Source organism: Micropterus salmoides, unplaced genomic scaffold, assembly GCF_014851395.1.
Source record: "Micropterus salmoides isolate LMB-PRFRI ecotype aquatic unplaced genomic scaffold, ASM1485139v1 Ms_hic_scaffold_17, whole genome shotgun sequence".
Taxonomy (NCBI): domain Eukaryota; kingdom Metazoa; phylum Chordata; class Actinopteri; order Centrarchiformes; family Centrarchidae; genus Micropterus; species Micropterus salmoides.
This window is the reverse complement of record NW_024040817.1, coordinates 24,592,365-24,736,543: the sequence shown is the minus strand read 5'-3', so window position 1 is coordinate 24,736,543 and position 144,179 is coordinate 24,592,365. Positions and strand designations below refer to the sequence as shown.

Genomic DNA, 144,179 nt, shown 5'->3' with positions numbered 1-144,179 from the left:
GATGGCTGTGACGTATACTGCCTGAGGTCATGATGAGGAAAAATAGATATAAATAACAATGGACATTAGATTTTATTTTTTTTTAGTAATATTTTCATAATTGACCATTTGCTAAACCCCTTCCAAAAACATAAATTGTCCAATCATGCGCTGTTCTATTCTACTGGGTTAGCAGAAGGTTACACTCCAGATACCCACCCAAACTCATTATCAAAGATAGCTTTACGTTCATTAAACACATCCTAGTCCTTACCCCCCAAAAACGTTACTCTTGTGATGTTAAAAGTTAAACATGGTGTTTGAAAATATGATATATGATGAAAATAGGATGTGAAATATGAACATGTGTGTAAGCTAAGCAGCTAAACAGGCTAGCTACAAGCTCTACACAGCAATACCAGTCTGTTTCTTTATGTCTTGTACATGGATCATAAATTGGTGAGGATGCTAACTTTTTGCCTGGGACATGTTGCTTTACCTCAGTCTTTCTGCATATTACGCAAAGTGCATATTTAGGACCCATTTACAGGTTTCTTGTTTTAGAACAACGTCTTGAACAACTTTTAACTGTGGAAGAAAAAACCTTCAACTGGGCTAGATGTATTGAGGTCCTGCTTCAACAAACACTCACACTCAACACACACTCAAATAGAGTTCAATACAATATAGATTTACTGAGTTTCTCTTATATTTTCAAAATATGCTCCTCCTGACTTGTTGTTTGGGATTATTTCTATTGGTCCATAATCAATTCCCAATGCTATTATGCTTTTACCCACTTGATGGCGCCATTATACAAGGAAACTTCTTGCTGGAGACACAAAAACATGATTACTTCAAAGGCTTCATTTGGAGCATTCACTGTCCTTGGACAGGATAAGATAAGGCTGATTTTGAGAAGATAAACTCTTTGCTCGCTCGCAGTAACATTTTCTTTATTTCACTAGGTTTCTTTAGGACTGGAGGTCCGAGCAAATAGATACAGCTCTTGGTAAAGGTGTTTTCTCTGTATTTTAATAGGAGTTTATCACCAAAGTTCCCGGGCTCTGTACAGTGAAATGACCTTAGTTCTATGCCTTTCTTCATGTGCTGCTCTTTGATCATAAATGTGTTGCTTTTATGGAGTAAAATGTACATACATCATGATGCAATGCAATAAATGAGCACACTGTGACCTTTGGTAAAACACATCTAGGATATAAAATAGATCACAAGTAAATATTTTCCAGCATTTTGCTAGCATTTTGACTGACAAAATCAATGGTCTCTGGAGACCTGCTTTTATCCACCAATAGCCACCAACTGTTTTGAGATAGCCTTTGAATTTCAAGTAGGATAGTAAATCTACCCCAGGTAGGTTTGTAAATGTACTTCCAGAGGTGGACAGTATTTAAATGAAATGTTTATCAAATACATATTTGATTACGTTTGAGTATTTTCTAAATTGTATTTAATGGGGCAGAACAAAAGAAGATGTCATTTGTAACAAAATACTTTTAAGAGATTGTATTTGTGCATGAAATACTTAAAATACATTATGTAATATGTATGTAATGTCAATTTATTCTCAACTAAGACATTTTTAATTTGACTAAATGCAGGTAAATCTGAACTGATTGACAGAAACCGTCCAGCATGCACCCATGAATTCCTGACCCCCCAGCTCCACGATACCCCGATTGGCCACTTCAGATCTATGATGTGGGAACTTAGCAGAGCTCATCTTTCCAATGTTGGGCAGTTAGGATCAGACCCCATATTGGGGCTCCTAAATGCCTAAAATGTAATAATAAAACTAAAAATAAAACTTTGCATAGAACCTATAAATTAATGTTTATATTTGAATTAAACACATTTTCTCACACCAGCATTTTGTATTTTTTGATTAATAATTTGTAATTTGTAACCAGATACTTTTTAATGTTTTTGTGCCCATCTCTGTGTCCTTAATTAGAATGGAAAGTTTGACATATAGCAACAGTAACTAAGGTAGGCTTATCGAATGGTCAGTCAGCTGAATGCTCAACAAACCTTGCCTGAAGTGCTGATGCCCCTTATGCAGCACATAGCGATAACTGTCCAGGCAGCCAACAGGCAGGCTACCATGGGCCAGTGGATTCCCCCAGACTCAGCTATTGAGGCCGAACTATTCAGAGTCACTCGGTAAAAGTAGTAATCCACAGTGGAGCTCCTTTGACACTCTGGTACAAACCCTGAAAGGGCAAGAAATATGTATAAACAAAGATTCAGGTGGGATGCTTTGGTGTGCATGTGCTGGTCATATAATTAGAATATCATCAAAAAGTTGATTTATTTCAGTAATTCCATTCAAAAACTGAAACTTGGATATTATATTCATTCATCACACACAGACTGATATATATTTTAAATGTTTATTTCATTTAATTGTGATGATATAAAACTGACAACTAATGAAAACCCCAAATTCAGTATCTCCGAAAATTTGAATATTACTTAAGACCAATACAAAAAAAGGATTTTTAGAAATGTTGGCCAACTGAAAAGTATGAACATGAAAAGTATGAGCATGTACAGCACTCAATACTTAGTTGGGGCTCCTTTTGCCTGAATTACTGCAGCAATGCGGCGTGGCATGGAGTCGATCAGTCTGTGGCACTGCTCAGGTGTTATGAGAGCCCAGGTTGCTCTGATAGTGGCCTTCAGCTCTTCTGCATTGTTGGGTTTGGCGTATCGCATCTTCCTCTTCACAATACCCCATAGATTTTCTATAGGGTTAAGGTCAGGCGAGTTTGCTGGCCAATTAAGAACAGGGATACCATGGTCCTTAAACCAGGTACTGGTAGCTTTGGTACTGTGTGCAGGTGCCAAGTCCTGTTGGAAAATTAAATCTGCATCTCCATAAAGTTGGTCAGCAGCAGGAAGCATGAAGTGCTCTAAAACTTCCTGGTACACGGCTACGTTGACCTTGGACCTCAGGAAACACAGTGGACCAACACCAGCAGATGACATGGGACCCCAAACCATCACTGACTGTGGAAACTTTACCCTGGACTTCAAGCAACGTGGATTCTGTGCCTCTCCTCTTTTCCTCCAGACTCTGGGACCTTGATTTCCAAAGGAAATGCAAAATTTATTTTCATCAGAGAACATAACTTTGGACCACTCAGCAGCAGTCCAGTCCTTTTTGTCTTTAGCCCAGGCGAGACGCTTCTGACGCTGTGTCTTTTTCAAGAGTGGCTTGACACAAGGAATGCGACAGCTGAAACCCATGTCTTGCATACGTCTGTACGTGGTGGTTCTTGAAGCACTGACTCCAGCTGCAGTCCACTCTTTGTGAATCTCCCCCACATTTTTGAATGGGTTTTGTTTCACAATCCTCTCCAGGGTGCGGTTCCCTATTGCTTGTACACTTTTTTCTGCCACATCTTTTCCTTCCCTTTGCCTCTCTATTAATCTGCTTGGACACAGAGCTCTGTGAACAGCCAGCCTCTTTAGCAATGATCTTTTGTGTCTTGCCCTCCTTGTGCAAGGTGTCAATGGTCGTCTTTTGGACAGCTGTCAAGTCAGCAGTCTTCCCCATGATTGTGCAGCCTACAGAACTAGACTGAGAGACCATTTAAAGGCCTTTGCAGGTGTTTTGAGTTAATTAGCTGATTAGAGTGCGGGACCAGGTGTCTTCAATATTGAACCTTTTCACAATATTCTAATTTTCTGAGATACTGATTTTGGGGTTTACATTAGTTGTCAGTTATAATCATCAAAATTAAAAGGAATGAACACTTGAAATATATTAGTCTGTGTGGAATGAATGTATACATTATACAAGTTTCACTTTTTGAATGGAATTACTGAAATATATCAACTTTTTGATATTCTAATTATATGACCAGCACCTGTATATGTGTGGTCTGAAAATGAGTGTACATATGTGCAAATACCTGTCCCATTGTCATTGAGAGGACACTGGGTCCAGGGCAGTGGGTCTTGAAAGGAATTGAAGAGATACCACATGATCCAGGCTATTAAGGTGTTGTAGTACAGTCCAACCAAAAAGGACACGAGCATGGAGGCAATGCCTGAGGAACAGCATCATTATCTGTGACATCACATTTACAGGAAGCCAGATACTGGCTGATAACGTATGTGTTGCTGTTGCAGTGCCAGTTTTTTTTCTTTTGCTTTGTTCCACAGCCTTTTTTTAACTTACCAACACCAGTCAGATAAGGGCTGATGGCCCTCCACACTCCCACACTGCCTTTCCTGAGACGCTGGCCAATGGCAAACTCCAGCAGCAGGAGAGGCATTCCTTCCAGCACCAGCAGGATCAGGTAGGGAATCAAAAAGGCACCTGGAAAATGCACAGGACAAAGAGAGGCATTCTCATCTCCTTGGGTGCAAAGTAAGTTTTGACTATAAAGACAACACAGGTTTCCTCTTTTCTTTGGGGTTGTAGTATAATTGCAGTGCTTTTCAGCAATGCTAGTGACATGGCCCACCACGTTTGTCCAGAATTAAATATTTCAACAACAATCTGAGGGGTTGCCATCACATTTTGAACAAACATGCATGCATCACAGATGATAAATCCTGAAAAATGTGGTGACCCCCCTTGACATCTCAACTTCCATCATCATCAGGTTTAAATTTTAGTTTGTCCAGTAATTTAGTTAATGACCAACTACCCGTAAAACTTCTGCGGCTATATTTTGGGTGTTGTGCTTATTGTTAAAATTGCTAATCTAAGATGTTGAACATGGTAAACATTATACCTGCTAATTATCAGCATATTAGTATAGTTAGTTCATCAGGCCAGATTAAGTAAGAGTTGACTTGAAGAGGCATTGAATTGATTAAATAGAGGACTGTGACTCATTTCACTATTCAGCTCTCTCGATTTCAGGGTTTTATGCTGGTGTAAGTAGATTTGCGTCGTAGACGACAGCACGACATGGGCTGTAAGGATGTCGGCAGGGTTGAAATACAGCAAGTACTGCACATAAAAGGTCTATTAAAAAACCTTGCTGATCACAGTAATTAAGAGCAAATAGGTTAGGTATTAACTACGGTCAACACTTAAAGGTTATTACAGGTGTCATTAACAGATCATGCAATCCATCTGTATTGTTACATTACTGTGACTGATGTATGGGGTTGAGCTGAAGGTAATAAGTCACAGAAATACAAACGATTATATTTTCAAAATTTACATGCCTTTGAATCTGTCCCATCCATAATGTATCAATCAGCCGCATTACAAAAGAATAACAATTGCCCACTTCACACAGACACATGTGGAAAAGCACACACATAATGTATGTATGAATGTATAGCATTCAGTTTCAACTTAACCTGAGGGTCTCTGAATGTAGCTTGTATGTCATGCCAAAAGTTAATTATTTCTTTAAGACGTCTTAGTCTTGAGAATCATTAATATAACTTGATGGTGATTTATCGCCCCTCACTTGTAGCTGTGAATGAGTCATATATTTAACTTTACTTTTAGCCTTAGGTACAAAGGACCAGTGATTTTATTTAAAGTAAAAAGGTAAATAAAAATTCCCAAAAGATCACAATAAATTTACTCCGGGGTACCTCAAGCACACTTAAATCTTTTAAACACTTTTTTGACAACAAAACCACTGATGTCCATTTATCCTTTTTGTCTTAGCTTACCTCCTCCATGACTTTGACACAAGTAAGGGAATCGCCACACGTTACCAAGCCCAATGCAGAAGCCTACACAGGTCAGGATGTACTGGGCTTTGTTGTCCCACTTGGGCCTGTCACCAGCCTCCTCCTTTGCCATCCTCTCCAGATCCTCATGGTTAGGGATCCGGCGGTCCAGTCCGGGGTTAGGAAATACAAGTCTCATGACGACCACGTGTATACCAATGAATTCCTACATAAGAGCACTCATGGACGTTGAAGTTTATGATCTCTTACTGCAAGCTAGAGATTAGTCAGTACACACTCTGTACTTTTGTCTTTATATAGCCATTCAGTCATTCAATGTAATAATTAAACATCAAATGTAAAAAATTTCATGACCAAGCCTATTAAAATCATTTGAAGACTTTTTCACACGAAGTTCAAGATGCCTGATCCAGTCAAAGCTGGTCAATCTGGTCTAGGCATAACCAGTGATTTTCACAGTCATTTAAAGTAGCCTACTAAATATTACTGAATTGTACTTTAACAGTGTGAACACAGTAGACAGTGTCTCCTATTCGTGCCCTGGTGGGCAGTAGGCCACTATGGCCCCCCCTGGCACCTCAGTATGCCTCCAAATTCGGGCAGTTTTCGGTTCGCCTGAAATACATCGGCAACGGAGATCCCCCCTACACGCGAGTATGTTGTTGAGTTTTTCTGTTTGAGTCTGTCTGGATTAACGTTACTGACGTGTACTCATTTATAGCCTTACCCAACAAAAGAGACTTTGAGCTGTGCTTTTTCCCACTGTAAAAAATGTTTGTAGAATTTGGGGTAAAAAACTGTCAAATAGCAACAGTAAAAGACCATAAAATTCAAAATAGTATTTTACCGTAGTATATACAGTGAATAACCCTAAATCAAGAAACAGTACATTACTGTAATTGTCACTGTCATAATATGTCGAAAAAACACACGTTTTTATTGTTAAAATATAATATTTTGGTAAAATTAATGGGGAAATACCGTAATGCCATAAGCAAGTAATAACCTTAAAATAAACGGTATCATTCTGTCTAAATTACAGATTTAGCTGATGTGTACAAATGTAAATAGCAACAGAAAAAGACCATAAAATTCAAAATGGTGTTTCACCGTAGTAGATACAGTGAATTACCCTAAATCAAGTAACAGTACATTACTGTAATTGTCACTGTCAGAATACGTTGAAAAAACACACGTTTTTATTGATAAAATATAATATTTTGGTAAAATTAATGGGAAAATACCGTAAAGCCATAAGCAAGTAATAACCTTAAAATAAACGGTATCATTCTGTATAAATTACAGCTTTAGCTGATGTGTACAAATGTAAATAGCAACAGTAAAAGACCGTAAAATTCAAAATGGTGTTTCACCGTAGTAGATACAGTGAATTACCCTAAATCAAGAAACAGTACATTACTGTAATTGTCACTGTCGTAATACGTTGAAAAAACACACGTTTTTATTGTTAAAATATAATATTTTGGTAAAATTAATGGGGAAATACCGTAATGCCATAAGCAAGTAATAACCTTAAAATAAACGGTATCATTCTGTCTAAATTACAGATTTAGCTGATGTGTACAAATGTAAATAGCAACAGTAAAAGACCATAAAATTCAAAATGGTATTTCACCGTAGTAGATACAGTGAATAACCCTAAATCAAGAAACAGTACATTACTGTAATTGTCACTGTCATAATACGTTGAAAAAACACACGTTTTTATTGTTAAAATATAATATTTTGGTAAAATTAATGTTAGAATACCGTAAATAAATGTATCATTCTGTCAAAATTACAGATTTAACTGATGTGTACATTTAAATTTACAGTATGAAACCTTTCAGCATTCGGCAAACACATACCGTCATTCCTATGGAAATAAGATGTTAAAAATATGGAATAGGTGTTTATTATTATTATGTTTATTAAATGTTGATTTTAAGGTAAAACATATTATGTTAAAATAGCTGTAGAAATTATGTTAAACACATGACTTTTGGGTTTGTGGTCTTTCTAATTTTGTATTTTTAAAGGTATAGAGTTTTACGACAAACTGCGACTTTCTTGGCTTAAAATATCTTTTATTTGTCGCCCCCCATTTTTCTTCAGCACTGAGCTGTCTAAAGAGCATAAGATTTACAGTCAGAAGAAGAGAAGAACGATGTCTTCTAGCAAGTTGCCAGAGCGGGCGGTGACATGGGCTTCGTCCTCCCGGGGGACCTCCATCCCCGATGTGGGGTGCCTCAGACTGGGGCACACAGACCGATCACGCTGCCCAATCTGTGCCCTTCTTTCCCCTGAAGAGAGGCAGCGCTGGGAGGATAATTTTGCCTCTCTTGCTACCCAGGACAAGGAGGTGTGGTGGTCCACCCACACTCTCTAGGACGAAGCCCTCGACCTGCTGACCTCCTGAAGAGTGGGAGTGTGATGACTCCACTTCTTCCCTTCACGGGTCTCCAAGTTGCTCCCCGCTTCCCCCAATCCAACCTCGAGTGAAACTGGCCTCGACGTTGCTATGTTGTCACGACGAGCCAGGTCATCGTTGAGCTAACAGGATGCCAACATCAGGCTAACGTCGAGCTAACAGGAAGCTAACGTGTAGCTGACAAGCCGTATGCCCCTGGATCAGCCGACCAGGCAAACCCCCGTGTTTCGACGTTGCTCCACATTAGCTGCGGCTAACGTCACTAAGCAACCAGATTACTTGCTGCTGGCCGACCCTCATCGCTCAGAGCTAACAACTGGTAAGCGATGGTTCGGGACTGTGTTGTAATCTTGCTCCTTGTGTGGAAGTTGTTGAACAAACGCTGTCTGTGCCTGTCTCAGTCGACTCAGCCACACAAGCTAACATTCCCCACACTGTGTGAGCCAGCTGCCGTTAGCCAGGTGGCTACTTTGCAGCTTGAGCTCAAGCAACAAGCAGTACACTCTTTGTTCACAGTCAGAGGTCCCCTCACACGCCCCTCCTCACAGAAACTGTGAATGAGCCCACGAGAGCCTACAGTTCGTGTGGACAGAAAACATACACACCTTGTACACATTGGTGGTTGTGCGCATGCGGGTTGCAGGGGACTGGATGGCTCATTATGTGGCTCTGGGCCAGTGGGTCTGTGCTTGGTGGTACCGTATGGGCCAGTGCGCCGTTGACTCATTCCTTCTTCGCCTCTAATGCAAGAGGGCGAAGCCTATACAAAATAGAACGGTAATACTGTAACTCCAGATTCTATGAGTAGGCTATAGGTGCAGCCCTCTAAGTTGAAGGCCTCACTGGACCTTGGTTACAGTACAGAACTACCATTTTCCATTGACTGTAGGCCTATATAAAATTTGGTTGGCGAGTTGTGGTTAATAAGGTGCGCAAGGTAATAAAACTGTTTTCCCCCCATGCTATAATTGTTTCATCATTTTCAAAATTGATTAAAACAACATAAAAAACACCAAAGGCTTACATGTGGCTCACCAAAATAATGAAAATATACACAGTTATGAAAATGTGCACATTATAATTAATAATAGTTACTATGCTATTTGAAGAAAAAAAAACTATATATATTTTGCACCTGGTGAGCGCTCCCCACAACAACTCATAATATTGTATGCTTATTTTAAAATGAATGTTAATGAGCTGAGAAAGGCAGAGAGAGAGAGAATGAACACAACTTTTACTGTTTTATTTGCTTATTTAATGAAATGTATGAAATTAATTCTTCTGAAATTTATATGTAGCTTTGTCAATATTGCAGTCATACATTTTGCAAATAAAGCTGAAATTTAATTGAATTGAATTGAGTTTGTAGGGGAGAGAGAGACGTTAATGTTAAGGAACTGATTTAAAAAAGGCAGAGAGAGAGAGAGAGAGAGAGAGAGGGAGACGTTAGCAGTTAGCGCCATTTCTACGCGTCCAGCATTCATTGCGCTTGTGGGATTAACGTTACTTTTTGAATGAATAACGTCTGACTGTGGATCCTGGAGAGGAAGAATTCCGTCGTGAGGTGAGCACATTTTTAAAGTTTAAAAGCTTTCTTGAAAGTTTGTTTGGTTTTGTATTTATGTGATAATGTTACCTTATGTTAATGTTGGCTAACTTTAGGTCAGGTTAGAGTAAACCTGACCGTGGGCTGTTTCTACAACGGTTTAATTCAAGGTGTCCATTCTGCAGTTTTGTGTTGCACTTGCAAAAACGATGTTTACTCATTTGTAAAGTTAAGTTAACGTTAAGTTAGCTAACGTTAGTTATTTAATGGTAACACCCCGGAGGAAATATCCAGTTGTAACGTAATTTTTGTGGCAAGTCAATTAAAAATGGTTATGTGCTTTTCTGTAAACTGTAAAGGTAAACGTTATGTGAACGGCAGTGTCAATATAACGATATAAAGATAACGTTAACTTAAACGTTCACATGGGGGAGCATATTAAGTTACCACCCACATGTCACAGACACAGATCTTGCAGACAGCGGTATAAGTGACTGAATTTATAATCTGCTTCTCAGTCATTATCTATTCCAACTCAATCAGATGACTTTGGCCCTCAAGTTTATGAAGCCGGTAAGTTAGAGACAGGCGTAAGTATAGGAATGTGATGTGGATATGTCTGATAATTTCAGTGAGCTTGTTCTTAACTGCTTATAAATGACCTTATCAGATGAGGACATCGCGAAGGTTTGGGAGTCTGTCAAGGGATTTTATCGGTTTTCTGCATGTCTTCAGGCACAATGAGGACAGCATACTCAAGAAACAGTAGAAAGAGCATAGAATGAGGAGCAAAGGGCCCATACTGGAATCTAACCTTGGCTGCTGCAGCACATATTCTACCAGGTGAGCCACATGGGTAGCCCAGCTCCTGTCTTCTTTCCATATTCTTTCTTTCAGGTCAGAAAGTCACATAAACAAAAAATATATAAATAATTAACAAAGAAACAGAAAGAAAAAACTTACTAAAAACAAAATATTAGCGTTTCGTTGTTTTTGGTCTTTTCAATAGAAGATCACTACATAATAAATATTTTATTCTCAGTGATTTTTATTATCTAACAGAATATACTGTAGATGTTTTTTTCCTTTTGGAGACTTGCCACAAACCAACACATTACTGATGTTGGTTTCATTACTCCTGATGTTGCTTTCTCCACCCACTTTCCTGAGTATCCTGAGGTCCACAGGCTGTGATGGGGCATTGCAGCTATTTATAAAAACCACCGGGGTTCTGTATTTTTTACTGCTAGTTTTTTTTTGTAGATTTCAACAGTTTGTTGTTGTGGTTCCTCTAACTACATAGCCAAACACTAAAATAATTTAATCTTCTCCTCAGCATGATGCAGCTGGAGAATGCAACTTTGCACAAATACGGGATGGCCAGCACTGAGATTTGTCGTAAGCTTTATCAGAACGCAGCTTCAGTGAGTAAATATAGTTTATATGCTTCTGAACTGGTACTGCCCTAAAATGTTTGTTTGTTAAATACTTAAATGTTCGCATCAATAATTGTGTCCTTTATTTATCTTCTACCCTGTCATTGTGATTTGGATGTGTCAAATTTCCATCTTATTTCAGACAAAACATAGGCCCCTATGACTGACAATGACTGAATGTGTTCTTTCTGATCAACATCTGAGCTCGGAACATCACATTACTAACATTGTCTTATTTTTAGCAGTTGTACTGAATATGGGTTTGAAAATGAATATTACCACACACTTTCACTGCATTGTGTTTCTAGGAGGCCTTTAGTGATCTTTGTATTTAAGAAACCTAATACACACAGTCCAGATTGTATTACGCTGGACGCAGCCGCCAGGAGACCCAATACTCGTTGAAAGTGTTTTATAGTGATGGCGTGGCCTAACTTCACCCCTTTCACGGCAGCCAATATGGTGTCGACACGTGCCGGAGACAATTGTGCCCGCATCTTTGTGGAATCCTACCCCTAGGAATGTAGTCCGTTGTGTGGGCGCCAGCACACTCTTCTTTGCGTTGAGCTGGAGGGGAGAAAAGACTTCCCTACCCCGGTCTTCAGGACCTCTTCCCTGAGCTCCGTCGGGACTGGATGACGGTCCTCAAGGTGGATAGAGCACAGACTAAGTAAAGCAGTATGAACACAAAGTGTAAAGTGTTTTGGTTGTTTGATAGGTTACATCATTAATAAGCTGGCATACAGCGCACCTGCCGCCGTGATAACAGATCACAGGTGGAAGAATACAGAAAAAAGAGGAGTTCTATGTCTTTTGGGCAAGTTTTAAAACATACTGCTAATGGAGAAAGTGATATTTCATTGAATTTACTCAAAAAAATCTATTTTGGGAAAGTACTGTTATTAGGGCATGAAATGACCTATAACAAGATATGAGATTTTATTCATATTGCACAGCCCTAATTCCTAATCATGTTTACTTAATCATTGTAAAGTTTTACATGTAATCTCTAGTAGGGCTGAACAATTTTGGAAAGTAATCTAATTGCAATTGTTTTTTTTTAACAAGATTGCGGTTTAATATGCGATTCATTTTTAAACACTGTACCTCCTGTATTATTCAAAACGGACAAGCAGTAACATCTTTCTGTATCCCAGTAAGCAAACAAAAAATACTTAGTTTGAGGTTCAGTTCAAAAGTTGGCCAACGAAAATAAAACTAAGTGACGGCCCTCATGTTTAATAGACAAGCTCAGTAATTCACTAAAGTTTCTGTAGTGTCAGCTTCTGTCAAGGTTAAGGCCACTGTACAAAAACAAGTCAAGGTACAGGTTAACGTGTGAAGTTGATGCTTCGTCTGCAGACTGATTTAGTCTTGGGTGTCATGTGACCAGAGTGTAATTGCAGCCTCAATTAGAAAATCTCGTTTTATCACATCGGGATAATATTGCAAATGCAATTAATCGTTCAGCCCTAATCTCTGTTTAGGTGCTGGTTAGCTCACCTGGTGGAGCATGTGCACTATGTACAAGGCTGAAGTCAGCAAAGGGCAGCAGCCTGGGTTCAGTTTCAGCCAGCTTCCCTTTGCTGCAGTCATCCTCTTTCTCTCACATTTCCAGTCTCTCGTTAGCTGGTCTGTGAAATAAAGGCTTTTTTAAAAAGTAGGAATGTATTGATGTGAATCAGAACTTGTTGATTTCTGTATTCAAGCGAATGTGATATTAAATTTGTATGTGAACTTCAGTTGCAGAAAAGAAAACAACATATTGATATGTATTGCATATATCATCATTTGCAGATCTTTTTGTTTTTGGTTGGCTGGTTACTGGTTTGATTGCTTGAATGGAAGAAAATTTTAAAGTTAAATGCATTCATTTGGTGCAAAATTAAGAGGTTATCTATGAAGAACTTTGCATTCTTGTAAACACTGTTGTGCTCTAGTAAACTATTTGATCCTAAACACATTGCAGAGCTATAAATGGTGATGAAACAGCAACAAAAGTCAACAAATTGTATTTAATGTTTTTCCAGCAACCCTAAAAAAAAATCAGAAAATAGAATAAGTAATTTCCCTAACATTTTATTGTTTTTTTTTTGTTTTGTTTTTTTACTTTTATGGACACATGTAATATGTTTTATGCTTTGTGTGAATATGATCCAATTAATCTTATTTCCATACTGTATAGACACCTTATTTTGTAAAACGGACGTTGTCACATGTGTATCCACGCGCTAAATTCATCAAGCCGACCCAATTTGATATGTAGCCTGCAGAGAGCTGTTATCCGTAGTTCAAGTACACAAAATGACAAATTAACATGTAATGACTTGTAGGTTAACGCTCCGTTGCTGAAGCACTTCAGTGTTAGTTGATGTTGGACAAAACTGCGACACAGTGTCTGTTCAGCTTGCGCCACTATCCCACGTTTTCCTCTAGTTTTGTTTGTTTCTGTAAAACATGCCCTCTGCCCGCTCTAATTAGTGAGTAGGACTGTAACAAGAGGCACATGGCGCTAGTGATTGGCGAGCAGGTCTTTCATACAAGGATGACAATGGAATGAATTTGTAACTGCATGACTGTTTAAAACGGGTCAGATGTTCTCTGTAATTATACATTTTAATCGCCGTCTTCACGATAAGCTAATCGCGTTCCTTCAAAACGCAATTTCGATTAGAAAACAATGAATTGTTCAGCCCTAGTTCTCATATCGCGTAACATGAAGACTGCACAGCCTCTCTTCAGGTCAGTATCTCCAACATACTGCAATGATAGGATAAAATCGCTAACACTGCCTGTCAGCTCGCACTGGTTCGTTTTAGTGGTTTTCCATAAAGGCTTGAATACGTGTGCACTCCACACGGGTGCAGCTAGCTTAATTGCCTTCTCACTAACGAGTGACAGAAAGAGACCATTAAAACAGACCGTTAATGTTACCGTCACCGACAGATGCCAGTGTGTGTGAGCATGCAAGCTTACAGCAGCGCTCCGCAGCGTCCACAAAACACAACGTTAGAGGTCTGTAATGTTATTATGAGATGTGTGAAAATATTTTTGGTTCATTTTGAAACTTAACAAATTAGACTGTGGTCTCGTTAATTAATGGGAAACACAGGTGTATTACGTTGCAAGTCGACAGAGGTGAAACAAATGCTGCTGATGGCTTAGTGCAAAAATGTTTGTTTTGCCATGAGACAAATTTCTTATACAAGTGACCTAGTGACCTGGTAAAACGATTCCAGAGGGTTGGTTTTTTCCATTTAGAATTCATTGCTTCATATACTATATGGACACATGCTGTTTTCCCATCTCATCACTGCTTTGTGAGTATGCTGACAAGTTACTGGATCAGTTCAATCTGTTTTTAAAGAATGTGTAAATTTAAAAACAGTTTCTTAAAGTAATCAATAAAAGTCTGTACCTTGGTTTACAATGGGCTTTAATTATTATGTACTTTGCTGTTTACCATAAGCAATTGAATATAATATCTGTGGCAACCAACTGTAATGCCTTATGTATTGTACCATATTGTTTTACTTACTTTTTTTAATGAAGTTCTGGCAAACACAGCTACCAGTAATTTACTGTAAAGTTGAACTTATTGCAATAAATTCCGTAAACAGGTTTACAAGATGTGTTTTTTTCATAGTAATTTGCTGTAAACAAAGTTACAGTTATCAACTTTAGAATTTACAGTTGCCAAAAAAGCATACCGTAATGTGTTAAACATTGTCACTGTATTTTTTTACGGTGAAGTTCTGGCAACCACAGCTGCCAGTAATTTACTGTTAAGTTGAACATTTTAGCATAAATACCCTAAACAGATTTACTATATATGGGTTTTTTTCATAGTAATTTAACATAAACAACGTTACAGTTGTCTACTGTAATATTTATGGTTGCCAAAATGCATACCGTAATGTCTTATACATTGTCACTGTATTTTTTACGGTGAAGTTCTGGCAACCACAGCTGACAGTAATTTACCGTAAACAAACAACAGTTATGAACTGTAATATTTACAGTTGCCAAAAAAGCATACTGTAATGTATTATACATTGTCACTGTATTTTTTACGGTGAAGTTCTGGCAACAGCACACAGCTGCTGGCATTTTACCGTAAAAACAACAGAATTTTTTTTACAGTGCAGGAGGCGCCTCTACGGTGTTTCCTGGAAGCTCAAGCCTCTAAAAATGGAGATCCAAAATGGAAGGACTGGTCCATTGAGTCCTCCATTCAAATGGATATCACAAACATAGTGAAATTCTAGACTGGGAGAGTCCCGGACCATGACATAGATCTGTATCTAAGCAGATTTTGTGAAATCTTGCATTCATATAAACCAGTGGACAAGTTTGGTATATGGTATAGTGTTCGCAGATATAAAGTAAAGATGCGTAAAGATGCAAACGGACACACATCACAATTCCCCAACTCCATCTCCCTTGGCCCTTACAACGGGAGAATAATCTACTCCGGTCAATCCATCAGCTGCCTCATATGTCATTCCACCGACCATCAGGTAAAGCAGTGCCCCTCCGTAAAGTGCTGGAAATGTACCTCCGGGGATAACCCAACCCCACGTTATCCCCCACGTTATCCTGGGGTTGGGTTCTTTCACACCCTCCTTTTTTTTTGCGTGTGATAGGGGGTGGTGTGGCTCTTTCTTTCTATAAAGGAGCACCTGCCCCCAGATTTCCCACACGGGTAGCCAATCACCTCTAAGGGGGCATGACCATACGCAGCTCCAATCTCTCTCTCTCTCACACACACACACACGTAACCCCGGTGACACTCCCCCCGACCAATGGGTTCTAGTCCCGAGAACCCCTTGCCTTTCACTCATCTCTATATCTAGCTGGGGGCTGTCCCTTGCTAGCCCTTTGTGAGCAACGGGGTACTACCTCGGGGTTAGCTGGTGCTACAGTACCTCCCGGAATAACCCAACCCCACGTTATCCCCCACGTTATCCTGGGGTTGGGTTCTTTCACACCCTCCTTTTTTTTTGCGTGTGATAGGGGGTGGTGTGGCTCTTTCTGCACCCATATATATCACACAGATCTCTAATCAAGTGGGACTCAAAATTTGCACCTTGATCTGAGTGAATAGTCTCTGGGCAACCAAAAGGCTGTATCACAAATGGTCCCACAGGGCCCGGGCTGTCGACAGTGCAGTCTGGTCGGGGGTAGCAATGGCCCACGCATACTTAGTGAACAAGTCTGTTGCAACCAGCACTTGTTGGTACCGTTCAGTTGGGAAGTTCACTGCCAAAAAGTCTGTGGCCAGGATATGCATCGGGACCAGTGGGGCCTTACCTTCAGGCCGAGTCTTGCGAAGTACACACTAAATAAAACAGGAACCTTACCTCTTTCTGAAAGAGATGACACTTCTCAGGGCGAAGTTTCAAGCCATAGCACTCGAGAGACTGAAACACAGCTTCCAAGTGACTAAAGTGGGTGGCAAAATCTGCCGAGAAGATGATCACATTGTCAAGACAAACGCTGACTCTGATAACTGGCCACCTAGACACCGCTGCATCAACCTTTGGATTGTAGCTGGAGCATTACACAGGCCAAAAAGGCATTCTCTCAAACTGGAATAACCCGAGAGGTGTGGTAAATGCAGTTTTTTCCTTGTCTGTTTCTTCTACTTCAACCTGCCAATAACCACTCGCCAGATCTAATGCGGAATACCACTCAGCTTTGGTCAAGCTAGTTAGGGAGTCTTCGACACGTGGCAGGGGGAAAGCATCTTTGTGTGTTATGCTGTTGAGTTTACGATAATCTACACAAAACCACCAGGCACCACACTTCTTTTGAACCAACACTATAGGTGCTGCCCACAGACTACAACTCTCTCTGATGACTCCCTTCTCCAACATCCTTTTGCAGCAAACTGCGCACTTCCCTATACAATGTAGGGGGTACTGTCCTAAATCTCTCCCTAATGGGGGCTGCATCACCTGTTGGAATGTGATGTTTGATATTATCTGTGCGGCCATAATCCTCATCATTTGCCGAAAACACATGCTGCCACTTACCTAGAAATTGTTGAAGCTGCTGCTGCTGTCCTTCACTCAGCTGATCACTATGGGGTATCCCGGCCACAATCCTGTGCTGACCCCTGGCGGGTGCAATATCGCTTGATGTGCCCTACTTCTCCGCAGTGATTACAGAGGGGACGGCCATCTTTGCTCCACTGAAATCTGGGATAACTTACAGGGGGTCTCATCACCTGCCTCGGCTGTGCCAGACTACCGGAATAAGCCCTGGGCCGGTGAGGATTTTCAGAGACACTCAGTCTAGCATTCAAGGTCCTCATCTCTTCTAGCAGTGTTTTTGTATTATCAGCTAATTGTTCTCTGACCTCCTTAAGGATCTCTTCTTTGAGTTCCTGTTTCCAGTCTTTTACCTTTGCTGAGGTGTCCAACACCGGCCGCTCAACGTGACAGACAGGTACTGACCAACGTTCCTCTTGGTCCTCCTCCAGGGCCGGTGCCTCGCCTTTGACAGCATCAAAAGAAAGTTTGGGATAATTTCTGACCTGACGCCGTAAATCTTGTCGAATACGCCTCGCTTGTAATCCGATGACAAACTGGTCCCGGAGGATGAGGTCCCCATGCCTCAAGCTGTCGTCTCTCTGCCGCAGTCGAGGATCTCAGCGACTGGTCCGGTCCCTGCTTGCAATTAAAAAACTGAGCTCTCAGTGCAGCCACTGGAGTCACATCTCCATACAACCCATTCAGGTAAGTAAATATCTTCCCAGGTGTGTTTCTATCAGCCTGCTCCAAGGTCAATACTTCCCTCCTTGCAATCCCATCTAAAAACCCCAACACATAGTCTGCTTTCTGTAAGTCATTTAGTGGCTGGAAGTTCAACATCATCTCTATCTGGGGCCTCCACTCCCCCAACTTAACACTAGAGCCCTCCCCGCTAAATCTCTGCAGCCATGGCATCCACATTACAAAAGGCATTGTGGGGACTTGGGGCCCTGCGGCCGGTCCCGGTACTGGTTCGTCACCAAGCATGTTGAACGGTAGCAGCTAGCTCAACCCAAGCAGATCCTGCCGACAACGCCAAGTGTGACCGCCGCCGCGCGGCTGTTCGCTCGCGGGTCGGCTAGTTAAAAGAAACAATTAAAACTTAATTTGGGTAAGGTTCTTCTGGGGAACGGGCAGCACCGAAACAACATGAGGCTCAGACCAGTACAGTTTATAAAACCAATGCCAGTGTCTATTAAAAAATAGAAAACAATGAAGCACAAAAATAATTCATAATAAAAACTCTCTCTCACACACACACACACACGTCACCCCGGTGACAAGTGCTGCTTTTTAAAAGCAGAGAATACGGAGGTTTAGCTGCCGTAGATCTGGGTATCCGCCTCACGATAGCTTTTGTAAAAAATGTTTCCACAGCCATCTCCAGGAACGCTCTCTGGCTGGGTGATCCTGTCAAATGGCATAACAGATGAGGCAGGGCCAGACAGGGTCCCTACTACAACTTAATTTACTGGAATTTTATTGCACAACACCAGCACTTACAGATAGACTGGGTGGGTTTTAGCAGCAAACATATTTTCATAAAAATTAACGATTTTAAATATGGGGGTTTTATTCATTACGCGGTTGGCGATGGGGTCTCTGAAGTTACTTTCAGAGAGCCTTCGGGATGCCTGGTGGCTCATGTCAGTCAGTAGACTCCCAGTAAGAGCGGTGGTGTCCTGGTGTTGCTTTGTTAAAACAAAAGAATGTCCAATGAGACATTGTGAGGAGGACAAGACACAGCAGTACCTCCTGATGGACTGCTATAGAACTCAGGAGGTCTGGAACATTTTAGATGGTCTTGGCCTCTCTTTCATACGTAATTATAGATCTGTTACATATGGACTTCTTGAAGAAATCATGCCCACAAAGAAAAAAGAACTATTTTAACTGGTCAGCATCGTTTGCCAAAAACTTTGGAAAACTAGATGCGCCATGAGTATACACCAGACTATCATAGACAGCGACATGGTCGTGAGGCAGATTCTGACCGAACTCCGCAGAAGGAGAACTTTGGACAAGACACAGTCTCTCCCCTGGAGCTCACTGGATTTACGAGGGAAAGAGCCCCCCCGAGCAGCGACACTGAGCACTTTAGCACCTGGCACTTTCTACTGTTGGGTAAGCACTTTATTAATGTATAGGTTGTGTTTTAATCATTTTGTGTTTGGTTGAATAATTGTGTGTGATATGTAGACTATTTAGATGTGTATTTTTGGAATTGCTCTGTACTCTGTCATGTTTGAAAATAAATAAAGATCCTTAAAAAAAAAAAAATTAAAAGCAGGCCAATCCTTGTCATACAGAGGTGACAAGCTATTGGACTGAAAAGTTTTTTTATTTTGAAAGGTCTATTCAAAATCACCATATGTCAGTGTGAAGACAGGAAATTAAACTGGCGATAAAATGGCTCCATAAAAAAGTTTAACCTTGTGATATTCCACATGATTTATTTTAATAGCATATATAATTTAAATATTAACCACTTAATTTTGCAACTGGTGAGAGGATTATTAACAGGTCACAACTTTTCAGCTTATGGCAGTATAAGTGCAGTACTATATGTAATATACACAAAACATAAAATCTTTACAATAGCCCCCCCAATATCACAGAAAACAAAATTGGACTAAAAAGCACTGATGCCATAAATGTATTTCACTTCTTGCATTAAAACTCAAGACATACTCACAGTCCTATGTTTAAAGGTTTAACAAGAAATAGCTCCTCCACTGAATACTATTTACAAAATATTAAAAATCCTATTCTGTATACTAGACACATGCATGTAGTAAACTTGCAATAATAAGAGAATACACATATTTGTGCATGGCATAAAGAGTGGAAACAGAAGGAAGCAGTTAGCCTGGCTTAACCTGGCTCTTTGTTTTTTGTACAGATTAAAGAAATATTATTATATCATTATTATTATTATTATTATAAAAACAGATATTACGTGTTAGCTGGTAGGTGGATTTTGTTACCTTTAAACATAGCTAGCAGCTAACCGCTGGCTGTAGCTTCATATTGAGAGCACAGACTTTAGAGTACTATCAATCTTCTCATCAAACGCTCCACAAGAAAGCAAATAAGAGCATTTCCCAAAATTGTCTTTGATAGAACATACTCTTAAATGTAAAAAATAATGACACAGCAGCCAACTAATATTACAATAGTCCAAAAAGCAATAACAATTACCCTCTCACCGAAACAGCATTATTTCACAGAAAATATTTCCTTTTTTTTTTCAACTTTTTTACAGATAAAAATCAGTAGTCACCTGTGTGGTCACTGTACAGGGCATGATGAACGAATAAGTCATGTCATAATATACAAACAACAATAAAAAAGCCCGCATTCATTAACTATTTAAAGAAAACGCTATCTAAAACTTCATTTTGTCATTCATTTGGATTTTGGCAGAGATAGTGTCCACTGTATTGTCACTGTAGTCCTTCTGCTTGCAGCATTTACTGTGAATGAATTTGAAGAGGGCGAACAGTGGGATGGATAAACTGGGAACTCCAGCCAGGATGAAGATGATGACATAGATCCAGGGAGGGAATGGACGGGCTTCGAGGGTGGGGAAGCTCTCCTACGACCAATCAGGGAAAATGTTACAATGTTACAGCACACAATGCGGCAGATGGTTTGTTTTATAACCATCATCAATGATAAGAAAAAGCATTCAGTGGTGAATTTGTCGTAGTCAATTTTTACCACCATCAAAAATAGAAAAAATTAAGAAATCTCATCTACAAAGGTCATAATGCTTAAACAATTGGGATTAGCACACTTACCGCATTCTGGTCCCAGACCAAATAGGTGAGACTCTTGGTGATTTGGGTTACAAAGTAGAAAACCAAGATGACAACCATAATGAGTGGACTAACCACCCTCCATGTCACCTGCCAGAAAATATTGGGCTTGTGGCCGATCATAAATTCAATGTCCTTGTTAAACCTGTTTGGAAGCAGTAAGAGTGAGACATAATGTCAGCTGAGTGCCTATGAAAAGAGCCATAAAAGATGACCTTGTACTTTTATTAGACACAGTGAATGATGCAGCATGTGTGTGTTCTGCTCTGCCCTGGCCTTCAAGGAAATGCAATTCCACTCTGTTACTTTAGTCTGCAAACTAACCTTGTGTCCTAACATATAAACGGGGGAAAGAGAAAGAGTCTACAGCCACGCTAGCAGCTTTCTGACTGTATAATCGTGCTTTTACCTAAATGCTAATGTCAGCATGCTAATATGCTCTCATTGACAATGCTAACATAATGTGACCAGATTTATAAAATGAAAACCGGGGGCATTTCCAGTTCTACGGTCATTGTGTCATTAAAATATTCACTGTTATTATCTATGAAATAAAAAAAGGGGACCATTGCGGTTTCACATATTTTGACCATGGTAACTAGGCTGACTGATAAAATTGGGTACTACCAGCCTATTCAATCCTCCAAAGTTGGTCATTTGTTTTCCAGGTTAAATATTTTGATGACCACAAAAACCTCAGCTGCAATTTCCTCTGCTGTTTCTCCTTTCAATTCATCAAAATCAAGCAGTTTTGTCTCAACAGTAATAATTTAATATCTGACTACTATTGGCAGCAGCTTTACATGTCGGTTTTTCCCCAGTCTCTCATTTGATATTTGCTTGCTCCTCCGGAAGTCATTCTTGTCATGTGGGCCATCTCAAAGCTCATATTTCTGTTTCAAGGATCAAGCAGCTAGACAGGATCTCTTAAGAGCCATGAGCAGCCTTCATTAGCCGACATGCCCCCTTACTGGATGTCAGTTATTGATTAGAAGCTGCAGCTTTGTGGACTCATCAGATACATCGCAACATCACTGGACTTTTCACTGGAGTGCTGATTAAACTTAAGTGTATCACTCAAGTTTTATACTTGATTTGATTCAACATCTACTTAAAAATGTATTCATTGTAGGTCTGAACAATAAAAGGACCACAAACAACAATCTTCATTTATTAGAATTATTGGTAACACTTTCTATGAAGTTCATAGAAGTTTCATTGATATAATGACTTATGCATACATTTATATCACGATATAATGCGCCCATAAGACATTATAACAATTGCTATAATCACTTACAAAGATGCATTAGGCGCTATAGCAAAGTTCATAACGTATTATGACCTTTTGATTTAATGTTTTATAACTAATAGTAATACCAGTTTATGTCAATGTGCACCAAGACTCTCCGACCATGTTCCAAAGTACATTATAACCATCGACTCTGCCTGGTTATAAATACACTTCAGTCCATTTAGACCGTTTAGAATTAGAGATATAAAATGTAATAATGTTATATAGCATGTCTTTGTTTGTTTTAAGTAAAGTGTTAAAATATCTATCCCTGTATAATATATTACAGGTGGATATAATACCATATGACAAATTATAAGACCTTATAACACGTAATTGTTTGCTTTACGTAAGGTGAAATACATTTTGCGCAGGATTTTAACACTTTACTTAAAGCAAACAAAGACATGCTATATAACTTTAAACATTACTATAAGCTATTATTCCATTTTATGTCTCTAATTCTAAATTATGACTGAAGTGTATTTATAACGAGGCAGAGTCGGTGGTTATAATGTACTATGGAACATGGTCGGAGATTCTTGGCGCACATTGATTGATAAAGTGGTATTACTATTAGTTATAAAACATTAAATCAAAAGGTCATAATACGTTAATAAAACTTTGCTATAGCGCCTAATGCATGTTTGTAAGTGATTATAGCAATTGTTATATTGTCTTATGGACGCATTATATCCTTATAAATGTATGCATAAGTCATTATTACGATGACCTTCATAGAAAGTGTTACTGAATTATTTTTCATTTTATGATTTGTTATTTCTCCCATTACCTTTTTTTGTGGAGACAATTAAAGTCAGAGAGAGTCAGAGTCTGTCTGTCAGGAATTATCAGCTTCACGTGATTGAATGGACTTGTTGAAAAGGTGTTTCTTGCTAAGCATTGGGTTTGATATGAGTTATATCATTTAAATTTTCCTGAAACATTTAACCTAATAAATAACTTTTGAGGTTCAAAAGACACCATGACCATATCAGAGTTCATCACATCAGAGATCTTCAATAACAAAATCCACAATGTTTTGGCTAAAACTAGCATGAGCAAGTAGTTCGTAGAAGAAGAATAGTGATATGCTGCCTGGTCGGGAATCTTAATATGGCGAGGGCATGACCAGCCCTAATCTGCCTCTGACATTTCTCATTCAGTCCTCACTGAAAGAACATTAAGTTTTTGCTGTTCTGCTGTCTTCGGCAAATTAGCTTGAATTTGTTAAGCTGTAATCCTTTCTTCTAAATGCAGTCAATTTGTTCACAGTAGCCTATAGCTAGTAACCTATGTAGTAAACTGTGGAGGGTGAGAAGAAACATTTACATTAAGTAAAACATTTGTTATGTTTATAACCACCAGCACCTGTCTGGTTCATTTGACTAAACCTGTTCCATTTGGTGTTGTTATGTTGAGTCAAGGCTATGTTGAGGGCTATTGTTGATTGGACTGCTAGCTGCGTCTTCTTCATTTGCTAAAGTAGTTGGCGCATCTCAGTGTCTTACAATTTCACTGGACCAGCTATGTGGGATCCTACACCACCTCTTCAACCTAAGCCTGAGCCAGGAGAAAGTTCCTGTGTTTTGGAAGGCATTCTGCCTCGTTCCGGTACCAAATAATTCCTCTCCATCTGCCCTCAACGATTATAGACCAGCTGTATTAACATCCCACATGATGAAAGTCCCGGAGAGACTGTACTTGGGTCATCTTAGACCTCAGGTGACCACCTCCCTAAACCCACTGTGGTTTGCCTACTGCCCGAGGTGGGTGTCGAGGATGCCATCATCTACATGGTCCAGCGAGCCCACTCTCACTTAGACAAGGCTGGTATCATGTTCTTTGATTTCTCTATTGGTTTTAACGCAATCCAGCCTATACTACTCTGGGAGACGCCCTAAAAGACGCAGGTAGATACCTCCACAACCTCCTAGTTAATTGACTATCTGACAGATAGACCACAGTTTGTGCGACTGAGGTGATGTGTGTCTGAATAGGTGGTTAGCAGCACAGGAAGCACCACAGTGGACTGCAGTACAACTCTGAGTCCAGATGACTCTTTTTTGGGGGGGGTTCAGGGGAGGACCAGAACTAATTTCCACACCATTTATCCATGGAGAAGAGGTGGGGGTGGTGGAGGCTTGACAACAGATTGGACTGGACTGGACACTGAGGCTGTCTACAGGAAGGGACAGCGCAGACTCTACTTCTTGAGCAAGCTTAGGTCCTTTACTGTGTGCTGCAAGATGTTGCACATTTTACCATTCTGTACAGTTTTCCTTTCAGCCATCTGTTGGGGCAGCAGCCTTAGAGCCAGTGACACAAAGAAGCCCTGGAGCCTCTAGAGTTGTTGCAAAACTGCTCAAAATGATGGACTGCACCTTGCATCCTCTGCTCAAACTACTAGTTGACAATAAAGTCTCTTCATTCGGAGACTCCTTCAGATCCACAGTAAATAGGACTGCTACAGGAAGTCATTCCTTCCGACTGCAATTAAATATACAATGACTCCCCACTGGGCTGGGAAAGGAGAGCTTTTTCTGATTTACAGTCACAGTGCACATTCTACACTCGTTGTCGTCATTATTTTATGTAAACCGCTGCTCCTGCTCCTTCAGGGATGGACAAAGTATCTGTCTATCTGTCTGTCTGTCTGTTTTTAACGCAGAGTTAAAAATGGGTAAATTTTGTGGACACAGATGCAATGGAAAACGGGGATGTCTGGTCACGCTGTGCTAACATGTTATTTAGCAGGTATAATGTTGTGTACCATATTAGTTTAGCATGTTTACATTTGCTAATTAGCACTACACACAAAGCTGCTTGCGTGGCAAAAAAGCAATTACCTTGGAAACTTAATAATCTGGATCCTGGATGGACTCACCTATCTATGCCATAGATGTAGATTACAGAGATCATTTCACAAAATCCAATGATCAGAAGGGGAATAGAGCCAGCAAAGTTGTCAAAAAGAGCTAGCCAGTAGTTTCCAGAGCGCAGGGAAAATATGAGCCCCAAACCCAAAGAGATTAAGCAAGTAATGCCTGGAAAAACAATATAAAAAAGCGTTACTCTCATTTGTCTAGATCAATTATACTAAACCTGACATGAAAATATATTTTATGTTTAATATGAAATTTAGAAAATTACCACAGAAAACTTCTTTGGGCCAAGTTCGGGGCAACAGTTTGAGGTCCTGCAAAGGAACCACCACTCCCTCAATGTTGCCAAACATAGTCGAGAGGCCGAGGCAGAAGAGCATGACAAAGAAAAGGACAGCCCAGAGGGGAGAAATAGGCATCTTGATGATTGCTTCTGTGAACACGATGAAGGCCAGACCTGTTCCCTCGACTCCCTAAATGGATTAAACACCAGTTGTTTCAGCCATTGACCCACTTGTCAGAGAGACTAATACTAGCTAAATTGTTATCAATTAATAACAATGGTAAAATATTCAAATGGTATCTACTGACCTGACTGAGTAAAACCTGCATGTCACAGGTCTGTAGTTGCAATTCTTGTATGATATCTGGATTTGTTTGGTTGAGGTGGGTCAGAACTTCATTATAGTTGCTTTCTGTGATGTTGTTTTCAGGATAGTTGAAGGCGTTCATCAGCTTCAAGATGTTGCTGCAAAAAAAGCAGAGACATTTTGATATCATGGAATCCCAAATACTTATTATTTTTTTTTGGACAATTTGAAACTCACTCTCCCGTGCAGTCATCAAATTTTTGTGTGGCCCTAAAGCCAATGATGGAGTAGATAACCGTTGCAGAGTATACTGAGGTGCAGCCATTGATGATAGCAATGAGAACAGCATCCTGCTCACAGTTGTTGCTACAAAGAAATTGTTATCTTGTGAGGAAAACTGTTCAAAAGATGGTGCATTGTAATACATTAAATAACACACATTGTAATCAGTTTAGGCAGTTACTCACTGAATAGAGTTGTAACTGGAGAAAGAGATGAGACCTCCAAAAGCCAAGGAGAAGGAGTAGAAAACTTGAGCACCTGCATCCAACCAGGTTGTTGGATTCATTAACTCATTGACCTAAAAGAGAATATAAAAAGTAGAATTTTAATGTACATAGGTCTGATCTTCCAGGACACACAACAGAACGAGACGAGGAGTTAATCGTTAATTTACACACACTGAATATTACCCATTTGATTTCTCAATGTCTGAAATGGTCGGATCATTAGTGAAAATCTATCATAGTTTCATTCAGAATTTGTTGGCAGTGTTTAAACTTTCATTATTAGCTTTTATCTATTGTGTGATGAAGATTTACACCTAAATAATTCTTTAATTCATATGCAATTTTCTTTTCTCCCATAGGTCATAAGGTCATAGGTCTTATTTATTTTTTCCAGCATCCTTTGCACTATGCTCCATCACATTGTGTACATGTGTACATGTATACATGTATGTGTATGTGTACCTGTATATCATATCCACCTTCTGATTCTGATTCTGATTCTGTTGTTAGCGTTACTGCAGTAACTGTAGCTTCAGTTGCTAACGTTAGTTACATTACTTGCTGTGCCATTGTTAACCTTATAGCATGGTATTTGTCATGGAATTGGATTTCTCCAGAATTGCATACCCCAACATCAATGGACACATAAGAGTGGCATAGATCTTCTTGTCTATCTCACGGTAAGAAAGAAGTTGTTGCACTATTGCTTTAAACAATTTGCGCTATATTAATTTAACTGACACTTGTTGGTTGATGTGTTTCATCAGTGCTTACATCTGGTGTGAAGAGGTACTTGATTCCTTCTACAGAGCCTTTCAGAGTCAGTCCTCTAATGAGGAAGATAGTGAGGACCAGGTAAGGCAGAGTGGATGTGATGTACACAGCCTGAGAAATGAGAGAATAACAAAATCAGCCAATAGATATACTTGTATATTTGAACACACGTATGCTCTAAAGTAGTCATCCCTCCCACATTAGATTACTCAGATGTAATGTGACTTTCAGACCTTTCCAGTGGTCTCAATGCCCCGGATGCAACAGACATAGAGCAGAGTCCAGGCAGCTACCAGGCAAAGCACAATCCACCACTGCATATCTCCTGAATCATCAATAGCTGTGGAAGTATTCAGAGTCTCTCTGTACCAGAAGTAGTCAACAGTGCTGCTCCGAGCACACTCCTCCACTAGACCTACGTTGGACAGATAAGGCGATCGCAAAAGGCAAACTTAGGATCATAAACAGGATGTCAGGAACCTTGTAAAGAATTGTTACCACAGACCTTACAGCAGATGTGGGTTTATTGGAGCCTATCTGACTGCCATCTTGATATCTTTGAAAGCATACCTGTCTTATTAGCATTGAGAGGACATTGGCTCCAAGGCAGAGGATCCTGAAAGGAGTTGAACAGATACCACATGATCCAAGCCATGATGGTGTTGTAGTACATGCCCACCAAAAATGAAACAAACATGGAAGCAATACCTGTAACAAAATGAAACAATTAGTCTTGGGGTAATACTTTTTTTAAACTAAAAGAGTGAGAGTCCATGGTCATGCTAGCGGCTTTGTCGGGCTGTACATAAATGCTAACTTTACCATGCTTACATGTGCACAATGGCAACACTGACATGCTGATGTAAAGCAGTTGTAATGTTCATAATTTTCACCATTTTAGTTTAGTATGTTAGCATGCTAATATTTGCTAATTAGCACTAAACACAAAGTGCAGCTGATGCTGATGGGAATGCCATTAGTTTTGCAGGTATTTGGTAAAAAAGCAAAGTCTTGGGCAGAGTGAAATTTTGACTACTAGACACACTAGATGAACATTTAAGGTGTCACCAAATGGTACTTATTCATCATGTGGGGGACATGCATGCTGTACAAAAGTTAATGGCAATTCATCCTGTTGTTGAGACATTTCACATAAAACCACAAAAGTGAACTTCATGGTAGCGCTAGAGGAAAAGTAAGTGGATGTCAAAGTCAGTATAAGATTCATCCTCTGGGCATCATGAATGTCTGTAAAATGTTCCATGTGAATCCATCCCATACTTTAGATATTTCATTAGGGACCAAAGTAGTGGACCAACCAACAGAATTACATTATTACTATCCCTGGAGCCATGCTACTAGCATGGCTAAGATGGCTAAAAACCTACACAACCTAATGTACGTGCATTTTTTTTAACCCACCAACTCCCATCAGGTGCGGATTGATTGAGCTCCACACTCCCACACTACCCTTCCTCAGGCGCTGACCGATTGCAAACTCCAGGTGCAGCAGTGGGATTCCCTCCAGGACCACCAGGATAAGGAATGGGATCATAAACGCTCCTAGGAACATTCACATTATAAAAATGAGTTAACAATATGGTCAGTGATTGACTTTAATCAGCACTTAGGTAAATAAAGGTAAATAAAAATTCCAGCAGAGGACTTCATTCGCAAAACTGTTCCCATAAGGATGCCCATAAACTGTAAAAAGCATGGTACATGTTTTATTACCTAGACTTGGTAGTGGTTAAATAGACTTTCACATTTACTTTACATGGCGTCTAAGAAAGAAAGTAAAGAAAAATCAATCAATTGGCAGTTGGTGTTAATAAAAATGTCTGTTTAAGCATATCCTTTTGATTTACTGATTGATTTGAAACTTTTAAGGTCTTTTAAGGCCTTGTTTTTTATTTTCAAGCTTTGTAAAGAGCAAATTATGTCGGGAAAAAATGTGTACTAAGACAGGACTACCACAAATACTGTATCTCTGCAGTCTAGTAACCTCTTACAACACTTTTAACCATACACTAAAGTTCTTGATTTGAATTCCTCATTCTTGAATGAATTAATCCAATCAAATGTGTCAGTTTAAGTGTTATATCTGCAATAATTGGACTTAATTATGGATGTTATGTATAATTTTATTTTAATAGATTTGGTAGACTGACTGAGATTTGGAAAAGTCCTCCTCAGCTACTGAAAACAGACACATTTAGATACTTTGATAATTCACACTGTGAGAGAACAACCAGTGACGTTTGTGTTTCTGTTTCGACATTGCTCATTTTCTGCCAGCTCTTAGTTTTTTATGCCTTTTTGAAAGAATTCAAAGAGAGAACACTCAGTTTCATCCTACCTCCTCCATGGCTTTGACACAGGTAAGGGAACCTCCAGACATTGCCAAGACCCACACAGAAGCCCACACAGGTGAGCAGATACTGGGCTTTGTTGTCCCATTTGGGCCTGTCCCCTGCCTCCTCCTTCTCCATCCTCTCCAAGTCCCCATGAGAAGGGATCCGGTCATCTAGATGTGGGTTTGGTAACTTCAGCTTCATGATGGCTTCTTGTAGACTTTACTGGTCCTTTCTCATCCAATCTGCTCTGTCTCGGTGGACTGTGCCTCTCTGAGTCCTTTACCCTTAATGTGTCTCCTGGGAAGGGGAAATGAGGTTGTTATCAGTAGCTCATTACAGCTGGTGTTGTATTATGTGATCTCAGCAAGTTTGAGCAACCTGCGCAACCTTCTTGATAATGGTTAATGCATCACATGGTGTGCCATCACGAACATCATAGCTTGATGGTATAATGTGATATGATGACGCTTTTATTCAGCATGTCAAACGACTTGTGTTGCTTACTTACTATATCGCTGCTCTTAAAACTTGATTTTACTGATGGCCAACAAGCATATCCGAAGCATTAAAAGGTGGCAATAACTACAGTTTTTGTGTCAGTTTGTTGTTGTTTGTTTGACAGAAGGAAGGAAACATTCTACAGTCAGAGGGAACACCCATCATAGCTTATCTTAACTTTAAAGTTACACCTTCTCCAGTTCTTGAGAAATCAGATTGTTTATTGCACAGGGATGTACAAGCATATAATTTCAATCTGTACAGACCATGTCCTCTCAAAATTGAAATAAAAATTTTGAACCATGCATTGGTTGAGGTTAATGTTTAGCACAATCATGAAAAAGTCACAGACAAAAGGAAGTGATTTTTCTTTTTCACGTTTCATGGTATGTTTTTTTCTGCAGTCTAATTGTTAAGCAATTTAGAGTGCATATAAACCTTATCAGTGTACCTGTCTAATACAATTATTAACCAAAGAATGCTGGTATCTGCATTTACAGAGTGGTGTATATTGACTTGAAATCTATCTGGTCATATCCAGGGTTATATTTAGGACCTGTGTGTGTGAGTCACTACTGTTAACCTTGTAGAGATACGGATCAACCACCAAAACGTAGTGGTTCAGTAGATATGTGGAGCCATGTTTGTCTAACTGAAATCTTTAGCAATTTCTTTACATGAAAATGAAGAGTTATCCTTTGTGATACAAATCTGAGTTTTGCATTATTAACTATAATGAACTATAATGTAATTTTCTAATGTTAAACTCAGATAAAATGTCAAAAAGTCATTGGACTGGATCCAAGCACCTCCATGACACATTATCTAAAGATAACGATATATAAGATAGTTAATCTGGATCGCCCTGGCCTCCAGCGCCACTGTGAGGAATCTCTGGGTTATTTTTGATCCTTTAACTCTCACATTAAGCAAACTTCAAGGACCACCTTTTCTCACCTATGTAATATTGTCTATCATCTAACATCTTGTCTAAAAATTATGCAGAAAAACTAGTCCATACTTTTGTTACTTCTAGGCTGGATTACTGCAATTCCAATGCAGGGTTACTTGTGGTTCCTAGAGTCTCCAAAAGTAGACTTGGAGCAAGAGCTTTCAGCTATCAAGCTCCTCTCCTGTGGAACCAGGTTTCAGTTTGGGTACAGGAGGCAGACACCATCTCCACATTTAAGAGTAGGCTTAAGACTTTCCTCTTTGATAAAGCTTATAGTTAGGGCTGGCTCAGGTCCTGAACCATCCCCTAGTTATGCTGCTATAGGCCTAGACTATCGGGGGATTTCCCACGATGCAGAGTTCCTCTCTCCTCTACTTTCTCTCTGAACCTCATCCCATTAATGCATGTTCATAACTTGACTTCTTCCCTTTCCTGAAGTCTTGTGCTTTGTCGTCCCTCTCCTCTCTACTCCTATCACTTTCTGCAGGTTTTTCTGGCTCTGGAGCTGTGGAGTCTGGATCTGTGGCTGCGAGTTGCGTACTGTCTCCATGTTCTTGCTCGACACCCTTTGCTACAACTGTTCTTTCCAGTCCTATTGTTATTATTATTATTGTCATTCACATTGAAGGTTTGCTATATCAACTTGAAAAGTGATGATATGTCAGTGTTGTATTTAACACTCATTTTCTGCTGCCCAAATAGTGGCCAAAAAAAAGAATTTTTGCAGGTAAGACAAGAACGAATTATAGAACGAAAAAAACCCATCAATTTCACATGTTGTTATTTCCAAGTAATTTCTTTTTTTTATTGCATTAACATAGTTAGAGTTATAGAAAAAGTTTCATGTGGAAACAATGACAACAACAAACTACTCCACAGGTCATTTAATAACATACAGGGACATACAGTGAACCCAGAACAGAAACCTTGTAGTTGCCTTAGTATATTTCAAAGTTGAGTATATAAACTAACTAATGTATTTGTGTAGGTTTTAATTAACAGTGACCCCACAATGAAATTGTTTTGTGAGTCAGTTCTTAACGTCCTAAAATCTGTTGATCAGATTTAACTCAAGCAAGTAGGTGTGAAACAGAAAGTAAGTGTTTTGCATTGCTTACTTATCTTTTCACCAAAAATACAATAATAATCTTATAGAATATTCATAATGATTCAGCATATTTGAATATACAAACCATATTTCTGCATCTAGAGGGAAATGTGACTTCATCAAGTAGCCCACTCCAATTTGTTGTTGTCATTTATTGTTTTGCTGCAGCAGCATCTTTGGAATAATTTATACAAAGCAAATCCGGGGATCAAAAGACTGGGAACTCCCGCCAGAATGAAGATAATAATGTTGATCCAGGTGGGATAGATTAGTGTCTCCAACACTGGAAAGTTTGCCTATAAACATGACAAGAAAAAGATGAAAACACATTAAAAAAAAATATGATCATTAGCAGCATAGTAGCTAACGATGGTTGTGAAACATACCGAGCTTGGATTCCAGGTGATGTATGTAAGTTTGGCGCTGACTTTGGTGGCAAAGTAAAACACAAAAATGACCAAGACAATCAAAGGGCTGACCACTCTCCACATGGCCTGCCAGAAGATGTTGGGTTTGTGTCCAATCATGAATTCAATATCTTTGTTAAACCTGTCACAGAAAAGAGATATGAATCGGGACTCAAAAGTTATGGATTTCATGGTTTGGTTGATGTTTGGTCTCTGGTTCAAGATGTCTTAACCACTTACCTATCCATTCCATATATGTAGGCTACAGCGGTCATCTCACAGAAGGCGATAATGAGTAGAGGGATGGAGCCAGCATAGCTGTCAAAGAGTGCTAACCAGTAATTACCCGACCGCAGAGCAAAGATGAGCGCGATCACAAAGGATGAGAGGCATACAATTCCTAAATTCCCAAACAACACAAAATACCTTATTTACAATCTCAGTCCACTGTAGAAATGTATGTACTGTCAGCATATTGGGTCCCCTAGGTCTGTTCCGTCATTTACCTGTGAGCACTTCTTTAGGACACTTCTTAGGAAAGATGTTTAGGTCCTGCAGAGGAACCACAACTCCCTCTATACTTCCAAACATGGTGGAAAGCCCGAGACAGAAGAGCATGATGAAAAATAGGACAGACCAGAGGGGAGAAATGGGCATCTTTGTGATGGCCTCTGTGAACACAATAAAGGCCAGACCTGTTCCCTCCACTCCCTGGAAAACAAGTGCACAATCAGCTGCAACACTTAGTGGACGGAGAGGAAAACAAACATTTTGATAATTAATAAAATCATCATACATCACTCAGAAAAGTCCTCAGGTTGCAGGTGCTGAGGCCCAGCCCCTGAATGATCTCGGGCCCTGCCACCGTACTGTTGAGGTTTTGCAGCGCTTCATCATAGTTGCTCTCTGTGATGTTCCCCTCAGTTAGATCAAATGCATTCAGCAGCATCATGATGTTTCTGAAACAGGAAGGTTAGGAACTAAGTACCTTAAAAATGGTTCACTGTTTTATCACTGTGAGAAAACTAATATTTAGCTTGGAAATCCTTCAAACTGTCCTTGATTTACTAAAACAAACTGATGTAATTGCCCATGCACATACTCATTCAGGCAGGCATCAAACTGCTCTGTTGCCCGGAAGCCGATGATGGAGTAGATAACAGTGGCAGAATAGACAGAAGTACATCCATTAATAATGGCGATGATAACAGCATCTTGCTCACAATTGTTACTGGAGAGAAAACAAAAGAATAGCTTTATCATACATTTCTGCAAAGTAAATAATTCCCACCCCCCCGGTCTAGACCTGGTCTGCATACTACTTGCTCTATAAAAGTGCAATGAGATAACTTCTGTTATGAGTTGGTGCTATTTACATTTTTTTACTTAATTTATTTTTCATAGAAAATGCTATAAAATAGAATATGAAATATTGTGAAATATTAGATGAAATATATAGTGTATGTACCTCATTGCATGTTATTCTGTTTATCTCCGCTCATAAGATTAGGTGCCACGTAGACTCAATATGTGCAGTGATCTACAGTACATACTTACTGAACAGGGTTGTAGCTGGAGAATGAGATAAGACCTCCAAAGGCCAGGGAAAAGGAGTAGAACACCTGGGCTCCTGCATCCAACCACGTTGATGGGTTCATCAACTCATCTAGCTAGAAATAGATATATTAGATAATATCATCAGCAGAGTGTTATGTCTGTCATGCTAATGGTAGGGAGAAAGTCATTAAAGGAGACATATTATGCGTTTCCATATTTTATGACTTTTCTACAATGTTGTCATGTCAGATATTCATGTTAAGCATGGCCAAAGTCTCAAATAATGAGTTAAAGGTATTAAAAAGAAATCCCTGTGAGCCAAAACATCAGATTTCCTCATGTTCTGAATGTTCTGTTTTGAACTGCTTTTTCTACCAACTGCTCCGTTCTACAACACAGGAGCTAGAGGAGCCGTATATGGTCATTTGCTCCGCACAGCTACACTCAGTCTGTCTGTACCGCCCAGCGATAACAACAGCATGGTAACCAAGAGGGAAGCTTCCGGTTAGAGAACTGATGCGAACACATCACATGAAGTCCCTTTAACCTGGAATATATTGAACGGACAGCAGGGGGCAAATTCTTCTGGTTGCAAAAAGAAGTCCGGTTCCATTAGAAATAATGGTAAAATTACCCTACTTCTCACCACATTTATTACCTCAGTAAACGCTTCCCTAATGAGTTTATGGTCTCACTTGCTAGTTTCATGTCTTCTTCAATACAACATGATGTTCATTTAGTAAATCATGGTCCCATTTAGAGGAAAATAGACCATTAAGCAGAGTATGCTTCAGGGCGGGATTATATGTGATTGAAAAGTCGTTACCTTGGCAACCTGTCAATCAGGCTACAGTGACTTGTACCCACAGCACTGTGTAAATTTAACCAGCGCCATTGAAAAAACTTATTAGGAGTTGGAGTTGAGTACATTTAGTTTTAAGACTGTTGTGCGCTAGACAAATACACTTACATCTGGTGTGAAGAGGTACTTGATTCCTTCTACAGAGCCTTTCAGAGTCAGTCCTCTGATGAGGAAGATAGTGAGGACTATGTATGGCAGAGTGGATGTGATGTAGACAGCCTGAGAGACAGGAAAGACAAATCTTATACAATTTAAAACTAACATTATATATCTAAAAATGGCTGGTATGGTTTCCGTAGGGGGGGGGGGGGGGGTCTGTCTTTTTCCAAAGTGAAAAAAAATTCTAACTCCTTGTATCTTGCTTGTGTAATCCACACAAGAACATAAATGTAAACACCTGTGCCCTTGCTGTTTCTTAGCGCAGTGACTATATCACTGCAAACCTTCTATTCACACTGTTTAGGCCTGAACTACCTTCTTTTGCTTTGTCACCTATTTGGATACAACCAGATAGGTGACAAACAGATAAAAACAAAATGTAGTTTCTTTTAAATTAGCTGAATTCCTTGTTAATATACATGTTTAATGTAGATTTTAACCATTTTACCATAAGTTTTTTGACACTTCCTGCAATTCTTTTTACAAACTGAAAGATATCGTCATTATCAGAATTTCTAGATAACTATGTTAATAGTCCTAAGTCCTAAGCAGAGGTGTGAGTGTACCATGGATGTGCATGGCCTTTAAAATGCAACAATTCACAGTATCAAACTATTATTTTTGGTCAGATATGTTGCTAATGCATGGCATGAGCAATCCATGCTGCCACATTACACACATTAGATGCCCTACCTTGCCTGTGGTCTCAATCCCTCTAATGCAGCATATGTAGAGCACACTCCAAGCAGTCACCAAACAAAGCACCATCCACCACTGCAGACCTCCAGCCTCTTCTATAGTCTCTGAGGTGTTCAGAGTCTCTCTGTACCAGAAGTAGTCCACTGGAGAGCTGCGTTTGCATTCTGAAACTACATCTGCAAGAAGCGGGGAAATCAAATCATTCGAATTGATTGTAAAATGTAAGACTGAAATTGAAAGACATATTTAAAAATGGTGACATGCCTGTGAGATTATCATTGAGAGGACACTGGCTCCATGGCAGGGGGCTTTGAAAAGAGTTGAAAAAGTACCACATCACCCAGGCGATGATGGTGTTGTAGTACATGCCCACCAAGAATGAGACAGTCATGGATGCAATACCTGTAACAGAAGAGGGAAAGCAACAGTGCTACATTTTGCACCACAGAAATGTCAAATTTATTTTACATGCTTTTACATGCGCTCACCGACTCCAGTCAAGTAAGGGTTGATTGCAGCCCAAACCCCTACACTGCCTTTTCTGAGGCGTTGGCCGATGGCAAACTCCAGGTACAACAGTGGGATACCCTCCAAGACGAGCAGGATAAGAAAGGGGATCATAAAAGCACCTGGGGGACACACCAAGGCAAGCTTAGATAACTGGAAAGATAGAAGAGGCATGCTCTATGCCAAGAGATTAGCATAGATACATCTTCTTTACTGTAACCATGTGTGATCGTTGCAACATTAGATACGCTTCAACATGTGGAAATGGTCAGTCACACCATGAAATAAACACTTCCTTTCGTTTACTGTCTGCTTGATTCCTTTAATGTACACGTATCAATTCTCCTCCCAATTCATTTAATAGTTAATCTTTCAAAACGTCAACATCCTGCCAGAAACTGGCAACACTTTTATTGTCTTCATTATCATGCATGACAGTGCAGAAGGCTCAGGGCTGAAAGTTCAATCTGCTATCAGGACTTTTTTTTAAGATAGCAGAGTTAGAGCAGAGATAGAGTTTTAAATCAGCTGATATGAAAAGAATGAATGATATGCACACGCTCCTGAGTGGCAGAGAGACTTTGAAATTGGATTTCCACCTCTTAAATGTGTTCAGCTTATCTATCTATCTATCTATCTATCAAGTTTTGACCTGAGGGTTCATGGCAAGTTAAAGATTAAAAGAGTCTCTTCCCTCAGCTGGCCCAATGTACTTAGCTTTTTGTAATGTGAGCTATCTTGTCACCTTTAGCCTATTTTATCTCAATTACGGTATTTGTTGGTGTTCGGTTGGGTGAAAACTTTGCATCTTCAAATTTTTTACTTTTCAAACACTATATAAAAAGTTGTTAGTAGCTTAATCACTCTGTGTATTCAATTCTGAAAAATAAGCTAAAAAACAAAATAGCTTATCTTAAAGGAGTTTATATATAGCTTTGCTATAGCTGAACTACAAGAAGTAGTCAAGACCGCCCAAACCGAGACCAAGTCAAGACCAAGACCAGAGTTTAACGAGACCGAGACAAGACCAAGACTTTTAGGGGCTGAGACCAAGACAGAGGGAGGGTGAGACCAAGTCAAGACCAAGACCAGCCCCTCCCCCATTACATGACATACAATAAAATGTGGAATGATATCATAGGTAATTCTCAAATTGATCTGAAAGATCCACATTGAGACCAAGATCGGTCTCGAGTACTACAACGCTAGTGTCCACTGGCCCACTGTGATACTCTATGTGGAATGGTGAGCTTTGAGTTTCTGTGTGTGGCATGGTGGGTAATGCTACTCATGCTAACAACCTGGTTCTTTATCAATATTCAAAATAAGCCAGAATATGTTTTATAATAATATACAGTATAATATGTTTTTAGCCATACTGGCTGTGTGGCTCTGGGTGACACTGTTGCCCTGTTAGCCAGGTTTGTAGGTTGATCCACCAGTTTGGTCCGGACTGAAATATTTTAACAGCTATTGGAGGGGTTGCCATGAAATTGTACAGATACTTATGTTCCCTAGAGAATGATTCCCACTCATTTGATGATCCCCGATTGTATTCTAGCACCACTAGCAGGTGGACATTAGTGTGGTGTTGAGTGAAATGTCTTGACTATTGAATGGACTGTTATAACATTTGATACAATTGTAATCATGCTGCTGATCCCTTAACTTGTTACATAGTGCCATCGTCAGGTCAAATTTGGAATTTATGACCAAATAAATTGGCATCAGCCTCAACTGTATATTGTGTTTAGTGTTAATTAGAAAATGTTAGTAAAACGGTTAACGTGGTAAACATTATACCTGCAAAATATCTGCATGTTAGCATTACCATAGTGAGCATGATTGAATGCTGACATTAGTATTTACTCAAAGTAAAACTGCATCATAGAGCATGGCTGTGGGCTCTTTGTGTTAGTCATCAAAACTCTTCAATAAGTTGATATAAGGAGGTGGAAAACAGTGATTAAGTTTCATGAGTTTATTTTATGTACTAAAGGTAACAGATTGCAAAGTGTATAAAATATTATTTCTTTACAGGCTACTGTACTGGCATCTGTGCTGCTCTGGCTGACACATTCTGAGTGTTTGCTAACTTGAGATATGCTGATTTGTCAGGCAACACCTCAGCACAAGGCCATGTTTACGTTTACATGTGACGACCCCCTCACCCCTTCAGTCAAGAGGTAAAGTTCAAGGAATCTGCAAAAAATATATATATATTTTTTAAATCAGCCTGTCACCAACCAGTGTACATTGACCACAGCTATGTAGCTAAATGGAAAATAAAAGAAAACAAAACATCCCTGTACAGTGGTTTAACGCCTCAGTAGTTCTGTCCTGTGTAATGGAGATTTAAGCTTTATACAGCAATGTCCATTCATCCACCTACATGAGTTAATAATTAACTTAAATTACTCTAAGTGCAGATGTTTGTTCAATACGTATTTCTTTAGGTTTTATATTTTCAACTCACACCAGAATCCTGTGTCTTTAAGAAAAAATACATACGATGACTTATGAACAAAAGTGATACTAAAAAAGTTCTTGCATTTTATTTACAATTTAAGGCTAGTCAAATAAATTAAATTAAGTAAACTTAAGTGATACAAACCATTATAATTTGCGTAATCACCAGACAGAATGTTAAAGTAGCAGAATCAATGTTTGATTTTATGCTGTATAATACTGATTAATTCTAATTTAATGTTGAATTATAATGCTTTAATGGCAAACACAATACATGAGGTCTAATTGTCATGAACCTTCAATGTGCATGTTTTAGCATTTCCTGGAAAGTAATTTGCTTATTTCTATATTATTTTCAGATTTCTCTACATGCCTTTATTTCACATTTTGACTAGAGATAAGAAGATCTTACCCCCTCCATGGCTTTGACACAGGTAAGGGAACCTCCAGACATTGCCAAGTCCCACACAGAAGCCCACACAGGTGAGCAGATACTGCGCTTTGTTGTCCCATTTGGGTCTGTCTCCAGCCTCCTCCTTCTCCATTTTCTCCAGGTCCTCATGGGAGGGGATCCTCTCTTCAAGCCCAGGGTTGGGAAGAACCAGTCTCATGTTGTCTGTAGAGCTAATCCAGTGGACAGATCCAAAATGTCTAGAAAGCTTCTGGGAGCTGTGAGGTTCTCAGTGCTGCTGGCTATCTGAGAGCATGATAACTGATGGTGTGTGTAATTACGTTTTTCACATCGCATTTATCACTCCATCTCATCTAGCATATTAAGATACTGAGTGGAGGTGAGTGTCAACATTATAAAATGTCCCTGAAGATAATTCACAGGGTGTATCTTGAGGTGTGTGGTGGAGAATTTTGAATGCACACACATGTAGGTGCAATGTGCAAATGTGTTAGTTTATTATAATTTATTAACTATGTAGCTTGTACCACATATCTGATAGCAAACGGGAACTGAAAAAGGACACTACTGTCGAATACACCAAGTCATAGTTCTAAATTTATCATGAAAAGTTACCAATGAAGACCTTTACTACAGTATGCTTGCAGTTAAGTAATATTTTAAACATTGATCATGATACGAACCTGAGAGTGAATGTAGATTAAGAACTGTTAATAAGAAACCTAACTACTGTAAATGTGTGACAGAAGAATGTTAAGTAGTAGAATACTTTGATCTCACAAGAAATTGTATGAAAAAACAAAAAATCGCTCAAGAATACAGAGTCATTCAGATATTAGTTGGGTGTGGAGCGATAGTGGTCTTCTTGTTTGTATCATTATTAAGGTGAGGACACAACAAGTAAAAGTTTATGTATTTTTAAGTATAAAACATAACATTTCATAAAAAGAAATGATAAAGAAATATATGAAACAAAAGAAAGAGAACATTTCACAAAAACAGCAGCAGCAGTAAAAACACAATATTTCAGAAAACACACTAACTGGCCAGTGTAACAGGCCACGATCTTCCATCCCTCCAGGGCCTGTGCGGTTCCGGGACTCTGCAGCGAGCAGAAGAAATTGTGGCTGACCCCTCCCACCCCGGACACAAACTGTTTCAGACTCTCCCCTCTGGCAGGAGGTTGGACCAAAACCTCTCGCCACAGAAACAGCTTCTACCCGTCAGCAGTTGGCCTTGTCAACAAGGCCCGGGACCCCCACTGTTACTGACTCTTATGATCCAACCAATAACACCCCACCCCAAATACTAAATCTTAGTACAATAGAGCAAAAAATACGCCAGCACTTTTGCATCTAGCAATTCTTACTGTCACTTTTTTAGTGTCTTGTCATGTCTTAAGATATCTTATGTTGATCTTTGGTCGGTTTTAAATTTTATGTTGATTTTATGATGGTTTCCCATGATTGTGTTAAGAAGCAACAGATTGTAGCACTGTGCGAAGACCAATTTCCCCTCCGGTACAATAAAGTGTATTCTATTCTGTTCTATATATTCTATTTATTTTGTCAATTTCATATTTTTATATTTTTAAAGGTATTATTGCGCACCTAGTCACCAAAGCAAATTCCTTGTATTTGTAAAAACAAACTTGGCAATAAAGTTGTTTCTGATTCTGACGTCAGAAATACTGCACTAACTGCGTTTAAACTTTTTGGCCACTAGATGCCAGCATTGTTCAAAATTGCGCTTTAACTTGCAACAGAACTCCAGACAGCAAACAGTTACTCCTGTAATACTCTAGTTTGTTGCACTGTGTAGTGGCACTACACCAATCTTTGACCAAGTTGTTTTAGGCTATTTATTTAATAGCACCATCACATTCTGTAAAAGCTAACACAGTGTCAGTTCTAATGCAGCCTGAATAGCCTCCTAGTTTATTCACCCTATTTATTACTCGATGGTGTGTTGGGCTTTATTATTTAGCCTTTTCTGTAATGTTACAACGGCGTCTTAGATCGTTATTTGACATATGTTCATATTATTCTGTATAATATTGCCTTATAGTTCATTTTCACATAGGAAGCGACTGCTAAGCCGGGTGGTGGTACGGTGATCTGAAGGGAGGGGGAGGAGGGAGAGATGAGGCAGAGGGGAAAAGAGATATGAGGAGGGAGGGGTGTGGGGGGTGGATTTACTGGGACTCAGACAGACAGCAGACCGGCTGTCCCGAGCTGCGCTGATCCTTCACTCTCAGGCTGGGAGAGCCTGCTGCCTCCCCTTTATCACTGGCCACCTGCCTCTCCGAGAATAACACAGCGGCGTCAAAACGACCAGGGCGAGCAGAGCCAACCTCTCCGGCTTCCAGTACCGTCACTCCCCCCGCACCCCCGTCCTGCTGCGCACAGGGCGCACTTGGTGACCCGGGTTTGTTGTCGTTACCAGCAGAGGAGCGCTCAGCGACCAGAGCCGTCTAGCTGGTACAGCTCTCATCGAACCGGGCTACCCCCTCAGAGGAGCCACTTGCATGGATGCACCATGGCCACGTTTGTTTGCAGGGTTCAGTTTTTAGATGACACCGATCCGTTCAACAGCACCAATTTCCCAGAACCGACGAGACCGCCGCTGTACACCTTCAGGGAGGACATCCCACTCATCAACCAGTTAGCAGGCGTCCACCGGCTGCTCAAAGCTCCTCACAAGGTATCACCTAGACTTAACTTACCTAGCCTTATGAAAATATATTTATATAGGAATTTACAGTGAATTCCATCTTAAAGCATTATCACTAGTAACCTAGCTCAAGGACAACTAAAAATCAAAATACAAATCGTTCATGTCCAGATTCAAACATATTGGTGTGAACACATTGGTTTTAATCAGGACAACGCGAGATTGTTTTGCCACTTTTTACCACACAGCTGTTTTTTTTTTTCTTCAAGCCTACTGCAAATAAACTTCTATACCCACCATTCAGAGGCTAGCCTATTTTGAGAACACATGCGAGCACAAGTGATTGGCTCTCCAGCCAGAGGACTGAAACAAGGTTGCAAATGTTTGCCTCCAAGCCCACAGCAACATCAAACATGGACTTCCCTTGTTTTAGACTAAATATCATGATTTAATCCCATGTTGGCATACATTTGAAAAAGATGCTGGATCAGCACCAAGAAACCTTGAAGCAGGCCTCTAAACTTTGACCTCTCTAAAGGAGCTAGAGTGAAGTAGCAGTGAAGTGAATAATCCTTTCTTATTGATGAATCTAAGTTGCATGCTGCTTAGCATGTCAAAGTCACAGGTGTGCAAAGGCATCAGTGAAACTAGATATATCCTGAGCCGCCTCATTCATCTGCAAGTGACAGCTATAAAGCTCTGGTGCAGAGCGAAGAGCCTTAATCACAGATGATCAAATTTAGAGGGGAGTTTCAGATAGCGGTGGGTGTGTGAGTGCGTGAAAGTGTCTGTGTACCATTTTTGGTGATTTTCAATGTTTAAGAAAGGGGGGGGAAACAGCAAAACATTCTTTACTGACAAGACTGAGTCACGCAAACACATGAACACACCCACAGAGGATAAGTTAAGCAAAAACTACTTGACCTTGCTGTTGTTCTACGTTTGCAAGTAGATGCTATTTAATTTAAACCAAATTGAATTGAAAATAAAAGTGAGACACGGAGAGAAAGAATGAGTTCCACTGTTGGCACACTACCCTGACTGCAAACCCAGCGCTCAACAGCGGAGTGGTTTTCCAGACCAAGTAGATCTTTCGCTGCCCCATCTTTAAAAGCCACAAAACAAATGAAAAATGGTCCGCAGCACAGAAAAGCTTATGATTACAACCTACACACGGGCAGATGGCACAGCCTGCGTTCTTGTTTGCAATTTTGTTCACATCAGGAAGAAGGCTGTGCGCAATGGCAACTGGATATTGTGCTTAGATTATAGGGATGAAACTGAACTGTTGCAAATTTGCCCGTCAGACTGTCCAGATCTAACAGTTGGTGTTTAAAAGGCTTGAATGTGATTATGTTATTGGAAAATGTCAAAGCTAGCAAGACAATTTCCTGAGCTCTTTCTCTCTTTTTGTCTTAACCTTCTGTGCTCTTCTCTGAGAAAAGCCTACTGTATTATTATGTTGCGATGGTAGAGCTCTGTGTATATGGTTAGCTGGGCTACTTGTAAAGTATAGGTCACTTGTCCCAGAATTCCTGTGGCCCAGGCCCTGGATCCATGCGACACTTTGTTCCCCTCACTTTGGGTGCTGTGGTTTTCCTGACCTCTTCCTCCAGCCTCCTCTTCCACCTCCCTGACTGTGCACCAATTCGTACAGTCAAATATAAACACACATAAACACACACACACACACACACACACACACACACACACACACACACACACACACACACAAACACAAATAACGTTAGGCCAACTTGCCAGGGCTAAATTAGTGGATCACTGGTTTATGTCCATGGGATGTGTTTTTATCGAAACTGCTAAACAAAGAAGTTTCCTTTGGATTCTGACAGAAGATTTTATCACTGTCCTCTTCTAGGTTTAAAGAAATAAACCTGAAACTGATAAATGAGACTCAACGAAGTTCGTCAGAGTTGAACATTTAAATGTTAGTCACGTTGCAATGTAAAGATGTTACGAGTTAAATTAAGCAGGAAGACAAGTTATGCCCCCCAAAATGAAACATGGATGTTTAGCTGAATGCAGAAGCTTCACCATCAGTCAAACAGCTACACTTCTGCTACAGGGAAAAACCTCCCCCTCCTCTAAAAAGCAACAAAGCCTAGACTTAACAGCTCAACTTTTATTTCATTACCAAAGGGCTCCCATTAAAGCAACACTGGGAGATTTAATATCCTCATCCATGCCCTTCAAAGAGCCTGATCCTCTGTGGCTCTGATTTGTCTACACAAAAAAAAGTTCTTAAAAAGTCATCGTCTAAGTTACGTAAAGGCGCTGTTAACTGCCGACCCACCGTGATCGCCAGCAGGCTTGGTGTTGTTTTAACGTGGAAGTAATTACTCCCCTACCCCCACTTTTTTTTTTTTACTCCGGTTCGCTCTTCTGGGAGAATTTGATTAAATGAGTGTAAAGTATACTAGCCACTAAGTGTTTCCCTGGCCTGTCCCGGAGCTTTGAGTGTGAAGAGCCTGCGGTTCCTTCTGGAGCCACCTCTTTACCGGCTCCGTCCAGCATGACGTGTTTTGTTATGTTATTACAATTACCCAAACCAAGCGTTTTAGGAAAGGGACACCCTTTGGAGGGTGAGCTGTTAACGTATTGTGTTACAGAATGGTCCGGGGCTCACTTCTTGCTGTCCAAGCAGTATTTGTATGATTGAGTAATGTGTGTAGATAAAGCAGAGAAGAAAAAGTGAGCAGGGAGCTGGAGGTGGTGGTGGGGCTCTTTCTTGGGACATGTGTTAGACAGAATGGGAGATTTTCACAGACATAAAGAAAGCCTCAATCAAGGACAAAACATACTGTTAAGTATATATGGAATATACATAAATATGAATAATGCTTGCAGATTGGGCACAAGAAAGGCTTTTGTCATAAAAATAGGGGCAGTGGGACAGGGCATGATTACCCCCAGTCCCCCACTGATGTCACTCCCATCTGCCTGAGTTGTACTCGTGTTTAGTGCTAATCAACTCCCCTCTACTTAGTCAAACCTAGATGTAAGATTTACCAGATCTCACATGCCGTATTGGCACAGAAAGTGTGAATAACAATGGTACTTCATTAGCTGATGAAATTGGGGTTAGACTGCAAAGATGGCCCTTAAAATATTTGTGTTTTTAGTTAATATTTTTAGCACACTAGCAGCCATGCAGGCTTTAGTGTATGTCAAATTCCACCACTTTGTTCCATACTGAAATATATCATCAACTTTTGGATGGGTTGGCACAAAATGCTGAACTGACGTGCATCCCTTTGACTTTGGCGATTCCCTGACTTTTCATCTAGTGCCACCATGAGGTTGACATTTGTAGTTTTGCGGGAAATGTCTGACAGCTATTGGACTAATTGCCATGGAATTTGGCACACACATTCATGAATGATGAACTGTAACAACTTTGGGGATCCCTTAATATTTCATCTAGCACATGATGTCTAATACTTATATATTATATAAGTAATATATATATAAGTATCTGCCAAGCTAATGTCACTCCCATCTGCCTGAGTTGTACTCGTGTTAAGTGCTAATCAACAAATGTTAGCAAGTACACCTGCTAAACATCCACATGTTGGCATTATCACTGCGACCATGTTGCCACGCTAGGTTGGGTGGTACCCTTACCATTTTTCCCCTTGTCCGTGCAATGTCACAGTCATAGACTGTATATAAGAAGTGGACGTAGACATCGTGACGTCACCTGTGGGTTTGTGGATTGCCGTTTTAAAGCCTCGAGTTTGGCCGATAGGGTGCTGCCATGTTGCGTTTTTGTAGGTAGACCATAAACACATTAGGAAAGTGTTTACTGAGGTAATAAATCAGCTGAGAAGTGGGGTCATTTTACCATTATTTCTGAGGGAACCGGACTCCTCTTTTGCAACCAGAAGAGTTGCCCCCTGCTGGTCGTTCGATAGAATGCAGGTTAAAGGGACTTCGCATTGGATTCTCGTCTCTGACCGGAAGCTTCCCACTTGTTCACAGTGGTCTACCTACAAAGATCTGGTTATGACAGCATTTTAGTTGGCTCTAAGTAACTTCAATTAGGGACATGTCTGTGTAACTGGACCAGCAGAACCCAAAGTTTGTTTGTTGTTTGATTATGGCACATGATACCTTGCTCTGATCTTGGGATTGCTTAAAGAATATGATAAAGTAGCAGAGTACTGCAAAGTTTAGCGCAACATGGATGAGCTTCTCCTTTGAAACCCTTTGGCCTTGGCAGTGCCCCCCTTGAAATCCCAGCCCCTGCAGAGTGTGGACACACCCACACTCGGGCTCTTGTGTGCATGCTGCTTCAGAGCAGAGTAAATATAGCAAGGTTATATTTATGCTGTGAGGCCATCCGACAGTCCGTCTCTCTGTTTCCGAGTGAGAAGGAGGGACAGACAGAGAGCAGCACCAGGTCTTGTGATCTGCGGTCCCTGCTGCTCAGAGATCGTCGTCATGCAGCTCGCCTAGACGGCCAGGGGGCGTTTGGCAGCACTCCCGAGGCCGGGCTAGGTTAGGCCTACCAATATCATAGAGGTGCTAAATCCTAACTCATCTCATGACTCTGATCTCATGCACCTATTCATACACCAACAGCTTTAACAATAAGGTGCAAAGCTGATTGCTGATTGTAACAAAAATGCAATGAAGTTTGTTACTTTTTATGAGCTGTAGCTGGGATGGCTGCTTGCACCTGCTATCAGCTTGTGACTGTACTCATAAACATCAGTGGTGGTGGTGATTGTGTGCAGATATATTACTGTGCACCTGGTCTCAAACTCTGCAGGGTTTCTCATTACACAGCATTGTGGGTTAATTCTGACGTAGGCTGCTCTGCAATGCTTCCTTAGATCATGGAACCGTAGTTGGCATGGGTGCAAGACTGGTGTGATCTTGAGAAGAACAGAACCACAGCACAATCTGCAATGCGTATAAATGTACATGTGGAAATGATGTATGTGGGAAGGGCTGTGATTGCTTCCTCCACAAACATACAGAGACTTAAATGTGCTGTAGTTTCACATTGTACACAATTCAAGCCTTTTAAATGCATGACGTCCACTACAGTGGACAGATATTTGGAAGACATTTTGAGCCATTCATGTTATAGTACCATGTCCCAACCACCATTGGTTGGACCGCCAAAGTGTTGTCTACAATTCCATTTGTTATATTTCACATCTCTGTCATTTTGATATATTGCAATAAATACGATGTTAGAAATTACTTTTTTCTAGAATTTAATAATATTTTTTAATTATGATATAATTTACACTTGAATAACTTTGTGTGTTCATACCACTTACTTTTTTTGGACCTATATTGAGTTCCATTGAATCAGTTTTTATGCTGTTGATGTATGGTGTCAACAGATTTCAAAATTCAATATATTAGGAAAAAAAGTTTACAGGGATACATTTGTTTTAAAGTAAAAACAAAAAAGATTATTTTGGGATTTAATAATTCAGTGTCATTTTTCTCACACCTGGTATTTAAATGCAACAAAATCTTTCTTTCTGTCTCTGTGTTTCCGGTGTTCTGGTTTTGGTTTCATGTTCTGCAGTCTTTATAGCTATGTCTCTACTAGTTTATTCCCCTAACAGCTTTATAATGCCAAAAGCAGAGCCACACCGCTTACGGCTCTCCCACTTTTCATGGATCACTGTACACACTCGTGTCAAATTCGAGCCCCATAAACCGGCTTTATTTTACGGGCCCAAATTGTTTTACAAAGGGGTGTGAAACACATGCAGAGACATAGTGAGGGAGCATTAAAAAATAGTGGGCCGAGAGACCAGTGTCATTCCTGTGGGTGGTTCATGTACGTACATCACAGCCTGGCCAGGGAAATTTCACATGCCACCCTGTATGTCCAAGTGCTCAATCATATTTTCCATCCCTAATTTAGGTATACAGGCCAAATTTAAGACTGTAACCACTTTTAGTTTAATCCAATCTAGTATTGTAGTTCACGTCCATTTCAACGCTTTGTATTGAAAGGATTTTCTTTCTCTCTTTTCCATAGCTTGATGACTGCACGCTGCAGCTTTCCCACAATGGCACCTATTTGGATCTGGAGTCCTCTCTGTCAGAGCAAAGGGACGAGCTGGAAGGCTTTCAGCAGGATGAAACAGGGTGAGACTGATTCACTTTTACACCCTCTGAAACAGTCAGACATTGACAATCTCACTCTTCACTGTCAAAACATCTCAAACCATTTGACACACACACACAAACACACGCACGCACGCACACACACACACACACACACACACACACACACACACGCAGTTTCTCTATTCTTATAAAATGTGAAGAATCACAAGCTGCTGGATATGGATTTCTTGGAAGCACAAGTTCACGGAAAGTATGAAGCGCTCTGGAAAGCAGGACAGATATGCCCTCCCTTCCACGGCTACAGCTTGTCTCTCACTGTGTTTTTACTGAACTGATATTCTGATCTTTTTGACAAATTTTCACAGTTCACAAACCTGTCAAATGTAGAAGAGTCGGCATGATCACTGTGTAACAGTACTGTCGTGAAGTATTCTCTGATGTCTCTCAGATCTCTCGGTAGCAGTGCTGGTGTCTCTCTTTGGGTCAAAAAGAGAAATGTAAAATGGAAACCTGCTACTAGAGCTCAGGATTTCCTCCAGAAAATTGCATAGCAGAGGTGGTGAGCCATGTAGATCTTGACACATGTTGTCTTGTGATCAATTTAGTTAGTAAATTGTGGCTTAAACGATAGTGACACAGCGTCAATAAATATCAGCTTGAATGAGCTACTAACACAAAACTTAGTACAATACCTGTAAATGGCTTCCACAGAAATATGAACCCAATTAGCCAGATGGTGTTTAAGGCCCAAAACACAAATGCCAACGTGTACCTCAAAACACGGCTGACAGATTTACACCAGTTTTGGCATGTGTCATGTGGATTGGTGCATGTGGGTGTGTTCTATTCATTCTTGCCATTTTTTTATGCCTTCACTCAAATTGTGGTGAGCTGGAACGAGCTAGAGACATAAATTTCTACATAACTGGAGATGACAAGCAAGTGCTTCACAAAAAATACGAGCCCAATCAGCCTAATGGTGGCGCTATAACTAACCAACAGCCAAAGAAAGTGACATAAGTAATTGAAGGTGTGCTTGACTTCATGCGGCGCTTCTCAGCGCTGATTTAAAGTGATGCATGCTGGACGGCATGCTGGTTAGATATTTTGTCTCATGTCACATGACATTAAAATCTTGTGGGAGCAAGGCAAGGTAGTTTTCTGATTCCAGCTACCACAGTTGCTTTTTTTTTAACCTACAAATGAGTCATTGTTTTAAGCTCACAGTAAGCTCAACCACTCAAGTAGAATGTGTCAGACTTGACAGCAGTGCTTTTATACCCCACCCCTGATGTATGATGATTAATGTATTTAATTCGATCACTAGGAACCTCTACAAATGCAAAAAAACAAGGCTTAACAAATCACACTATAAATTGTTTGTCCAATCACTGCAAAACTTGCAGTATATGTTTTATAACAACATTGAACCATGTGTGTGAAATTGTTTAGATATCACTCGAACTCAAAAGGGCTTGAACCTGGGAATTGCAGCCTTGGCTATACTGAAATACTTGCATTTTCTGTGTGAAATAGCACTTCAGTGTTTGCCAGGAGTACAATATGTAAAGATTCAATAATTTCATCATCTCAGGTTTTCCTTCATTAAATAAAATGACAAATAGCTTTCCAATCTTCATCATATATCAACATATGTCATTATGTCTGTGTATTATGGCAAACTGACCCTGGAGCTGCTATAAATTATAATAAGCCAATCACATTTGATTTTCCATACCTGACAGCAATGTAATGTTATAAGTTACTGTTATTCTCTTTAATCTAATAATAATAATATTAATCGTTATTTATGGAGCACTTTTCAAAAACCATGTAACAAAGTGCTTTCACAGATTTAAGTTTCACCAGTGGTTTAACAATAAGCCAGTTTTGCTTAGCTGACCAGGTGTTGTTAGTTTAACTAATTAGCTGTATAATGGACATTATCTATTATCTATTCCTTCAGCTGATGTACAGTAACATTGTCAGTGGTGAATTAGTTCCCAGTACCAAAACATTAGATAAACTGTGTTCAGTGCTGCTAAAGTCACGACTTTAGAAATGTGCTTTGCTCTCTGCTGTTGCGTCCAACATGGGTGACAAAACATCGTCACATATAACTCTGACAAATACACAGCTGTTAACTGGCTGCATATGTAAGTGTGTGGCAATGTGTGTTTGTGGAGAGTTGTGGCATGTTGATCTGTTTGGCGACTGGGGGCCACAGCATGAAAAGTGATGGCAGACCCACAGTGTCTGTGTGTGTGTGCTTGTTTCCATGTGTACATTTTATTTGTTTATCTGTGTGTATGTGTGCGTGTGTGTCTTTCTTATGAACCTCTTAAGCAATGTGACAGAGGATGGACAGGTGAATAAAGGCATGTGCGTGTTTCTGGACTGATTGAGATGTTGGGGAACTTGTCGGATTGGACAGGCCTGTCTGTCAACCTGTCACCCTATGAAACATGGCTTTTACCAAGGTCAGACTGTTCTGATGAATCACACACTGGTTTGGGTTTGACCCTTTCTTGGTGAAACATGGGTTGGGGATGGTAATGCTAAGCCTGTCCTCCCATTTGTTGAAAGGACAAGATTTATACATTGTCAAAAATGAATAAACTCAATATCTTAGCATCACACCACATATTGTTCTTGTGAATTTATAGATTTTGGATGTGGCCATACAATCAGCTTTTCTGAATCATGAAATTGGCTTTTGGACACGGTTCATGTGTGACAATCCTGAACCAGAGAAATTGCCTTTCAAAAAAAGGCCTAGGGTGTTAAAAAGAGTAGTGATTTTCACCCAGAATTTATGTTCCCACGCTTCAAAAATGTGTGGGGATTCCAGCTGCGGCAGGACACTGCTCACCACAGTTGACAGTAAACAAGGTCCTCTGGTGGCGAGGACGGCTCGGAGTATGCTTTCACTAAAAGAAAGTGAAGAGAAAAAGTATGAGGAAACTGCTGTAGAGTAGCCACTCTCACTCGATGCCTTTTGAGATGTTTTTCAAAATAAATTGAAATAGGGTATTTTTAGTGTAGATGCTGGCAACTCTGGCATTCTTAAACAAAACATCATTTGATAACTAACGCCAGCTAGCCACCTTCTTACCCTACTTTTCCCATTTTACCCTACTGCCCTCTGGGTGCAGCTGCAGGAGGGTTCGCTTTGGGCCTGATCTTCTCAGCCATAACCGCCTTAAATAAATAGCCTCGCTGAACTGACCTGAGAGTGTACTGTTGTTGTCTGCTGTGTACAAATTTCCCCTTGGGGACAATAAAGTCTGAAGCATTTTTAACTCTAAATATCCTTTTTTTATCCTCACAGTTATAAATGTTAATGTTGAATCTTCTTTTCATACTCCCGTGGTTTCACCTTGTTTTCCTCCCGCTGTTCTCCGAATGGCATAAACCCTCTCTCTCCGACACAATACATTATCGGACAGGTACAGTAAGAAACCTGAATTTGCAAGAAAAACACAGCTCTATCAGCATCTTGTTAACATTTTGCTCTATTTCCGAGCAAAGCTGATAACAGCAGCTTAACAGAGGGATAAGAGGCCAGCTGGTCTCTTGTTTGGGTGTGTGTTATCCTTACTGCATGTTATGTGTAACGGGTGTATTGCGTCGGTGTGTGTTATCAGGGCAGTGCTTTCCTTGTTTGCCTGGATGCTGTCAGCATATTAGTGATGATAGTCGGTGATTAGTTCCTGCAGATTTGGAGGATAACGACTAAGGTTAGGAGAGGGAGTTTGAGTTGCTCTCAAAATACCATCATACTCCTCATTTATGTTTGTGTGTCCTCATTTTGTTTTCCCACTGGAAATATGTTGTGCACGAATGTGTGCTCACGATGGCACGTTGGTATGTGGAGGTGTGTAAGTGTGTTGTGTCTGATCCTGCTTTTCCGTAGTCTGTCCTCAAGGCTCAGATGCGTATCAGAATAGGGGTACAAATCCAGTGCAGGCTATGTTTGTCTGCATTCCCATTATGCTAGCTGCCTCCGTGTGCTAAAAAACAAGGTCCATCAAAACAAGTCCTTGCCATATTTTGTCTTGAAATCTAAGTTTTCTTAACACAAGCAACACAACTTTTGTTTTCCTTAAAGCAGTAGCCAATTGGGTGAGATAATTGCACTTCCTTTTCCAAATCTGTTTCACTTATTGCAAGATGTTTTTCTCTAATAATCAATCGCATATAAATCTCCAAACAAGACAGATTACTGAGGTTGTTCCAAGAAAATTACACTTGATTCCAGAAAGTACATGAAAGTTAGGCCGTAGTTGAAATGAGACAATCAGCTGCTTTCACAAAGATTTTTTTGAATTGATAAGAAGACTTCTTGCTTCTTTCTTCGCCAGGTCCAGAGGGAAGAAGCACAGTGTTATTCTACGGACCCAGCTGACCGTCCGTGTACACGCCTGCATCGGTGAGTGCTGTGTGACATGTTTATATGTGTGTTTAAGATGAGCTCCTCCCAGCAAACACACTTCACAAGCAGACCTAAGAATACATTGCACTCCACGTTTAGATGGCTGTCCAGGGTTTTACATGTGGCACATGCTGGGGTCAGACCTGAGACCTCCCACTCAGAAGCAGGTTTGACTGGTATGTGAATTTTTCTACATTCAGTGAAGTATTAAGGTCATGTCAGTAATTGCATTAAACAGGAATTGTGGGAGCTTTTACACGGTTCAGAGAGGGTAAAGCGAATGGGAGCTTTTTATGTGTATGTGGCTGTAAGTGTTATCACAGAAGCAGCTCAGTTTTTTTCTTCCCAGTGTGATGACCTCGACTGTTCTCAGTTTGCAATGTTGAAGATGAGTAGGAAGGAGTTGTGAATTTCATTGAAAGTTAGAGGGTCGCTGAAGAAAAAGAAAGCAGCACCGGAGGGAAAATATGTTCTGATGAAAGTAAAGAGAAAGAACTGAGATTTGCAAGGGTGGGAGGGAATGATAGGAGATGGAGTTGAGAGGTTTTCAGGTCAGAGCCAACAACTACTTTGTTTTACGATGAGAACACAGACAACAGAATCTTAGGCCTGTGCCTAGTAGCTCACAAGGCAAAGTAAGCTGTAGATAAATAGAGTTTTCACATTCGTGATTTTTTAATTTCAAAAGAACTTAGTTGATGTAGCTGAATAGTTTTTTGGAACTACAGTATTTCAGTCGTACACAGCCTCCCAACACCCAGGACCATTCATGTATCTAAAAAACAATAAAAAACATAAGCCACATAATTTTTATTAGCAACATTTTAGAGATGGCAATGACGGCCGGTCATTTGGACACGTGGATGATTTTGGTGTCAGCCAGCCCAGTCATATAACAAACGATGAATTCCTTTTTTCTTCTTCTTCTTTGTCATCTGTGTCTCACGAGGGTCTTTACTGGCCACTCACTCTCTGCAACTGAGTCTCTTTATATCCATTAAAATCCCCCCACTCTTTCTTACTCTCTTTGCTGTGGGTCTGTGCTCCTTTCTCCTCTCCTCCATGACTCATCTGCGTGGCCAACATTCTCCATGCCAGTGATAGCCGTGCTAATTTGGGCCCCTAGTGCCTTGGATTGGTTGAGAACGTGATGAGGTGAAAGGGCACCAGTAGTGGGACCAATGGTGTTAAGGAGAGAAACCATGCAAATACACAAAAATAAAATCAGTTTCTCAATTTATTATGTACATAGGTGACATCATTTACATGACAAGAAACACCTGATTCTAAACTAATTCTAAACTTGATTCTAATCATAAGTGACTTTAAGATATATTTCTGCAACATGGTGTAAAAAGCAATTTACATTGACCCAATCTTAGGAACATGACCAATGAACTTGCACCCTATTCCCAATCTTTATGAGACTGATATGGACATATGGCTGCTGCTGGCTCTCTTAAGTCCCTAACCTGACTTAAGTCTGTAACCACCTGCCTCCAACATTTACACACATACACTCTTCGCAAATGCCTTAGTGAATGGAGTGTGAGGTGGTGTAACTCACGCCTGTGCACATGTAACACACACACCCACCCACCCACACACACACACACACAAACAAGCTCTTATGAGGGATCTTCTCATGGCTCATCTTGGTTTGAAGAAAACTAGTGCTGGGCCATATTTGTTTGTCAACTTCTTACTAGAACGGAACTGTTTATTGGAGAAAAGGCTGCGGCATCACCATATGAGTGGCATTTCCTTTAGAAAGGCATGAGTAAAACTCAAATTTTGCCCAGTGCCAAGGCTCGATGATAGAGTTTGCTCACTGTATTGACCACAATCCAGATTTAATTCAGCTTGGCACAGATGCTGGGCAGCAACCAGATCCTGACTAGAGTTGATATTCTAGACTGGCACTTCAGTAAATCTGCTGCATTAGACTGACATATAATCAGATGGCATGGGCAAGTCAGTGGGATCCCTTCACTTTAAAGATCTACTGATCTACTGACCATTTTCCACCCCCTCTCAGAGTTGCTTTCCACTCATCTAATGCTCTCTAATCCTCCGGGGCCTTGACCTTCAAATCACTAGAGTTTTGGTCAGCATGCTATCCACTAAATGAAAAGCCTGTCCCAATCAAGGATACAAAATGCTTCCAGAATCAAATATATATATTACTCATTAGTTGGTCATTATAGCAGCATAGCATGTCACGGATTTGAAGTGAAGTTTAAGTGCGGGGATTGCTGCCTGCGCTACATCCATGATAAGTATTTGATTCATGTGATTGAAATGAAGGAAAATATCAATTCCTTACAGATTTTAATAATCCTACTGGCTTCATCAGCATTCACTTTTGCATGACAAGTATCAGGATTCGATTGTATTAATGTCAAACGTCAGGAAGGTCTTAACCTTCTTCAGTCATTTTTCAGGGCCGTGAAGTTGACTAAAACGACTATTAACTATGAGAAACACTGCGCTCCATGGTATTTCTTGGCACCACTGCTAGCGGACAGATCTAATTACAAGCCAACTTGAGATTAAGGACGCTCTGTGATGCGTGTATGTGTGAGTGAGTGTGTGGTAATGTGTGTGAGTTAATAAGTTGTTCTGTTGTATGTGAAAAGGAAGACGCATTGATGTGGTCAGCAAGCAGACCCTTTGTCTGCTGGTGTAAGCACTACTCTGCAGGCAATGTGTGTACACTGGAGAGGCCTTCGTGCCACATTAATGATCCAGCTCACTCATGGCATGAACACCACCGGGAGATTAGGGTCAATTTTAATTTTTCTTTTCAATACGGGGCTGGTGTCCTAAAGGTCCTCAGTTTTTCCCATTTTATATCTCTGTTTCATTTGTGCTTTTATCTCACACTATCTACTCGTGTGCCCTCTTTTTTATGTTTCCTCCTCCTCTCTCGATTGATCCCGTGGTCTGCAGTCCCGACAGAGTGCCAATCAGAACCCCTTGTTTAAGGGTTAATTTTAGCCATCTCTATCGCAGCAGAGTTGTTGTGGACCGTAGCTGAAGGGTGGAGAGAGGCGGTTGAGGGGTGGGGGTGAAGTGGAGGTGTTATCTTTAGAAAGTGTTGACAGCACAGAAACATGCGAGGATGGCAGCACAGTGCTAAATGTGAGAGTTGCAGGGAGCACGAGGGGCGAGAAAGGGTTGACTGAGGAACATAGAGGAGAATTGGAAAGAATAATTAGGAATTAAAAACTAGATTAAAAAAGAAACTGTACTAAGCAATCGTTTTATCTAATGAAACTAGAAGTCTATGGTCCCACTAGCAGCATCAGTGGCACCTGGTGGCATCACAGTGCAAATTACATTCCACAATATTAGTGTCAAAGCAATTATCTATTAGGGATTTGAATTTGTTCAGTGTTATTATGTGGCTATGTAATATGCATAGCCACAGCAAGCATGACTGCAATCTGCTTATTTGATGGAAGTTTGACAAGTATTTTATGACATGACTTAGGTGCAAAGTTGACTTATTGGCCTGAAGGCAATGCTATAGCAAAGTGTCCAAATTTGGAAAAGGTTCGTCCTCTTTGGAACATGAATGTGCTCTGCAAATTTCATGGTATCACCCTATTAAGGTTAAATATATTTTGCATGTGTACTTGAACATTTTTCCTGTCAGTGGCTCTAGAGGAAAGGCCTCACCTAAAACTTCATGACTGTCAGTATCATCTAGATTATACAGATATTTGAGATTAATAAAAATCTGATAACAAATATTGAATATACTTATTTTTCAAGATACTAACACACAGACATTTTTATAAGGGTCCCTTAAAGCATCAATGTGTACGTTTTAGTGGCATCTAGTGGTGAGGGTTGCAAATTGCAACCAGTGGCTCACAGTGCGTTCATGTGCTCCTCAGAAAGTCCCATTGCCAGAGTTGTGAAGTCGTTCTTCTGACTTCATTGTGCGTTCATGTGCTCTTAAGTCGCAATTTGGAATCAACATGGACGCTACTACAAAGATGTGTTTGATTAGCATTATCAGAGCCTAAACAACACACAGGCATCTAGTTCATTCTACGTGAAAAGCAAATCAACCGTTATAATAACCATATTACAAATTACATGTTTGAAAAATATGTAAATGCAATACAAGATTTTGCACACATCAAAGTTCTGTATAATCTTTATGTCCCATGTACACTTTATTTCTCTTTTTGCAATAAAGATTTAAGGAGGATAAAAAGATTCTGGTTATTCCAACATCATATCAATGCACCGTCAGTCACCACTCACCCCTCCTTTTTCAAGCGTGCAGAAGAAGCTACGGTGGCCACCTATCGCCTCCTGTGTGCTAAATAATACCTGTTGTCCTCTATTTGTCCAAATTTCACTTCTTTTCTTACTTCTCCTTCTTCTTCGCCTTATCCTTCTTCTTCTTCTTCTTCTTCATATGTATTCAAAGTAGTGACGAAACGTGCTCTGAAGAGCCGTTTGTCCATTTGGGCTACATTGGGCCCAACATGGTGATGTCCATGTAATGGGACCCATGTTGTATGTAGATAGAAATGGCTCATTCTAAGGTAATAAAAACATAACGTTTCATTATGTAAGGTCTTTATGAATCACTGAAAACATAGTTATGGATATTATATTGAATTTCTGTCAATAGATCCTCTTAAATATTACATACTGAACCTTAAATTAGTTTTTTTAAAGAATTCTAACAGTTTTGATATGTATGGTGGGGGATATTTTACAGTTGGAAATAGCTTGTAAGTGCTCTCTGGTGTACAAACTATGTATAAAGACATTGTTTAAAAAACACCTCAAAAACTAATAAATTCAATATATTGGCCCGGGCTGATTAATCTAGCTTTAGATAGTACTTCTTGAGAAACCAGCTGATTGTGAAGGTTAAAATTTGGTCTGACAGTGATGCTAGATTATAAAGGCTAGTGGGGGGGGGGTTACCAAAAATGTTAGCAAATTGTTGCCTTTTTAAGCAGATATGGAGCAACAATAGCATCCGGGGTACCATTGTACATACAAGTAGTCATGTCAACAATTGTTAATATAAAAATATTGATTATAGCTGCTTTAAGTATTATAAATTAGTTTTTTGTTGGTTTTTTTTTTTTAATCCTCATTAACAATTACCCTGATTTATCTATTCTACAATTCAATTCAATTTTATTGTATATAACGGCAAATCACAACAACATTTTTATCACAGCGCTTTTCATAAAAGAGCAGGTCTAGACCGTACTCTGTGACAACAATTCCCACCAAGGGCAAGCACTAGGCAAAACAGGCAAGGAAAAACTTCCTTTTAAGAGGCAGCAGAACCATTGCTCAGGGTGGGCGGCCATTTGCCTCGACCGGATCTACACGTAACATAAAAAACAAGTTCAAGGCCAAAGAGAGAAAAACATTAAAGATAAATGATAAATCCTCATATGAAACTGCAGAGACTGAGTGCAAACTATAATTTTCTCATTTGTACTCTGTTAAACTGCACACTACTTTTTCACTTTGTTTTCAAAATCCCAAAGGTTTTGTTTCCCATGTGGCCTCATTTCCCAGCCTCTCCTGAACTGGAAGGATATGCAGTCATTAAACACAGTTTAAGTGATCAAATATAGAGAGGGTATGCTATCTGACAGGTAAAGCTCCCTGTAATGATTGTTACAGCAGGTGAAACAAAAGAGCTGGAGTGCAGAACAAAAGACCTTGCATGTGTTTTGGAGCCTGTTCAATCCCTTGGCACTTACTTCTGGAATGTAGCCCTTTTCCCCTAAAAAGTGGCTTCTATACTGTTGGATTTCTGCGCCCCAATTATCCGTCTCTAATCACCCCCCACAGTATTGTAAAGGAGAGGCAGGGACCAGAGGTTGAGGTAGAGTGAAGGTTGCTTTGATTTTCTCTAGTTGTGCTGTTACATAACAAATTTGCCGCTTGTTGAAAACAGAGATTGTGTTGCATCCTAGTATACGCCTGTCTTCACACCACTTTTGTTTCTCTCCCTTCAGTTCTAATATGTATTTAATGTATTTATCCTGCTTTGATTGGATAAAAAAGTAATAATAGGCCACTATACAAAAGCAACGGTTTATTATTATTAACTGTATTTATACGCTATGAAGAGATATTTTGAGGATTTAATGGCATCAGTGAGAGCTACACAAATCAAAGTCTCTGTAAATATGAGCTTACTGACATGGTGGTCTCTAGTGATAAAGCAGCAGTGACTATTCACTGTTCATTCATTCCTGCCAACACTGCAGTTTTCCCAGAGTTTATCCCATCTTTCAAGGCCATCTCCCAGCGCCTTTTAGTTATTTCTCCCAGGAAACAACCTGATCCAAGGGGCGTGTGCGTCACGGCAGGATGGCGTTTCGCCCCCCCCCCCCCTCCAAAAATAATCTAAATACACCTGCAATTTTAAGCAGAGTTGGACTGAACTGAAGCCTAAATATTGGCATGTATGAGCTTTACCGGTGGGGGTGCCATGGTAGTGACAGCAATCTGGTCTTGAAATGCTGCAGAAAGAGGTGACTACAGCTGTCTTTAACAGCGATTTACTGTGTTGGTGTCCCCCCCGCTGTGCGAGATAAGGCCTGGTAATGGCATGGTGTGACAGGGAGTTAATGCTTGGTAATGGGAAAGCTGGGAGGGGGCAGTGGTGTTGAATATCTGTGGCTATGCAGTCAGAAAAACTCCAGACACATACATTGACTCTAATATCTGTGCTAACCTTAGCCATCATGCTCTAACTAATTTTCAATCTGGCATAATAGTTTACCTTGCTCTGCATTGTCCATTTGTCTCCATTTCTCCTCTACATCTCCTAACTGGTTTCATTCATCACCCTCCACTCCTGTTTAACCCCTGCATTTGTTTCTTTTCCTGGCCTGTCCGCTTTGCTCTCTACATCTATATTTACTCTGCTCAGCTTCCCATACTGTTTATGACTCTTTGTTCTCATAGACACCTGTGGCTTTGGCTCAAGGAGTTGTGCCTTATGATCTCTCTATGTGCACGTGTGAGTCAGCAAGGATATTTTGCCATGCTTATGAATTGTTTGCATGGTCTTTGACAAGTTTAAACCGGTCACTCAGTGTGTTTTATGTGTGCATGGCCATGATATTTTCCATGCAAATGTTTATGTGTCTTGTATTTTCTTTTCACTCACTATCTCACCATTACCTAAAATCAGCAGTGCCTTCAGAATACAGGGCATTCTTTTCGCCTTTCATCTGTTTTTCACAGAGAAAAAGAAGGACTGACAAAATCACTCAAATAGTTTCCCCTCTACCCTCACCAGCAGCTGAGACCCTGAGGAGCGACTGAGAGCATTGCGCCCACATGAGTCATGCCTTAGTTACTGCTAAGGGAGATGGAGAGATGGGCTGATGAGGCATTAGGGATGGAGGTGTAGAGCAGTGGAAGTGGTAGAATAACTTTTCAGCAGTAGCTGCTGTAGAAAAGCCTGTAACGATCCTGCAGCTGTTCTCCATTTCTACTGCAGTAGCACTCTTGAAACTGTAAATAACTTGCTGTGTTGCTTTCTTATAGTTTAGTAGTAGATCATGTTGGAGAAGGGGAAACAAAATTATTATGTTCTCTGTAACATTAAGTTATAAACAGAAATAACAACTGTGCATATTGTGATGTGTACACTCAGCTGTCAAGCTTCACAATCCCATGTCATGCAGGGAAACTACTATGTGATTATTTATGAATTTTATGGTTTTGCTGTGTAATCCAGTTGCGCGTTGCAGCTGTACGTCTCTATTGTCACCATGATCAGTTGCTCTGGCGTGGTGGGTCCTGTCTGTATTTTACAATGTTGTGCTTTCTGTGGATGTGGCAGGGTTTTCCCTGGGCTATACTTATGCTGACAAACATGAGCAGCCCAACTGTTGTGCTGTGGCACAACACGCTGCTATTTAGGGTTTGCTCTCCCAGCCCTCAGTGCGCTTACTGGAAGAAAGTAAGACATATATTGCAACGTCTGTGTGTGTGTGTGTGTGTGTGTGTTTGGCTTTGTGTGCGTATGAGTGTTATGTCTGGGCTTGTTCATATGTGCACCCCCCCCCCCCCCCCCCCCCACACACACACACACACACACACACACACACACACACACACTCCCCGTGTGCCTACTCAAACCTCTGGCTGGTCTGTTTTAATCATTTTGAGACTATTACATAATGCAATAAAACATTACAATTACCACAAGCTAAACATCCAGAACACACATTGGAGAATCTGCAGGCTTGGCATCTTATCCAGCCGTGGGGTTTTAGAGATGATGGGTTTAGGGGATGTGTGTGGAGAGGGACGGGGAGAGGGATGATTTCCAGGGAAATGGTAAATCACTTAGGGAAGGAAACACAGGGGAAAAACAAAGAAAGGAGGAAATGCACCTGCCAGACAGCGCAGCAGCCCTTGGCCAGCAACTCCACACGTTATGTCATAGTTCTGTGCTCCGCTGACTTACAGGTGAGGAGAGTGAAGAAAGACAGACAGTTTTGCCAAAGGTGGTACAGTTCTACTCTTTTCTACACACAATCATTTTTGGAGTTCCTAACTTTAAAAAAAATAGCTTAATGTGGCTCAATTAACAAGAAGTTAACTTTGCTTCTAATCAAGTCTAACATAAACAAATGCTTCCTGCAGTGCTATGCAGTATATCTTTAGTTTATCTTACACACACATGCACAAATAAACAAACACAGATACTGAGTTAATGTGCCCACTAGCATTGTTTATACAATGTATAGTGTAAGCCAAAACCAACAGAATATAGTCTCAAAAAAGTGGAATAGATATGATCTCTTCTCTGTCTGAAAATATACTTAAATTATGTCATGACTCCTTTACACAGTAGCTTTTGTCATATGTCATCATGTCTGCTGTATTAGGGTCACACACAGGAATAAGCGCGCACACACACACACACACACGAGCAAGGGAGGAGTATAGTAACAAGCGAGTGTGGTATGAGTCAGAGCAAGATTTCAATCTGCTAATCCACTCAGCAAGCAGCACATATCCTCCAATATCCTCTTTGTTTACTTGCTCAGGCTGCTGTTACTCTGGTTTCTCCATCTGTTTCTGTTGTGTTTGCCTTTCTCACTCTTTCTCTGTCTGTCTTTTCTCTTTTTTTATGTCTCTCTTATTTGTCAGGCTCCCATGCACTTCCTCCAGCCAATTTATTTGTATCAAGAAACACTGCCAAAGTACATTTTCAAAGCCGATAAAAGAGCAGTTTAGACATTTAAACCACCTTTAAATAATAATTTGGCGGGTGAATCCAGTCAATTAACAATAACATGACTCTGCAAGCGTGAGAAGTGAGAGAGGAGATAGACAGAGACAAAGAGTGAGTGAGACGGAATGATCGAGGGGGGGAAGGGGGGAGCGAAAACACTGGACGCTTGTTTCACACGTGCACACTTGTATGTGGGATTGAACACAACAGTATTTCCCACAATCAGCTTCCATGTCTGACTGCACGCTGTAGAAAATCAGGTCACACTTTATAAGAATGCACACATCACAGATAAAATACGATTACAGAGCAACTCCGTCACATAATGTCAGCTGCGTGCAACAGTTGCACAGAAGTTGAATGAAAGGAATTGTTAAAAATGACCATAAACAAAGATTCTGATCATTCCAAAGTTTGGCAGCCTTGTTCTCATAATATTTTATTTTGGGAAATACACTTATTCGCTTTTTTAAGAGATGAGAAGATCGATACCACTCTTGTATCTGTACTGTAAATATGAAGCTGCTCGCCAGCAGCCAGTTAGCTCAGTCCAAAGGTAACTAAATCTGACTACCAGCACCTCTAAAGCTCACTAATTAACAAATAGTATCTCATTTGTTTTATTTCATACAAAGACTGAAGTGTAAAGTGTTTTTAACAGGGGTTCAATAACGGACTATTTCTTGTTTGGAGGCAATATATTGTGTTATTTAGTGAGCTTAGAGGTGCTAGTAGGTGGGTGTTGTTACCTTTGGGCCGAGCCAGGCTAGCTGTTTCCCTCTGTTTCCAGTCAGTGAATGGAAGTGAAACAATATTACATTACTTATTGCATTAGTTATCCAAAGGAGATCACATAGAATAGCCTACATGTGTGAGAGTTCAGAGATACAGTAGTTATGGGGAACAGTTTCCCCCACATCAGAGTCAGAAACTAATAAATGGTTTAGTACAGACCTTTCTTAAAACTATTTGGTGAAGTCAGAAGTTATGTCAAACAGCAGTATTAGGCTATTTTGGCTCAAATGTGTAGTGTCTATGGGATCAGATAATATAATCATGATCTCATAGACATCTAGGAATTTAGGAAAATTTACCAAGTAAATTAAAGATTGGGGGGGGGATTTCCCAAGCTTTGTCTGGGGAGAGGCCCACAGTCTGAGACTTTGAAAGCCCCTGCATTACAGTATATACAGCACAGAATGATGTCTGACATAAAAATGGGAAGACGCTGCTGTTCTTCTGGTGCAAATCACTTCGCAGCAGAAATCCACATTTTTGGAAAATATGGGGTTCATTTTGAGAAACACTAGCAGTTACAATAACACAATGACAAAGAGGCTGCAATCATATCCACCATATTATTATTATTATTATTATTATTATTATTAATATTGAGGCTTTCCTTATATAAAACTTTTGGCCTGTTTTCCAAGATTTACACTGTGTTAAATTAATATCCAGAAATGATACAAGAAAACAACCTAATGGGAAAGACTGGTGTGTGTATGTAATGAGATGTCACTGTCCCTGTGGATCCAGTGTAGTAATTAAAGTTGTGTGTGTGTGCCTGTGTGTGTGAACATACATTACTATCAGGCCTGTCATCGCAGTGGTAACACAGGGTGCCTGGAAGGAACGCTGGGTACATTTGTGTTTGTGTTGTGGGCAACTATTCCTGTGTATGTGTGTTTGCGGACTAATTCAGAGGTACCGGGGCACATGAAGGGCACAGGGCATTTTCTGGTCTTGGAATATGTTGGGACATACTCTGTGAGCATGTGTGTGTGTGTTTTTATGTGCTTGTGTGGCAGTAAGTTTCCTTCCTGAAGACATCTGCTCCTGAGCTTCTTTCACAGCTGATGTCCCTCATCAGTGTTCAAGGTTACAGTCTGGAGATGTTTAACGGTGTGTGTGTATGTGTGGATGATGTAGGTATGTTGTATGTAAGTGTGTTAACTATAAAATATAGCACAGCGTTTGTTTCCACTAGGGTGGATTTATGACATTCATATAAAAGTTTGTTTTCATGTACTCCCAAGTGTTTCCATTGCATTTAGGACTGCAGTTGTACTGTATCTGCTGGATGATGCGTGTACACACTTGTGCGGGTATGTGTGTGTCATTGCTGAGTCGAGTGTAATCTCTGTCTAGGTCCGTCGCCATACTTTAAATCTCATGAATCCTTGGAGGTCTCACTTTCTCTCTTTTCCTCTCTCCCTTTCTCTTTCTCACACAAACACACATGCACACACACAAACGTACACTGAGCTCACGGGGCCTCTATCGTCATCTGTACCACCAGCAGGCTCCAGTACTCATACTGTAGGCCAAGACCAACAGACAAAAAATAGACAGTCGCAAAATAACCGAGTTGTCCTCCGCAGTCTGGCCTTTCCTGCCTGCCAACTTTTCCTTTTCACTTCACTTGACATGAGACTGAAATCGTGTGTTATTGTCCAAACTATATTCCATTGTGACAGATTGATGGAGTATTTATTCTTTTAACTACAGATTAATGGACTTGCTCCTCCACACAGATGTGCACACAAGAATGAAATACCACCAGACTGTACCTTTGCACATGGGCACTGATGAAATGCAAGCCCTAACTGAGAAACATTAAAAGGTTGATATTAAGCCGTTGTTCATTTTGAATCGAGCTGTCCTAATACAAGTAAAAACAAATCTGCCAGTAGAGTGGGTAGTGAAATTATTTGTCTCTGGTGATCAGCTGGAAACATAAGGAATTGTAGAAAAAGAAAGAAATTCCTTAAACTGGTGAAACTGCATTGGAAATAACTGGAATTTTCACATCCAGCTGACTTGTTGTTCCTTGACTGAATATAAGGCCACATGGCAGCACACTGCATGACCTGAACAAAGATTGAACCCAGTATCAAGGCTTGTTACTGTATGTTTGATACCCAACCCACCTATATTTAACATGGTACCAGCATAGAGAGGGAAAGACTTCCTGGGATTAAATCAGGCTCTCCAGCGTGCCATTACACCTCATGCTCCTCTCACTTCTTTATTTTAGATCGCACTAGTTAGAAAGCCAACTGACTGATTGGCCCAGACAGCCGTGTGGAGGCTTTTTTAGAGGGGTGCAATGAAATCCTCCAGAAACACGAGTCAGTGGTTATAGCTGGGCTTAAATGCAGTAGCACCAGCTGTGACCCGTCTCTCACCCGATCCATAGTCAGTTGTACCATCCTGGAAAATATTACCTTTGGTTGACCCCAGTCTGTGCTTATAGGTTTAAATTTAGTGTGGGTGGAGAAGTCACACCTTTTTATGTGTAATATTGGTGATTGTGTTGTGGTTTTCCTCTTTGCCAGTGTTTATTTCTTCCAAAGAGTGTAGGACAACATGAATGTAACATCAGTGAAATTTTGACAACAGGCTTTAGCTGAGGTGGACAAACCAAGCAGCGTCCCAAATTAAATTACTGAAAAATCTTCTAAAGGGGAAAATTACACACTAGAAGAAGTGAATTTAGCTGCTGGGACCCCAGGTTCCTCTGGAAAAATGCACTGAATGAGTTGGGAGAAGTTTCTTAGTTGGAGCCAGCATCTAGTAGTCATGAGATGAACTGCATTTTAGGATTATTTTGCAATGGCCTCAAAAGTCTACTTTATTATTCCTTGGATAATTACTTGATTTATTAATTTTTGTTGTTGTTTATTTAATCTTGCAATAACACATGTCTGACCACTTGGTAGCAGCGGAAACAAGCTATAAACACAACATTGACGTATTATCACCTTTTAAATTGATGTGGAGAACCTGTTAGCAGGTTAACAGTACTAGCTGTACATTCAGCAGATGCTTTTGGCTCTGTTTATAGTCTTCACAACTCCTGATGGAAATACAGTATCCGGCTCTTTAGCTGCTAAATGCTCCAATGTTCACTAGCTAGTTGCTAACTTGCTAACTTTTCTATTATGATGTGATGGGCAGGTAGGTACAATGGGTTTTTAGAGCTTTCAATGCCCCCCAAAAAAGCTGCTGCTGTGGCTGAAAACGACACTGTGAGAGTGAACCAAATCAGTGAGTTAAGAGTCACCAGTTAGATTGATAATGCTTATAGATGACTTTGAGATTCTCATGCCAACCAATGCCAAACGATTCTTACGATTCTACTGGTTTGTCTTTACAGCCTCTTTACAGACTCTTTTCCTTCACGCCAGTGTTTCCTTGACTAGGTCGCCTTTAAGAAACATCTGCTGAGCTGTCTGCTTATTATTAAGTCGGGGGATTAAGCATAGTAGTAGTAGATTCATGCTGCACTTTGCTAAGGCCATCTAAACAGAATTAGACAGTTGCAGTCAACTGGGGACTCTTGGGAATTTGCAGTTGATGCTTTGCAGCAGTACAACAAAAAAATACAGTGCGGTTTTTAGTATAATTGCTGTGGATTAGGCCCAGTGTAGCCTGAGCTGGCCCAGTGTTTTTCTGTTTGGAGATGTGTAGATGGTGCAGTAAATGTTGAGGGATTAGTCAAAGCTGAAGGGTCACAGCACTAATCTCATTATGGCGGGGGAGGATCTGACCACTCCTGAACGACTTCGCAGACAGCCTCAACACTGGGGGAATCCCTGTTTCACTGCAGAGGACACTCCCATGCACACATGCACATGTGTGCTAATGCATGTACAGGTTTTTCCGTTGTAGTTTTCTGCTACAAATGCATATTTTAGTTAGCAGTTAATTTATTCCTTACACTCTAAAGTCAATAAAGTAATTTTTAACTGGCATTTTAACCCATTTTTGAGCCTTAGAGTTAAATCTCTCTGGCCATGTTCTAATTATAGAGCTAGCCTGGTATACTGGGATCTTACACTTGCAGTTATAGGTTTTGTGTGTTTATTTCTCACAAGTGGTTTGTTGTATTCATATTAGATTAACACAGAAAATTCTGCTGGAGGATCCCCCCCCCCGCTTTAAGAAAATGTAAACTTTAAGATGGAATATGGGACTAAATGACTCGTTATAGCTGACATTTTGCAGTGCATGTGAGGTCATGGTGAAACATTTGGACAAGAACAGTGAGTCTTCCAAAACAAAACAGTAAAACTCCAAGAGAACCTATAAATGAAATGTCTCTGCCTCTCTGTCTTTCCTTCATCTGTCTGTCTGCACTCAGCAAACACAGGCATTGGCTTACACACACACACACACACACACACACTCTCTGCTCAAGCCACAATGACACATCCCAAGTGTTTCAGCTTTTCTTGTGACAATAATAAAACCTAGGGCCAGGAAAAAAAGGAGAATGACCATCAAAAGACACGTGGAGTGGCAAATCCTCCCTTCAAAAACCATCCTTTCATTTATATTTTCCTCTCCTTCCTCTTCACTTATTATTCCCACAGCTACTGCTCCTTCGCTTAGACCAGTGGAGGGCCTCCAATTAAGATGTGTTATCTTCCTTGTTTGTGTTTTGCTGTTATTTCAGTCTCCCTCTAGAGAGATGCAGGCACTGAAGCAGTGTTGTTAGGCCAAAGTTTTTGGCCCAGATGTTGAAGGTCAGAGGGATTTGTTTGAATTATTTCCAGCTTGAGTGCACCATCACTCCAGGCACTCAGTGTTAAGACAGCTGGAGCCCTTTGTGCCAATGGGAAAATGGCCCGTTGATTATTTTGCATGTCAAACTCTGTTTACTCTGGAGCTAAAGGGTAATTACGTTGACTTTGTTAGCAACTATCAGCTGATTACAGGGTATTGCCATGACGACATTAATGCTGGCAAGACTGCGAGAGTGTTGGTTCAAATGTTCAAATGTACTTCTGGAAGTTTTAAAAAATCACAAGTGAAGAAGTGTTCTAAAAGGAAATAAATGAAGTCATTTGATTCAAAGAAATCTGTGAAAGAAGAGGATTTTCTTTGGAAACAAATACAGTTTCCTCCGCTAACTGACTAGTCTCAAAATGTTATTTTAGAATGAACTGCCATATTAAACCACTTGTGAAGATAGTAAATTCATACATAAAAACAGTGTGGTTTCTTTGTTTTTTGACATTTGACACTACTATATCCAACATCCTAAACATGTTACATATGGAGCAATGTAATTATATGACCCTACCTCTGAAGTCTGTTATGGCCTTCAGCCCTAGCACAAATACTGTGTCCTTACAGCTTATGGCATACTGTACATTATCTGTATCCAGCTAGGGTAATGAATCAGTCATGTTCATTCCAACATACGTAACAGGTCCTCAGCGGTTCCTATGCAGCTGTGATACTTTAGTTTTGAGTACAAGGGCTGTCCCCGACTAAGGATTTACATAGTCGAATCAGAATTGTCAAGTCTTGCCTAAAGTCGACCCATCGTGCGGGGGGACGCTTTAATCTTGAGAAGCTGCAGAGCTGCAGTTTCTATTCATTCAACTTACACTGTAAATTTCCAGCTAAACTGATGCTTATTGATGACCCTTTTCTCTCTCTCTCTCTCTCTCTCTCTCTCTCTCGCCTGCTATTCACCAGTCTTGTGCAGAGTGTAGCGTACTCCACCTATTGAAGCATCGAATCTTTGACTATTCGGGGTCAGCCCTATTTGAGTCCATAGCTCAGTAAAGAGAAATACAGCAATGTAACTATGAAATAATAATAAATAAAAATAAAACATCTGGCCCATATTTTGTGACTGGCTTGATGTGTTAGGAAGGGAGATACCACACTCCACACAATTCAGTATAAAATAACTGCAAGGAAGACAGACTTCTTAGTTTTAATGAGTCATTGCCCATTTTTATAGCATTATAGAATTTAAAAAATGTATTTTCTGAACATTTAATTCAGTATAAGTTCATATTCATTGCTGGTTGTTCTCCTTGCAAACTCTATAGGCCTAATTATAACAGAGTGTTCCCACTTTTTCACACCTGACTGCATCACTACTGTTACACCACAATGAATTACGGCAAGTTTAAGGCTTATCACTGCTGCTGAGGTGCTCCTGACGGACAGCAGACATTTTTAGTAAAGGTCACCCTGACAGCCCAGCTCACGGCCTGATGAAGAACATGAACATGGCACGTGACCGACTACACGAACTGTTGACTCTCAAGGGCCAGGCGGAGTGTTCCTTACACCATTAAGTGGCCACTTGATTTCCAGGGAAACCTAGAGAAATGAGGAAATCAGGCCAAACTGGCTGTTTGAAAAGAGGAGGTCATCGCACCTGCCACCTGTATGTGTTCTCCTCCGTTTAAGAAAGATAAAATTAAACCACATGAAGACAGTTTTAGTGCCTCTCAGACATAGAGTGTGAATTGATCTGGCTGGTCTATGTTCCACAGCTAGTAGCTGTGCCAAGATGATCTCTGCCAAATAGAAACAATGAGAAATACTGATGATGGTAACCTGACACAGTAAATGTGAAGTCAGTTGGGTTTGACACTGTGGTGGATTGTCTCCTACAACCTGACCCAGATCTACTGTATGGGTAGAGAGGGGGCAGAGAGGGGCTCTCTGTGATTGAGGTTTATTACAAAAATGAAGTGTCATTATGATTGTCTGTTTTATATGTAAGTTTGATGACTGGCCAGGTAATGATTGGAAGCACATGTCTTCATATTAGCTGATGCTTTTATCCAAAGCGACTTACAATTGCTATATAGGTCAGAGGTCACACACCTCTGGAGCACCTAGAGGTTAGTGTCTTGATGTCTCACAGTGGATTCGAACCTGGGTCTCTCACACCACACATGCCGTGTCATATCCGCTGCTCTATCACCACCCCGTGCACTGTGTAGATTGGCTACTGAAAAAGGTGGGTGGGTAATTGAGCAGGTGGATTACACTGTACTGATTCAAGATCAATTTTTGTAAGAACAAGTTGAGATTAAAACGGTGAATTCAGTTTGTAACGGACCCATGGTCAGCTGGCTTGTATCTGCGAGTGTAACGTTAGTGTTTGTGGAAATGGAAGCGTTGGCAAACGGAAGCCCAGCGCTGCCAAGAGAAATAAGAAATAGGATAAGGAAGAGAAAGAGAAAGAAGCAGCTGCAATTAAAAAAAAATGCCGCTAATAAGTAGGTTTTTCAAAAAAAGCTAGAAATGAATAGCAGGATATCGAGCTTACTTAGCCGGTGTTAGCTTGGAAGCACCGTCTACTCTACCAGCTAACGTTATGCTCAGTCTCAGTAACGTTAAGTTAACTGTAACGTTAGCTAACTTTAGGAAAGAAACGGAAAAGACATCAGCAAACAGAACGAGGTAACTCCATCTCGAGCCCATCGACAGTGGCAGGTACCATCATCTGCACTATAGGGATGGATTACAGAGAGCGTCTCAAAGGGATTTCAGCCTTTAACAATCTGGCGGCTAAGTTAACTATCCAGCATCACGGAGGGGGAAGCCGTCAGAAAGTAACTCTATTATTATATTGTTATTATTAACGTTATAGAGTCTCCGTCCACCAAAAAATATATTGCTTTAACGTGAAGTTACTTGTTGCTAGCTGGACACGATCTGCTAACGTTACTTTGCGAAGAAAAAGACAAGAACATTAGAACTTCTAAAGGTGAGAGCTAAGTTACTATGTGAATTAAGTAACTTAACTTAACTGTTAGGCTAACGTTAGTATATAATCTGATTGTGGGACCAGATAAGGATGTTTTTGCTGAGTTTATATGTTGTTTGCATAACATGTGCATTGCATCATTATGGTGTGATGGTGCTGTAAACCTGTGTGGGAGTTAGTTTGTCAGTGCAGCAACGTTATATTTTGGCTTTTGGAGTGTGAGAAGTTGTCCAACTCACTTAGTGACTGTTCTTTTGCAAACTGCGCTCAGCAGTGTTGTGTTATGAGGTTGTATCAGTCATGTTTCCGAATTAACGTTACTAGTGTGCTTTCTGCTTGGGGGATTTTCAGTGAACACTATTTTGCCATAGTATTGAGCCATGGACTGTCTTGGGATGATTGAATTCATTGTATCGTTGTATTGTGTTTTGTGAGTGAGATGGCAGTACTTGGTTTATTGAACTGGACAGGTATACTTGCTGCCTGCTCAGCTGGACTAGTCATCAACTTTTCACCAATATGTGTGTGATTTGACATGCCAGCTTGGCTGGAAGTTCAAATGGCCTAATTAAGGTGGGCCTTAGCATCATTTGTGTTTCTATGCTTGTTGGTGCAGTCTGTCTGGTGGGGGGAAGGTTCTATAAGGTTCCTGTGTTTTGCTGGATGTCAGTAGCTTTGTTATCGAAAGTGTCGGTGTTAGGGATTGGAGGAGGGCCCTTTGGAGCTTCAGTGCCCAGCGGCCCCTGGGGGTACTGATCCAGCCTTGCCTACAACTGTCAGGACCTTACTGTAAAACTTTTTAATCAGCTGGACTAGCTCAGACAAGGTTCAAAATCGATGTTTTACTCAAGTAAGGGGAATCATACGTCTTCAGCACTCATTTGTCTCCTCTGCCTTAAATACCCAGAAGCAATTGGCTGTCTTTCCTCACATCAGACACTGGCCTGTAATCAGCAGTCACCCCTTTCCCTTTCCTGTCACTTCTTGTCCTTTCATATTCTGTTTTGTCTTGTCTTTTCCTTTCCTTCCTTTCTCTTCTCCTACTCAACCTCCTTCATGCTTAGGTATAAGTTGTCTTTTCTGTCTGTCTTTGCTTTTTGGTGAGTTTGGAGTCACTTTTCCCCACATATTTACACACATCAGTGCCAGTAGCCTCTTGGCTTTAATGATTTGCATGATTTGGTTTTCTCCGTAGACTATCGCAGATGTATTTCATGAAGGCCCCTGCTGATCTCACAGAAAGGGTCCTGCAGATGGAGAGACAGACAGTCCTGTAATTTTTCCTCTGTGTGCTGAATGATAATGATTTTGACCCTGGCCTTGGGTTAGCCTCGTTTAGCTTAGCGACAGTCATCACTGAGCTCCCGACAGAAGGCCCTTATATGCTTTTAACCCCCCCCAGCTCAGGATTTACAGGCAGATTCCCAAACCCCCTACTGACACACAACTGAATGTACAGTACAACTGTTCATACGCACAAATGGACAGTATGGACACTCAACTAAACTAGACTTTGAGCTTGATGCAGAGCACTTAGAAATTAAACAATATGTCTGTTGCCTGATTTTTATAGTGGTTATGTACATGCAAATAGAAATACTTAGATACAAAATGGTGGACAAAATAAGAGGAGTGATGGAAAGTATAATAAATTTTAGTGCAACAACACCGCAGTAAGTACTGTCTCAGAAATGATCAAGAGTTGAATCGGCAACTCATGTGGTCCCACCAAAAATGTTAATTGTGTTGAAATTTTTAACCACTGTACATACTTAAAATATAACCATAACTATATGAATATAGTAGAAATATGATGATTGTAATAGTACTGATTACAAGATATATATAATGATAAAGTACTATAAACGCAACATTGAGCACCACAAAAACATAATAAACCCCACATTTTACAGAAGGACTATTAGATAAGAAATACCATGTACAGTTCACATGGTTACAATAAACAGTTAAAGGTCCTGTAATGATTGTGTTATGTAGTTATGTGTTTATGATCTCTTTGTGTTAAAGGATAATAATAATAAGGCTAAATATCAGTGTGGTGGTATAAGAGCTCGTAGCCGTTTGTTCTGAGTACTTTCCGTGTCGTGACCTGAATACCTCACCGTTGAAGCCCGGCCAGCAGCTCATTAACATTCCAATACAGCTCTAATCACCACTGCAACGTGTGTGTGTGTGTGTGTGTGTGTGTGTGTATGACAGAGCATGCACGTGTGGCTCAGCAAGTGAGGACGCGGTGAAAGTGTGTGATGAAGTGCCTGCCCCAGGTGATCACAGCCACAGTTCCCTTCTGCATATCAAAACTATTTGTGCAACTTTTGCACAGCTGAAATTCATTTTACTCACAAGTTTTATTGATCAAGTCATAGAACACAACATGAACACTGGTGAGAGGTGAAAGCAGCACAGGGGGAATGAACAATGCAAACAGAATGTGTCAAAAATGCTTGCTTCAAGTCAGGTGGAAACTTTTGAGCACTTGGGTCACTCTAATAAATCTCGTTGCTGTTTATTGAATTCTAACAAATAACCACTCCTTTGTCTCTCTCTCTCTCTCCAGAACGACTGTACAACTCCAATGGACGTGACTTGAGACGGGCACTGTTCTCTCTAAAGCAAATTTTTCAGGTAACACACACATATGTCACATGCAATTACTGTCAGTTTGTTGTTGCAGAATACAGATGGTTATTGTGGCCACTGTGCGCTTCCATGATGACAGGGATCTCCATCAACGTGGCATTTCTCTCCCTGTGTGTGTGTGTGTGTGTGTGTGTGTGTGTGTGTGTATCTGTGTTTACATTTGTGTTTGTGTGAATCTTTATTTTAAGATGAGAGGAGTCAACCACCTAAAATACCAAAGGCTTTTTCTGGAGAACACACACACGCACAGGCAGAATACTCATATATAGTAACGCATAGTTCAGTAAACAAAACAGTGAGAACTTTGACTGCATCATTTAAGTGCTATTGTAAGTATCATGATTACAATATGCACACACTTTAATGGGCCAAAATAAATGTGAGCATGTGACCCGAGCGTGGAAGTCACACGTCAGTACCTGATGGCAAATGCAGTGGCGTTTTAGCAACAGCTGAATGAAAACATCTCCTCGTCATTCAACTGCTGCTTCTTTTTCATATGAAAACCTCGAACGAACACAGGAAGACGTCAGTACTTGGTGCACTAGAAGGCAGCATTACTTTGCATTTGGTCAGATAACTATCTTAAAGTGCTTTCATCATCTTCTTATTTTTGTTTTTGATATTTGAGATAAAGGATGATGTGTTGAAAGCAACAAATTTCGAAACACATGGTTGTTGACCTGGAGAGTGTGTATGGGTGGAGCATCAGCTGTCCTGAACAGGAGGGGGGGTTATAAGTTTATGATGCGCTGTCAACTTTTCTAATTCTGCACATTACTGACACCATGTGGTAACAAAAGAGAAGGTTGAGAGAGGGATTTTGTGTGGTTAGTCAGTGTAGACTGTATTGTAATTTATTGTGCGCTTTCTTTCTCTCTCTGTTTTACTTCAGGATGACAAAGATCTGGTCCACGAGTTTGTGATGGCTGAAGGTCTGACGTGTCTCATCAAGGTGGGAGCAGAAGCTGACCAGAATTACCAGAACTACATATTAAGAGGTATAGTCTCTCTCACTCTCTGATGACCATAAACAGATGCAGTATTTCAAGTATGAATACTGACATTGATGTACAGTATGGTTAGAACATTGTTATGGGGGGAAAAAAAACAAAAAAAACAAAACAGCAGATTTTAAATTAAAACCAATGAATACACATTTTTTTATAGTAATTCTAATAGAAATACAAAAACTCAACATATGAATAAACAGAAAAAGGAATCTGAGGCCTGATGTACATCCAGGTCAGTCAGTTTTCCTCACATCGTGGCAGTCAAGTTTTGTACAAGGCAGCGAAGATAAAGGACCAAAATGCAGACCACCAGGTAGGCAGGAAGAGTTAAATGATTTTAAGGGTAATATGTACAACATGACTTGGGAAAAGGGGGCTGATACATATACTGACAGGGTGAGTGGAGAATGAGACACTGGCGAGCAGGTGGATGTGGGAGTCAGGTGACTGGGACAGGTTAGAAAGTCACAACTATCTTGAATTTGTCCCAGTACAATCTTTAGTCTTTCATTATCTGAGCAGTTATAAAGATTTGGGTGTTTATTTGTGCTCTGCACTTCAGTGGGCTTTTTAGAATGAATTTAGGATGTTTGAACAACAACACATGCAAACAGCAATGATAATGCATTAAAAGTTAACAGTTACATTGATATATAATATGACAAAAGCATTAAAAATAGTAAATCATGATGTGATCATAACAATATGAGATACAGTATAGCAACACTAATGAACATGTATACAAATTATCGCACACACACATAGACACATACACACACACACTTTAATATTTCCAAAAGCAGTAAATGCACTTAGTTCCCCAGAGAGGTCCAGAGCTTTTCACACTCAAACACACACACTGCCATTCCTTTGCAGTCTTTTTCATACTTTCCACATCAAACATGTGTCAGGGATAATCATTTCATGGGTAGCATAGTTATGGAGTGTTTTGGTTGCTATTAATTGCCTAATGACTCGCTATTTACGGCCATGTGATAAATGTTACAGGGGCAGCTCTGAGCAGCTGGTGCAGCTGACAGAAGATCGTCCCAAACAAAACTTCTCTTGCAGACGTCCAACCTGTGAAAACACTGTAGCGAGGGCCATTTACAGCTCTTTATTTATATATAATAATAATAATAATCAGGTGTAACAACCAAGCTGGCATGTGTGACTGTAGGCTATGCGGACATAATCGTTCAAATATGCATTCGTTGGTTGAAATGGGTGTGTGCGTACATGCAGCAGCTGGTGTTCAACAAATCTGACAGAAACACAGTGCTGATGTTTTGATACAATAAGTGATCAGAAAGTGGTTATTGTAAAATATTTAGATTCAGCAAATATGAAACATCGTGTAAGCGTGGACAAAGCAAATGTTTTTGAAAGCCCCTACGGCGACAGACAATGAGACACTTACATGAACTACAGCCATTAATCAGAATGCCGTAAGGTCGAATAGAGCTCTCCACGATCTGTTTCTCCTCCTTGGCAGATGCTCCTCTCTCAACAGGAATGAGCCAGTAGTCTGATCGCCGTCTGTTTTCAGGATTATATGAAAGATTATATGGAAGATATGACTATGTCTAAATACATAATTAAAGAAGATAAAGTTGACCTCTGTCTCTGCTTCACGCTGTGTGTGAGCTAAGTTCACTCTTTCCAGCTTTGATATAAATCAAGACATGAAACCTACAGCAGACAAAGCTTTTACAAGCAACTCAGAGTGCATCCAAGATGTTTTCTTAGTGTTAAGAGTCAATAACAGGAAACTTGGCTGTAAATCAATCAGTCAGTTTCAACATCTCAGAAATAAAACACTGGAGGGAAAAGAATTTACAGCTCTTTATTTTTATTCAGTCAGTAATCAACAATTAACAATCATGTATTTCAGGTGTGACAAACAAACTGAAGTGAATAAAGTTCAGTGAAAAATAAGTGACTACAGAGTTGAAAGCTTCAGAGCACTGATACCTTCACACAAAAAAATCATTAGACATTGATTTAGTTTCTTAACCACAAGATTCCATAGATATTTGCTAATCACAGCTGGGAATGCTTATAGACCCTGAAAACTTGGTTTCAAATAAGTATTTTTCCATAACAATAAACTCCTAAGAAACAATTAAGCAAATGTAAGGAAACAAAGAACCCTTATTTATTATTTGTAAAGAGATTAACAGTCAAGAACTCAATTAATCTTCGTCATCAGAACTGTGTTGCTGATTGACAGGTAACGTTTTTCCCCATCAGCCCTGCCTAGAGAGAAGAGCAAAAATAAAACTCAAATACAGAAATCTCTTGTGTAAAATAACAAAAAATTTGACAAGAATTCCTTCAATAAGATTACAGAGTCGACTATGTGATGAATCAGATTCTTTACTTCGTGCAGCACGTAGAGGAGACCACTAGATGGTGTCTTTTTTCTCATCGTTCAAACTTGCTCCTTCCCACAATTGCTCTAGTTTGTGATACAAAATTGTTTGTAAATGTAGGACAGATATCACTGTGAAGACAGTATGCTAACAGACACAGGAAACACGCCTAGAATAAAGCTCTTGAAAGGCCCCTGACTATTAGACACTTGCTCTGGCTCTACTTAAACAGTGCTTGGACTGCAGTAAATAATGAGTGAAGAATACCACCAACTGAACCAGCATCATCATCATTGGTATCATCGTCATTTATTTCCTTAATCAGAATGCCGTAAGGTCGAATAGAGCTCTCCACGATCTGTTTCTCCTTCTCGGCAGATGCTGTTTCATCAACAGGAATGAGCCAGTAGTCTGATCGTTGGCAAATCTTTCTCATTTCAGGATTGATTCGATTTTGCAGGATCACTTTGTAACTTTTCCCTGTTGTCTTAGATGTGAAGGTCTTAGCGTACTCTTCTCTCTCAGCGACATGTATGTCTGGGGTTGAGTAGATTCCTCTTCCATATAATTTTCTGGATCCTGCTTTGTAGTGACCCGTGATGATGCCTTTGGCTCCATCCACGCTTGTTCCGTGGTAGGAAACAGGCCATTCTCCGGGTACAGAGCGACTTCTCCACCCGTCTGGGCCCAACCAGGTGTCTCCATCTGGATATTTACCTTTGACCTTTAAGGCCATGCGGTACCAACCTTTTGGACGCTCATAAAGTTCATCTCCTCTCTTACACTCGGCCGAGTCAGAGAGATTAGTGAAGTCGTAGTCATACTTTGGATCAAAAAATTCTTCCCCGTCGATGAAAAGTACCTGCATATGAGTCCTTTGTTTCCCGATGATGGTGTTGAGATGAAAGTCATCAACAGACAAAATATCTGCTGTACTCCCACATCTTGTCTTGTCATAGGGTTTAATGGTTTGTCCGAGAAGTGAAGATAAAACTTCAGCTTTCAAATTCAAGTCCAGATACATGGTTGAAGAGGATGAGAGCAAAGATGTTGTTTCGTTCTCTTGTTTGCGATGTGTGTGAGCTGAGCTTTCTCTCTTCACAGGAACTTATATCTAACATAAAGTAAGCTTAGATAAGATAATTCCCTTTCACTTTTTTTTTGACTCCTGGCTTGAATCTAAAGTGGTACTTTGACAGAGAACAACACATGACAACCACAACCTCTTTTACAGTCTCCCCCCTGTTTGAATGACTTTCACAAATGTTGCTTTACTAACATTAAAGTGGAAAATGTAAATGAAATTGGATTTAAGAGTGGATTTCTTAGTATTATATGAGTGCTGTATCACAAAGGTTGCCATACCATCAATAACAGGAACATTTCCTGTAAATCTAGGAGTGAGTTAAGATGCAAAGGTTGCTTTTATTATACTGAGTTTAAAGTTTATTCAGCGACAGGTAAACCATATCAACTACTGTACATATACAACTAATAACGTGCCTCTTTCTGTGATAGAACATAAAGTGGAAAACAAAACCACTTGGTATTGTCATAGGGTTTAATGATTTGTTCATGAAGTTTAGACATATGGTTACATGGTTAAGGAGCATGAGAGCAAAGATGTTGTTTCCTTCTTTTGTCTCACGAATGAAAAACTCCTTCACATAAGCCTGTTGTTTCCTGATGACGGTGTTGAAAAAGAATCAACGGACAAAACGTCTACTGTTTTCCTACGTCTGTGATCATAAAGTTGTAGACTTTCTCCAAAAAGTGAAGATATGACTTAAATTTTCAAATTTGAATCTAAATAAGTTGAGAGTGCATACAAGATGTTTTCTTAGTGTTAAGAGTCAATAACAGGAAACGTGGCTGTAAATCAAGGGGGAAGTAAAGTGAAACTGCAAATGCTGCTTCTATAAATACTGAGATCAACTCTTATTCAGAGAGGAGAAACCATATTTTATCTAATGTACATATAAAAATAATTAAATGACTCTTTCTGTGGTAGAAAACATGGTGGAAAACAATACCACTGAGGTTTGCTCTTTTGTCTAAAAATTAAGGGCCAAGAATTTACTTTCTCAAATGCTGTTTCAAATCATAATTTTGTACACAGACTCAGAGAGGTTTCCATTTTCTTCACTTCAAAGCCTATCAAACCGTTTGTATTATAAGGACTTTATTTTTTGTTTCTACCAGTTGCACAAGACAGCTGTGTGGTCTGTGACAGTTAAACAGTCAGTTTCAACATCTCAGAAATAAAACACTGGAGGGAAAAGAATTTACAGATCTTTATTTTTATTCAGTCAGTAATCAACAATTAACAATCATGTATTTCAGGTGTGACAAACAAACTGAAGTGAATAAAGTTCAGTGAAAAATAAGTGACTACAGAGTTGAAAGCTTCAGAGCACTGATACCTTCACACAAAAAAATCATTAGACATTGATTTCGTTTCTTAACCACAAGATTCCATAGATATTTGCTAATCACAGCTGGGAATGCTTATAGACCCTGAAAACTTGGTTTCAAATAAGTATTTTTCCATAACAATAAACTCCTAAGAAACAATTAAGCAAATGTAAGGAAACAAAGCACCCTTATTTACTATTTGTAAAGAGATTAACAGTCAAGAACTCAATTAATCTTCGTCATCAGAACTGTGTTGCTGATTGACAGGTAACGTTTTTCCCCATCAGCCCTGCCTAGAGAGAAGAGCAAAAATAAAACTCAAATACAGAAATCTCTTGTGTAAAATAACAAAAATTTGACAAGAATTCCTTCAATAAGATTACAGAGTCGACTATGTGATGAATCAGATTCTTTACTTCGTGCAGCACGTAGAGGAGACCACTAGATGGTGTCTTTTTTGTCATCGTTCGAACTTGCTCCTTCCCACAATTGCTCTAGTTTGTGATACAAAATTGTTTGTAAATGTAGGACAGATATCACTGTGAAGACAGTATGCTAACAGACACAGGAAACACGCCTAGAATAAAGCTCTTGAAAGGCCCCTGACTATTTGACACTTGCTCTGGCTCTACTTAAACAGTGCTTGGACTGCAGTAAATAATGAGTGAAGAATACCACCAACTGAACCAGCATCATCATCATTGGTGTCATCGTCATTTATTTCCTTAATCAGAATGCCGTAAGGTCGAATAGAGCTCTCCACGATCTGTTTCTCCTTCTCGGCAGATGCTGTTTCATCAACAGGAATGAGCCAGTAGTCTGATCGTTGGCAAATCTTTCTCATTTCAGGATTGATTCGATTTTGCAGGATCACTTTGTAACTTTTCCCTGTTGTCTTAGATGTGAAGGTCTTGGCGTACTCTTCTCTCTCAGCGACATGTATGTCTGGGGTTGAGTAGATTCCTCTTCCATATAATTTTCCGGATCCTGCTTTGTAGTGACCCGTGATGATGCCTTTGGCTCCATCCACGCTTGTTCCGTGGTAGGAAACAGGCCATTCTCCGGGTACAGAGTGACTTCTCCACCCGTCTGGGCCCAACCAGGTGTCTCCATCTGGATATTTACCTTTGACCTTTAAGGCCATGCGGTACCAACCGTTTGGACGCTTATAAAGCTCATCTCCTCTCTTACACTTGGCCGAGTCAGAGAGATTAGTGAAGTCGTAGTCGTACTTTGGATCAAAAAATTCTTCCCCGTCAATGAAAAGTACCTGCATATGAGTCCTTTGTTTCCCGATGATGGTGTTGAGATGAAAGTCATCAACAGACAAAATATCTGCTGTACTCCCACATCTTGTCTTGTCATGGGGTTTAATGGTTTGTCCGAGAAGTGAAGATAAAACTTCAGCTTTCAAATTCAAGTCCAGATACATGGCTGAAGAGGATGAGAGCAAAGATGTTGTTTCGTTCTCTTGTTTGCGATGTGTGTGAGCTGAGCTTTCTCTCTTCACAAGAACTTATATCTAACATAAAGTAAGCTTAGATAAGATAATTCCCTTTCACTTTTTTTTTTACTCCTGGCTTGAATCTAAAGTGGTACTTTGACAGAGAACAACACATGACAACCACGACCTCTTTTACAGTCTCCCCCCTGTTTGAATGACTTTCACAAATGTTGCTTTACTAACATTAAAGTGGAAAATGTAAATGAAATTGGATTTAAGAGTGGAGAGTAAGAGTGCCATACCATCAACAACAGGAACATTTCCTGTAAATCTAGGAGTGAGTTAAGATGCAAAGGTTGCTTTTATTATACTGAGTTTAAAGTTTATTCAGCGACAGGTAAACCATATCAACTACTGTACATATACAACTAATAACGTGCCTCTTTCTGTGATAGAACATAAAGTGGAAAACAAAACCACTTGGTCTTGTCATAGGGTTTAATGATTTGTTCTTGAAGTTTAGACATATGGTTGAGGAGCATGAGAGCAAAGATGTTGTTGCCTTCTCTTGCTCGTGTCGTGTGTGCTTGCTTGCCTGCTACTGAAGTCTTTTCTTGTGGTGAAAGTATAAGACTAGTCACCTCAATCCCTGATTTGGATGTTACACAATCTGTGCTGTTGCTTTCATGTACAACAATATCAATTAAGAAAGGAATATAAAGGTAATGAAGACAGGATTTTTGGATTAAAGAGCAGCAGACCATGATCCACCCGGCCCAAACAACAGGACCAGGCGCCACGGCGGGTGCAGTGATCACTCAGAGGAGAGGAAAGAGAGCCAGGAGAGGAGCCATGCTGGCCCAGCTTGGGCTTACTTCTGCTCCTAAAGAGTCGGTCTGGACGAAATGGGACTCATATTGACCAGACAATGGAATACAGAGACTGTTATGCCCATATCGTTACAGAGACCTGCCCCATCAACATCCCGGATCAAGCATTCGGCAGGTGGTCCATGTTCCGAGCTGTCAGCGCAAGACTCCGGCAAGATGAGAGGATGTGGACCCTGTGTTTTACATCGATGATGCTTGGTGCACAAACGCAGTCAAGATGGACTCTGTTTCTCAAATTTCAGACTGTTTATTGTCAAGATGAAACTTTCCTATTATCATCTGGTTGCTGCTGTTTTTGCATTCATCCCAAAATACACTGGAATGTTTGGAGTCTATAGCTGTATGTATATATGTACATAAATAACTATATTGTTGTATTGAATTTGTTCCCATATTTTAATATGGTTAATAAGTATTAATATGGTATAGCGCTTATTATAGGCTATTTTGTGTGTGTAGCATGAAGGAACCACAAATTTCGTTACATTATGCGGCCTTGTGCTATATAATGACTAATCAGCCTTGTACCTTGTAGAAACCTTCATGTTCTTCCCAGTAGTCAAGGCTGTCGAGCCAAACGCGCCAAGGGAGTGGCGCCTCAATTTTGTTATTTTCATCTAGATGACCTGTGACCTGCACTCTCCGACACCCTTGTTGATGTGCAGCTGTCATTGACAAATACCTTAAGAGTCACACATTTATTTATAGATCAGTACAGATTGATTTACTGACTTTCACATTAACTTGAATTTTTTTAAATACTATATTAAATAATAATACTTATGATGAATACAAATTGTAGCACAGACATTAAACGCTGAAATTAAGCAACAGAGCGTTAGATACGTTCTTTCACTCTGATTAAACACTGTTACAAGCACATGTCGTTAAAATAATGAACAATGTCATCATTAGTGATGTGCGATACCACTTAATTCCTATCCGATCCAATACCAAGTAATACCTCTCCATCTGGATATTTACCTTTGACCTTTAAGGCCATGCGGTACCAACCTTTTGGACGCTTATAAAGCTCATCTCCTCTCTTACACTCGGCCGAGTCAGAGAGATTAGTGAAGTCGTAGTCGTACTTTGGATCAAAAAATTCTTCTTCGGCGATGAAAAGTACCTGCATATGAGTCCTTTGTTTCCCGATGATGGTGTTGAGATGAAAGTCATCAACAGACAAAATATCTGCTGTACTCCCACATCTTGTCTTGTCATGGGGTTTAATGATATGTCCAAGAAGTGAAGACAAAACTTCAGCTTTCAAATTCAAGTCCAGATACATGGTTGAAGAGGATGAGAGCAAAGATGTTGTTTCGTTCTCTTGTTTGCGATGTGTGTGAGCTGAGCTTTCTCTCTTCACAGGAACTTATATCTAACATAAAGTAAGCTTAGATAAGATAATTCCCTTTCACTTTTTTTTGACTCCTGGCTTGAATCTAAAGTGGTACTTTGACAGAGAACAACACATGACAACCACGACCTCTTTTACTCTCCCCTCCACTTGTCACAGGAACTAATATTCAACTTGAGATTTGTCTTTCACTTTCATTTTTAAAGTTTGGATGTAATACGAACCGCCTTCTGCTTTGACGTACAGCAGCACGGACAGACAGGCACACAAAAGCAAAGTTTGATGCTTTTATTTACAATAATGTTTGCATTTAAATATAGGTTTAACCTAGACCACTATGCTTAAGAGGCCTCAATAACATTTAATCATGACAAAAATGTAGAAGTTCAGTAATGGGTTCCAAACAAAAGGTGTATAAGATATGAGTACAAAATGAAAGGTAATGGAGGGGTAAAGAAAATACCAGGAGAATTAATTGATTATTGAGGCCAATGCTCAGTGGCAGTATAATACTGGCCTCACCACACAAGCTGTCTCACATTTAGATTTCTATACTGGGGGGGATTGTTTCATGAGGCTAATTTGAACTAAATGGAAACTGGGGCTGATTTTCACATCTAGGTGGATTACGGAAGTCTTACGTGGAGTTGAAACCTTTTTAATGTTAATGAAAAGTTCCTTCACATCAGCCTTTTGATTTCCACAGTGTTGGGATGGAATTCATCAACTCTTGTCATACATCATCTCTTAGGGCTTCTGAAGATAAAGATTCAATTTGAGTCCAAGTTTGATGTAAGTGAGGAGGCTATGAGCAAGGTTGCACTCTGCCTCTCTTGCTCATGTTGCCTGTGAGTTGTCTTTACTTGTCACAGAAACAGCATATGGTGGAATGAGAAAAGATTTGATATTCACTTTCACTTTGACTCGTGGCTTGAGTGTAATGCGATCTGCTCTGTGCTTTGACGTACAGCAGCAGATGACAAGCAACAGGGGCCATCATTCATCAAGGAGTACATGTAAATAAAGTAATGTGCTCCTCTGTAATGGTTGCTACCTGATAATGAAAAACCTGACTATGGATATTTAGATCCTTTAGTTACGTAAAAGTAGCAATACCCACAAGCAAAAAAACAAAATCCATTACAGGTTAAAGGCTTCCTTTTATTGTTTTTTTTAAAGAACTGTTATAAGCATAAAGCACTCAAGTATTTAAAGTATATATAATATATGATTAACTTTTTATTACTTGTTCATTTAACACGTAAATAGGGTGCGGTGAAACTACTTTATATACCGTCTATAACAATACAACATATTTGATAAACTGATCATATTTTGTATGTAAATTCTTCTTTGCAAAGTAACTGGTGACTTTACGGTCAGATACATTAGTAAAAAATACGTTTTCCTCTAAAATGTGCAGAAGTAGAATTATAGTATACCATAAAATGGAAATACTCAAGTAAAGTGCCAGGACTAAAAAACTGTACTCATGAATAAATACACTTTATTCAATTCAATAGACGGGATTACTTTCCTTTACTCAGTAATGATCAGTAATGATTACTGATCATTCAAAACAGCTTAGAGTTTAAATAAAACATAAATACTGGGTTATTAAGAACAGTTACAGTGTCGCAGTTACTAAGTTAATACTTTTTAGGAAAGGAAAAACACATGTCAACTTCTTTAGAGAAGTAGTGGAAGAAACAGCACCACTAAGGCTTGAAAACGAGTGTTTCCAAATAATTTCCACTTTATTTTTTGTTTCTGTCTTTCATAAGGATCCAAAGCATAAGCAATGATCCCTTAATCCCCTCTGGCTGTATCTCTAACTTTTAGTTTTTTTCTCTCCCCCCTGTCTCAGCTCTGGGGCAGATCATGCTGTATGTAGACGGGATGAACGGTGTCATCGGGCACGCTGAGACAATCCAGTGGCTGTACACTCTTGTTGGCTCAAAGGTATAGCTGAGGTTACATACGAAAACAATACACACAAACTGCAACCAGCTCTGAGCTAGCCATTCATTGTTATGTTTTAGCTTTTTATACCCTGAAACACACACACACAAACACATCTGCTACTGATTGTAAACTGTGTCCTGGCCTGAGGGCGGTGTCTTTTATAGGTTTTGTGGTATTTTCTTTTTTAAAGCTACACATCTGCTTTGCCCCAACAGTATCAGCCTTGATTCCAGTTCATAATTGCATTGTGTCTATTATTTATTTTGTTTTTATTTTAAATATCAATCTATCTCCCCGCGACCCTGTACACAGGATAAGCGGTTGACGATGGATGGATGGATGGATCAATCTATCTCCCATTAACATTGTCAGGGACTTACTGTATATCTACACAGTGCCCTCTAGACAAAAAAAGCACACAGAACATGGACTGTAATGTACATGGTTTGAGTACGGGAACCCGTAGTTAGGAAACAGAGAAAACTATTATTCACAGATATACACATACGCACAAATCGATAATAACAAAGTTTATATAAAGTCTACAATATAAAATATAATAAATGCATTGTTTGTATTGTTTCTTGTCTCTGTGTGAGTTTATAACTTTGCACCTCCATCCTCTAGTTTCGTCTGGTGGTGAAAACAGCTTTGAAGCTGTTGCTGGTGTTTGTGGAGTACTCAGAGTCCAACACCCCTCTGCTGATAGAAGCCATCACCTCCGTGGACACCAGGAGAGGTATAAACACGCCACCAGCTGATGAGGAACGTGTTCTCATTCATCACTCTGTTAGACTGTGCTATTTACTTGCCCCGTTTGATACAAAAGGACGGTGGTTGGGTAGAGATTGAAAAAGTAATTAATGTTTTTATTTGCAATGTGCTGATTTCCAGGCTGCAAGCCGTGGTCCAACACTATGGAGATCTTGCATGAGAAGGATGGAGTGGACACAGAGCTGCTGGTCTATGCCATGACCCTCATCAATAAGGTGTCCATGTCTGTAGTGTCTATATACTGAATGTTTATATAGTTTGTATTAGTAATTCTTTATCATACTTAAAATCATGCCTTTCCTCATTCCTTGTTTATTACATGTTTTAACTGAATGTTTTGTCATTGTATGCAACATTTTTAAGCAGGTGTGTCAGGTCACACTACTTTAGGTTTTAATTGAGCCGTTTCAAGGATTCTCCAGCCCAACCGAAATGAAATGACTGAACATGCAATATTGCATTTTTATCCTCAGTTACACCTTGATGTCTCCTTATCTGTCTCCTTTTCTTTTTGCAGACGCTTGCCGCACTGCCTGACCAGGATTCATTCTACGATATGGTGGACGGTCTGGAGGAACAAGGCATGGAGACAGTGTCCCAAAGGCACCTGGGGCGGAAAGGCACTGATCTGGACTTGGTTGAGCAGCTCAACATCTATGAGGTTTGAGACACACAAAGTCATAAACTCATAAGGAAGATATTGCAAGCTGATATTTACCTTTCATTAAAGATCAGATTTCAGCCAGTAAATGCTGCTCACATCCAATGAATATGGATCCACACAGTGTTTATTGTACAATTGCTTAATACTAAAATTTCTGTGCGAAGCACCTGTTTCAACTTCCACTTCACACCCAAAATTACTTTCCTCCCTAGATGACCTTACGGCATGAAGACGGCGATGACAACAGCCAGCCTCCACCAACAGGACGCCAGGACCGCCGACGCGTCAGCCTCGGGGACGGGGACAAAAAGCGTGGTCTGGAGAGGAGGCGGAGCCGCAGGGCCTCTCTTGGGCGGTCCGGTCACGCCTCGCCCTGCAGCCCCGCGTCCCCACAGAGAGCCGGCTTCCAGCCTTTCAGTGGGCAGAGAGCTGAGGACATAAGTGAGAGGTGAGAGAAGGGAAAGCAGAGGGAGAAAAGGGGTTGGTTTTCAGCAGGTATAAAGAAGGATTGTGCCATATATTTATTTATTTCGTCACTTTTGAGCTGCACGTGTTAACTTAGCTCAAGAGAGAAGTTCTCACTGTCTTATACCAACGTTTTCTGCTTCAGAACACTGTCAGGTCTCCTTCCATCCATGTAAGTTCAAAGGTCTCTCAGGAAAAGGCCAGCTCCTGACCTCTGTGGCCCTCTGCCCTCTGTTTTACTGCTGCTGCTCCTCACTTACATGCTGTAACAATTAGTGTGTGTCATCTCACATAAAGCACTCTGGGTTGATTTTTTGATTTTGCAATGAAACACTGTTTCAGACCTAAGAGAAATAAAAGAGTCCTCAGCAGGTGCACAAGCCTCCAGGGTTTGCTTGTAATTCTAACAGAAGCGTACACATTATTAAACCAGCACAAAAAGGGGAATTTGGAGGCGGCTGTAGCTGTTTACCTCAATTAAATCTCTCTACATCCATTGTAGTTCTTTCACTCCCTTTATGAGCCTCCTCCCTTCATCTCTTTACTCTATCAGTGTGTAGCGTGACCGAAGCAGATGAATTATGTCCCATGCCTCAGCTAGTGTTAAAGTGGTGTTTGTGTGTACGAGTGTGCACACCAGCACACATTTGTATCTTGAAGTGAAAATGTGCATAATTGTGTGAGAATCCATTTGGTTTATTGAATGAAGTGATGGGTGAAAGTTGTTCATGTCAGAGACCTGAACCTGGCAGCAACCGCCAACTGGACTGGAACAAGGCTCCTCTGGGTTCACTAGACAAAACAGTTTAGTGACTGATTTCAAGTCAGTTATTAAGCCGTGGCATATTCTCCTTCCTTCCCCTCTATATTTCGTTTTTGTGTGCATGTAAAACAACCTAACTGGACACATGGAGTGTGTAGTGTCTAGTGAGAAATATTCATCCCCCCCTTTCTTACTTAAGTTCTGTGTTTTCTCCTGTCTTAAGCTTTTTGTTTTGTTTGTTGGTCACTACTAAACATTATTTCCACACATCAGTCTCATCAATCTCTTCTAACCCTGCAACTCTTTATTTCTTCAAAACTGTGGTGATTTGTATTTGCATGCTATTCTTATGTATCGCATCATGTCTCCCACAATCCTTCCCTTAAATGTTCCAACCATCATTTCACCCTCCCACCCCACCCCCTCCACAGAGAGGAGGAATGTGAGGATGGGATAGAGGAGGAGGAGGAGGAGGAGGGGGAGGAGGAGGAGGAGGAGGAGGAGGAGGATGAGGAGGAAGAAGAGGAGACTCCAGTGACTGAGTCTGATTCGGATGAGCAAGAGGGGGCTGATACAGTGTCTAAACAAACCACCCCCAGGTATTTTAGGACATGGTGAAAACGTGAAAATGAAATGTCTTGTGGTTTATACAGTATATCTAGAGGGTGTGAAGCCACTAAGCTATTTTAATGTGTCATCTGTCACTGTTTTCTGTTGTATATCTGGTTGGTTTGATCTCCTTGTGGTCTCTACTTGGTAGTTATTAGTATCATTACAATCTGTAGCTCTTAACACCTGATTAAGTAAAGCTACAGGGCGGTATGGTTCTACTTCTCTTACTTTTTCCCACTAAATCGTTCATCCATTTATTCCTGTCAATCCATTCCTGTGTTCCTAGCCCGACTAGACATCTTCAATCCGTAGTTCACCGAACAACGGTCCAGTCCATCACCATCACTTCCAGAAAGGAGAATATAAAAGAGGAGGAGCAGAGGAATCAGACTGAACCACTTCCAGCACCCACCCTCCACTGCCCCTCTACCCGCACCTCCTCTCCTCCCATCTCCTCCCCTCTCAGCCCCCCAGCCCAAACCTCCCTTCTGGCCTCGCTGCTGGCCAGGAAAAAGTCCATTGTCACCGTCCCGGCTACCAGGGAGGTCAGCCCGCCATCACGCTGCAGCTCCCGTCCCTCTCCTGACCGGCTCCCCTACCTGCCCCACTCGCCCTTTCACCTCTTCTCCTACGACCTCAATGAGGAGCCGTCACCACCGTCACCGGCCAAACCAAGTGAAGAGTCACCCAAAACGACGTCTCCCAGGTCAGACGGACTATAGAACTCAATCTCCCATGAGCTCAAGAAGCACAGAAAGCTTTCCTTGCATCTCTTCGACGTTGCACTTTCTTTTTCACTTTCCACTTCTGTTTCCAACTTTTATCCTCACACCAGCTTGGATCTTTCTGCATCAATTTCGTTATTCATCACCAGTTCTTTTCACTTCTTAGACTGCACGGCTTCTCACCTTCAGTCTCTCAACGCTCTTAATATCACCTTTTGTTCCTTCACATCTCTTTTCTTAGTTCTGTCAGTGCGTTGATAGTCCTCCACTTGTTTGCAAACTTCACTTTGCTTCACTTTTCCCTTTCTTTTCAAGAACAGTACAAGAACAGTAGTGTTTTCACAGACGCCTTTGTCAGCTCTTCACCTGTGTATCTGTATAGTCACTTCTTGCTTCATAGTTTGATAATTTATGTAGAACTTTGCATTTCCTCATCCTTACTTTCTCCATTCACTGCTTTCTGTCCATATTGAGTGTTTCTGATCTTTCTCTTGATGGATGGGACTGTATATTCATGTGACGTATACCTCACCTTTACATAGGTTGTCGTGATAATGTCATATGCAGCTGCAACGATTTACAGCTCTGCATATTCAAGCAGAGACTGAGCTCTGTGAAGTCACCTATAATTAACTGGAATCAGAAGCCAATATGTTTAAAATATGCCAACATGCTTAATTGACACTTTTGCTTTGATGAGTCCTTTGAAATATATTGAAATTTCACCGTGTTATTTTGCATGTGTTACTAAAACCTAAAATAACATACTTGTAGTCTAAAAAGAAACTTGTTACCTGCTAACACTGGCTAAATGGCAAGCATTCCTGTTATGTAACAAGGTGTCACATTAGTTTCTTGCCATGATGAGTTAGTCAGTGGGGTGTCATGTAACCGGGTGAGTGTAGAGGCCACTCACTATTTCCCACTTTTTCACCCCTTTTCTCACCCAGGAATGTCATGTCCTACTCCTCTCTGAGCACCCCAAGCACGCCCACAGGCTCCAGGTGAGAGGACATGTGCTTCAAAACATCCTTAAAATACTAACTCGTGTATTGCTAACACGTTCACATACGTGTACATGTTAACGTGTATTCACATTAACAAACACGCAGATGTGTAACAAGTATGGACTGTGTGCAACCCCACGGTGCATTTATAGTGATGAGATACTGAAGTGAATGTGAGCACTCTGGTTCCCTAGTTACTTAGCTGCTTTCCTCCTTAGAGAATACAGTCATTTCACATAATTTATGATGGTTTATATGCATACTTACACATACAGAAGCTCCATATATGCAGGGAGCACATTTTGTGTTATGTTAACAGATTTAGCTCTATATGTTGTCATATTGCATCACAGTAGTGCAGCAGATTAAAATAGAGCAAAGACAGATTTAAAACAGTGATGCATTCATTATGGAACATCATGAATATATAAGAAGAAAATATCGTGGAATAAACGTTTATTATTGCACTATGCTGAAGGAGAGAACTTATTTTTTCTCTCTCTCTCTCTCTCTCCATCAGGCCGGCTTTGGGAGGTCTACTGTCCTCTTCATACCGACAACACCAGGAGTCTCTGGCAGCTGAGCGAGAGCGCCGCCGTGTGGAGAGAGAGGAGAGACTGCAGAGGATAGAGAGAGAGGAGAGGAACAAGCACAGGTGCGGCATCGCAGGCTTTGTTTTTGAAAACAGTTTGGGATAAAAGTGGTCAAGTGGTCAGTGGTCAACTTAGGTTTTTGTACAAATTAAACTAATGAGGCAAGAATTTGTGACCTTTAGAGGTGCTGGTAGTAGGCATCTGCTATATGCAGATTTATCTTTATCTCTGGACAGAGCCAGGCCAGCTGGTTGCAGTCTTTATGCTAAGCTAAGCTAACCGCTGGCTGGCTGTTGAAAATGTGAGAGTTTTTGGGTGCTTAATGAGTAGCAAATAATATAGTATAGTAATGTAGTATTCAAAAAAGTGCAACAATACTGATGAAAATATGTGGATTTAATATATTTTTTAAAAGACTAATTATACAGTTATGATTTTACCATAGAAAACATCTGAGAAAGAATAAGGAATCATGAGTTGAACCAGTACCTTAACTGCACGTGTGCATGATGTGTAAACATGTCATATTCACACTGGAAGGTCTACAGAAGACCATACTGGTGTAAGCTATGATTGTTATGTTTTAAAATTCTCTGTTTATGTTTCTCTCACAGTCGCGGCTATGTGGATAAAATGGAAGAGGCCAGACTTGCGCGGGAGGAGAGGTAAGTGTGTGCACTAAATCAAAACAACAAACACACTCACATTACAGCTGTTATGTGAATATGTTTCAACCTGTGATTTGGGAATCTCGGTAATAGTGTAATTGTTTTCAGGTTAAAAAGATGCCCTAGGCTGGGGGATACTGAACTAATTTTCTGAGCTCCGTCTGCCTGTTTTCTCCTTTCTTAAGGAGTTATAATCAAAGGTTTGATTGTTTTGGCTGCATGCTGTGAGAAAAGCAGGCAGGATTCATCAGGCTTTTCACACTGAATGCACATAAACAGACACAATTTGGACTCATGCACATTTACGTTTAAACACAAAGAAGAATTTTAATGAGGCCTATAAATGTATGTTTGTGTGCAAATGGAAATCACAGGAAGCAACAGATTTACTCAAGAGGGTATGTGAGTGCACGATCAGATTCGGGGACCAAATCCAATGACCATCACAATATTTCAATATATTCTTGTTTTTCTCTTCTCTATTAACAGTCTATGCACTGTGTAAGTAAGTTAGCATATTTCACAGAGCAAGGTCACAAAGTGCTTTACAAGAGTAAAATCATTAGAAATAAGACCATAAAAGCAGTAATGAAACAACAATAACAACACCATAAAGATATTTAAAAAAAAAGAATCAAGCAATAAAAAATAAGAAATAACAGACCTTATAAACACACAAGATTACAAACACTAGACAGCACGAGGCAAGAAAAAAGCCAGTGTGGATAAAAGAGTCTTCAGTTGCTAAAGGCGTCAACAGATACTTCACTACTTGTCTTAAGGAAGTGTGGTCCACAGTGTCGGGCCACCACTTCAAAGGCACCTTTTGTTTTCAGTCGAGCGACCAGAAAGCCCTTTTGGAAAATCTAAGTGACCTTACTGGTGATATAAGGATTGAGCAGGTCAGATATTTACACAGGTGGCTGACCATGCAGGGCTCTATATGTAAAAAAAACAAGAAGCTAAAAGTTAATCCTGAACCTGATTGGAAGATAGGATGGGTGTGATTTGAGTTGACCTGGTAGACCTGGTCATCAGCCTTCCAGCAGCTGGACCATTTGTTGATGGCCCAATGATGGCTTGGAAAAGTAAATAGGAGTTACATTAGTCTAGCCGGGTTGATATAAAAGAGTTATAAAAGAGAAATATCATCTCTACCTCTACCTGTTGTAATGCAACAGGCCTGTATTTCTTAAATGGAAGAAACATATACAGGCCTAATGATTTGATATGATGGTCAAAGTACATAGCCTGATCAAATTTAATGCCAAGATTTCTGATATTAGACTGTACGTACAAGAGAAAGGGATCCAGGATACTGAGCAACCATGGAAGCTGGAGCAACAATAAGGACCTCAGCCTTATCTGTGTTGAGCTGTAAGAAGTAGACCATCCAGTCCTTAATGGCAGTCAGACAATTGTGCAGAGCAGTAAGTTTGTCAGTCAAGCTTAAAAGAGACATACAGCTGCATATCATCAGCATAACATTGATAAGAGATATCTTTAAATAACATGACCTAAGAGAAGCACATATAAATGCTCTGTGCTTCGTATGCTCCGTATTTGTATAGTGCCTTTCTAGTCTTGAAAGAAAATAATACAGAGCCCAAGACCGAACCCTGAGGCACACCACATGAAAAGCATCTGTTTCTGACCTGTAGGAACCAAGCGCCACTGAAAAACTGTGCCAAGTGCTGTCGTTTTTCCTGTAGGCTCAGACCTCTTCCACCCTCAATTTAAAGCACTTAGAATAGCAGACAGTGTCAGAGAGTCAGAGCAAAAAGAACTAGAGGAAGACAGAGCAAAAGAAAGGCAAAGTAAGAGCAGCTGGATTGAACAACAAGACAGACAGAGGTGGACCGAAAGCCAGAGAGGGAGATGAGCTGCTGAGTGAGCATGAGAGAGATGTTTCAACAAGAGAGGCTGATGTATGTATGGTGCATTTGGGTGTCACGGTCATCAGGAGTTTTTACCCCGGCTCATCTGTCACAGCACTGAAACACCTGGTCAAAAAGAATTTGCAGGAATAAGGATGGGGCCTAATGACGGCCAAAAGAGTCCAAATAATATTGTTAATGGTACACATACTAGAGTTGGACTGAAACAGGATTTCTGATGCATCTAGCAAATATTTTGTGGTTTGTTAAAGCCTCAGTTCTACTATGTGTTGCTAATTGCTTAGTTGCTAGTTGCAAAAGGCAAATTAGCAAGTTTTAGCTGGTGAATGTTAGCACTATCATTGAGAAAATGTTAGTATGCTGATGTTTTAGCTAGTAGCATATAGCTCATAGCACCACTGTACCAAAGCATTGCCTCACAGAGCTGCTAGCCTATTGGTCTTCTTCCTACATACTAAATCTGTCATGGCAGTCCATGTTATATTATCATTATCCATGGTATCAATCAGTCCTGACTTTTAATGGCAATATCAGGTCATAATACATGGACATAATGTTAGCTTAGCAGACACATAGAGTAAACAGCTTATCAAAGAGTGATTTACTGTCACTCCTTTTTAGTGTGAAAGGACGTAGAGCACGTTGAAGGTTTGAAACACGCAATATAGAGTTGGCTCATTCACTCCATTTCCCTCGTAATCACACACACATATACACACAAAAACAAGCACATATATTGGTGTCCAGTTTCTTCAGACCTCTGAAGTGGCCTGATGCTAATGAACTCTGAACAGAAGCTCCACACATTCATGGTGCTGTGGGAAAGAGGAGGGGTTAAAGAAAGAAAGAGAGAGAGAGAGAGAGAGGGTTGATTCAGTGCCCCAAAGTCTCTGTTCTGGCTAGCAGGTTGAATGCTTAAGTTTGGTAGGGGTAGAAAGAGAGGAAGGAAAAGGACAAGGGATGAGAGCTGATCGAGGCACATCTTGAACAGGTTTACTCTGATTCATATCTGATGTTTGGCCTTTCAGCAGCCAAACTAACATTAACTTCTCCCCATCTCTCCCATTCTTCTCTCCTGTCGTTTTCTTTTCCTCTACACCCTCCCTCCTAACACTTCTTCTCTAAACTCCCTGGTTGAATACCTAGACTGCTGGTGATAGCCGAGCATTTTGGTTGACAGGAGAGGGGAGCAGGATGGTGAAACTCAGGATTTGTGTGATGAATGCTTTTGAATGCTTCGTGGACGATTAATGGTGGTAGAGGAGTGAGATGGGCTTATAGTGTCAAGAAGTGGCATGGCAGCTGTAGAGGAGAAAACACAGAGGAATTGGCTGAATGTTTTAAAAGAAAACACAGGTTGGAACTTTTTGATGAATTCAAGTAAATTGGCAAAGAGTGGAAGCTAGTTTAGTTTAGGGCAATTTGGCAAAGACCAACACTGACAGAAGAGACAGAAGGTACATTGTCTGTGACTCTATTTTTTTTATCCTTTTGTCTTCTGATCCTCCCTCTCTGTCCCTCTCCTTCAGGTATAAGAACGTGGAGCGTCTGGCGGCAGAGGAGTACGAGAGGGAGCACGTTAGGGTGTCGAGGACTCGCCCTGACCTCAACTTGACCTTTGAACCCTTGGAGGCCTGGCCCTCATCATCGCGCAGCAGCACCCCATCCTCTTTCGCCTCCCAGGAGGACGCAGAGGCTGACCCCGAAGCCAGGACCCCAGCCACCCCCTACACGCCCTCTGAGACCGGTAGGACAACTGTGACTACAGTTTGATGGAGTAGCTGTCATATATTGACGCACTGCATACAGTATTGACTAACAACATGGTGTCTCTGTGGGGATGGGAGTTATTAACAAGTCAAAAATGCTTAGATGACGAATTATAAGACTGACATGTCAACTAAAGATTGTTTTGTAAAATTTTACAATTTATAATTACTCTCCGGTTGGTTTAGAGGATTTATATTCAATAGTGTAGCCAAATGCCACATATTAAGTATTAAAATATATAATCGTATCAGCATTACTACGGCTAAACTACTACTAGGATTGCTACTATTTCTTTTGCTAGTACTGTTAAAAAACTAAATTAAAAATAAGAATTTAAAGGGGTTAGCTTATGTTATACTATACTGTGGAATTGTTTTGTCTTATAATGAATAGATGGAATAGGTGTGCTGTTTGTCAAAAAATGCTTAACGTGACAATGTATTGTTTTGTAGAAGTATTTTGAGTGAATAATTGCTTATATCAATGAGATTAGACTGCTAACAGTTAAAATGCTGGATTACATATATGCATCGTGTCCTGTGTATCGCTCATGCCTGTGAAGGTAAAATGAATCCAGAGTGAGAATGGTGGACCCCACCACTAGAAATTAAAATGAGTATGTAGAGAGGTAATTCCTGAATGTAAAGACATTGAATGGCTATTGCTGCCAACATAAATAGCATCAAAAACAGGGGGTTTGACTTCATAAAAATCTTGAGGATTATGACTTTCAAGTTGTGTGTGTTAAAGGTCTCTTAGTTAAGAGCACTATGACTTTGAATTCTGCTGGTTAATACAAATTAAAACCAGAAGGACGCCAGTTCAATTCCCAACTGGGCGCCCCAAAGCAATCATTCTTAACCTTAAATTGTTTCAGTTTGCAGACTACCATTTAAATGGGCATGCAGACGTGAGCTAAAGAGGGAGAAGCAAGACAGACTGTGGAAAATACTGGTGGGGGGGACACCATCAGGGGAGGCAGAAAGCGTAGGGAGAGAGAGTATGGGTGAAAGGGTCAAATGGGTTTTTGAAAGACCTTTTAGAAAGTGTGACGCCAAAACATCTTGTGTAAGAAAAAAAGTCTTGTTTGGGAGCTAAGGGAATGCGCAACTATGAGCTGAGGTACTGTAGCTCAAACGGGTGAGCGTATGAGGCCTCACTGTGTCGTGTTATTTTAACCCCGCCTGCATCGCTTGCAAGGACTGTACTGTTGAGTTACCTGTTTGTACCGTGTACATGAGTGTGTTTTGACGTAAACAGGATCTTAATTCTTCATTTCCTGTTCATATCCCGATCCTGCAACAACACGGCTTTCTGTGCCTGCCATATTGTTTACATTAGTGTATAAGTGTTCGTGGGAATGAGTGTTGATCATAGACTGTAAAAAGAAAGGTGCTGATACAGGGGTGTCCCATGTGCAGCCTAAACAGAGGTACCTTTAAAATCAAAGACAGCTATGGCACATGTTTCAAACTGTATTTTATTGCAGATAAGTTAGAAACCTTTCTGTATTAATGACTGCCCCAAGTTAAATCAAGGAACCTGCGTTTTATAGAATAAAGTAACACTGATTTTTGTTTTTTTTGTAACAGGAGAGGCTGATGACTCCAGTGCCAGTCTAGAAGCAGAGGAAAAAGAGACCACTGTGGAAGAGGAGGAAGAACAGAAAGAGGAGGAAGAACAGAAAGAGGAGGAAGAACAGGAGGAATTAGAGGAGGAAGCGTCAGCAGAGAAGGAGGAGGAAGCTGAAGAGTGTGAGCAGGAACCAGAGAAGGAGAAAGAGGAGGAGGAGGAGGACAGCGGCATCCTGAGTGACAAGGAGCGACAGAATGAGGAAGTGAATGAGAAGGACAACTGCTCGGCCTCCAGCATCTCCTCCGCCAGCAGCACTCTGGAGAGAGAGGAGAGGGGGAGCAACGAGAATGGTGGGTAGTTTTGTACTGCATCATGAACTAACATTCAGGCTACATTTTCAATTCTAGTTTTTAGTAAGTTGCTTATAAGGATTTTATTCAGCAGTCATTCTTTTGAAATTATTGAAATTATCGGCTGAGATGGTACTAAATGACTTGTTAAGATGGCCACTGCAATCATGGTTAAAGTTACACTGTTGAATTTACAACCACTAATGGCGCTATTTAGCAGTCATTTGATGAGTTGGTGTCGTTCTGCTGCCAGTTCAACATTTATCCTGACAGACATTTAACCAATGTAACAGTTTTAAGATTGGAGTCTGTGGTATGTCGGCTCTCTCTTTCTGTGTGGTTGTCACAACGCGTGCTGCTGTGTTTTGTACAAGCTGTAACTGACCAATAGCTTTCTTAGACACACCAGACAGAATTGTCTTACAATAGCACAGCCTGCTGGAGATGAAATTATGTATTAACTTTTCTTTGTCTGCCCGGGAGAGAACCAATCTGACTCTGCCAATATTCCTTAAATGACAGAAAGACAATTCAGTCAAAATTGAAAAAAATTTGAAAAACACCATTAACTGTTTCCACAGGCTGAGCATTACTCCTTTTGACGAGTAAGTGCCCCTTTATTAATTCTTAATGATACTTAATTTGTATAATATATCTCATTGTATTTCTAATTTAGTTGATACTCTAAAGTACGTAAGCACTTGATTTAAGGCCATCTTGACAACAGCAATGGCCCAGTGAGCGCTCTTTCTTACATTCCTCTCTCCTGTTTACCCCATCAACCTCCTTCTCAGGCTTTAAGGAGGCAGAAGTGAATGAGCAGTGCAGCAAACTCCTCAACAGCAAGCTCTTCATGCTAGACATGCTGTACTCCCAGAACAAGAAGCCCAGTGATGAGGAGGAGGAGGAAGAGGATGCAGAGAAGGAGAAAGAGAAAGAAGAGGGAGAGGACAAAGAAACCGAGGAGAATGCGGACGGGCCACTGGGCGATGACCAGAAGACAAACAACAGATCTGACAAATCAGAGAACCGCGGGACTATCCGACCATTCGCCGAGCGGTTTGGAGACTTGATCAAGGACCTCGTTTCGCCCCACCCTCACCTGGATATTCCAGCCCCTGAGCCCCCTCCTCCTCCACCCAAAAAGGAATCGGACACGATCTGGGACCAGCTCCTGGCCAGCCCTCGAGAGCTGCGCATCGGGGACATCAACTTCACCGACCTGACGGAGGACGATGACAAGGACATTCTGGATGCTGTTTTGATGGGAGGATGCGGAGACCTCCCACCCCCGCCACCTCCTCCCCCTTGCATTCCCTGCTTTCCTCCACCACCACCCATGCTAGGCAGCTGCCCCCCACCCCCTCCATTGATTGGGATTATGAGGCCTCCTCCTCCCCCTTCCTTTAGTTCCTCAATTCCAGTGCCTCCTCCCCCGGAGCCACCTCTTTTCAACAAGAAGAAGAAGACAATCAGGCTCTTCTGGAGCGAGGTGAGTCAAGATTCAGTTACCATTTCCATCAGTCAAGTACAACTAAGGCTTTTTGGACAAAACAATTGCATCACTGTTTTCATTTATCCAGTGGATGATAAGTGGAGGCATAGTGTCTCACACCTTTCTCTCTGTGTGTAGAGGAATTAAGTCATAAACGTTTTTGGTTTGTCTGAGGCCCATTTTGTTGGTTGGGGTGGAGGTTGTAAGGATGAAAAGTTCTTGTAAGACAGCACGTTTTTATTAACCCGTTGTGATTGAGGAGTCATCACAATGACCCACTCTGTTCCTGGTCCTGCTATAATTTGTGGTTCTTTGTGTTCAGAGTCTCTCATTTACCTGTTTTATTGTAGGAACTGAGAGTCTAACACATCCCTCTGCATAATGTTTTGATTGTGATCAGGTGCGGCCGACAGACTCTCAGTACAGGGACTACAAGCGGAGCGGAGACTCGCTCTGGTCCACACTGGAACCAGTGAAGTTGGACACAGCCAAACTGGAGCACCTGTTTGAAACGAAATCAAAGGAAATACCAGTTACAAAGGTAAATAAGCTGTGCCTGAACAGGGCTCAGAGAGGTTTGGGACATAACATTTTATATTTGTCTGTGGGTCAGTCAAAGGTCGTACTACCTAACCAGATTTTTACTGATTAGTGGACAGACTGACATGTTTTCTGGTCACCTTGCACCAGCATATGATATTTGTGTGAATTAATTTCTTAATCCACCACATTATGTGTCTAACATATTTAATGTTGTATCAACTTCTCATGTAAACTACAGATGATCGACAGGAGTCATGTACTTTCTATTTTGTCCTTGTGATATTTCCTGTACATCAGTGGCTGGTGCTTTATCACAAACACGTTGTTTTTACCAACCAGCCCACGGGTGTGGTGTCCACTATCTCCAGCACTTGAAAGGTGATATTTTAAGAGTTAAATGGGGTCACATGTGTTCTGATCCTGACCAGTTTTGAATCCTTGGTAATTCTCACAAAGCCTCTAAATAAGAAAGGTATGATCTGCTAAGATGGGGAGCTGAAATAGGCTTCTCATACTTTGAACTCCGGAGCCACTGCTCCAAAACCACAGCTTCTGTTAGAGCTGAACCAGTTAGTAGCTCACCTCGGCTCAGCTTCGGTGTCTACACGTAATGTGTCGGTGATGTGTGATGGCGGTCTGCTGCTGTAGTATCGAAATAGCTCAAGCAAAGCTGTCAGTTAATAAGACAATCCAAGATTTAGAGGACCACCAGAATATTCAAGCCATCAGAGGTCAGAGGAAACTTTACAAACAGCTTTTGCTTTGGCAGACTCTCCTTTGTTCCCTTCTTTAGGTGCTTTTACCCATCAGAATTTTAAATATGTGTTTAAATTCTTTGCCTTTAGCTCAGTAAGGTAATGCATCTCTATAACAAATAAGTTAACTATACTCCGGTTGCTCACCTGGGAGAGCTGCACTATCTAATGAAAGAAAAAAGATGAGTCTTACAAATGAAAACAGCATAAACTGCAACATGTAACAAGTCAATAGTGCCAGACTGTAGTGTTCCAGTCACCATGTGGTGAGTAAATAACTTCCTAGTGGCAGTAACAAGGTCTTAGCACCTACTCTGTTACACTTTTATGTGGTGACATATTACGACTTCCTTCCATTAATAGTTTAAAATGGTGAGGTCATATGTTCACATACGGTGACACCCCCCTAAACACTGCTCCGACAAACCATATAGCTCCCACAGCTGCAGTCAGTGTAACCTGAGTGATGATCCCTCTAATCCTTACAAGCCCATAAAGCGGACCACACCGAGGAAAGAGACAGAGAGAGGCGAAGGGGGGATTGGGGGAGACCCAGCCTTGACCCACTGTGTGTTTTTGTGCCGTAGAAAACAGCAGCAGACGGCAAGCGTCAGGAGATCATCGTTTTGGATTCCAAGAGGAGTAACGCCATCAACATCGGTCTGACGGTGCTGCCTCCTCCTCGCACTATCAAGACGGCCATCCTCAACTTTGACGAGTACGCGCTCAACAAGGAGGGCATAGAGGTGAGATACAGACACTGGTGAAAGGAAGAAAGGGGTGAACATGACTGAAACTTCCCAAATCCTTCATCGCCCATATACTCCTGTCCTCTCTTATCCCACTCTGTCCTTGCCCTCAGAAAATCCTGACGATGATCCCCACAGAGGAGGAGAAGCAGAAAATCCAGGAGGCCCAGCTGGCCAACCCAGATGTCCCGCTGGGCTCAGCAGAGCAGTTCCTCCTCACTCTGTCCTCCATCAGCGAGCTCTCTGCCAGACTCCAACTCTGGGCCTTCAAGATGGACTATGAAGCAACTGAGAAGGTCCGTATAAACATGGGGCAGTTTGAAAAAAGAAAAGGGTAGATACTTTTCTTAAGAATGCAGCTGTGGGAAGGCCAAACCTAAACCATTATCAAACACACATTTAAAATTGTACTGCGCAACTGAATGTGGTTTTATTAAAGCAGGAACAGACATACCCGTACAAAGCCAAATGAACTCTGCACCATAAAGGATTTAGTGAATGTGCACAACATGTGTGCCTGTGTGTGTGTGTCTTATGCCCGTGTCAGTTAGTATCAACATCCCTTTTAGTACAAACAACATCCGTAAAACATCAACATAGTTACATCATAACAACAGAGCCAAATATGCACGCTTATTAGCGGCACCTTGTCTTCTCCTGGCACACCAGGTTTTACTCGAGTGAAGAATGCATCCAGGAGGAGAAGTTCAAAGACAAAAACCCAGAGAATGAAAAACACACAACGCCCCTCCGTTGTCCTGTAAATTTTATGGCTTTCCGCAGGATGCAGCCGTCTTTAATCTCTCCATGAAAGGCACGATTTCTGCCGCGCGTTCGGGCAGAGTGGCGTTTCCGACCCGACTGTGGGACTGGTTTGGTAGTGGAGGCTTAAGGGCAACATACCATGCAGGCACACAAATGCGCGCGCAAGAGAGTCTGCTGCACAAAAACAAAAGCATCATGTAATCAGGAGCACCTTTGATAGCGAAGGCTCGCCGAGACCTTTAAACAACCTCTCATGATCTCAAGCGCAAGCGATTTGTGGTGGGAGACTAGGGGCACCTGTTCACCACTTATGTAACCGTAGACTCGTGAAACACATGTTTTTGGGAGTCTTATCTGACTCAACTAATGACATGTGTGTACATGTATGTGTGTGTTTTAATCCTTCCAGGAAGTAGCAGAGCCGCTGCAGGATCTGAAGGAGGGTATGGAACAGTTGGAGAAGAACAAAACACTACGCTACATCCTCTCCACGCTGCTCTCTATTGGAAACTTCCTTAATGGCACCAATGTGAGTCATGACAATAACAGGCTCCCTTCATCATACTGGGACATCATGACAAGCTTCTTTTGTTTGTTGTAATTGTAGAGACATTCAGTGATTTTAATGGAGTGTGGATTTTCTAAGCCTGTAATTTGTACATTAAAAATTACATCACATATTAGCTACTATAACTTGGTGAGAACAGATGTACCTTACAGTACTACTTCAGAAACCCTTTGCTCAGCCACTTGGTTGTTTTCTAGTTCATTTTCTAAACAACTTTAAGGACTGGATTCTTGTGAGATGCTGTTATTTCATAGGAAAGCATTAAAAGAAACAGAATTTTTTTTGTGAGTAATTTGTGTGTCCATGCGTCCAGGCTAAAGGCTTCGAGATGACGTATTTGGAGAAGGTTCCGGAGGTGAAGGACACGGTTCATAAGCAGTCTCTGCTGCATCACGTCTGCTCTGCAGTGGTTGACAACTTCCCTCAGAGCACCGACCTCTACTCCGAGATCGGAGCCATCACCCGGTCTGCAAAAGTACGCTCCGTGCTCACTTTTGAAAGGCTTGTGTACATGCTATTTTGCATCCCTACACTGTAAAACATTTTCAAAGAAAAAAAAAACAGTTTAAACTACAAAAAAGAAGGGTTTCTGGAGAGATTCAGCTCTCAAACAATGCATGGTGGGAAGTCTGCCAATAATAATAATAATGTTAATCATGCAGCTTTTTGAACACTGTCTGAAGTTGAATTAACTATAAGTTTACATTACGTTATTGACAAAAGATTTGGTGTACCCACTTAATTCCTGTATGATGTTTTACATTTTAGCTGAATGATATTGAACCCTTTCAAAGAGGAATACATACAATTACTAAAAGGACTTTCCCTCTACAAGTCCCTTATTTGCATCAACATCTCTTCCGGCAGGTGGATTTCGACCAGCTGCAGGAGAACCTGTGTCAGATGGAGCGGCGCTGCAAAGCCTCATGGGACCACTTGAAGGTGATCGCCAAGCATGAGATGAAGCCCCAGCTGAAGCAGAAGATGTCTGACTTCCTCAAAGACTGTGCTGAGAGGATCATCATCCTCAAGATTGTTCACCGCAGGATCATCAACAGGTAGTTGAATAGTAATTTGTCAAATTTCTAGTGTGTAGTGAAATTTGGCCATAAACGTTAAACAGCCTAAAAGAGACCCACCTGTAACTCCTTCTCCAAGGTTCCATTCGTTCCTGTTGTTCCTCGGTCATCCGGCCTACAGTGTGAGAGAGGTCAGCGTCCACAGGTTCAGTAAAATCATCAGCGAGTTTGCGCTGGAGTACCGAACTACCCGAGACCGCGTGCTGCAGCAGAAACAGAAGCGAGCAGACCATCGCGAACGCAACAAGACCCGAGGAAAGATGATCATGGACGTCAACGCTCCTGTGAGCATCGCACGCACAGTCCCTTGCACAAAGACACACTCAGACTTTCCATTCTATCTTCTTGTCCTTCTCTTAGCAAGTCTAGAGCTGCTTCTTCACTTTTTCCCCCGTTACTTTCTCTGATCTAGACTTTTACTTTCCCTCTTTCTTTCCCCTATAGTCTGATGATGAAGAGGAGAGTGAGGTATCAACATGTGTGCTGGCTGTCTGCATGTGTGTGTGTGTGTGTGTGTGTTCATGAAACCACTAACCCTGACTGAAGCACTTTACCTCAGAGTTTTCCTTTTCACTGACTTTAACATCTGAGTGGCTCAGTCAGTGAAGTAGAGTAGGCATCATAATATTTACAGGTTGGATGTTTTCCGTGACGCTTCAGCTTGTTTGAGTCAAAGCCCAAAATACTTCAAATACAAAAAGCCAAATTCTTATTCTCATTCATTGTCTCACACCGTCAGTGTGGTCGGCATGGCTCCACCAGTAACAACAGCGCCCCTAGTGGCAGCCAGGAGAGCGAGCAGCCTCTGGGTCTGGGCCACTCTGAGGATGCTGCAGAGCACGAGCACATGAAAGCGGTACTGAGAACCAGCATCAGCGGCGGTGACAAGGAGCCCGCTGGCGTACCAGGGCTTCGGACACGGACAAGGTCCAGGCCTGGACGGGGAGGTGAGGGTGACAGGAAGTTCCCTACAGGGTCACTTAGAGACGAAATGCAAAAGTCACGGCCCATTAAGGTATTTCTTTGTTAATGCATAAGCCTTTGTTGTTCTCTTTATTTTGTTCAGGTCGCAGTATGCAGTCTTGGACACCAGCCGTGGAAGAAGCTCAGATCTGTGGAGACGACGCCGCAGACGACATCATGGAGCGTATAGTGAGGTCGGCCACTCAGGGTCCAGGAACCAGAGCCCAACCCCGCGAGAGGAGGAGGTCCAGGGCCAACCGCAAGTCATGTACGACCTAAATCCTTAACTTCTGTCCCAAATCCGTACCACATACAAATCCTAAGCAGGTTTTGCTCATGTTGTATGTTCTCACTGGAAAAGAAAAAAGTTTATTTAAAACTGTCAGTTCACATGCTTTAGCTTTAAACCTTTGATTTCTGGTAATGTGCTGTTCATTTACATTATTCCTCCACAAAGCCACACACAATCAAACTAAAGAAGCTGCTCACATTAAGCTAGGAACAAATCCAACAAATTGTGGACTAAGTATACACAGATAAGTTAAATAAAAAAATCTAAAAGAAACAACCCTGATGATGTCATCAGGGTCATCCTGGATTTGGGCTTGAGACTTTACATTTTTACATTAAAGTCTGCATTATGATCCAAAGTGAGTAGGTTTGACAGGTATATCAGCCACGTTTTGTTGCGTTATGGGAAAGGAAGGATGCAGTGTTTCAATTGCTTGACCCATGCTAAAAAATGAAAATCAGGATATCTCGGCCTATGCTGCATCAATTTTGACCATAGTTTTTTCTAAACCATCTATCGCAAAAATACAGTACAAGCACAGAGAAGTGCTGGGCACAAAATCAGACCTTAAAAGCAGTTTTAAAAAGTGGAGTCTTCTTGAATGTGCAATAGCATAATCAGAGTAGCACAGATGTGTTTGTAATTTGAAATAGCATCTTAAAATCACACTTTTTATGTCAGCAACGCAGGAGAGAAAGTATTGTATCATTTCCTGTTTGTATAAAACATTTACAAATCTAAACAAATATGGGGATTTGAACAGTATACTATAAAGCTTAGTATATTGTACATACTGTATAATGTTAGTATGTAGTATGGTTTTAGGAGACAGCATTAGCTTGATCACAGCAGCTGATGTGATAAATGTGATAAATAACCTTCTCTTCTCGCAGTGAGGCGGACCCTGAAGAACGGACTGACCCCAGAAGAAGCACTTGCTTTAGGACTAACCGATTCCCCGGATACATCGATGTGATCATCCACCCTCCCGCCTGTCCTCATTTCCATGGAAACAAAGCCACAATCATCGAGTAGACGTCTGCCTTCATCACCTTTACAGCGTCATATTTCACCTGCCACAAACCCCTTTTAGGTTTTTGCCAGCTGCTAATTTTGCCTGATGTGTCTGAGTCCTGAAGCCGCGGCCATGTTAGTGTTTTTTAATGCAACACAAAGAAAAATTCTTCCCTAAGAAAAAGTGGAAATGAAGAAAGAGAATGCGTCGATTAAGGACTTACGTGTTCAACCTGGCAAGGGAACGGAAATTTGTATTCAGTGACGCTGCCTCTACGCTGAAATGAAACCCTTCCTATTTATCTAAACATATATTTGAAATGTTGCATTAGTCCAAAAGGTAATTTTTGCTTGTGAGTTTCTGCAGCTGTGACGCCACCATTTTTCTGTAATTTAAGCTGTGAATTTCAGTTTGTAAAGATTCACTGGCTGAAGAGGAAGTTTGATTTGTTCTCATCCAGTTTCAAAGAATCCCAAGAGATCACCAACAAACAAAGAGGCTTACTAAGAATGATCCTTTGTGAAAAGGCAAATGTTTGCTTCTGCAGCTGCACGTTTGACAAGTGACGTGTGTATTTGTGTTTAGTAGGAATGTGAAAGGTTTTCAATCTGACGTGTGCCTTTCATTTAAAACGCCAGCTCTCACTCGTTTCATTCACCTCCTACTTCTCAGCTAACTCACAAATGTCACATTCACAGGTGTAGTTATATCCAGTGTTGATATGAGTGTTGATTACAATTCACTTTTTTTAATTTTTTGGCAACATTGATCTCAGTATTTATTTGCAAAGCTCGGACATCTTGCACCTTACTCAACATGAACAGTTACTCATTCTGAAATGAACGACTGATTCAAAACACAGAAAAAAAGGAAGTTTTTATCTCAGAGGAGCCATTTGTAAAGTGTAAAAAGACAAAAAGATGTTCTTTTTGGTTGTTTTAACAATCTATTTTGAAGGACATGCAGAGAATTCTGCATAAAATGTGTAAATGCCCTTTCAGCTGCCAGGTACTTGTAGTACTACAGTGTGGATGTTTAGTGCGGTTCATGTGATGTATTATTTTTGTAATTTCTGTAGAAACTTGTATTATAGTCTGAGAGAAAGGGTTAAAAACAATGGGATATTCTGTGAATTGTTATAAAAGAATAAAATATGTGGTTATAGCTGAAATATAAGTATTGCTCTGTGCTCAGAGAGAGGAGCGGTACTCTGACATTTCCCTCGAACTATGTGGTCACATTGTACTTTGTATGAACTTGAACAGGTTGTGGATAATGTAAGTCCCAGCTGAACCATCTGCTCCTCTCACAGTACATCAAAAACTGGGAAATATTGCTGCATAAATATCATGTAGTGGGCAGGACACAAAACCGTTGTTACAAATACTTTCACTTGAAATGCCGTGTACACGCATTCTGCAATAATAAAAGAAAAGGATGTGCATGTCATTCTTTTTCACTGCTTTCATTTCTGAGCACTTGAATACACTACAACATGTGGCTGTGCCTCTACTGACCAGCCTTTGGATTAATGAGGTGCCTTAAACTGCTGCTCATTTAACTTGTGCAGTTCAGCATTGAGATCAGAGAGCACAAATCCCAGGAAGTCTTGGAAATCAACCCGAGAGGACAGGTTGGTATTCACATGTTTTCAAATATCAAGTACAGTAAAAACGACCATATCAGTGCAATCTAGTTAGCTGTTACAGTAAAACAGTATCACTTTTCTATAGGGGTTAATCCCTATAGCCAGTCCAATATTTCCATTATTTAAATTTTGTTAATGTTTTATGAATTCATAAACTATTCATTAGTTTGTCTGCACTATACAAAAAATGTGTTACATCAGAATAAATGTTGAATTCCTTTAAGGCACAAGACAGTGTAGTTAATTTGTAAGTATTCAATCATTTTCATGTTACTTCATTCTACCAGCTCCCAGCCTTCAAACATGGAGACAACATCCTGAATGAGTCTGGTGCAGCTTGTTTGTACCTGGAGGTAGAATGTAAAACCTGGAGCAACACACTGCCTCTTTTTTACCATTTGAGAGTGAAAAAACAACGTCAGATAATATGGAATATCCTGTATATTATGTTTTATACTGACTATGACACATAGGCCTGGTCTTCGTTGTTGTTTTCTATTACGTTGCTGCAGACAGTCACTTTAAGTCCCATGGCAACAACCTCATCCCGCACAGCCCTGCAGAACAAGCACTGAGGTACCAACGCATGATGGAGGCCCTCACTGATAAACTCAGTAAGAGACACACACCCTAACACAAATACCAACACAGACACAGAGTGAAGAGGAACAAAATGAACAGTGATATTCATCTCGAATGATCTGTCTTAGATTCATCTACTTTGCATGGTTTGTCCCCGAAGAGGGGAGACATGATTCTGCTGTGAAGAGAAACAGGGTAACTCTAGCCACTGAGCTCAAACTCTGGGAGAGTTACCTGCAGAAGGTAGCGAATGAACAGCACACACACACACACACACACACACACACAATGCAGAAAGCAGTGTTTGTCATTTGATTTCGGCATCAAGGTGTCTGCAGGCTTGTACCTGTCAGGGACCTTCTCGTTGGCTGACGTGACAATTTTTCCAAACATTGCTTATTGTTTTGGGTTAGTGAGTGTAGTGCTTGGTGGAAGAACGAGTTAATCTGCTTTGGCTTTCAGTGACATCATAAACTTGTTTCTTGTCTTGAGGCTGTCTGTTGGACGTTACTCCAGATTGGCCAAATAGTACAGCCTGTTGAAGGACAGACCCAGCATCAAAGCCAGCTGGCCCCACACCGGCTGGCCAGCCCACAGAGTTATGGCATCCTGAAGGATCTCTGAAACACAAACATTTACTTTACCATTATTTTATATATCTGTAAGTTAGTTTAATGGTGAAAAATCAATAAATAAATGGCATGCTTAATTTTCCTATTGAATGTTTCTCAAATGGGTTAACATTTGACGTTTTTATAAAACATGTAAGCTATCACAAAGAGAAATTATTTGAAAGACCAAAAAATTACATTGCCACCTCCTAACCAGCAGGTGGCAGTAAGCGCTTTTATTACAGCTTGAGATCCCTGTGAACTGTGGACAGAGTGCAATCCCTTTTTTCTCTGCGTTTGTCTGCTCAGCTTCTGAGACGCTTGTGGAAACCCTGAGGTTGTAGGCCGTGAAAACTGAAGGCATGGCCCAGGACATGACTCTGCTGTGGGGCTCCGGCTCTCCTCCCTGCTGGAGGGTGATGATCGCTCTGGAGGAGAAGAACCTGCAGGGCTACAACCAAAAACTGCTCTCCTTTGAGAAAATGGAGCACAAGTCCCAAGAAGTGTTAGACATAAATCCCAGGGGTCAGGTAGGGAGTAAATCCATGGTAACCTGTAAAATAGAGGAACGGTAGGCTATCACCCCTGACATTTTCCACCCGAGAATAACAACATTGTGACAAGCGCAAAACAACCACAACTATTAAAAACAGATGCGACATGCCTTTCAACCATTTTTATTATCCCTGAAATGCCAGCTGTTAAGTAAGGCAACTCCAGACACTTTCCAAAGCTTTAGCAATGCATTGTTTTCCAGTTTCCCAGCAAAAATGTGTGGTTACTTTCTGAAGGTTTAAGACGAATAACGGATGCAGTAAAAGTGTGTCCTTTTTACGTTAATACCGTCCTGCTATTTAATTTCATGTTCGTGTGCTATATTGTGTTACCGTTTCTGTAATGTTATGTTAGTAGTTCCAACATATTTAGTAGTATTGTCCTTTGCTAGTTAGCTCAGTTGTTGGAGTCACTATTTCACGGACATTAACGGTATTTGGACGGTAGCGCCCCTGGAGCCGCAGCATGTAACGTTACTGTTTCACCACTAGATGGTGCCCTTTACCTATGTTTTAACAGGAGAGCAGGTGATATGTCTGTTATTTACCTCTGTGCACAGTGGTGAATATTCTGCAAACTGCTACATTTTTGTTTATATCTGTTGTCCTTCTGTAGAACCACACAAGTTCACAAATCTAGCCTAAAGTATGTTTAAGTGCCCTGCTGGTCTCCAATCTGATTAATAAAGTGCAGAGAGTGAACACTGGTCTTGTCAACTGCATTCTGACTGCGTGAATGGTCAACATGAAAGTCAGCCGGTACAGTCCTCCTATTTCGTTCATTTTCAGTGTACAATTTAATTCGGGGTATATTAAAGGTTCTGTTGTTTTAAAGTTTTAGTGGCATCTAGTGGAGAGGGTTGTGAATTGCAACCAACTGTGCAGTCTACCACAGCGCCCCCCTACCCTTTGAAAGAGCGTAGGACAGCTATGGTGACACAGCACAAAAGGTGTTGTCTTCTGAGACAGCAGAAAGTAGCCAGTCAAGAAATTAGATTTCTTTAAGTAGATATATTAAGAAATTATATTGACATAATTATTTAGTAAAATATATTATTGCGAATTGGCCACTGACAGATAACATGGAAAATGGAAGCCAAGAGTGTGTAACATTGTCATTGTTTCTGTACCACAGTCCATTAATAACCACATAATAGATAAAGTTTATACAAACATTGACAATGGAAATGGTTAATTCTCTCTGTGAGTATGGACCCTCGCCAAAACTGCGCGCCAACAATAATATCTGTCCCGCAGCCAGATTATGGTGCTTTGATAGCAGTACTGAAATAGATCTCAGTCATGATAGCAACAGTTACTCACATATAAACACTTCAGTTCAACTCTCTACAAAATAAAATCATGAAAACGTTTTCTGCTGCAATGCTTTATTTTTTTGCTTTTTCTTTGAAAATTTCTGAACAATATTAAGAGCCTGTGGCCTGCTTGACACACCTCTGAAAGAGCCGTCCGAAAACGTGACATATGACTATACGGTGACAGCTCAGTTTCAATAAGGTGCATGTACATTAATTTGCAGTACTGCTCTGAAAAACAACACACACACTATAATTCTTAGTCATTCATAAGAGTCAAATTTTTATTTAACCTTTATTTAACCAGGAGATTCCCATTGAGATTAAGAACCTCTTTTGCAAGGGTGACCTGAAATAACTGTCTAAGCATTAAGACATGCTATGTGATGAGAGCTAATAGTTTAGACTCTTTATATACAGTCTGTCTTGCTCACATTATATCCTGTTTGATTTTTAAGCTTCCCTCTTTCAAACATGGAGACGTCACCGTGAATGAATCCTACGCAGTCTGTTTTTACCTGGAGGTGAGCAAGCCTCTCCATCAACAGAAAAATGTCAGCAACAGATATCAACACTAAATGAAACATTATGATGTGTGACATCTTGAAATGTATGTGTGTGTGTCTTTTTCTCTCTTAATGGCAGAGTCAGTTTAAGTCCCAGGGAAACAAACTGATCCCAGACAGCCCGGCAGAACAAGCACTGATGTACCAACGCATGATGGAGGGTCCCACGTTCTACGAAAAACTCAGTAAGACAAATACATAAAAAATTCCATGAGCAGTCAGATCAAACCCAAAACAAAACAAAAACAAATACAACTGAGGTCATTTTAAACATGTTATTTAATTACCACGCAGGTAAAAAAAAAAATGCTCAGCTTCTAATGTTGGTGTCATAATAGCATCAAAAATATTGTTTTCCCTGTTATGTTTCCCACTGTTCATTCTATGATTCTATGATTTGAAGGCTAGTGAGATTCTATTATTTTTATTATTATTATTCTGTTATTTTTCTTATTGTTAGCAAATCCCATTAAAAGACCAACACCAGTAATACTGGCTGACATGTTTCGAAGATACAGTCCACTCAGTGAACGCTGTGTGCACTGAATATGTAAATTGTGTTTCTTTTTCAGATGCAGTTATCTACTACAACTGGTTTGTCCCTGAAGGAGAGAGGCACGACTCAGCTCTGAAGAGAAACAGGGAAGCTCTGGCCTCTGAACTCAAGCTCTGGGAGGGTTACCTGCAGAAGGTAGTGTATGCACAGTACACACACAAACACAAAAACAAACTCGACATGCTGGGACGTGTTCAGACATGCTGTATTTTCCATCCCTTTCTTTCAAGCTGGGCTCTGGCTCCTACCTGGCAGGACCCTCCTTTTCACTGGCAGATGTGACCGTTTTTCCAACTGTTGCTACTCTTTTCAGATTTGGGTAAGTGGGAGAAGGCTGTTAAATTTTCTAGTCACACTGGCATGGCTGAACATTTAAAATGTCTCCTACCTTCTGTTCTGTAGATTGTCTGCTGAGCATTACCCTAAACTGGGAGAGTATTACGCATTGTTGAAGGAGCGGCCCAGCATCATAGCCAGCTGGCCTCCTCACTGGCTGGAGAACCCCAAGGGACAAGACACGCTCAAAGACATCTGAGGTTCACACACACACTGTACAATCACGTCTGCCTGTAATGTTTTGGTTTGGTTTCTATAAAAGCTCTTTTGTTTATTGTAGTTTCAGTTCCCAGCTTTTCACATGTGATACAGCTCTTTAATTTTCTGATATTGTCATGGAATGAAAGTGTTGAGATCACCAGTATGTTCTTAATATATTAGTGTTACAAGGGCAGAAATGTAGTTCTTTTGTTTTGTCAAACTAACTTTTATATTTAGTTCAAAAGTGTGTCAAAAAGTCGTGTCTGTCAGATATTTAACAAACACAGGCAATGTTGGTCTGTGCAGCATGTGATGTTTGTAGGGTAACAGGCATAGGTTGCAGGCCAAATGTAATGTTGTGATATTGTTGATCCAGCGTACATACATGGCGTGTATTTGTAACATCAATATCTGTTTATTAATATATGCATAAGTCACTATAACAGCAGTTTTCCATGTGTTTTGACTAAAAAAACCTCCACTCAAGCAAACATGTCTTCGAGGCTACACACCACATTGAAAACCCATACATTGGCTCTACAATTAAACTAGCATAGGCCAAACAAAACCCAGATGTCCCTTTTGAAGGTGTTGAAGTCTGGGAGTAAGAAATGTGTTCAAGTTTGGACTTCATGCAATTTTATGTTGAGCTCTTATGCGATCATCTAACCACATGAGCTCTAAATCCGCGACTGTTAACCCAAATATTCATGGCAAGTCTGGCGTCAATCTCAAGATTTCAATCTCACAATCTCTTACAAAAGGTATGTGGTGTCTGAGGACATAAACTGGTTTGTTTTATTGTTTGAATGGCCGTGCCACAACTGGTTCACTCTGCACAAAGGTAAGTGGAATGCTCTGTGTTGTCATGACTTTGCATAAGTGACATAGCTCTGTATTGCAGGCTGTGCATGATTTTGCATTTTATGTAAAATGTCTTTCAGACTTTCGCAGCAGCTGCACTGAGCTGTATGTCGGCCTATATCACTTAGACTTAAAAAATAGACTTCTGTACCTGCTTATGTAGAGGCATTTCACATGCTTATAAACTTGAGTTGAGATCCTGCACACACTACCAGGAGTACATCAGCTTTCACATACTGAGTAGTGCAGCCCTAGAAGATGTGCAAAGTGACATCCCAGTCCTCCTCTTGGCCCTTTTATATACTACCTGTTTTGTCTGGGAGTTGGGGCGTCCCCTGTTGTGCTCCATCAGCTAATGATAACTGGGACAGTTGGTATTTTATTTGGAAGAGATGTAATAGGCTAACTGTCATGGGGCTGCCCCATTCAAGCAACAGCCTCTGATGAAACATGAGCGATGCACTTTATGCTTCTCAGTGGCAGTTCAACAGTTCACAGACAAACTAATATTCAAGGAATTTAGTGTTTACCTAGAACTATGAAAAAATGTAGCTGATCAAAAAGCTTATTTGATCAAAAACATCAATTTCATTTTTCTGGAAACCGAACTGATTTGAGGGTTTGTACTCCGTGATGAAATTTAAGTTTCATGCATGCATCAATGAACCGGTAGTCTGCAGTCACAGGTCTCCCTCTTACAAAATACTGATGATCCCATGCTGACAATCTGCCTGCAAGTCCAAATGTAGGACACTTACTGTATATTCAGACTCTCAATGGGTTTTTCTTGAAACATGGATGAATTATGATGTGGCCGCCTTTGTCAAACTTCTTAGAAACCTAAAATAAAACTGGTCAGCAGTTGAATGTATCGCTGGAAGAAACAGACTTCAGCTAAACCACATGTTTTTCATGTGATTTCAGCAGCTTTCAAAAACACAACAATTAAATTGAGTTGATGCTAAATGCTGATGATCCCATGCTGATAATCAGCGTGCAAGTCCAAATGCACGATGCTGCCAAATAGATCAAAACCTGAAAAAATGGGTCCTCGTGTTACAACAAGCTGAAATAAGCTGGTTTATATGTATCAAGAGAACTTCACTCTTGCTACAGAGTCTATATATAAAAAAAACTAAAGCCTTTGTGTACTGCAATCATTGAATCATTCAACCTTTATTTAAATCAGAGTGGTGCAGTCAGAGCAGTCCCTTCTTTAGTGTGTGTACACGAGATAATAAAAGCAATAGGCAAACAAATCCGACAGTAAGGAAAACACGAGACTTTAAAAAACGAGTAAAACAGGTTAATACATTTGAATGGGCATCAAGCCAACATAATGTTTGTTATGTGTGTATTTATCATGTAAGACAACATTTAATAGAAAAACAGTTTTCAACACAATTGCTTTTCCTTCATGTCACTATGACAAAGACAGCCTGCATATTGATGAAGAAACAGATTCTTTGAATTTTAGACTGGTGAGTAGTTGAATGTATCGCTTGAAGAAACCGGCTACAGCCACATGGTTTTCATGTGATTTCTGCAGCTTTCAAGAACAAAACAACTTGTTGAATGAATCATGGGTGCTCAGTTTTTAAATGTCAGTCTCAAATGTGCATATATATTAACAAAGTATATATAGACAGGTGGTGTCTATTACATTCAGTGCAGATTTGACTGTTGTAAAAAAGTATTGTGACAGGCTGTGTGTGTGTGTGTGTGTGTGTGTCGGGGGGGGCTGCTGAGTGCTGAGTCACTGTGAGTTTTCAATACATATCAGGACACACAGGAAACAGGAAACCACTAAGCTTAAAATAAAAAGAACAAATCAAGATTTTGCTGACAAAGGTTCCCACAGATACATATATATTTTCTAAGAAATGTTTGTTGGAATTTCAATAGGAATATTCAGGCGCATAAAAAAATAATTGCAGTTGCAATTTCAGTGTTTATTACTTACAAATTCACTGTATAGATGTTATGAGTTCCCATCAGTTTCTCACAATTGCAGTATTTTATTCTTGGATTCATGTTTCCCTTTGCACATGTTTCATGCATGTCTGAGATCAAAGAGTATTAATGCAAAGCAAGAGAAGTCACTCCTCACATCTGACTTTGTTAATTCCAGTGGATATAATTGGCTAGAGGCATTATTTCATATTAAAATAGTTAAGTACAGTTACTAAAATATGCAGACTTTCACTAAGACATCATGTTGCCTTGAGTTAACAGAAAGAGTGGTAAACATGCTTGGATAGGGTGTGAACTATCTTAACTGTCTTGAGTCACAGATCTTTGGTGATGACAAAAATGGGATGGGTCTTAATTCCACCAATCCAGGATACCAAGGGTTGGAGCTTGTTATAAAACAAGGCATCTGCCCCTCTCAAGCTTTACTCTTCACTTCTTCCACCATTCACAACTTCATCTGCTTTCAAGCGTAGCAGTTCACTCCATAACCATGGCTAAGGACATGACTCTGCTGTGGGGCTCCGGCTCTCCCCCCTGCTGGAGGGTGCAGATCGCTCTGGAGGAGAAGAGCCTGCAGGGCTACAACCAAAAACTGCTCCGCTTTGATAAAATGGAGCACAAGTCACAGGAAGTGATGGACATGAATCCCAGGGGTCAGGTAAGTTAACACTCCATTAAGTAGAAATAATAAAAAACTTCTGATAGTGCCAGCCTGCTTTCTCCTGTAATGGAGAATTGTGTATTTATTTAAGTACTAATAAAGTACTTTAAGTAGTAACATTGAAACTTAAAGTTTTCATTCCACTCTACCTTTCTTACAGCTCCCTGCCTTCAAACATGGAAACAATGTCCTGAATGAGTCCTATGCTGCCTGCTTGTACCTGGAGGTAAGAACTTGGCCAAGCTGCTGAACTTGGCCCTTGTTAAAATGTTATGCAGCCATATCCCAACAAGGAGTTAATAATTATGAGTGCTACTTGTGCCAAGTGTGTTTAACAATGCCTAGTAAGCAAACAGACACCCTACACCGCAGAGGAAGAGAAACCGGAGCTCCATGCAGCTGTTATAATTGTGTCCCCTTTCATGTCTCCAACAACAGAGTGAGTTCAAGTCCCAGGGAAACAAACTGATCCCCGACTGCTCGGCTGAGAAAGCACTGATGTACCAGCGCATGTTTGAGGGTCTCACGCTCAACCAGAAAATGGGTATGTTAAGCCTGACATGCGAAGCTGAAGTATGTCACTGCTGTTTTTTAAAAACACGACATACCAGTTGACCCTGTAAATCCTGTATATTCATAATGATAAATAGTTGTTACATTTGAGCCACTTTGATGTAGTTGTTAAAGCCTGACTGGGCTTTATGACTTACAACTGTTGTTGCCATTTAGAAGTCTGCCTTTTGGGACTCTGAACTACATTGCTCTTGGCAACATCATACACCAAACTGCCACCTTTACACCTCTGAGACTTCATGTCTTCAGCCAATCTCCTCTGAGGGAGCTCAACATCAACAGCCCCCTCCCCCAGAGGCCTGAGATGTTCAAAACACAAGGCATGAGCTAATGAGCTGTGCATTCACATGATTAAGATGTTGCACCATGCATTAAGTTAATGTGGTGCACCCCTTTAAAACAGGTAGTGATGTTGAAAGGCTATATATTAATCCCACAAAGGGTCACATGCTCAGACTAGCTTGCATGCAAATCTCAAGTCATGGGGCAGGGTCCTGGAATTTTTTAGGGAGGGGTGCAAAATGAAGAGGGTGGCATTCATAATTCATTTCAATCAACTTGTGCATACTTAGAAATATAGTTCCTAAAAGTGAACACCGTATTTTGTAAGTAGGCTGCTTCAAACTTTATTTGAGCCACATTGACTGTCTTCACTAATGTTACATAATTACAATTCCCTGACTGACCCCACCCTCAGCTGCAAGGGAAATGAAAGCAGTTAGTTCAGGCACAATGTGCAGGTAGATTTCTCATATCTCCGAGAGCAGTCATCATAACTGTTTATTCATTTTTTTTTTTTCTTTCAATTTTAACATTTCTCAGCTGATGTTATATACTACAACTGGAAGGTCCCTGAGGGAGAGAGACACGACTCTGCTGTGAAGAGAAACAGAGACGTCCTGAGTGCTGAGGTCAAGCTGTGGGAGGGATACCTGCAGAAGGTAAACCTCAAGATAAAACAAAAATACCCTCAAATACATGAGACAAAAGATGCAGAGGAAGATTTTTAACTGAAGCAAAGCTAAGTGGCGGTTGACTTTAGCTTTATATTTAACGGACAGACACGGGAGTGGTATTAACCTTCTTGTTAAACTAAAAGTGAATAAGTCTATTTCCCCAAAATGGAAATTTCAGTGCACAGTTAAAAAGTAAGTGCAGCAGAGTTGGCTAGTAGTTAACTTGCATATTTTGTCCCTGGGCAGGTTGACAAAACAAATAAAGAAGGGGGCGGGGCGGGGAACAAGCTACAGTATAACCATCACAGCTAACATGTATGTTAATTGTTAATAGGGATAATGGCAAATGAATGCTGCCATGTTCAGCAGCTGCCATGAGTTCTTTTGGTTGTCACATGAATGTGGCCTTAACTCCTTTGATTTGTCTTCCAGGCATCAGGCTCTTTCTTTGCAGGAAAGAACTTTTCGCTGGCTGATGTGACGGTTTATCCATCTATCGCTTATCTCTTCCATTTTGGGTATGTGGATTTAATGATTAAAGATGACTTTAAGCTGCTTGATAAAATTAATGCACTTATTACCAAAGAGCAACACATTTGTAATTTTGAAGCTCACACCAACTTTCTCCATTCTTTAGGTTGTGTGAAGAGCGTTACCCTAAACTGGCAGCTTACTATAACTCCAATAAGGACAGACCCAGCATCAAAGCCACATGGCCTCCTACCTGGCTGGAGAACCCACAGGGACAAGACCAACTGAAAGACATTTGAGATTAAAACACATTTCAGCAGACACACAAACTGTGAACTGTTGTGTAATATGTAACCACTCCTTGCATTGCACTGCTCTCACCGTGTGTTTCACAAAATATGCATTTGCTGTTACTGTAGTTGTTAATTTGTTTGTGACTTAAACTGCAGATTAATCTTTTTGTCTTGTAAAAAGCAATAAATGTGACTTTCAGCTTTGCATGCTTAATTTTAAATATCAGGATCCACAAAGCCTTCTTTTAGCCCATTTAGAAGAAAACTGGTCTCTCACAGTTAGTATTTCATAAGCTATTTTTTATAAAACTGGTGAAAACATCTTCATTCCTGCACCATTCATGCCAATAAGCTTAAATAAACCATTGCTGCTTTTGCTGAACATTTCGTTTTGCCGTCATTCAGTTCTTTGAACCAGCAGTTTTGCTATCTTATCCTGTTTGGCCAGCGGGTGGGAACAGGACCACAAAAAGATGTTTTTACAGAGTCTGGGTTAAGGTTTGTTATCAGCACCTTACAGGGAAATTAAATAAAACAACTCTCGCTGCAGGTGACTTGCCAGTTTAAGGCCTCCAAGCAGCGTTTCATCCCCACTCACAGTACAACATAATGATTATAAGAACTTTGTCAAATCCATCCATCGTCAACCGCTTATCCCGCATACAGGGTCGCAGGGGGGCTGGAGCCAATCCCAGCTGACTTTGGGCGAAAGGCGGGGTACACCCTGGACGGGTCGCCAGACCATTGCAGGGCCTGCTCAAGCAAAATGTGTTTTCTAAAGGATTGAAACTATAATGCAGTGTCAGGATTCATCATGCCTACTGTTTGCCTTCAAATGACACCCTGTTACTGTCTTTTTTTTTGCCAGTTCCCTTTGTTTCAGTGGCAGACAAATGTAACCACAACAAAAGATTTTACAGTTAAAGACAGACACTTAACAGCAGTGTGCTCCACAGCAACATCCCAAACAATCAAGAATTAAGTACAACAAACTGACACAACCCTCATATCACTAAGGATTAAGTGTAGAGGCAGGTAAGAAGATGATAGAATAATCAGTTGGACATGATTTATGCAGGATTTTCAGTTAGCTCACTATCAGGCTAATTGAACAAATATCAACTCAAGCTTATGAGTTTGTTTTACTTGCTTTAAAGTAAAGTAGCTGCTGCACACAGGTTGCGGTGAGTCATTCACTAAATGTGTAAACAATCAGTTGTACAAATAGATCTTATGTACATATTGAGAAACATTCCTTTGGCCAACCTGCAGTTGCAAATACACCTCTTTTACTACGATTGCAGGAGCAGACATTACGTTTCTTTACTCTCCTGATATTGAGCACTGTCAGCAGCTTTGCACCAAGCACTCTTCCTGCCTCTTCTTTACCTTTGTTTGAGCAGACTGGACCAGAGATAACAGGTATGAAACAAGTAGTAGACATTTACAATTACAAATAAGTACTTAAATAATACTTGTTTCTTGTGAAGAATGACAGAAAACAGATACTGAAAATAAGAAACTAACTCTGACCTATTGTCACAAAGGAATGATTAATTTTAAGTTTTTTAATTCAGCGCTACCATACACTAGGAGAAGTCAAGAGGGTGCTGGATCAAGAAAACAGTGGAAATGAAAACAAATCAGCATGCAGTATACTTTGTATACTTTTCTGAAATGCAAACATGCAGTTTATGAGCTCTTTCAAAGCCTTACATTAGTGGAATTATATTTAAAATCTGGAGAACCCAATTTCTGGACTGCACACAAAGGCATCTTCTATAGCTTTTCTCTGACTACAACCCAGACCCGCATAGGCTCACAACCTTTTAAAACTATGAACATGAACTCCAAGTTTTCAGATGTTTTCACACCAAAACCACGTAAAAATACTTGTAAATCACATTGCCAGGGTTAATGTTTGTTATTGCACCTTACTGAGCTGGTTGGTCCCTCACCCAGGGCATTAAAGGAAATGGAACCATTCTCACGGCAGGTGATTTGCCAGTTACAGGCCTCGGAGCAACATTTTATCCTCGCTAACAGTACGACATAATGGCTAAGAGAACTTTATCAAATCATGCTGCTTAAGCAAAACGTTTTTTTCTAAATAAGTGAAAATATAATGGAGTGTCAGGATTCATCATGCCTACTGTTGGCCTTCAACTGACACCCTGTAACTGTCTGAACATGAGGCTCACGCTGAAAGGCCAAACAGGCCTTTATGTTCCCTGTCCTTGTAACCTGGAACCACTGACAGACAGTTTTGCAGGTTGACAGGCCAATACTAATTAGAGCATTTAAAAACTGAGTGAAGGCTTTGGAGACTAATTCAGTTGATATGTTTCCTCCGTTTGTTTTATGTGTTTTTAACGTTTATGTTTATCTTGGTCACCAGGGCTCCCTTGGAAAAGAGATTTTGTAATGTCATTGGGATTAGCCTGGTTAAATAAAGGTTTCATTTTTTAAAAATGCCATAAAAACAACAGCACACTAGGAATGAAACTGCAAAATCACACACTAATATGAGGTAAGAAAATGTCCAGCACAGCTAAACTAAACTAAACTAAACAGAGGACTGTTCAAGGTCTTGTTGTCAGAACATCCAAATGTTGTAATCTGAACTCTAAAATAGCAAATATGCCTGAGTGGTCATAGATACATAAAGCCTTGTATGGTTTTAAAACTGCCTTTAAAATAGATTTTTTTTTTAAGAAACTGTACTATCAGTCATAGAAAGTCAAAGTTCATGTGTGAAGAACATGTGACCAATAAGCCTGGCTGTGAGCCAATCTGAAGCTGACCTAGTTGCATTATCCTTCAGAAATTCCCTTTATGTCTGTAGCAAATATAACCACAACAAAAGGTATTACTGCCATTAAAGACAGACATTTAACAGCAGCATCGCAAACAATCAAGAATTAAGTACAACAAACTGACACAACCCTCATTTCACTAAGGCTTAACTGTAGAGGCAGGTGAGAGGAAAGTTAGAATAATCAAGGCATCAGGATATATTATAATACTGTGTTGGACATGATTTTTGATTTTCGGTTCGCGCTCACCTGCAGGACAATTGAGCAAATATTGACTGTCCAACATCAAGCTTCTTATTTTGTTTTATTTGCTTATTGCACATTAGGCTACTGTAGCTGTACAAAGGTTGCTGTGAATCAGTCACTAAATATGTAAACAATCAGCACAAATAGATCATATGTATAACTTGAGAAACATTCATTTGGCCAACCTGCAGTTGCAGAACCACCTGTTTTACTGCAGCTGTGCTTCAAGAATCTTGGCCTATACAGAGTATCTTCAAAACTGAGAAGATGGGAACATATTTGATTTTGGTGGGTCTGCTCTCTATCTGCAGCCTCTCCTTTAGTCAAGGTAATACAACACTATACTGTATATTGTAATTACAGGTGGTTGTTTAAATTGCTATTGCACCACTTACATGTGGAAATATGTATCTAATTTGTGTGTACTTCTTTTCCCATGTCTTCAGAATGTAGTCGAGAACTTGTGAAAAACGTGGATTTCCCTGGAGCAGAAGTTTCAACTCCCTACTCTCCTGATGCTGAGCACTGTCAGCAGCTTTGCACCCAGCACTCTTCCTGCCAATTCTTTACCTTTGTTCAAGGCGACTGGACCAGAAATAACAGGTACGAAACAAGTAGTGGACTTTTACAATTACAAATAAGTAGTATGTTTCTTGTGAATAGTGACATCTTTTCAGTCAACAGAGACTGAAAATAAAAAAAGTAACTCCAACTTTTTAATTCAGTGCTCATGGATCCAGAAAACAGAAAATATACTTTTCCAAAATTGCAATCATGCAGTTTATTAGCTTTTTCACAACCCTACATTAGAGGTATTATATTTAAAATCTGATGTAGGTTATTTGTTATGTAATTTCCATGGGTCAATTACATTTTGTCTTACTATAATTTTTGTCTATTTGTTTTTTACTACAGCTGATGACACACTTCCATCTTCAGTTTTTAATGTTAGTTAAATACGCACAAACAAAAAACCCTCTGCCCTTATATGCAGGACCTTCCGCTGCTGCCTCAGGTCCAGTGCCTCTGGACAGCCCAATGCTCGGACTGCACTCCAAAACGTCACCTCTGGCTTCTCTCTCAAACCCTGCAACCCAGACCCACGTAGGCTCACAAACATTTAAACCCAATTTTGAAAAACATTTGTCAATTAGTGATGCAGGGTCATACTAATTTGCTCTGTCTGTCTGTTGGGCTGTATCTCTCTCAGAGCCTTGTCTGTCTCAGGTGTACCAGAACGTGGAATTCCCAGGGGCAGACTACCGATCCTTTTTCACAGCGGACTATAAGGAGTGTCAGAGGGCTTGCACCCAGGACCCTGCCTGCCGGTTCTTTACTTTTGCAAATGGGCTCTTCACACCAGAGAAGTACAGGTAAAACTGTATCACATAATGTTACACTGCAGTTGAAATGAATTTCAGTTTTATTAATACAGGGCTTAGAGGTAATGTCATCGGTGAGAAAACCTCTGTGAGCAAAGTGTTTGTGGCCTTAACAATTTTTGAAAGATGCCTGGTGCAAAGGTGAACAGTATGTTTAGGGAAGTGATATTAAAAAGGTTAATTTAATACTAATGATTTAATTCTTTGATGTTACCTCCAAAATGTAGTCTACAGTATGTACACTTTGTGAACCATTTGTGAACGGGTTGTAACCTCACATAAAAAGGTACCATTAGCACACTTCCGTAGTTCCTTCTAACAGCGCTTATGCTGCTTCCTATGTGAAAGAATTTGGTTGGAGTTTCTGCAAAATTGGTTTACGTGGGCTGTGACGTTCATGTGCACTCCCAAGTTGCTTGCTTACTGATTCTGAACTTTACATCAACACTGCAGCTAATGAAATGGAGTCACCCAAAAATGACCAGCTCCCAGTACAACACAGACACGTGTGAAATAAACACATTAATTTAGCTGACGCTTTTATCCAAAGCGACTTACAATTGCTATATATGTCAGAGCTTGCACGCATCTGGAGCAACCAGGGGTTAAGTGTCTTGCTCAGGGACACATTGGTGTCTCACAGTGGATTTGAACCCAGGTCTGTCACTCCAAAGGCATGTGTCTTATTCACTGCACCATCACCACCACAAAAGCAATAAAAGATGTGCTGAAGCATGAATGAGATTGAAGTTAGGCAAAAACACGGTTTGGAAAGGCGTTTGAGCCATGGCGAGACCTCCGCTTTGTTTTGGATATAAAAACTGATCCTAGTGGAAAGGTAAACTAAAATTGCGGCAAGTTATGTGAAATATATTGAGATTTTGTGCTTTAGTTAGCTTGATTTTTATATAACGTTATCAGTTGAAGGCTCACCGCTAGAGGCCACTAAAAAGTACACATGGCCTCTATAAACTGTACTAATAGTTAACTGTAGCATACAGTTACCTTACTTTCATCAACATCATCATTGTAAAGTGCTGTCAAACGCACATACTGTATTTAGATCAGGGACCTTGTTTTTGGAACTTCTATTTCTAAAAGCCTGTGTATGGCCCTGGTCTGTCCTGGAGGTATTGGTCGACATCTTCATAGGTCTGAATCCAACTATGTGTCTGAGTTCAGAAAGAGATGCTCTGTCTTCTGCTTCCACTTATTGTGTCCTGACTGGCTACAGATCCTTGAACCACCTTAGCTTGGTTGGCATTTGATTTCATATTCTCTACATTTCCCTAATTATGTTTAACATATGTGTATGACTTAATTATTCACAGCTAAAAAAATGTTCTCATTTAACCCAGGGGGCACAATGACCCAAGCTACCTCTTGTTCTGTTTTAGGTTCAAGTGCCAGCTTAAATACAGCTGGGCAATACCAAGGACCCCTGATGTAGAAACAAAGGCTGGTGTAACATCCGGATTCTCCCACAAAACGAAATTCACTCAACACTTTGATACAGGTGCACAAACAGCATAGTATTAGGAAAACATCCTGCAGGTTGTTTTACATGCTTTCTGAATGTATTATCTGTGTTTTGTGCAGCATGCGAGGGCAGATTATTTGTAAACACTGCCATTCCAGAACACCACCTCCAGAAACTATCTGCTGCCTCTCCTCAGCAATGTCAAACATTGTGCTCTGCTCATCCACTCTGCACCTACTTCACCTATGTCAGGTAACTTACTGTGTGTTTGACAAAATTTTCTCAGTGTAATAAACATTTCTAACATTTTGTGTCTTTCATGTGCAGTGTTGGGAGAAATATGTAAAAAAGTAACGCTATTGAATACATTAATGTATAGCTTTTTGCTCTAAGTTATATGACGCAATAATAATTACATTTTGGTACAATTATACCCGTTACAATGCATTTTAACCCGGAATTAAGAGATGCTTTGTTTTTTTAATAATTCACTAACTCATTTTTGGGATTTCTAAAATATTGACAATTTACTATTTTTGCCACACATTTCTATTTTTCTTATTATTATTATTAATCAGAATATTGATTTTTATGACAAAGACCCACCTGATCCGCAGATTTAACTATCACTAGAACCCACCTATGCAGGTACATCGTACTATCTGAATAATGTGGCTATTAAATAGCAGTGAAGGAACTCAAAAGTGATGCAAAGGTAGTGTAAAGCATTACAGTTAAGAGACAGACCAGTAATATTGTAATTTAACTAATTACTCTCAAATGACAGTAACTAGTTATCTATAATGTGTTACCTTTTGGAAGTTACATGCCCAACACTGCTCATGTGGCAATAATGTCAAAGCTTGTCCTATAAGACAATAGGAGTAATTAGAAGGTACTGAGTTATACTAGCCAATTCACTGTTCCTTTATTTTAAAATCAGACATGCTTTATTTAATTCAAGTTTTCATTTTGTTTTTTTTGCAGTACTAACTTAACTTGTCTCCTGAAGAATAATCGAAATGAAATGGTGATAAAAAACAAAGAGGGAGTCACATCTGGGATGCCAGCACGCTTCTGTCAGCCAGATAACAGTATGTATCACCAGTCAACACTAAAACCTTCAGAAATGACATATTTTCAGTAGACCACAGATAAACATGATAGTTTAAAGGTCTGGGGAATGTGAGGGCCAGTCACTGGCATCAACGCCTTTGTAATCCAGAAACTGCCAAAAGAATCAGGCCACATGAGGCCAGGTATTGAGCACAGGTACCTGTGCAACCTGAATGGGCTGCAGGTACGACCTCATGCTACCAGTAGTGACAAGGACACCGGCAAAACACAAAACTAGAGAACAATCAGTCAGGACGGATAATGAGAGAGCTATTGTTTGTGGCCACCACCTGCACTACCATTGCCTTTTAGGGAGGTGTCTTGCTGTTGCCTCTCCCGTGCAAGTGACATTGATTCACAATCTCTTATGCTTTCTAACTAGACAGATTGATATCCCTGAAGTTTTATTGACCTGATGATATACTGTGATGATGAAGTGCTTCCTTATTTTTTTAGAGCAGTTTATTTTGGGTGTATGGATCAACAATCTCAATAACTTAATGTTGTAAATGGGTCTGGGTTTTATTTAAGCTATGCCGAACAATGGATTTCAGACTCCATCGGTCAGTCAGTTAGTCAGTTTATTATTTACTTATTAAGTGAAATATCTCAACATCTACTTGATGGTTAGAGTTTACGTTTCTACAGACATTCACGTTCCCAAATAAGGTAGGAGTGAAATGTCTCAACAACTATTGAATGAAATTTAGTACTCACAGTTACAGAGGATGAAGTGCACTTTGACGGGCTGACTTAGCATGGCTGTAGACTCTTAGTCTTGATTGCATTATGAATCTATTCATTTTCAGCAGTTTCAATAAATACTGGGCTAGAAGTCAGAGTCTAAAAACATTAATAGAATTTCAGAGAAATCTGTGTAATGACGTAATGGCAATGGGCCAAAGCTGGGCTTGAAATGTTTATTTTTTGTCTGTATTTATTGAAAGCCTACTTTCACTTAATGGCAACATTGTTCAATCATTTCAGAAACAATCACAAATGAAATAGCTAAGTGGCAAACAGTCTTTTTTAAAATTTGGTTATTGTGTGATCTATAATGACAAAGACTGGAATCATTTAGCCAACATGAACGTGCATCCTTTTAGTTTTATTCTTAGTAAAGTATTTCTGTTGTTCAGCCAGCATCAGAAGTTTAACCCTGTTCCTCTCTGCTTACAGACTGGATAAAGGTGGCTCACAAAGATGTAGATTTCCCAGGTTCTAACATTCGCTTTGAACCGAAAGACAATGCAGACGCATGTCAGAAGGCCTGTACTAACGATAAGTACTGCCAGTTCTACAGCTATGTCAATGACAACTTCTCTGACCCTGCTTTAAGGTACAGTACTCTTTATGATTGCATGCGAACCTACATAAACACAAATATTGTCATTAAAAAAATCAGTTTACCAGCAATCCTCAGGCAATACTTATCATGTAACATTTAACTTGATCATCAATCAGACACTGTTGTAGCCCCACTTTATAATTTGATGACAACTGTATTTATGGTGGCTAATTGAAGATGCTGTTGATTTTGTTTTCTAGGCGCCGTTGTTATCTAAAGCGTGTCATCACCATGCCTGCTCCTCCTAAAGTCGCCAAACTGGCCAATGTTGTGTCTGGTTTCACAAAGAAGAACTGTCATGGTCAAAAACAGTGAATTAAAAGAGCAAAGTGTAGAAACACATAGAAAATTCTGTGACTCAGCAGTAAGCACTTTCCTCTCACTTCCCCATTTCAAACACTTGTTTTCTGTCATTACTGCCCTCCTCATTGCATGCTGAACCCTTCTATTTTTCCTCATTTAGCTTGGTCCAACAAATCTCGCCTTTTAATGCCTCTTGCTTCACTCAGACATGCACACTTCCCTCCTTCTGTCTTGATATCTTCTTCCTCTTTGTTTCCCCCAGACCTGTTTTTTTAAATTCTTTATTATGTGCACTTGGATAGCTGGTTGTTCCTAACATCATTTGCTTTTTGAGCTGCAGATGAGTATTTTTGTGTGTAAACAAAAACAATAAAACATCAATTTGCCTTTCAGCCTTCTTTATTGATTTAAAAGTAAGTGTTTACACAGCTCATACAGTATGTGTGAGGTGAGCAATGATATTAAAATATATCTGTGTGTTTCTACACCAAGATATTCTTCCACATCCATAAAACATACAGTAAATTGCTACATATAAGAAATAGCAATCTGTCATAATTGTTGTAAAGGTTATTGCCTGTAGTTTGAAGCATTCCAAGGTCATTGCAGTATTTACCATTTCAGTAATAATTTGTGCATTAGTTAGTAAATAACACTGATAATTCACCAATAGGCTAATAACTATAAAAAGAAATGATATGCCTTTAAAATTAAGTGAAATGATAAAATGCATTTAAAAAACAGTGGGTTTTGTTTTAATCTTAGCAGAAGTCAAAGACATTAATTTAATGATTAAATGTATTGTGTGTGTGTGTGTTACCTTGAAATCAATAAACATTTACCCCACAGAATTTGTACTATAACCGAAGTACATACTGTAAGTGTTAAATAATGTGCTTCTACTTTAGAAACTATTTATTTGAGAGTGATAACAGGCCACGCGAAGCAATGCTGCTGTAACCTCAACTGTTCTGACATTACATGCATTCACCTCATGAAAAGATTTGGCACATCAATACATATGAGGAGGAACCTAGTGAGAAAAGACACTCCAGAGCTGCATCCCTCATCATATATTAATAAGACTATAAGTAGAATCATGAAGTTGTTTCCTTATTGTACAGTGAGCAAAAATGAGAGGCGATACTGACTTAAATTTGCCAGTTAGCAATATTTGTCATATTGAAGAGTCTGTCACTATACTGAGTCACTGATTTATTCATCTGTATGTTTTTATTCTAGCTCTTGCTAACACTTAACTTAAATAGATTAATTTAATATTAATTATAATAATAATAATAAAATTCTTTGCTGTTACCTGCAAAAAGTTAATCTATGTTGCCTACACTATGTCGTATAGCCACACCAGCCTGTGGCATATACTGGTATGGGAGATAAAAACCCTTAGACTGGCCCAGAGGCCGGATGGGCCCTCTCACACTTCACTCTCTTAGACTTAGATGAATGGTGGTCCTTTCAATGTAAATGGTAGCCTATTCTTTTCAATGAGACACAGATTCTAGTAAAGTTCAAATTAACTCAAGTTTAGTGATAATTTCAAGCAAATAAACAAATACAACAAATACACGTATGTCCGAGTTGGGAGCAGACTTCCCAAACTCTGTTTAACATTGGTGAATATGTCCTCTCGCTCCTGTTGTGGGTCTCATGGTAAGACCCACCTTTTCCACCTCCACATCCACACATATCCAATATTAAAACAGTAGTTTATTCTACCCTACAACGCTTCTACAGAAATAAGACTGAAATGTGACATCAGAAATAAGACATCATCTTGATATTAGCAAATATTTTATGTGCATAAGATGAACAAGAGTTAACATCAAAATCAACACAAGCGCAGGTCCGTGTGCTATGTACTGTATCACATGATGACGTTCAGAGCTGCAGCCTTCTCGCAAGGGCCCCTTTGTATTCATAAATCTAGTCTTCTACACTTATCAAACCCTCCTTAGACAGGGCCTCCTATGTTTATAAATCTTAGTTTACTCTTATTGACCCAGGTGCCATCAACAACTTGTTAAAATCCATAAAGGCCCCTTTGTTCCTCAGTCAGATATGCAATTAATTCTAAATGTTGGCCTTTGCCTGAGCCTCTGAAATGGTCTGGAGGCAAATTAGTGCAGGACATGAAATTTCGGGTAAGTTGTTTTCATTAATTTGAAGGGGCTATTTGAAGTTTGAAAATTAAATTAATTACTCTTTTATTGCCTATTTGCGAACGGGTTGTAACTTCACCATTTGCCAGCTTTTTCAGTTGCTTTTAACATCCTCTATGCTGCTTCCTATGTGAACAAATCGGATCGGATTTTCCACGAAATCCATTGGTTTACGTAGGCTGTGACGTTCATGCGCACTCCAGAGCTGCTTGCGTACTGATCTTGAACTTAACAACGACACCGCAGCATATGAAAAAAATGACCAGCTCCCAGCACAACACAGACTCCAACACATACACAAGGATAAAAAACAAAAAAAAAGTTTTATATGCTGAAGCCCGTCAGGCCAAACGAGAATCATATTGATGTCGGACAAAAACATGGTCAACATTGAGTCTGAGTCATGGAGAGACCTCCGCTTTGAGTATATTATATATATATATAAAAACTGACCCTTCCTTTCATTCTATTAGACAGGTAAACTAACATTAGGCCTACTGCAATGCATGTGAAATATATTGTGATTTTGTGCTTTAGTTAGATAACGTTAGCTTGCTGGTGAACACCAACCAGTTGCTGATTACATAATGAAGCTATTCATTCTCAGCAGTTACAATTAGAACTGTGCTAGAAGTCAGAGTCTAAAAAAACGAGTAGAATTAAGTAAATAACTAAGCAAAGACTATGTAGAATATATGATGTTGCTTCTGTGTACTGTGAGCCAATGAAGTGATTGGCTTACTCAAGAAATATGTTCACACCTACACAGAGAGACTGTGGTATGATGTTTTTCAGGGCTTTGTAGAGGCATGTTTAAACCAGTAGGTGGCATAAACAGACAACTTTTTGTAATTGTAATAGTTCAGCAGGAGAGATGGCAATCATTATTCTGAAAATTGTTTATCTTTTAAAATTTTTGATAAAGGTTGGAGGACATTTTTATATTCCAATATTTAAATTCAGTCACTCCCACAATGGTTCATTTGATATTAGGTATTTGATATTCAATGTGCTTTACATATACAAGCAAAAAAAGAAAAATAACAAATAAAATGTAAAAGGTAAAAGGTACACATAATTGAATAAAAACATATGCTTAAAAGAAAGTAGTGTAATTAATAATATATAATTAAAATAATAATAAATAATTCAAAAGTAGAATAAAAAAACACAGTGGAAGTTATTGTCTTCTTCGGAATATAATAGCCCAAACCATAACGTCCCCATCAGAGGTGAGGTCTACATCTGTAATTAAAAGGAAGATTTGATACAGAGCTATACTGTGTAATACAGAGGCCTCAAATGTTCTCTTTTTTAATAAAGGCTTAATGGCAGCTGTTTTTAGTGACTTTGGGAAAATGCCTGACAGCAGTGAGCCATTAAGTATTTGCTGCAAATCTGTTGCTACAGAGTTAAAAATAGTTTTTAAAAAGTCAGTTGGCAGTATGTTGAGACAACATGTCAATGAATTAAGATGCCGAATTGTTTCCTCAAGAGCTTTTTGGTCTATTTTAGCTTGTTGAATTTTGACATGAGAATCAAATTCTTTCTAGGTGGCCTTAGAAATGGCACAGTCATTGTTTGTCTGAGTGTTGTTGATGGCTTGTCTCATAGTTAAAATTTTTTCACGAAAAAAGCAAGCAAATTCATTACATTTGTCCGTGGACAGGAGTTCTGGAAGACTTGTGAGCTTGTCAGTCATGGCAAATAAAGTGCAGCTCGTTGTGTTGGTTTTAGAGTCACAACTTTAATGTTGCGGTTCAGTCTTACTGTTCTCATCAGCCTGGTTATCACCAGCAGCAGGCAGCTGTTTTCAGTGAAAAGGCTCTCATAACTAGCTGTACACTACCTGCACCTAACAACAGACATACAAAAGTAACGACTATGGATAAACATTGTCATGGATGAGACACTGCGTCGGTGACGACACTATAGGAACGCCTCTGGGCGTGGCAGGGCTGAACTATGAATGAAACTACTCCAATACTATTGGTGTAGCATTGGATATTAGTAGTATTGTATTGCTAGAACGGTAGAGTGCGACGGCGTAACCGGAGGGGTATATAAGCACGCCGGCACACAGGACACATTAACTCTTTTCTATGAAGCAAGGAACTCCAGGCGGGGTGAGGTGTGGCGGACCGACGCAGTGTCTCGTTCCCCTTCTCAGGGAACAAGGGTTACATACGTAACCCGAGACGTTCCCCTTCGGGGGAACTCGAACTGCGTCAGTGACGACACTATAGGAACGAGATACCCACTTAGGCCGCGCCGAAACCCCGCCTGCCCCCAGCGTGCAGAACCTGATGGCACGACTAGGAGGAGAGCGCACGGGTGCTGGGTGCAGAAGGAAGGTCCAGACTGATGAAAGTGTGAGGGGTGGCCCAACCAGTCGCGTCACACAAATCCTGGAGTGACGCCCCTGCGAGGAGGGCCCTAGAAGCCGCCATGCCTCGAGTAGAGTGTGCCATTACGGCCATAGCTGAAGGCAAACCGCGCACCTGATAGGCCAGGGAAATAGTCTGAACGATCCAGTTGCTGAGGGGGACCCGAAACTGCTTTCCTCCACCAGGAAGACCTCAGAGTGTAAATACTCAGTGCTCTGACAGGGCAGAGCAGATGAAGTCTCTCGTCCTCCACCGTCACATGAGGTGGGGGATGAAACGCCTGCAGCACCGTGGACCCTGCCAGTCTGGCCCGGAACCTTAGGGACATAACCTGGACAAGGGTGCAGGATGGCCCTGACCCTTCCTGGGGCAAACTCCAGGCATCGGGGAGAAATCGAAAGTGCCTGGACATCCCCCACCCTCCTCAGAGAGGTGATAGCAAGGAGAAAGGTCATCTTAAGGGTCAGGAGCCGGTTGCACCAACAGGGCTTATGCCTGGTCCTAAGATTGATTGATTGATTTTTTATTTAGAAGGGACCATGTGCAATTAATAACATAAATGTAAACATTTGATGCATTACACCAGAGTTAGCCTTAGGCTAATTTACATCTGCAGTCCCCAAATACAAATAAATACAAATACATACAATATAAATATCGACATTATTCAAAAATACACGGCATATCAAACATAAAACATCAGACATTGTTCAAGAGCATATATCATGTACTTAATGCCCTTCACTGGCACACACACACACACACACACACACACACACACACACACACACACACACACACACACACACACACACACACCACAATCACAACATACAATGGTACGCCAACACCCAACCGCTTCTCAACCCTTACGTCAACCCTACAATAAGAAGGTAAATGTGAGTGAAGGAAAAAATTATATTACCCACTGACAAAATAGTGGGTGCATTGTTGTGAAAGTTTTAGATGTTTTTTTAAGTTATCTTTAAAGGCCCCAAACAAGTCACAAGTTTTTATATCATCTGAAATTGTGTTCCATTGTTTCACAGCTTTAATAGAAAAGACTGCCTGCCCAAATGCTGAATAGAGAAAGGGTACAGTGCAGCTATATACGGAAACTATTCTAGTTGTCCTCACCAGGCGTAGTTAAGCCTAGGCTTAAGTTTGGTTGGTGCAACCGACGTTAGGTCAACTCTAAAGACTGGTCTTAACTAAGACCTACTTAGCAGTTAGGACCAGGCTTAGTAAAGCCCTGTTGGTGCAGCTCCAGGTGCTTGGCCTCAGCCGACTCAAGGGGTTCGAAGGGGGCCTCAGCCAGCGCTTCGAGAACCACTGCCAGGTCCCAGGTGGGAACCCTGGAACGAGTCACGGGTCTCATCCTCCGGGCTCCACGGAGGAAGCGCACGACCAGTGGAAGCCTCCCCAAGGGCCCATCACTCAGAGGGGCGTGGAATGCTGCAATGGCAGCCACATACACTTTGAGCGTGGATGGGGAGAGGCCCGCGGAGAAATGGTGCTGGAGAAACTCCAGTATCATAATCACCGAGCAGGTAACTGGGTCCACCGCCCATTCTCTGCACATTCCACTTTAGGCCGTACATCCTACTCATCCTGTCTCTCCTCAGAGGGACCTGCCAGGGCGGGCCCTCGAGGAGTGATATTAAATCCGAGAACCACACTCATGCTGGCCAAAACAGGGCTACTAATAGTAGACTGACGCCGTCCTGATGGACCCGCTCCAGAACCCCCGGGAGCAGAGCGACTGGGGGAAACGCATACTGACGCAGCCTTGGCCACGTCTGCACCATGGCATCCAGCCCTAGCGGGGCTGGGGGTGAGAGGGAGAACCACAGTGCACCGTCTCTCGGGACGCAAACAAGTCCACGTCTATGGGGCCGAACTCTTCGCATAATAACTCCACCACCTCGGGGTGGAGTCTCCAATCCCCGGGCCTCAGCCCCTGTCTCAACAGCAGGTCTGCTCCTTGATTCTGGGTCCCAGGGACGTACATCGCTTTGAGGGACAGCAGTCTCTGCTGGGACCACAGGAGGATCTGATGTGCCAGTTTGCATAATGGGCGCGAGCGCAGACCCCCCTGGTGATTCAAATAGGCCACCACTGTTGTATTGTCGGTTCTGACAAGGATGTGGCGACCGCGGAGGGCGGGCAGAAAATTCCTCAGAGCTCTGAAAACTGCCAACATTTCCAGGCAATTTATGTGCCAAGAAAAATTATGCTCCTCCCAGGAGCCTCTCGCGAAGTGGCCGTCCATGAACGTGCCCCATCCCGTGAGTGAGGCGTCTGTCGAAATAATTGTTCGGCGACAGATCGCTCCCAACATGGGACCTTGGGACAGGAACCAAGATTTCCTCCATACAGACAGGGAACTAAGGCACCCGCTCATAACCTGTATCAGACGGAGCGGATTTCCCCTTGGATTTTAGCCACCACTGCAGGGCTCTCATGTGCAGTAGTCCGGAAGGTATCATACTGGACGCTGCTGCCAGGAGACCCAACAAGTGAAAGTGTTTTACAGTGATGGCGTGGCCTAACTACACTCTGGTCACTGTGGACAAAATGGACTCGACGCGTGCGGGAGACAGGTGGGCCCGCATCGTCATTGAGTCCCATACCACCCCTAGGAACGTAGTCCGTTGGGCGGGCGTCAGCACGTCACATGTTTAGCCCCAAACGCTGAAGGTGGGCGAGGACGACATCTCGATGCCGAACCGCTAACTCTCGAGACTGGTCCAGGACGAGCAGGGGAACTGCAGCCTGTAGCCATCTACTACTGTGCGCAGGACCCACGAGGAAATGTTCGCGATGCTCTGCCAAGCTTCCGCGAAATTCGCCAATGGGACCAGCCCCTCTGGACTTCGAGTGGACTTCCCCCTACTCGAAGTCTCAGGACCTCTTCCCCCGTGCCCGTCGAGACTGAATGACGGCCCTCAGATCCGTCTTCTCGAGCTCCGTCTTGCGTCCCAGGTTGGTTGAGGGGATCCCGTGAAGCGACGCTCTGCTTCTGGCTGCGGCGGTAGGTGCTGGATGAAGGCTGCGTCCGCCTTTCCTGAGCCGTCGCAGTCCTGGAGCCTGACCGGCGGGGGAGATATCGCTCAAACGCCTCTCCCTGAGTTTTGGCGTGCTGGAACCTGTTGACGACAGCATCCACTGCTTCGCCAAACAGGCCAGTAGGCGAGAAAAGCCTTTTCCCTCCCCTGGATGCCCGAGAGGTTGAGCCACAGATGGCGCTCCGTAGCCACCAAAGCCGCCATGGATCGGCCGATGGAACGGGCCAATTCCTTGGTCGCACAGAGAGCTAAGTCCGTCACTCTACGGAGCTCAGTCAGGTCCTCCTCAGAGGGACCTCCCCCTAAGTCACAGTCCCGAAAGACATCGGCCTGGTATGCCTGCAAGACAGCCATCGTGTGCAGGCTAGCACTAGCTCGACTCGCTGCCATGTAGGCCTTGCCCACCAAATCGGACGTCATCCGACACGGGTTGGTGGGGAGCGCCCGCGTCTGGAGGGATGATGTGAGGTTGGGAGAGAGATAGCTAGCCAGCGCCTCCTCCACCCTTGGCATCGCTCCGTAGCCATGCTGTCTGATCTCCGTCACGTTGCCATAGTCCAGCCGGGGGGACGTAGACAGCCGTGCAGAGAAGGGTTTGTTCCATGAAAAAATGGTAAGGGCCGACGCGGGGGTCGAGACTAAACCAGAACAAAAAAGAGAGTCGATAGTGGACACATTGCCAGGGGCAGGAAAGACCAGTCCTAAGGAATTCACCATAATGACTTTGTACATGTTAATGTTTTTTGTAAATAAATAAATAAATTATTGCAGGTTCAACAACTCCTTAAATCTTTATTTATTCAGAGAGGACTTTTCAGCAACATCCTGCCTCACACTTGCTACCAGTTACCTTGTAGAAAATAATGTCCTCAGTGTAGTGTGTTCAGACAGAAAACAATTCCTTGGGTGACTCATATGTCTTATTATTTCCCTCTAGTATTTCTCTGTATATGTGTGATGTAGATGTAGACCATTTTTCCCCCTCAAGTTTAAATATTTCAGCAGTTTTGTGCCTTGCACAATGGTTAGTCTTTTTTAGATTCATAGCTATAAAATTATTTCAGATATTTTTTGTCTGGGTTAACTCAACTAAGGGGACAGGCCGGGTAAGGTCTGATACTTCTGTAATGTCAGTGTTGGCAACAAGAAGGAATGACCAATTCTTTATCAATGGTACCTCTTGTTCTATTATCTGTAGATATGCCACCTTAAGGGGGGTATGCAATTCTGGATAAATCCAATACCATGACAAATACCATGATGTAGAGCGAACAATGTTAGGTTGCGGGTTAGCAAACTGTCACTACAGCTGCTGCTGTGAAACTAACATGCAGAGAAGATGAGACGGTCCCAGAACCAGCACACCAGCCCCAGACAATGATACTCACAAGTCTCCTGCTCCTGACAAAATGCTACGAAATGAGAAAACTCTTAATTTAGCTTAAAAACTTTTACATAGGAGTCTTAGCTTAAGAGTGATCAGCGACTGATCTGAGAGCAACTCTGAGCAAGGAAAAGACAAAAACTTTCATCTTAGTCAGGAGGCAGGGTTGACCCTGTTGCTATGTATGACACAATCTTTTGAAGACTGTGATTGGTTGGTTGTCCAAGAAGGAAAAAAATTGTGATTTTAAGTATAGGTTCTATTCTAAACCTTCACTTTCGAAATTACAAGCGTAATATTTCCTATTTGACCATTCTCACACACACACACACACACACACACACACACACATTATATGTGTATATAAATCCTGTTTTTTTATTTATCATGCTGGTTATTTCCTATAAGGTATTTGATTGGCTTAGAATGATAAAAATTGTTCCACTCTTTCCAATTACACTGATTGCTGGCATGTCTATTTAAGTGGAGTTTGAATGTTGGTTTAAATGTATCAAACATGGAATCAAAACCAAGAAGGAACAGTGTTTACTGTTAGCCCAGTTAGTGGAGTTAGATGTTAGTGCGTCTCTAATAAGATCAGTCACAAACATGATCCCTGCACGATCTAATCTATAGCGTCTGATTAACTCACTGTCATCCATTGTCTGCAACACATTTCTTCTCCCCCTTTGTCTTTCTGTCATTTTCTCCTCTACTAAAGAAACTCTTAAGCCTCTTAAAAGTGCTCCTAACAATTTTGACCTTAAGACCTCTTTTAAGGATTAAGATGCTTTCTGAATTACCAATTGTCTTTACTAGGATACTAGGATTTAATTTTAAGAGTAAACGCCCACATTTCTAAGAATTTCCTTAGAATTTTGTCACTAGGAGCTACTCTTTGTATCAAGATTTTTTTATGAATATGGGCCCAGATCTTTTTCAGCATACACACAGAGCAGAGAGAGGTCCAGCAGAGACCTACAATAGTGGGAATGTTACAGCTGTATGTGTTTCTCTTTGCTGTGTCCATGTTCTTTTCTGTCCTCCAGTTCTGCTCTGGGAGTGCTCCAGCTAATTACTGAACAAGGTCCACCTGGCCTTGGAAGGCGGGCTTTAAAAGCTCCTGTCAAGCATCAGAAGAGAGGCTTCTTGATTTGGGACTGCTGGACTTGCTGCCTCTCAGCTGGGGCATTTTTGTGTTATGTTCTTGTGTTTTTGGTGTTCTTAATATATCGTCTTGTGATGTTAATAAATACCCTTGATTTGGTTGTTTTAAAGGTGTTTGTGTGTTAAGTTTGGGTCAGTGTTGGGGTGTTGTTCGCCCCATGTTGCCACCAAAGGGTGGGGCGTAACAGGGAACTGCACACAGATGCTGTTTTGAGTACTTTGCGGAGTGTTTATATGTATTATCTGTGGACAGACTTTGTCAACACAATAGCTTCACAACCCTGCAAGATGCTGTTACAAAATATTACAGGTGTGCATGTTCAATTGTTACCTGAAAAACAATTCAAATGAAATGGTGACCAGAGCTGTAGGAGTTACATCAGGGATCCTAGTATACTTCTGGCAGCTGGATAACAGCAGGGAAGGGCAAAGATACATCAGAATGTATTTTAAAATAAGATACCAAATTCCCTATCAAAATAAACAACAAAATACATTAGACATGCCATGAATCAAATAAACTACTGTATTTTTGTATTTCACAAATAATAAAAATACTTTTCCAAAATAAAAAATACTTTTCTTCAGTACACTGACTCAACTGATTAAGTGGACAGTGTTTGAGAGTAACAGCTGTTCTCTGCCTAATGAGACATAAATTTGACATGTGCAACCAGTTAACTGATCAAATATTCACATCTCCCTGTGATCACCCAGATGAAGGTTAGTTTTAATGTAACCCTTAGTTAAATGTTTAACTAACAGTTATGTTCGTTCTTATCAAATCTGAGAAAAACAAACAATGTCATCATTCAGTAATATAAGCAGCAACAGTGTTTCTCGCTAACAGACTGGGTTAAGGTGCCTCACGCTGTAAACCAGAATAAGTTCATCCATCCATCCATCCATCCATCCATCCATCCATCCATCCATCCATCGTCAACCGCTTATCCTGAGCACAGGGTCGCGGGGGGCTGGAGCCAATCCCAGCGAGAGAATAACTTCAGAATACTCAAAATATTTGTGGAAACTGATTACCTCAAACTTTTTAAGTAGTGGTTTTTGAGTAAACCTTAACTTAAATATAATACATTTTTAAAAACGTTTATTTTCCGGCCCCCTAATGGAGTTGCATTATTACAGTTCAAGTTCTCTATATTAGTATCATCTTCTCACAACATCTTCCGTCATTACTACATTTAACAGACAAAATAAGGCACATCTTGCATAAAGCTGAATAGACAAAGTAATTGACTGCTTGATCAGATAATTAACCAGCAACAATATTGATAATCAATTTGTTGTCATTCTTTTTTGCAATAATGTTTAACATTCTCTATTTCCAGATTCTTAATGAGATTTTTTGGTGTCAAGTGATAACTTTCTTAATCTTGAGCTAAATATTTCCTTTTCTTTACTGTGTTTTGTGGAAAAAGCATAATTTTATTCCATCAGCAGCACTTTTACTTAAATAATATAAAAGGGAACTTTAAATGTGGAGTTTTATGGAATAATATGCAAATAAAGGTAATAAAGGTTTCACCTGGTCCAATTTAAAACCTTTTTAAGACCATTATGAATGTAATTTAAAACCTACATCACAACTTAAAAAAAGAAACACACAAAGGAAATGCAGTCACAAAATTACTTGCAGAGTAAATCAATGTATTCGAATTAGGGTTGAGTGATGTCTACAAAATTGGCATTGGACGATGTCGACAATGAAACACCGGGATGGACGATGACAATGATTGCTACATAATTAACAAGCTGGCATGTGGTACACCTGCTGACATGAAAAATAGACCTTTGACCCTGTAAAACTCGTTTTGACATCCAGGAGCAATACAATAGTGGTCTCCCTTTTGTCTTCTTCTGTACTGTGGCTCCTTGGTCTCCATCTTCCACTACCTCTGTCTTTCACTGACTCTGTCTTTTACTATCTCTATCTTTCCTGACTCTGTCATTCACTATCTCTGTCATTCACTATCTCTATCTTTTACTGTCTCTGTCTTTTACTATCTCTATCTTTCACTGTGTCTGTCTTTCATTATCTCTATCTTTCTCTATTTCTGTCTTTCACTCCGTTTGTGTTGAACTCAGCCCAGAGCCAAACCAACCCCGTGACGTCACAAGATACAGTACTGCACAATGGCGGCGCCCTTGCCGCAAAATATATAACGGTGCTTCTTTTATGTTTACATTTGTCATGTTTCTTATATCATTTTTGATTATAGAGGAAATCCATTATGTAAATCATGTAAACTTGATTGACTGCTTCATTTCCCAGTTTTTCTCATTTGCTAAGACACACTAAATGAAACTGGGATCCACTTGATCATCACATTATTAGCACAGCAGAAGTCTTCTCTTGCAAATGTTTTAACACTTTTTCATTTGTTTCACACATTTTTCACACCCTTTGTCAAAACACTTACCACAGATCTCATTGAAACACCCCGAACTCTATTGAATTCACTGTGTTGAACAAAAGGAAAACATCTAATCACAACTGATAGAAAGTACTTGCATAATTATAAATCTCTATGCACCACAGTGTGAAACTCATTTGCACAACTCTTCAATCAGCAATCAGTCCTCATCCATCTATAAAAGATGCCATCTCTGTGTTGCTATTTGCAAGCATGGATCAAAGAGGCCATAGGCATGGAAGGAGAGCCAGAGGCCATGGCAGAGGGGCCTGAGGAAGAGGAGTTTGTATATGTGGTGGAGGAGCTGCAGCAGCAAGAGGACGAAACTGAGCTCAAGTTTCAAATGAAATTTGGGCAACATTTATTGACCATGTCATCAATCATGGCTTGTCCTTTAGAGAGGCTGGACAAAGGGTCCAGCCCATTCTGAGTCGGAGCACTGTGGCATCTATTGTCAGGTTTTTTCGGAATGAGAACAGGTAATTCACAGTGTTACTGTAATGTATACCACCATATATTTCAGCTTTACTGTATTGCCCTGTGCAGTATATGTACTGCATCTACAGTAATGAAGATGTTTTATCAATCCCATTTATGTGACTGTCATACAGTAATGTCAATTTTGACATGCTTTTTTGCTTTTACTTTACAGTTTTTTTCAATTGCTAACCTGCATTGGTCGAAACTGAAGTCACATTGTCAAAACTCTTCACACAGTCAGCGAAACAGAAGTGTATGTGGACCAAACTGTGAATCATTTTTCATTGCTTTCACAAAATGCATTCAATGACCACTTTCTCCAAAATCCATGAACTCTATTCCCATTACTACTTCACCACCTGCAAAACACTATATATCTGCAGCACATTTTTCAAATGCTAACACACTGTGTCCAAAACTGTTAAAAACACGTTCAAACAAAAATGCAATTTTACTGCATTTTTGCTGTAGCTGGACAGATATATATAGAAAATCTTTGCAGAACATTTACATCCATTTTATGTTTTAGAGAAATGTGTAATGTTTTGAATGTGGTTTTACTGTAAAACTGCAAGCTGAGTGTATAGCAAGAAATGTGCTTGTATTTTAGCAGAATTGGTTCAAGGGGATGGTATATCAATTACAGACTGTGGTCATTGGTCATCACAACTGAAAAAAAAGTGTATTGCAGCACTGAAATATCAGGAACTTCTTTTTTTCACAAGTAAATTACTGAATGTAGTTCTGATTCATTTGTAACATATACTATAAAACAGTCAATAAAGTGAAAATATGTTACAGGTTTTTTCCATTTTTTTCTCAGTTGCTTTGGTACATTAGCAAAACTATTTGTATAGGTAAACTATGGCTAAACTTTTGATGACAATGATTGAAAATGCACAAGGCGGTACTTTTTCTATATGGCATAGATACATTTCAAGAGTACAGTAAACATTGCAAGAGATTGGACAGGATTCACAGTTACACTTTTACTGTATGCAATGTAATTTGTTGACAGAGCATGTCATTGTGATGCAGAAAATAAAAAAACAAGAGTATTTTACAGCACTGCATAGCACAATCGAAACAATTACAAAATAAGAAATAGAAACATGAAAACGCCCAAATAATAATAATCTTTATTTGTAGAGCACTTTTCAAAAACAAGTTACAAAGTGCTTTAACAAGTGTAAAGACAATAATACCCAAAAGACAATAATACAAAAACAATACAAGATAAAAGCAAGAAAACATTGAAAAGACTAAATACACGTTTAAGATAATATAAAATAAAATAAATAAATAATAAGAATAATAAAATAAAACATGATTGAACAAGATTTGTGGTGTGCTGCTCGAAATTTAAATTACTATCAAACCAGACACCAAGGTTCTTTGCCACAGGCTTAATGTGATTTACTAGGGAACCAGCAGATGGCAGTATCTGCCATCTGCTGGGACCCAATAACCAGGGTTTCTGTTTTGTCTGAGTTCAGCTGGAGAAAATTATTTGACATCCATTTTTTAACTTCACAAAGGCAGTTGTTAAGTGAACTCAGCATTCCAGGGTTTGTGGATCTGACGGGCAAGTATATTTGTGTGTCATCAGCATAAATATGAAAAGAAATGCCATGTTTATGGATAATATGTCCAAGGGGAAGCAGATACAAGGAAAACAAAATGGGTCCTAAGACCGACCCCTGAGGCACACCATATTTAACTGGACAGAACGAGGAGACATAGTTGTTTACAGACACGCAAAACTTCCTATTTGACAGGTAGGATGAAAACCATTCTAGGGCAGTACCAGAGATCCTCACCCAGTGCCTCAGTCTGTCTAACATTATGTTGTGATCAATGATCAGTGCTGTGGTACTTCCTGAAACCAGATAGAAACTTTTCAAATATTTTGCACAGTGGCTGCCCACTGCTCCCTTGAGGGATGGGTTAAATGCAGAGAATGAATTTCACAACATGTATGTGACAATAAAGGTATCTTCTTCTTCTTCTTCTTCTTGATGCATTGAAAGAAATACTGATTCCACCCGAAGAGAGAGGGCTGTTGAGGCCTGGAATGACTCCATATGTCATCATTTGGGACAATGTGGCTTTCCACCACTCTCGCCTTGTGAATGAATGGTTTGCAGCACAGCCTCGTATTATGATGCAATTCCTCCCTGCATACTCACATACTGCATACTTTTCTGAACCCAATCGAGGAGTTCTTCTCTGGTAGAAGGTGTATGATCACCGGCCATATGAGCAAATGCCCCTCCTGGAGGCAATGAATGCTGGTTGCCTGGAAATAGGTGCAGAGGACTGCCAGGGATGGATACGCCATATCAGGAGGTATTTTTTAAAAGGTATTTCCACCCCTAAGTTTCCTCTGGTAGCTTTTTTCCCCCCAGTATCCATTTGAGTTTGTAAAGTATCATATTTCATATTGATAGCAGTATTTTGTATTGTGTTGTCCATTGTGTAATGATTGATTCGAAAGAATAAATTAATTTGACCACAAGTTGTGGTGTTTGATGGAAATATTTGCTTATGTTGCATGTTTTAATGTTTTGTGAGTGATGACCTTTCACCTGATGACCTCACCCGTGACGAGCCCTCCCGTTCAGACAACGTTAGTGATTCAGCAGCCCTGCATACAGGACACCGGTAAGAGGAGTTTGCCTCAATGTGTCGGTTGTGTGTATTGCTGTGTGTCGCCTGTAGAAGTAACGTTTGCTGCCGGCTAACACTATGCCGACAGCTAACGTTACTTCTACACACAAAACAAAGATGCTCTGTTCACTTCGTGCTTGCTGTTTGATGGGGTAAAGTTTCCACTGGCGTCAAAATGTGTGCCCCCCCCCCCCTTTATGTAATTTGAATAAAAACTTTCCACTTGAAGTAAGACTAGTAATTTAATAAACAACGTAGTGTGCCTTAAATTTTATAACAAAAAAGGTTTATAATGATCCTCCGACTTATAGCCTGCTTATCAGCCCTTTTTAAAATGATCATTTCATTCAGAACAGTATGTGAATAGATTTAGCCTACAGTTTAACTGCAAACCTAAACTCAATTACTGGAAATACAGGTGAAACTCGAAATATTAGCATATCGTGCAAGAGTTCATTTAACTTAAAAGGTGAAACTAATATTATAGACTCATTACATGCAGAGTGAGTGATATTTCAAGCCTTAATTTGATATAATTTCAATGATTATGACATACAGCTTATGAAACCCCAAATTCAAAATCTCAGAAAATTAGATTACATTACAAAGAGCTGGGAGGGAGAAACCCAGGTGACCAGGATCAGGGCTTTGCTGTGGGGCCTTTAGAACCTCCCCAGTCCCTGCCCTACTCATTGAAATGGCAGAAATGCCCTTTTGGTTAAGACGCATTAAGTTAGGGTTACAATACTGGGTAAAACTTAGTGGGTGTAATCATACCTTCCCAGCAAGGTGTCTGTTGCAAGAGTTTGCTGGAGCTAATAGATACAATACATTTTTTGACATAGTAAATCAGTGGGCAAGATGAGCATGGATCAGGGAGGTAATGTAGAGCATATAAGTTGGTTACCAATACCATATTGGGTGCTGCCTGAAATAAATATCAAGCTTGGTTTTCTTCAGGGAAAAGATAAGTGGGAAGTGGCAAAATAGAGGAATATCTCAATTCAATTAGTGGGAGCACAATGATTGTTTATACAGATGGATCTAGAGATCCAGTTAGTGGGAGAGCTGGATTTGGGGTGTACGTGGAGCAGTTAGGGTTGGAAATTGGTCAGCGTATTTCTAATGGAAGCTCTGTCCTCACTGCTGAATTAATGGCAATTTTATGGGCTCTATGGTGGATTGAGGAAGTCAAACCTAGAGAAGTCATTATCTGCTCTGATTCTACAGGTGCTCTAGAAAATTTGAAAGTAGGAAAATCTAAAGCACGACCTGACATTGTTTTTTAGAACTAGGTTTACTTGCAACATCAGTTTTTGCTGGGCACGTTGGGGTGAGGGAGAATCAACGGGTGGATAATATTGCAAAAGAGAGCTTAGGAAGAGAAGTAGATGTCCATGTATTATTAGGGAGAGTGGAATTGAGAGAAAAAATATTAAAGAGGGCTTAATAAAAGAATGGCAGAGAGGGTGGGAAAAGGAAATTAGAGGCAGACACTACTTTTCTATACAACCCAAAGTTAGGAAGAGTAAATTATTCTTTGTGCATTGTAGGGAAGCATGTTTCTGGCTTGTGTGAATGTGGGAGTCTTGAGACAATAGGGCATGTTTTCCTGGAATGCAGAAAGTATAGGGCAGAAAGAAATGTACTCTTTAATAAACTGTCAGGACTTGGAGTTAAGGCTTTTAGATATATAGACATATAGTCCAAAATCCAAATATGTCTCCGATTCACAATGCAAAATATTGCCTATAGACAGTACTGTTTCCTTACTGTGCAGCAGTCTCTGTGAGCGTCTCCCTCTTGTTTTCTCGTAGCAGTCAGCCTTGGCAGCAGCTGCAGCACTACAGCAGGTCAGTCATAGTGAGCCAGTTCCAAACACTCAATCAGCAGCAATCAGCAATCTTTACATCTTGTCATGGTCACATAATTGTTTAATCAGCTAATATATCTCCTATGTTTGTTACAATAAATCTACTAGCAGCAGCAGCAGTAGCAGCATCCCCAGCAACCCCTCAACAGCAACTGTTCCCTGTAAGTTATGTCAGCCCACAGTGTTTTAAAGCAAGAGCTGGGTATTCCCTGTGTTTCTTCTTCAAGACTGTGTCACAGCATTTGTTGTATTGATACAGAAGCATCCGTATACACATATCAAGGAATACATAACAATATATTTCTGAATTGATATTTTGACAACAGCCCTATTTAAATCCTTATTCCATGTGACCCTTTTATACTTTGAGCACCTGCCCTTCCAGAGTTCTGTGCACGGCCCTGCGTAGCATGCAAAGTAAGAGCATCTGTAAATTGTATAATGCATCATGGGTCAAATTAATCAGAGCAAATTAGTATGATTAATTTGCAAATTACACAAACATATTTATTTGATTGAAATATTAAGACATACTTTATGTACTCAATATATGCTGGTGATGTAATGTAAAGTGAGACTTTTTATTGAATTTTTTATTGAAGACATGTTGATGTTAGATATTTGTAAAAGTGGAAATAACAGTGTAGTGTGTCTCTACAAGTCCTGCTTTCAATTCACAACAAGTATGAATATCAAAATACTGTACATTTAAAATATCAAAAGTTATAGGACTCGTTTTGCGGAATGGCCCATTTGAAAATAATTTTGGGTTGGCTGAGTAGCCAAACACATAAAAGATGAATCGCAGGCAAAGTTCAGCAGTCCAAGTGAGCAGCAGTGGAGTCCTGTGCAGATATTTACAGTGAGTAAAAGAGATGGTTGGCCAAAACAAATAGAAAGCAAGCACTATTTTCCTATTTAGAGAAAAACTACTCTAAACTGCACTTCCGCAATGCCACTTCAATTGGCTCAAGGTATGAGCTGGGGCAGAGACCTTTTGGGGTCTATAGCTGTGTGACTTTCCCTGTCTTGAGCCACCTTCTCTCTTTTGTACAGGTGGGCTCCTCCATCTACTGAAGAGACCATTATCAAATATCTCGCACAAACCATTCAACAAGTACAGCAATATCCCTATACAATATTGTATCAACTAGAAACACATTTAAGTCTATTTAAAACATATTTCTTTAAAACACAAGGTGCTCTAGCAGCCTCTTCCGCACTTCCCCAGGAGCCCCCCTACTTATTCAGTGGACCAATCCAGGTCAAGTTTAGATGTTCCTGGTGTATAGCAGAGAAAGAAACCAGAGGTGACAAACCGTTTATATTCAATAAATAATGTTTTTACCACAACTACACTGTCTCTAAAACAGCCAATAGGATTGAGAGAGCATAGACATGTAAGGCCTTGTATGGGACTGCCTTTGAAATGTATTTTTTAAGCAACTG

At 40.5% G+C, this 144,179-nt stretch overlaps 7 protein-coding genes and 1 pseudogene across 10 annotated transcripts in view; 5 read left to right on the top strand and 3 right to left on the bottom strand.

Moving 5' to 3' along the window:
• LOC119906676 (sodium-dependent neutral amino acid transporter B(0)AT1-like) overlaps positions 1-6,193 on the bottom strand; it is an 8,414-nt gene extending 2,221 nt beyond the window's left edge. For both annotated transcript variants that reach the window (XM_038723973.1, XM_038723974.1), the window contains exons 1-5: positions 5,656-6,193; positions 4,190-4,330; positions 3,921-4,058; positions 2,032-2,213; positions 1-21 (exon numbers count right to left, since the gene is read on the bottom strand). The exon at positions 1-21 is cut by the window's left edge and continues 90 nt beyond it. In XM_038723973.1, coding sequence (XP_038579901.1) covers positions 1-21; positions 2,032-2,213; positions 3,921-4,058; positions 4,190-4,330; positions 5,656-5,854 — 681 coding nt within the window. In that variant the 5' untranslated portion in view covers positions 5,855-6,193. The remainder of the gene's footprint in view (positions 22-2,031; positions 2,214-3,920; positions 4,059-4,189; positions 4,331-5,655) is intronic.
• Positions 6,194-20,087: 13,894 nt separating this feature from the next.
• On the bottom strand, positions 20,088-29,899 carry LOC119908142 (sodium-dependent neutral amino acid transporter B(0)AT1-like). Its single transcript, XM_038725894.1, has 12 exons — positions 29,363-29,899; positions 28,426-28,566; positions 27,574-27,711; positions 27,237-27,418; positions 27,004-27,114; positions 26,188-26,300; positions 25,958-26,086; positions 25,722-25,878; positions 25,399-25,603; positions 25,133-25,292; positions 20,934-21,096; positions 20,088-20,728 (listed from the first exon to the last, which is right to left on the bottom strand). Exons 1-12 carry the CDS (start codon positions 29,559-29,561, stop codon positions 20,519-20,521), a joined length of 1,908 nt encoding a protein of 635 aa, XP_038581822.1. The 5' UTR covers positions 29,562-29,899; the 3' UTR covers positions 20,088-20,518.
• Positions 29,900-31,607: 1,708 nt separating this feature from the next.
• Positions 31,608-39,423, bottom strand: LOC119906696 (sodium-dependent neutral amino acid transporter B(0)AT1-like). The gene is made up of 12 exons (XM_038724006.1): positions 38,991-39,423; positions 36,091-36,231; positions 35,867-36,004; positions 35,597-35,778; positions 34,853-34,963; positions 33,883-33,995; positions 33,428-33,556; positions 33,122-33,284; positions 32,832-33,036; positions 32,566-32,725; positions 32,305-32,467; positions 31,608-32,214 (listed from the first exon to the last, which is right to left on the bottom strand). The coding sequence occupies exons 1-12, from the start codon at positions 39,187-39,189 to the stop codon at positions 32,038-32,040; spliced, it is 1,881 nt and encodes a 626-aa protein (XP_038579934.1). The 5' UTR covers positions 39,190-39,423; the 3' UTR covers positions 31,608-32,037.
• A 1,780-nt stretch (positions 39,424-41,203) lies between these two features.
• Positions 41,204-105,685, top strand: fhod3a (formin homology 2 domain containing 3a). 3 transcript variants are annotated; one of them, XM_038725250.1, is made up of 28 exons: positions 41,204-41,693; positions 47,698-47,807; positions 52,154-52,221; positions 72,604-72,671; positions 73,582-73,687; positions 84,051-84,145; positions 84,776-84,887; positions 85,043-85,137; positions 85,440-85,583; positions 85,799-86,034; positions 87,713-88,132; positions 89,102-89,155; positions 89,679-89,813; positions 90,366-90,416; positions 93,847-94,064; positions 95,680-96,012; positions 96,807-97,504; positions 97,908-98,048; positions 99,393-99,551; positions 99,668-99,850; positions 100,729-100,848; positions 101,201-101,362; positions 101,755-101,945; positions 102,046-102,250; positions 102,411-102,434; positions 102,706-102,913; positions 103,033-103,197; positions 104,115-105,685. In XM_038725250.1, the coding sequence occupies exons 1-28, from the start codon at positions 41,529-41,531 to the stop codon at positions 104,195-104,197; spliced, it is 4,749 nt and encodes a 1,582-aa protein (XP_038581178.1). In that variant the 5' UTR covers positions 41,204-41,528; the 3' UTR covers positions 104,198-105,685. The 3 variants fall into 3 exon arrangements, with proteins under 3 accessions (XP_038581178.1, XP_038581180.1, XP_038581179.1); XM_038725252.1 differs by lacking the exon at positions 87,713-88,132 and having other exon boundaries at positions 41,529-41,693; XM_038725251.1 differs by lacking the exon at positions 102,411-102,434 and having other exon boundaries at positions 41,529-41,693.
• On the top strand, positions 105,466-107,102 carry LOC119906855 (annotated as a pseudogene).
• Positions 107,103-107,356: 254 nt separating this feature from the next.
• On the top strand, positions 107,357-111,051 carry LOC119907068 (glutathione S-transferase A-like). The gene is made up of 6 exons (XM_038724633.1): positions 107,357-107,607; positions 109,406-109,471; positions 109,593-109,698; positions 110,086-110,204; positions 110,300-110,388; positions 110,472-111,051. Exons 1-6 carry the CDS (start codon positions 107,440-107,442, stop codon positions 110,602-110,604), a joined length of 681 nt encoding a protein of 226 aa, XP_038580561.1. The 5' UTR covers positions 107,357-107,439; the 3' UTR covers positions 110,605-111,051.
• Positions 111,052-113,860: 2,809 nt separating this feature from the next.
• Positions 113,861-116,780, top strand: LOC119907069 (glutathione S-transferase A-like). Its single transcript, XM_038724634.1, has 6 exons — positions 113,861-114,102; positions 114,266-114,331; positions 114,544-114,649; positions 115,501-115,619; positions 116,067-116,152; positions 116,272-116,780. The coding sequence occupies exons 1-6, from the start codon at positions 113,935-113,937 to the stop codon at positions 116,402-116,404; spliced, it is 678 nt and encodes a 225-aa protein (XP_038580562.1). The 5' UTR covers positions 113,861-113,934; the 3' UTR covers positions 116,405-116,780.
• A 2,845-nt stretch (positions 116,781-119,625) lies between these two features.
• LOC119907800 (coagulation factor XI-like) lies at positions 119,626-125,481 on the top strand. Its single transcript, XM_038725482.1, has 9 exons — positions 119,626-119,788; positions 119,907-120,063; positions 120,455-120,564; positions 120,671-120,833; positions 122,240-122,358; positions 122,442-122,574; positions 123,310-123,416; positions 124,618-124,777; positions 124,987-125,481. The coding sequence occupies exons 1-9, from the start codon at positions 119,728-119,730 to the stop codon at positions 125,099-125,101; spliced, it is 1,125 nt and encodes a 374-aa protein (XP_038581410.1). The 5' UTR covers positions 119,626-119,727; the 3' UTR covers positions 125,102-125,481.
• Positions 125,482-144,179: the final 18,698 nt, after the last annotated feature.

Bases quoted from the DNA above. Each gene is read 5' to 3' on its own strand.
- LOC119908142 (XM_038725894.1), bottom strand. From the start codon at position 29,561: ATGAAGCTGAAGTTACCAAACCCACATCTAGATGACCGGATCCCTTCT. The intron at 26,087-26,187 runs GTGAGTAACTGC...ATTTCTTTGTAG, and splicing joins TCCAGTTACAACTCTATTCA to CAACAACTGTGAGCAGGATG. The intron at 21,097-25,132 runs GTGAGTCCATCC...GCTTCCAAACAG, and splicing joins TACATCTATGGCATAGATAG to GTTTAACAAGGACATTGAAT.
- LOC119906696 (XM_038724006.1), bottom strand. From the start codon at position 39,189: ATGAGACTGGTTCTTCCCAACCCTGGGCTTGAAGAGAGGATCCCCTCC. The intron at 33,285-33,427 runs GTATGTGCATGG...TTCCTGTTTCAG, and splicing joins TTTGATGCCTGCCTGAATGA to AAACATCATGATGCTGCTGA. The intron at 32,726-32,831 runs GTAAATGACGGA...TTGGGAATTTAG, and splicing joins TCCTAAAGAAGTGCTCACAG to GAATTGTATGCCTCTCATCC.
- fhod3a (XM_038725250.1), top strand. From the start codon at position 41,529: ATGGCCACGTTTGTTTGCAGGGTTCAGTTTTTAGATGACACCGATCCG. The intron at 85,138-85,439 runs GTGTCCATGTCT...TTCTTTTTGCAG, and splicing joins CCATGACCCTCATCAATAAG to ACGCTTGCCGCACTGCCTGA. The intron at 102,251-102,410 runs GTGAGCATCGCA...TTTCCCCTATAG, and splicing joins TCATGGACGTCAACGCTCCT to TCTGATGATGAAGAGGAGAG.
- LOC119907068 (XM_038724633.1), top strand. From the start codon at position 107,440: ATGGCCCAGGACATGACTCTGCTGTGGGGCTCCGGCTCTCCTCCCTGC. The intron at 107,608-109,405 runs GTAGGGAGTAAA...TTGATTTTTAAG, and splicing joins ACATAAATCCCAGGGGTCAG to CTTCCCTCTTTCAAACATGG. The intron at 110,389-110,471 runs GTAAGTGGGAGA...TCTGTTCTGTAG, and splicing joins GCTACTCTTTTCAGATTTGG to ATTGTCTGCTGAGCATTACC.
- LOC119907069 (XM_038724634.1), top strand. From the start codon at position 113,935: ATGGCTAAGGACATGACTCTGCTGTGGGGCTCCGGCTCTCCCCCCTGC. The intron at 114,103-114,265 runs GTAAGTTAACAC...CCTTTCTTACAG, and splicing joins ACATGAATCCCAGGGGTCAG to CTCCCTGCCTTCAAACATGG. The intron at 116,153-116,271 runs GTATGTGGATTT...TCCATTCTTTAG, and splicing joins GCTTATCTCTTCCATTTTGG to GTTGTGTGAAGAGCGTTACC.
- LOC119907800 (XM_038725482.1), top strand. From the start codon at position 119,728: ATGGGAACATATTTGATTTTGGTGGGTCTGCTCTCTATCTGCAGCCTC. The intron at 119,789-119,906 runs GTAATACAACAC...CCATGTCTTCAG, and splicing joins CAGCCTCTCCTTTAGTCAAG to AATGTAGTCGAGAACTTGTG. The intron at 124,778-124,986 runs GTACAGTACTCT...TTTGTTTTCTAG, and splicing joins TTCTCTGACCCTGCTTTAAG to GCGCCGTTGTTATCTAAAGC.